Here is a 119,615-nt window from a genome sequence, read left to right as displayed (position 1 = left end):
GCCTCCTGCACGCCCCTGACTGGGGTTGGAGCCCGCAACCCGGGCATGTGCCCTGACCGGGAAGTGAACCGCGATCTCCTGGGTCCTAGGTCGATCGATGCTCAACCGCTGAGCCACACCGGCCAGGCTTTCTTTTTTTTTTTTTAATCCTCACCTGAGGATATTTTTTCCATTGCTTTTCAGAGAGAGTGGAAGGGAGGAACAGAGGGAGAGAGAGAGAGAAACATCGATGTGAGAGAGACACTTTGACTGGCTGCCCCCTGCAAGCACCCGGACCAGGGCCGGGGATCGACCCTGCAACCGAGGTACCTGCCCTTGGCGGAATCGAACCCAGACCCTTCGGTCTGCAGTCCGGTGCTCTAACCACTGAGGAAACCGGCCAGGGCTCACATCTAATTCTTAAATTCATGTTTATGAGGGAACATAGTACAGCGGTACCTCGGTTTTCAAACGTCTCCGCTGACGAACATTTCGGTTTACGGCCGCCGTAAACCCGGAAGTAAATGCTACGGTTTTCCCACGGCCTCGGAAGCCGAAGTCGCCACGTGGCTTCCGCTGGGGGCAAGACCCCGAGGCCCAGCTGGCGGCTGTGGATCCCTCGGTTTTTGAACCTTTCGGAACTCGGTCTTCCAGAATGGGTCACATTCGAAAACCAAGGCAGCACTGTAAGTATTTTAGTTTCTTCAGCTTCAGGGAAGAAAGGACAGCTCCCTTGCATCTTTCTGAGGTTTATTTTCACAGCAGTTGTTAATTAGGAAGATTTTCATTCTTAGGGCCAGGCATCGGAGTTTTATTAGTCAACACTATAAGAAAGAACAGGCCAGAGGAGGCCAAGTTCTAGAACTAGCAAAAAGATAAAATTATTTAATATTTCCATTATTTAGCCTTACTGGAATCCAGAGCATTTGATGCTTTTTAATAATACTATAGTTTGAGGTTAGAAATACCTTCCTAAAAGATGGAGTTCCTGTTTTTGTTTTTATTGTATGTGTGTGTGGGTGGGTGTGTGGGGGGGTGATTTTCAAGAAAAAAAAAGGGGGGAAGAAGATGCCTCTGCTCCACCTTCTCGAAAAGGTGAGCTTGGAGCATTTTCTAAATTGTATTGTCCTTCTCACCACAGGGATGCACACAACTCCCTGGCCTGGGCAACTATAGGGAAAACCCTGTTCTTCCAGAGAAAATTCCCTCACACTAATTCCCTGCAACACCAGGTGGGTGTCCTACAGTTCAACTCAATCCTGACACTATCTACCTAGAGACAGCATCAGATTCCACAGGTGAAGGGCTCAGTCCCACAAGACTGCCTCATTCACACACACACTCACACACACACACACACACACACACACACACACACACACACACACACTTCAGATGCCAGTCACAAATCCAGGTCATTACCTGTGCTTCTGACCAACCAGCTATAGTTTGCCACTTTCAATGACCCCCTCCTTTGGTTCAATTAATTTGCTAGAGCAGCTAACTCAGGGAAATGCTTCCTTACATGTCCCCATTTATGAAAGGGTCTGATGAAGAATACGGAAGGACACCCAGAGGAAGAAACCCCTAGGGTGGGTTCTGGGAGGGTCCTGAGCGTAGGAGCTTCTGTCACCGTGGAGTTGGGGTGCATCGCCCTCCCAGCATGTGGATGTGTTCGCCCACCTGGAAGGTCTCCAAACCCTGTGCTATTGGGATTTTGTGGAGGCTTCCTCATATAGGCATGATCAATTATTAAAGCCATTTCCACTCCCTCCCCCTCTCTGGAGAAATGGGGACAGGGGAATGGGGGGAGCTGAAAATTCCAAGCTTCTGATCATGGTTTTACAAGACCCCATCCAGGAGCCCACCCAAAGTCACCTCAATAGAACAGAGATACTTCTAGTGCTCTTTTCCCCCCTCCTAGTGCTCTTATCACACAACCAAATGATGTGTCTCTCTCATATCAATGTTTCTCTCTCTCTCTCTCTCTCTCTCTCTCCCTTCTACTCTCTCAGAAAAGCAATGGCAAAAATATCCTTGGGTAAGAATAAAAAAAGAAAAAGAAAGTTACAAGTATTTTAGAAGCTCTGTGCCAAGACCCGAGGACAGAGGCCAATTTATATGTATAAATAATCTCACAGTAACCTTCATCATCCACTTAAACATCACATCCTCAAGAAGACGTCCCTGAACCACACCCCCTTCAGACAGAGTATGGTCCCTTATTACACCCTCGCACAGCAGGGACCATGAAACCCTTCTCCATGGCCCTCCTCACACTTACAATGCTACATTTATTAGCGATTTCTTTTCTTAGCATCTCTTCTCCAGGAGGCTAGATGCCCCGTGAGGGCTGGGGCATGCCTCTTTTTTATTTCCTCAGAGCCTGATGTTTATTGAATGATGAGGGGGGGTTCTGGGATGTGGCATTTGTTCCCTCCCCACCAGACCCTACACCTACCTCCAGATCCTGCCTCCAGGTAAGCCTTCCTGGAGTAGGAAGAAGGGTCCTGGGAAATCTGGAGCCCTGGGTTCTTGGCTTCACTCAGTCACAGCCTCTTCCTTGTGACTTTGAGTCAAGTAACTGTCTGAGTCTAAAGCTTGTGCTCTCCCATCACAATCCCCTCAGCCTGACTCCCAGAGGTCCTGCAGAACTTGCATTTCATGTGAGAGTCCAGCAGAGAAGCTTCAGTGCCAAACCTGCCTCCAAGCAACACTGGAGCAGCAGCAACAATGCCGCCGCCTCTTAGCCTCAGTTTCCCCAGCTGCAATGAAAAGGGATTGAAGGACAAAGTCAAAGGTCCCTCTTCCAGCCCACAGGCCCTGCCCCACAGCCCATAGGCAGCACATCTGCCCAGATGTCCTCCGTTCCCACTGCTGGGACTGTCCCATCCATTCCCGGCCTGGACATTGCACAAACTTGAATTTTTATACACAGGGAGGAGATGGGGAGACCTGGGATCTGGGGGGGCATGGCTCATCAGGCACAGTGCTAAGTGTTTCATTAAGCTCGTAATACCCTGAGATGTAGGTTATCTTGTTCGTTACATTTTATAGATGGGAAAACTGCCGCCTGGAAAGGTTAGGCAGTGTGCCCAAAGTCCAGCAGCCAGGAAGAGACTGAACCCGTCCCGAGGTTCAAACCACCCCTCTGTGCTGCAAGCCCCTAGGGCAAGTTCCCTTTCTCAGAGGCCTCTCTCGGCCTCTTCTGCAAAGGAACTCCCTGCCCTCTCCTCACAGCCCTACTTCCTCTAATGGCTTGGGAGTCTTGTAGAAATGTGACTTCAATTTGGTGATGTCACTGGGTTTGAGGCATAGCCTCAGGACTCAGGCTGCTCCTTCTAGCTGAGAAGGAGGACAACCACCCTGTCACCCAGTGGTGCCGGATCTGAGGCTGGGGAAGTGAGGGTTGGTGGGGGTGGGGTGGGGGGGAGAACTACATGATGCATCTCAGTCCAATGCTGTCCATATTTCTGGCTCACTGTGGGGTTGTTGGGAACCGTGGTCAGCCCAGCAGTCTACCCTCCTGACACCTTGGTGGGGAAAACCCAGTGCATGAGAGTTACTCAAGCAGACCCTCCTCCTGCATCCTGGGCACCAGGGAAGCTGCCCAGAGAAAGTGATGAACTAGTGAGTGTGAGCTGGAGACAAGTGGGAGGGCAGTGTGCACACTGAGGAACTGAAATAAGTTTCAAGTGGGAACTGCCTTGGAGGTCCCAGCAGGAAGTGAGAGCGGCCCTGAGGGGACTCAGTAAGGAGTTTGGTCCTTGACCCAAAGGATTTGGGGATGAGTCCCTGATTGATGTGGTGTGAAATGCATTTTTAGCAAGACTCTGTTGGAGGTGTGGGAAAGGACTTGGCAGGCAGGGAGGGGCCCTTATGAGACCAAGGCTATGCTCAGAGGACAGAGGAGGGGAGCCCTGCCTGGGATGCTAGGCACTGAGAGAGGCATTTAGGAGGCAGAATGGAAAGTGACGAATGGATCCCATGGGATCTTGGTTAAGGCACCTTAACCAAGCTGGGGCAGGGCTGCCTCCAGCTCTGGTCAGTCTTGGGGGGAAGGTGGTTGGGACCACTGGGACAAGGAGGGAGTGTGCCAGCCTGTTCCAGGCTTGTCCCCAGCCCTGCCATGTCCTGCTGATGGTAACATACATAGTGCCTGGACTTCCTATGGTGACCATCCACTTCAGCCCAGTTCTGAGCTTTCCCAGAACAACACCGGGCCTGAGACCCAGGGCCAGGCTGCCGTCTGCACCTCCAGTTGGGGTTCTGCTCCAGAGTGGCTACTGCTGCAGCTGTCTGGGCTGAGTGCCCCGCACAGCCTCCCAGTTGCTCTCTAAAGAAGCCTGGAGCAGTGAGTTATTAGGAGAGAAAGGAGACCTCTGTCCCAGCAAGTGATTCGAGCCACTGCGGGCTCCAAGGGGCAAGGCTAGACCTAGAGACCTGAGACAGAGAGGAGGAGGGGTGGTGGAGTGGACCCCCCTTGTCCTTCCCTGCAACCCTCTGGTCACATGGCTGCTCAGGTGGAAGCCTTCAGAATCCCCCTCTCCGCCGAGACTTCAGTACCACCCCATGTCCACTTTCCAAGCCTGTGTCTGCAGCAGGACTTTGAGCTCCGGGTGTGTACATACAGCTGCCCACTTGACGTCTTCCCCACTGTTCACAGGATGAAGTGCCTCAAACTCAGGCCCTTCCCTTAACCTCTCCTCCCGATTTCCCCTCTGCAGTGAATAGCACCTCTGAACATCCAGATCCGTGGCCCAGGTCACATCACCTTACCTTCTGACAGCCTTGTCATAGGTCTACCCACCTCCAGCCCTACGGCAATGTCCACCTCCTGCTGTCTGCTCTTAAAATGCTGCCTCCTGTTTAAACATTTCCATGGCTCCCTGCAGCCCTCAGGGTAAAGTCTGAGCTCCTTATCACCTGGTCCCTGAAAATGCTCCAACCACATCTGCCTTCTTCCAGAACACTTCAGCCATCTTGAAGCAGTTGTACTCCCCGTCCAGAAATACCCCTTGCTTCCCCAGGCCTTTTGCACATGCCTGAAATACCCCTCCTCACTCTTGTGCCTGGATCACCTCTACTTACCCATCAGATACCAGCCCTGATAGCCTTTTTCCAGGGAAGCTTTCCTGATGGTCAAGCTGGTTAGGCGCTCCCTTGGCCTGCTCCTGTCCCAGCACCGATTTACTCATTCAACAAATATTCGCTGAGTGCCCATGATGTGCTAAGTCCTGTTCCAGCCATTTTTGCCTGTTTGTTTATTTATTTGTTTTTTAAAGTATATCTTTATTGATTTCAGAGAGAGGAAGGGAGAGGGAGAGAGAGAGAGAGAGAAACATCAATGATGAGAGAGTCACCGATCGGCTGCCTCCTGCAAGCCCTCAACTGGGAATCGAGCCTGCAAGCCGGGCATGTGCCCTGACTGGGAATCAAACCACCATCTCCTGGATCCTAGGTCGATGCTCAACCACTGAGCCACACCCGGCTGGGCTGTTCCAGCCATTTTGAATAGATCAGGAAACAAAACAAATGAGCATCTCTGCCCCTAGTGCAGCCCGCATTTAAATGGGCTGGGAGGAAGACAGACCGTAAACAATACAGAGCGAATAAGAAATTGGTCTAGTGCAGGAGATGGTGATGAATGCTCTGGGGGCAATGGAGTCAGGCAAAGGGGTGAAGGCTAAGGAAGGTGGGGCAGGCTGCAATTTTACCTGGAGATGGTGGCCTTTTGGTGAAGACTTTGTCAGTGCCCTCCAGCCAAAGGGCACCAGAAACACAGTGAGTTAACAAATTGGGCGACTCAGTAGGAGGGTGTCAGGAAGGACTTATAGGACTTGGGCCTGGGTTAGAGGATTTGGGAGGGTTTACAGAAGCAGCTGCGTTGGATGTTGTCAAGAAGCAGGGGTGCCCTGGCTGGTTTTGCTCAGTGGTTAGAGCATTGGCCCTCGGACTAATGGATCCTGGGTTCGATTCCGGCCAAGGGCACATACCTTGGTCACAGGCTCGATCCCCGGTCAGGGCTCGTGCAGGAGGCAACCAATCGATGTGTCTCTCTCACATCAATGTTTCTCTCTCTCTCTTCCTTCCTCCACTCTCTGAAAAGCAATGGAAAAAAATATCCTTGGGTGAGGGGGAAAAAAAAAGCAGCATAAAAGTGGGGGCAATTCTATGACTGGGGATCTTAATAAACTATTTAGAAGGAGGGAAGACCAGACCAAGGCTGCAGCTATCATTTCTAAGAATCAACAGCTCTCATTATTAGCCAGCATGGGGGGGTAGCATTAATTTCTTAGGTTTGCCCTAGCAAATTACCACAAACTTGGTGGCTTCTAATAACAGAAATCACAGTTCTGGAGGCTGGAAGTTTGATATCAAGGTGTTGGCCGGTTGGTTCTGAGGGAGAGCCTGTACCTTGCTTCTCGCCAGCTTACGGTGGCTGCTGGCAATCCTTGGCTTGTCGGCACATCACTCCAATCTCTGCCTCTATCTTCACGTGTCTTCCCCTCTGTGTCTGTGTTTTCTCCTTTTCTGTCCCTTTTAATGACATTCATAATTGGATTTAGGGGCCCACTCTAATCCGAGATGATCTCATCTCAAGATTTTTACTTTAACCTCTGCAAAGACTCCTATTCCAAATAAGGTCACATTCTGAGGTTCTAGGTAGACATATCTTTTGGGACCCACTACAGGGATGGTTGGCCCTTTCTGTGGTTTTGACAAAGTTCACATGCTGTCTTGAGTTCAGAAATGCTAACAAGCGGTCCTGTCTGTCTTAATCCATTACAGTCACAGAGTGACCTTGTCTGATGTGGATGTTCTGTGCAACTGTTCAGCAGGAACACCGAGCCTCAGCCTGGAGGCAGGGCCTGCTTTTCTCTTTCTCACTTGAAGGCAGTGGGGGAAGGAGCCACGCTGACATCTGGGGGAAGAAGTCCAGCCACAGGGACAGGGTGGGAGTGTGCCTTGAGGGTCAGAGGACCAACCAGGCTTGGGGTGGCTGCAGGAGAATGAGGGGAGACAGGCAAGGGGGTGGTGCACAGCGGAAATACTGCTCTTACTCTGGAGAAAATGAGGGGCCTCTGGAGTGTTCTGATCAGAGCAGTGACTAGGACTGGCCGGCGTCCCTAGAGGTACAGCTTTAATGGAGTGTTGGTCAGCTGGGGTGGGTTCAAGAGTGAGTGGAGGAGAGGCACTGGAGACAGCAAGTGGAGCATGGAGAAGGCAGAGAAGCTGAGGCTGCTGGTGGGAAAGTGGAATCAAGAAGTTTGTGGGACATTTGTAATACTTGCAACAATAAAGATAAAAAAGAGAGAGAAGGTTTGTTTTTTGTTTGTTTGTTTTTTAACCAGAGATAGAGACAGAAGGAGTAGGAAACAGAGAGAAAAATCAGAAAGGGACCAAAATCTCTCACAGACCGGGGCACAGGCTAGGCAGCACCCCGAGTGAGGAGCTCCCCGCGTTGTGCATAGTCCAGAGCAGCCGCAGCGCGTTGCAGTCCCTGCTTTATCACTTGCCAGCTCAGCTGTGCGACCTCCGTCCGGCTACTCTCGGAGCTTCGAGCTCCCCAGCTGTAAGACGGGGCCCCCGCTGCCAACTCCTGTCGGGGCGTCGGGAGAACCGGGATAACGCACGTAAAGTGCCCGCGGGTGCCCGGAGAGGGAGCCACGCTCTTTTCTGTCTTCTCTCGCCCCGCCCCCTCCGCATGGTCATACCGTTACCATAGCAACTCCAACGACGGGGCAGGGCCCCCCTCCCCCCGCTGGCTGACTCTGGAACTGCACCTTTGCCCCTGTTCGAGGTAGACAGTCCAAATCCAATTCCTTAGCAGAACAGGCAATAATTTTATTCCCCAGCAACAGATGCCATCCAAAGTCAGTAGGTGAGCACTCCAGAACATTGCCACCACCCCCATCATATACTGGGTGCCTTAATTCACCCCACCCCCCTTTAGTCGGTCCTGCAGCTGCGCCTGCTCGGAGTGCCCTCCCCTCCACCACTTAGAAACACCGAGGTCACCCCTCTGAAGCTTTAGATGACCCTCTCGCCTTAACCACCCTTCCCTCCTAAAGACCGAACTACTGGAACTTTCTCTTCTGTATTCTCTTAACATTTGTATTTACCTCTAGGTTTGCTAAACTGTGTGAGAGCCCTGGAACACCTGTCTCACCTGAGGTCAGGTATTGCCTTACTCACGCCCTGCCAGAGGGATTTTATATCATCTGAATCTGACCATTCACAGCCCCCACCCGAAAATATCCCCAAGGAAGTCTCCTCACTGCAGGTGAGGGTGTGTGTGTATGATGTATGTATCTCCAGATTATCCAATATTTCTACATGAGCATGTCTTTTTGTGTGTCTTTTTTAAAGTAAAGAAAAAAAATCCTTCAGTGGCTTCCTCGTACTTTCAAATTCTCCAGCAAAGCTTACAGGGTGGGATCTGGCCTCTGCCTGTCTGATTCCTCCCTCCTCCCACCCACCAGCCACCCCCACACCTTCTCCCATGTCTCTCATTCTGGTCCCTCGGCCTGGAGAACCTTGGCCCACACTCCTCCTTAGCAAATCTCTACTTGTCCTTCAAAGCTTGGCTCAACTGTCATCTCCCTAGAAGCCTCCCTGACCCCCAGGGTCATGCTCATCTGCTGCCCCCCCTTCCCGCTTTCACCAAAGCTCTCAGCATTGATGGCATTGTAAGTGTGCATGTCCCCTCTAAAAGACAGGACTCTTGCAGGCAGGGCTGGTGCACGTTCATTATCCAACTCCTACGTGTCAGACCGGGTTTAGTTGAGAGAAGTGAGTCCCCACCGCCATGGTTTGCTCACAAGCAAAATGAAGGATCCAGACAGGATCTCGTAAATCCCTCAGACTCTAAAATTTCAATTTGCAGATAATAGCATATTTTAGGCAACTGTCACCAAATAGCAGATCTTGAGCCAGGACCACCTGGAGAATGGGCTGGTTCCTGTCAACAGGTGTCATTCTCCTGGGGATTCACCCCCCTACCCTGGGCAGGGGAACATGGGTTGTTCTCTCCCTACTTAGCACATGGCCCATTAGTGGGCATAGGACTTTAAGGAAACCCATGGTCACTTCTCACCCAAGGTAGACTGTGTCCTAGGATGGGGAGAAGCTATGTCTCTTAGCAGTATCATGCTCACCTGAGTGATAATCACTTGTCAATCCTTGTAGTGAATGGGAGGGGCTTATCTATTTATAGTCAGTGTCTAGAGTTGCATTAAGGGCAGAAGACAACTGAGCCTCCTCCTGCAATGCTCATCTTTTTTTTTTTTTTTCTTTTAAAATTTATCTTTATTGTTGAGAGTATTACAGGTATCCCATTTTCCTCCCAATTGATCCCCTCCACTTCGCTCCCACCCCCTTCCAAGGCCTTCACCCCGTTATTAACTGTGTCCATGGGTTATGCATATAACTTCTTTGGTTAATCTCTTCCCACCCTCCACCCCCCTTCCCTCTTTCCTCTGAAATATGATCGTCTGTTGCATGTGTCAATGTCTCTGGATCTATTTAGTTCATCAGATTCTTTTGTTCATTAGCTTCTTCTTAAAGAAGACCCTTCAACTTTTCCTGTAGTGCTGGTCTGGTGGTGATGAACTCCTTTAGCTTTTCCTTGTCTGAGAAGCTCTTTATCTGACCTTCAGTTCTAAATGATAGCTTTGCTGGGTAGAGCAATCTTGGTTGTAGTTCCATGTTTTTTATCACTTTGAATATTTCTTGCCACTCCCTTCTGGCCTGCAAGGTTTCTGTTAAGAAATCAGCTGACAGTCGTATGGGTGCTCCCTTGTAGGTAACTAACTGCTTTTCTCTTGCTGCTTTTAAGATTCTCTCTTTGTCTTTAATCTTTGGCATTTTAATTATGATGTGTCTTGCTGTGGGCCTCTTTGGGTTCCTCTTCTTTGGGACCCTCTGTGCTTCCTAGACTTGTAAATTGATTTCTTTTCCCAGGTAGGGGAAGTTTTCTGTAATTATTTTTTCAAATAGGATTTCAATTCCTTGGTCTCTTTCTGCCTCTTCTGGCACCCCAATAATATGAATGTTGGGCCTCTTGAAGTTGTCCCAGAGGCTCCTTATACTATTTTCATATTTCTGGATTCTTTTTTCTTTTTGCTCTTCTGGTTGGGTGTTTTTTGTTTCTTTATGTTCCAAATTGATTTGATTCTCAGCGTCCTCTAGTCTACTGTTGATTCCATGTAAATTATTCTTCATTTCAGTTCCTGTAGCCTTCATTTCAAATTGGTACTTTATTATGTTATCGATTTTCTCAGTTATTTCCCTAACAGTCTGCTTAAACATCCTTATAACCAAAATTCTGAACTCTATCTATTAGCTTGCTTGGATCTATTTCATTTAGTTCCTCTTCTAGAGATTTCTTCTGTTCTTTCCTTTGTGACATGTTTCTTTGCCTCCACATTTTGGCTGCTCCCAGGTGTTTGTTTCTAAGTATTAGGTAGAGCTGCTACGTCTCCTGGAATTTGTAGAGTGGCTTTGTGTAGTAGGTGTCCTGTAGGGTCCAGTGGCTCAGCCTCCTCAGTCACCTGAGCTGGGCCTTCTAGGTGCTCCCGTGTGGGCTGTGTGCACTGTCCTGTTGTAGTTGAGCCTTGGCTGCTGTTGGCGCCCCTGGGAGAAACTGACCCCCAGGCCAATCAGCTGTGAGGACCAGCTGCAACTACAGCCAAAGAGCTGCTGTGCTGGAGACACCCCTATGGAGCAGGATTTACTTCAGTGGAGCTTTGGTGTTCACCAAGTGCGCCCCTTGAGTGTCACTTGTGGATGTGGTAGGGCTGTAATCCAGCGTGGTCGAGTCTGAGCACCAGGTGCACTGTCTCTGAGGCCTCCTGGGAGGTGCCAGTGCCTTGCTCAGGGCCACCCAGCATGAGCTACACAGCAAACCGTAGTTGGCTGCTACTTGTGCTGGGCTTTGCGTTGTCCAGGAGAGGCCAAGCTATGAGCCAATGCAGGCTGCCGCTAGTGCCAGGCCTGGGGCACTTGTCAAGTTGTAGGGGGCCCGCTGCTGCTTGTTTGAGAGATTTTAGGAAAGTCCTAAGCATGAGGCTGGAGAGGCCGCTTGCACCGAAAAGCCCCTGGAAGTGGCCTGAATGAGCTCCAGGTGGGGAGGGGCAGGGCCTCCGGGAATCATGGGCGGGGCCAAAGGTGTGAGTCAGGTGCTGGCGACTCAAGTATGGCGCCTGCCTGCCAGCTGTGTGCGGGGAGGACTCGCCAAAGGAGCAATGGCCTCCGCCAGCTCTTCTGCCTGAGAGGAAGCCGCCCCTCTGCCTCTCGCCCGGATTCCAGGCAGGTTAGTTCCTCCCCATGTGTCCCAGGTCTTTTCAAGCTGCTGCCCGGCGCTGGGCTCAGAGGGAGCGTCTGAGTGAGTCCGCGCCGGGCCCTTTAAGAGGAGCTGCTGGGGCTCCCGCAGCCTCCGCAACCCTCAGAGACAGTCCGCGCTGGTTTCACAGCCTGAAGTTGTGGGACATCTGTTCCCGGCCTGGAGCCCTGGGCTGGGGGCCTGCTGTGGGGCAGGGACCCCCTCCCTCCTCCGGGAAACCTCCGCCGCGGAGATTCCCTTCCGGGTTTCAACCGCGGCACCGGGGGTGGGCCCGCGGCCACGTCTCCGCGATTCAGCCCCGATCCGCCCGCGTCTGCGCCCCTCCTCCCGGTCTCGGTGCTTCTTCAGTTCCCTGGTTGCAGGGCTTCTGTTCAGCCAGATCTCAGGAGGCTCTGAGTGATGGTGGTTCTGTATTTTAGTTGTGATTTTGATGTGGTTGCGGGAGGCGGCGGGGGCAGCTGTTACCTACGCCGCCATCTTGTTGATACTCTGCAACGCTCATCCTTGAAGTGCACTAAAACAGGATTGGAAGAAATCAGAAATATGGCACCAGGCAAGCCAGGTGTACACATACATGCCTCATTACATCACATAACTACCAAATTCAGGCACTCTTGCTTCCACTAAAGTCAACTGGGCCCTTGAAGGAAAAGATATATCGCTTTGCAGGCTTGGATAGCCTGTTGAGCCTTCTTTTTTTTCTACTGTTCATAATACATATTTTAGGTAAATTATGTTATAAAAACATACAATCAAATCTTGTAAGAACTTTGAAATGACAGGTGCCTGATAATTCTCTTTATGTAAACAGACTATAATAAAACTAGTTATTGGCTAATTTCCATCAATTTTTTAAAAATTCTCTTTTGATTTTTTCTCTTGGTCTTCTGTTTTCCTTTCTGCAGGTCACTTTTTCAGCCCCTTCATTTTCCTGGTTTGTAATTTGCTTAGGTCTTGCTTCTGCATATGAATCCTTCCATAAGTTGTACTAAAAGTATCATGGGAGACATTTTTCTTCTTCTTTGGCTTGAGGGCTTTTGGCATTTTCATGGATAACTTATAAATGTCACCTGAAGGCAGATGTGTCCTCCTCAACACCAGATCTAATGAGGGTCCCATCTCTTCCAATTCAATCTGTGGTGTTCTGCAACCAGATTTCTTCAACAGCAGCCAATAAGAACACTTTTTAGCCTTTGGTAGTCTTCTTTTACATCAAAATCATTACCAGCAAATATTAACATGGGTTTTGTTCCCTCAGGGCATTTACTATTCATAATATCTTTTAGAGAGATAAACTTTTCAATACCGAATTCAATCATATCCAGCACATGGTAATCGTACATACGGCCTATTACTAGGTTATCTGGCCACTTCTTATTATGGGAGCCAAACAAAGATAAAGAACAATCTGACTTCTTTGAAAAGAATTCCAATGATGTCTGATCCTCAAATGGTCTCATAATATTTTTCCTGGGTTGCAGGCTCAATCCCTGGCCCTCTCACGGCGCATGCAGGAGGCAACCAGTCGATGTCTCTCTCACATCGATGTTTCTTTCTCCCTTCCACTCTTTTTTATACAGAATGCCGTATGGTTTTTTCAATGCATACACATCTCTAAGTACTTGTGTCACTGTTGAATTTGCATTTCCCCCTTTAATAAGCATAGCATTTTTAATATTTTCAGTTTCAGTTCTCTCTTCTCAAGGAATCTCTTGGCCCGTTTTGTTTTGGGCTTTACAACTTGATCCAAGGCGTTCATTGCTACTGCAATGCGAGCTGAATGAACACCGAGCCTTCTTTGAGACACCATTGCAAGTTTCACTCTGCAACTCAAATGCTGGAACCAAATAATGCAGGGCATGATCTTTCTCACCAGGGAAGTATTTATTTTACTATGTAAACTAAATCTAAATCCTTTAATATACCTTCCAGAAAGTTGTCATTTGGAAAAAAATTAACTTCAAAGCAAATGCCCAGCTATAAATCAATATAGTCCCAGCCTACTGAGCACAACAGTTTTCCACCTGTGGGCCACACACATCCTTCACTAACTCATCCTGGAGGCTGTGTAAACCTGTACTCTGGATTCAGACTAGTTTCAATCCTGACTTCACTACAGTGGGATCATGAGGAAGTTTCGTCTCTGAGCCTGTTTTGTCATCTGTAAAATGGGGATTAAAACAATATTCCTCTTAGGGTTATGTGAATTAAAAGACATGTTGTAAATGTAGATGTTCAATGTGTGTCTAATGGTAATCTGCCCTATAATGAGGAAAAGTACTCTCCTAAGGTGAGAACTTGTTTTTTACGGAAGTTGATGACATGAACTTCCTGTACACTTGTGATCTTATGGACCTCTGTTCTTATCAGGCTGCTCCTGCTTCAAGTCCACACTCTTGGCTCAAGGGATCTGGAACCTAGCTGTCATCTGCATCACAAAGCCACCCATACAATTCCCACCACACGTCAAGTGCATTTCCTGCAGTGGGGCTCCAATTTGCAAGATACATTCATTCAATCCAGTCTGGCTGAAATCCATTCTAAACTGTCCTCAACTTTAGCTTCCTTTTGTGCCTGTGACACCCGAGTTGCAGCTGTAACCAGAGGGCAGGTAAACAGGTTTAAACCATGCCTACTCCAGGACAAGTGCCCCAAAGCACAGTCCCCTGTCAGGTCTGCAGTTCTGCCTCCTGATGGACAGCTGGCACCTCTTAACTGACTTGGCTCCATAAGGCTTCACTCTGGGGACCAGGGTCTCTAATTAGAATTTCCGAATTCATGAGGGGGGTGTGTGTGTATTTTCATTTGTGGTAATAAAACAGGGACAGAGCACCAACTCCCAAGCCAGACAGCCGTCCCTTTGGCAACATTCCCTAATGTCAGTGGGAATTGGTGATGGTGACTGAATCATAACTGCACCCAAATGACAAAAGTTACGTTTAATTTACAATGTAATAAAGGTTACAAGTAAAAAGCTACACATAAAGCGTGAAAAGGCCTATTACACAAATGTACAAATCTCTGTACAAAGCTCTTATCAAGATAAGTTTCCTACCTTCGTCTCCTATGTCTGTTAGCCAGGTCTAGTCTTAGAGCTCCGGATAACAAGAGCTCTCAAAGGGGGGAAAAGCCTTTGGACCAACATCTAAAAATGTCTTCTTAGAGACATTCGTTGCTTGCAAAGTAAAATCTTTTCCTTTTTAACTGAATTGTTCTAACTGGTCAAATCCTTTAAAAACTGCCTTCATAACACAGTTGAAAAGAAAATTAAAGCCTTAGAGAGTAGAGGACAATATTCTGGAATCAAATGAGAAACTTCAGTAAGTACTCAGGTTTGACAAGAAAAACAAGTAAAGTTCAAACAAAGTAGTAAGTTTAAAACTATTAACCTGTGTCTGGTCACAGACCACAATCAAAATGTTCTCATTCCAACAGAAAGGACAAAAGAAAAGCCTAACTATTGGGCCTCAAAACCACTGACCCAGGAAAACATTTCTGAGTTTAAACTTTAGCTTAACTGAAGAATTCTAAACCTTCTTTTTGATCAACCTCAGATCCGTGGCAACCCTTTTGCTATGTGGGGCTTAAAGGGATAGTAAATATAAATTAGGTTGCTGGACCCACACAGCTGATGTGACTGTCACCTCCCCAGCTCTGAATTCAACCTGAGGGCCTGGAGTCTCTCCCCAAGGTACATGACTTAAATAAAAATGATCCTGGAAAGAGGGAAGAAAGAAAAAGGTGGTCATGGAAGGCCTGGGAGGCACCAGGGCATCTATTTAAAAGGATATACGAAACATTTCTCTATATTGGAAGTGTTCTGAAGAGTGGTCTTTTTAGGATATTTCAACCCCACCCCAGTTTTGATATTACATATTACATGGTTAGGACCCCAGGAGACATTCTGAAAGACGATACTGCACACATGGAAAATTTTTCTCCCTAGTTCATTAGCTTCCCCCATCACCCTTCCACCCAATGCCCACCCAATCCCACCCTGTTCCATGACCAAAAATATCAAATCAGTAAGGAAGGCGTGGGCTTCTTGCCCGGCCATGCTTCTTTTGCATATTTCTTCTTCTTGGGTTCATTGACAGGTTCAGGGATGTAGACTGCAGGGTTTGGTGCAGGATTCATGTTCACTGCTGATGGCACAACAGGAGTCAAGTCCACATCAGGGGCGAGGTTCGGGTATGGCATGGGCAAACCACCGATGAGTGCTGTCCCGTGGATGCCATGCGGCTGGGAGCCGGCTTCACTGTGTGTGGGGGGCAGGCCCCCATAGAGTCCTCCACTGAATGCAAAGTTCTGCATGCGCCTGCTCCCTGATTCTTCCAGGCCCAGGGAGCCAGGGCCCTCCACCCGCTTCTTCTGTGGTTTACAAAGAAGAGAAGAGACAGGTGAGGCACAAGAGTGGTGCTAACTAGCCTTTTCTATTCAAGCCCTAAAAAAATTGGGGAAGGTCCCTAAACCTCTGGCTTGTTTTTCCCCCCAGACAACCTATTTCACTGTCCCGATATCTCAGGGTTTGAAGAGATTTACAGTAGTTGTCTAATGTGATGGGTCCACACAAAGTACTCACCATCCCAAGTCACACTGAGAAAAATGAGGACAGTGTGGCCCGGCTGGTGTGGCTTGGTGGTTGAGCATTGACCCATGAACCAAAAAGTCCCAGGTTCAATTCCCAGTCAGGGCACATGCCTGGGTTGTGGGCTCGATCCACATTAGGCAGTATACAGGAGGCAGCCAATCAATCTCTCTCTCATTGATGTTTCTGTGTCTCTATCCCTTTCCCTTCCTCTCTCTTTCAAATCAATAAAAGCATAATTGGGAAAAAAAAAAAGAGGACAGTGTGTGAGCTTTTCATGAAGTAAAACTTATCCAGTTTAGATGACCATTCTTTATCCTTAGCTTGTCATACCCCTCCCTCTCTTATTCTGGTTTAAAATGCCCTTTTAGGAAACAGAGGTGATAATGGGTGGTGGTAGACATTTAAATATTGGGGCGGGGGGGGGTAGGGATAAGAAGTTAGTATTTATCTTCATGTTGGGCACCCAACTATTAAACATTAATCTCAGAGCAAAACAAATCTGTAGTGAATCATAGAAGTTTACTGGTTGCCTGGGGCTCGCAGTGGGAGGGAACTGATAGCAGAGGGACTTAAAAGAACTTTCTGCGTGATGGAAATCTTCTATATGTTGAGTATGGTGGTGGTGACCCAGGTGTACACATTTGTCAAAACTCAAACTGTATACTTAGTACGTGTACATTTTATTGTATGTAAATTAACCACAATAAAACTGACATAAAAGTAAAAATATCTGGCTTTGTACTTTAGAATATATTAGACTAGACTGACAACAGAATATTCCAAAAAGAGAGAAAAGAGCTTAAGAGGAAACGTGACATGAACACTATGGAGTTGCACAGAAAAATATCACCTTGTTTTGTTTGTTTTTTTTAATCCTCACCTGAGAATATTTTTCCCATTGCTTTTCAGAAAGTGGAAGGGGGAGAGAGAGAGAAACATTGATGTGAGAGACACATTGACTGGTTGCCTCCTGCACATGCCCCAGCTGGGGTGGGGGATGGAGCCCACAACCAAGGTACGACGTGCCCTTGACTGGGAATCGTACCCGGGACCCTTCAGTCTGAGGGCCAACATTCTAACTAACCGCTGAGCCAAACTGGCCAGGGCTCACCTTGTACTTTTTCACATGAGACTAAAGAAAGTTCATGAAAGATCTCCCTCACTTCTCTACTCCTTTTAGATTAAACAAAGACTAACCAGGAATTTGACATACCAATCTAGTCTAATATATTCTAAAGACTTTTTAAAAATAAAACACTATCGCCCAGCCGGCGTGGCTCAGTGGTTGAGTGTCGACTTATGATCCAGGTGATCATGGTTCAATTTCCAACCAGGGCACATGCCTGGGTTGCCGGCTGGATCCCCAGTGGGGGGAATGTAGAAGGCAGCTGATCAATGACTCTCTCATCATTGATGTTTCTCTCTCTCTCCCTCTCTCTGAAATCAATAAAGACATATTTAATAAATAAATGACATATTTAATAAATAAATAAAACATTATCATTGCGAGTGTATGAAAATATAATTGATTTTTGTGCACTGAAAACAAACAAAAAACTTTACAGCATCTTCCATTTACTTTTTGAATACCTGTACTTAAAGGACTATTTGTTCCTAGCTGTCAGGTAGTTCCTCCACAGGTAGAGCAATCAGAATATCTCTGTAACTTCCACCTCTTGGTTCTTCAATATAGCTGGTCTTTAAACCAAATCCAGGTCTAGGCTGGCTTTCCTATCTGCGGCACTCCCATGCACAGAGAATACAAGCACAGCAAAAACCAGAGGTGCCATGCAGAAATACAACAATGCCTCTTCCTTGCCTAATAGCTTACTCAGAAGGGAAAGGCTAAAGAAAGGTGGGCCTCTCTGCAGCCTGCTGGGAGGTAAATTTACAGACTCACATTGCACCATAATTTACATGCAGCAACAAGCTGGCTGGTCACCTGCAGTCTTTTTATGGCCTCCAGGAAACCCTAGACATAGATGGAGTAAAAGTATTTCCACAGGGTAAAAAAAAGGGAGAGGAGTAAAGAATGTGTTTTAAAATTAAGCACACATTTAATACTTACCTACACATAAAAGAGTGGATTTTTAAACCAGACTGTATGAAATGGCATTTCAAATACTGTTACAATGTGCTTCCTACCTTCACTGGAACCACTGCAGTTTGTACCATGTTCCGGAAGCGTCCAACTGAGGGATCAACATCCTCTGCAAAAAGACATGAGGGAAGGGTTTGTTTGGTATTCTACTGGGAGGATTAAGGGTATAAGGCTCACTGCAAACAAAGCAATCATAACAACTCATACTAAAACAATAAAATACAGCTAACACTTCGAGTGTTTCTATGTACTGGGCACTGTGTTAAATCCTCACAATAAACCTATGAGGGAAACACTACTACAATAAACTTTTAATAGACAAGAAAACAACTCAGGCTTAGAAAAGTAAAGTGATGGGCCCAATCACCCTATGAGAGAATGGAGGAGCCAGGTTAGTTCAAGCAGCCAGAAACAGGACTGGACCACTGTGCTATGCTGCCTTCCCCAAGTTCTTTCTCATTCCATATACTTCCCTCTTTTGAGGGAGAAACAAAAGAGCAGATATTAGCAATCTTATATTAGTGATAAAACAATGGCATGTCAAGAGTTCACACAGCACCTACCTAGCTAATGCCTACTCATTAGCAAATAACAGAATTAGGATTCAGATCCAGGGCTTCCAACTTAACTTGGCCTTTTGACCTGAATAACTGTATACAATCAAGACTTTTACTAAAGGCTCTGAAGCCCCTGTCCAAGCAGAGTGAGAGAGCAGCTCCCTTTTCACAGCTTAAACACGTTATTATACTCTACAAAGCTTCTAGCTTCATTCACTCTGTAGGAACAAAGAGCTAAGACCAAGTACAGGGCATGTTTGCAGTCAATCCACTCAGTGCCTCATTTACTGGACATTAGGCATGGAAATAAAGAGCAAATACTGTCCCGCCTTTAAGGAGTTCACAGTTGTAAAGCCAGATAGGCTACAACACACTGGAGGTGCTTCAAGACAGGTGGAAAACAGTGTTCTGGAGCACAGAGAGGATGATTGGGCTGGGTCACCTAGGATGAACAGGAGTTTTCTCGATGAAGGCCAAGTGTGTACAAACAGGCAGGCCTACTGATTAGCATTACTAGAGAAAACTACTCCAAGTCCCCTTTATCTTAATGTAGTGATAGGAAAGGAATTGTTGCCCTAACAGGTGCTGAACATCTTATTTTAAATGCACTGAAGGAGCTTGATGTTAAAAAAACAAAAACACTCCTATGAATTCCTTTGGAAAATAAAGTTCCCTATTTAATTTGAACAGTTAACACCTGGTTGATTTAAGTCTGGCTTTTCACATGTTAAGATGCTTCTAAAGAATATACCCTGGCCCAGCCAGGGTGGCTCAGTGGTTGAGCACTGACCTATGATCCAGGAGATCTCAGTTTGATTTCTGATGAGGGCACATGCCTGGGTTGCGGGCTAGATCCCCAGTGGGGGGAGTGCAGAAAGCAGCTGATCAAAGACTCATCATTGATGTTTCTATCTCTCTTTCTCCCTCTCCCTCCCCCTCTCCCTCACTCTCTGAAATCAATAAAGACATATTTTTAAAAAAATTATACACACACACACACCCTGGTCCTGGCCAGTGTGGCTCAGTTGCTCAGTTGGTTAGGCATTATCCTGTGCACCCAAAGACCCAAAGATTGTCAGTTAGATATCCGGTCAAGGGCACATGCCTGGGTTGCGGTCTCAATCCCCAGCGCAAAAGGCAGCCGACTGGTGGTGTGTTCTCACCGCCCCCCTCGCTAAAAATCAATGAACTATTCTTAAAAAAAAAAAATTAATTAAAAAAAGAATATAGCCTGGTATATTCATTGAATAACCAATCTTTGTTCAATGAATGAATGAATAAATGGCTTCTATATGGAAGAAGAAAGAGGAAAAGAAGATAACCAGACTCAGGGAGGAGAAAAGGTCTCTAAAAAAGGCACCCTTATCTTCTCTCTGCCCCATAGGAGCCCTACTCCTTTAGCAAGGAAAACTGAATGAAGCACACAAGCAACTGGAGCCCGATAGGAGTGGCTACTGGGGGATGCACCCTATGCGTGCATGAGGCCTATAGAGGGGAGGGGCTAAGCCTCTCTGGGGGACCCTGTACCATGCTGGCTAAATGGTGGTCAGGCTCTCATCCTCTCCTCATTCTCTAGCCATCCTAGAGGATACACTTGTTCCAGATCCCTGCTCCTGGAAGATCTACTAACAAATTCCTTACTGTGTCTACTTCTGGTACAGGAAAGGTTGCATGGGCAGAAGGCAAAAGTTGTGGCAGACGATGATGGGGATGATGGCTAACATTTATCAAGAGCTTACTGAATGCCAAGCAATGATCTGAAGTTTTTTTACATGTTAATCATTTATTGTCTCCACCAATCCTGTGAGGCCAGTAGTCTTTCAAGTTACTTGGCCAAGGTCATACAACTACTAAGTGGAGAGGTGGATTTCAAACCCAGGCCCTCTGATTTCAGAGCCCATACCCTTAACCACTATGCTATACTCTGCCTGAATACAGCGCCTTAATAAAGCTCTGAGGCAATAATTTTCCAGAAAAAAAACAAAGCAGATCAGACGCTGAGTCCTGAGAGAGACTTAAATGATTGTCTAGTCCAGTAATTCCCAAGTTATTGGCTGTTCATCAGTAGAACAAAAGCTTGTTTAAAACTACAAATTTTTAGGCCCAACCTCTAGAAATTCTTACTCAATAGGTTCTGAAGCCCAGAAATAAGTTTCCTAGATTGATCATCCAGGCCCTGCCTAAACATTTCCCTCAGGCATGCACTAGTTTTAGGAGTAATCCATTCCACTTCATACGCCATCAGAAAGTAAACTAGTCACTAAAACAAATGCCCAATTCACAGGAATCCTTTTAATTCTTCTAAATATGATAAGGATTCATTGTTGCATTTTTTTTTAATCCTCATCGGAGGATATTTTTTCCATTGATTTCTAGAGAGTGGAAGGGAGGGAGAGGGGCGGAGAGAGAGAGATCAATTTCCTCCTACAAATGCCCCCCCCCAGACTGGGGACAGGGAACCTGCAACCAAGATATGTGCCCTTGACCAGGAATCAAACCTGCGATCCTGTAGTCCACGGGCCAGACACTCTAACCACTGAGCCAAACTGGTCAGGGCTTGTTGTTGCTTTTTATGCTGAGCCAAATACTTGCTACTCACTGGCTCTCGTTTTGTCCAGTGTTACCTTCTCAAGGTCAGCTCTGTAAATACCTGACGACAGTGACCATGCCTCCTCCAATCTGCTCTCCCCCATGCATGGTTCCCTACATTCCCAGCATTCAAGGGACTGTTTTTCATACCTATGAGTCTCCTCCTCCCTCAGACTACAGAACACATTTGATGGTTAAGGCCATGCTTGTATTTAGTTAACATATTTGGGTGAGTTTTGCTCACAGCCCAGACCAGTGGGGTTACTGTCCCCCATTCTTCTACTAAGGCAATCCCAAACTGCATTTGATTAGTTTTCACATTACCCTAATGACTGAGACTGCATTTTCAATGAACCAAAATCCCTTGATCTTTTTTTTCATGCTGGAGTAGATCTCCTCCACCTAAATAATTGATATTTTGAACCTAAATGCAGGACTTCAAAATTTTTCTCACTGCATTTTATTTTGGAAATTAAAAGCAACTTGTTAGTCTGGGATCCTTGTTTCTATCCATTGAGATTTATTTTCAAACAAGGTTTTTTTGAATCCCAATTCCATCTTCATTGTATGAACTATACCTCCCAGCTCTGTCATCTACCTACCAGAGTATTTAAGATACAACATGAGTCCAACAAATAAGTGTTGAATGATGGAACAAATTGGTAAAGTTAGTGGCCTTCCCATAATCTGATGCTCTTATCCTGCTGAGATTTCCATACAAACTATCTATAAATTACTTACAGAGGCAAACCTTCAATGCAGTTAATAGTAGTAGCAGAAAGTTCTCCAATCTTAGTTACCAATCATATGCAGAACCCCATAAACACAATAATGTTCTGCTTTGAGGTAAAGGCAGAAAACACCTATGCTTAATTTAAACCTCCACTATGACATAGACATACTGAATCAGCAGAGATTTACAGCCTTGCTCTGTATACTGAATTATACAGGCCCTCTCTTTAGTTATTCCTTTCACACTGCAAATGGATAACGCCTGCATGATGAGGATACTCCACCAATGAACTGTAAAACTACCTCCCTTTAATATAGCACTTATCCTAAACCTTGGAAACTGACCTACAGCTTGTGTTCACGACTCTGAGATCACAGTTGTTGTTTTTTTAATCCTCACCCGAGGATATTTTGCCATTGCTTTTCAGAGAGTGGGAGAGAGAGGGAGAGAGGGAGGGAGGGAGGGAGGGAGGGAGGGAGGGAGGGAGGGAGGGAAGGAAGGAGGGAGGGAGGGAGGGAGGGAGAGATATATCAATGTGAGAGAGACATTGACTGGTTGCCTCCTGCACAGGTATTGAGCCTGCAACTGAGGTACGGCACTAGCCTGGAACTGAACCCGGGACCCTTCAGCCCAAGGGCTAATGCTCTGGCCAGAGACCACAGCTTTTTCATCAAAAGAAACTAGGAAGATACCTCACCTGGGTTGATGATCTCATCATCCTCACTGAAAGTCACCCGTGAGTTCTTCCTCTTCCTCTTTGGTCTCTGAATATCCAGATTCCCCTCCTCAATGGTGAGGGTGGAAATCCGCTTGTTGTGGGCAGTGTTGAACTCTGTCAGGTTCTAGGCCAGGGTTCACACAGGAAAGACGAGTCAGTACACAGAAAATTTGAAGGAGAATATATTACTAAATAAGGGGCAGAAAGGCATTAGGGACTAACCTTGACTTCCCCAGGCAAACAAGATTCTCTTCTGTATTCAGAAAGAAATCATTACTGTCCCCAGGTTGCTAATATTTAGAAGTCACCTTTGACAGACTGTGAAACACCCTCTTTGACTAGTGGGGCAGTGATATTCAAAAGGTGAGGGCCTTGATCTGAGAACAGGTAATCTGTACAAACATCTTTGAGTTGAGGTTTTGAGGGTTTTTTTGAGAATTAAAGGAATGTGACTGGAAGGAACTCCAAGAATTGTTTTAAAGTAACAAAACAGAGATGAGAAAGGATGATTGACAGCTTTCTTCCCAGTACCTCTCTCTTTGAGAACTCATAAGGACACTGTCAGTGCACTTAATACTTGGCATTAATATTTTGTCACTCCCCATTCCCTGAATATGGCCCCATTTCTATTCATAACCATCTATCCATCTCAATTATTAACTTGGCCTCAACACTGCTGCCTGCCTCTTCCCAACCCTCTGGACTTATTCCAATCTGCACTGCAGTTTGAGATACTCAAAATGTCTTGAGAATAAAGACTCAGAGAGGACCTCACATACTACATTTAAAAGACAGGAAAGCATGGAAGAAACCTGGAAGAGAAATGGGCAAAAGTGACTGCTATCAAGGCCTCTGGCTATGAGGCTACTTCTTCAGAACAAAATAACTTCTAAATTATAAGATTTCTGAGGTGCTTCTCTTCCTAAGGGCTGGGAAACTATCTTAGTGTATACTAGAATAGTAAGTGCACGTGGGTGGTTAAGGACACGCTTGCATATGGTCTACCTGAATAGACCAGTCACACCAGTGCAGTGACAGACATGTAAAGGATGACAGCCGCATAACAAACTACTGGGGTGAGCCTCTAGAAACTTTAGCACTTAAAATAAAAGATTGTAAAATTCATAGCCTTTGGGGCAGCCAGGCCCCTAAGAACAAAAGCTGTCTAGTTCTATTCAGAAGATTCCTGGGCTATTTGGATAGTATCAAGAAAGCAATGTAAATGAATGAAAGCTTCAGTCTTAAGGCAGTGCTGTCCAATCGAAATGATGAAAATGTCCTCTTTCTGTGATATTCAACTGGAAGTCACTAGCCACATGTGACTACTGGGTACTTGAAATGTGGTTAGTAGCTACTGCATTGGACACTGTAGCTCTAGAAAAATTTAACTTGGCTTCTAACATCCAGTGAAGGTGCATAAGACAGCCCGAGGGTCTATTGGCCAGAGACCCAGTCTCCTTGTTATGCCTGGTCATACATAACCAAATTCACACAACGCAGCTCTCCAAAGCGTGTCACAGTTGACCACCCTATACTAAGTGGGAAAGGCCCATTAGTGGGCTCAAGAAAATCTCCTGCTGCTAAGTCATTGGCATTTCAAGTTATACAGACAGCTACATACTGCAAAAACCAGAGTCCTAAGAGACAAAACAATGACAGAGATGTGGAATTACATCGAGTTCGGTTTCCTCCTCTGGAAGTCCCAGTAAGCCCTTGAGTTCATCATCCTCTCCACCCATCTTCTCATCTCCTTTCACAGCCGATGGCAATGTCTGAGGCTTCTCACGTAGAGTGTATGCCCTTGTGGATGCGCCAAATGAGACTGTGGAATCGATGGGAATTTGCTGAGGTTTGTGAGGTTCCAACCGAATGTGACCCAAGAAAGTGCCGTGTGCTGGGAATAAGCAAATCAAAAACATAAGAGAAAAAAACCAACTTGAGCTGTAGAAGGGAGAGCAGCTCCTCCCAGCATATTAGTTCTGCTTTTTCAAATGAAAATGACACTGGGTCCACTTTGCATCCCTTGTCATGGGTCACAATGAAAACTCCTTCACTGGGTCTTGAATCTCGTCAGTGGGATTCTTACACATCTTCAGACCTGCTGTTACCCCACATAACAAATACCACTGCTTGCTCTCTGCTACCAGACAGGCTTGGCTCCATTCTGGGTCCAGCAGGAATGGTTCCAAGCCAGCAATAACCATGCCACCCAAGGCAGGAGATAGGCATCACTGTGGTCTGACCTCTCCAGCCCCAAGTCTAAGGAACAGAGGCCCTGGTGGCAGTTATACGTGGGTTTTCCCCAGGACAAGAAAGGAGGATGGCTGAAAAGGTGCAATATCAATGCCAAAGCAAGTCAAAATCCTATTGCAGAGTCTGAATATTTTTCCATGTCTGCATTCTGCATGTTATAAAATGGAGAGAAAAGATGAGATAAATTTGCAAGTAAGTACTTGTGAGACAAGGTTCTCCAAAACCATTATATAAGCAGACTGGGGTGGGGTCCATGTTGGAAAAGCAGGAAAGAAGAACATGGTCAGCCCAGGAAGCAAGATCCTTTACATTTTACACTGTATTTATACATGGGAAAAGTGAACAAACTTCAGGGCTCCATGAAGTTAAGTCTCAACTGCATTTCTGGGATTATCTTTGGCAAAGTTGAAAATCTTATTAGTTGGAGTATGTTCATGAAATTAAAATTGATATTATAAGTAGTCGAAGCAGAATGTAGCAGGGATAAAGAACCCATTATAAAAAACTAAATTTTGTTCAAAACAAGTTGTTGTTTTTTTAATGTCTTGCACCATTGCTCTATTATATTAATGGAGCTAATCACAGCTTCTGCTGCTTAAATTGGACCACAATTTATCATGGTCCTGTAAACACTTGGATACCCATAGTTCCTAGCTCCTGAGTGTTTTTTGTTGTTGCTGTTTTCTATATATATCTACCTCCTCCAGGATAGTCCTCCCCAAAACCCTACTTTCTCTCCAGTCATCACTTATTTCAGGAAAATAGGTGATATCACAGGAGTCAAGAAGGGCTGATTTAAAAACCAAATGTAAACTTCTTCCTTGATAAATAATAATAAAACACAATTTTGAAACTGAAGAACTTAAAGGGAACTTTCACATTGCCCAAAAGAAATGTGTAAGACAGGATGGGATGTGAGTTACTTACTACTATTGAGATCTATTAGGAAAACTCTCTTCAGATGCTTGTGGTAGACCAAGGCAGCGTGGACCCGAGAGCAAGACTGGTGGTCAATGGTAAAGTCACACAAATCAGGGTTTCTCCCAAATAAGTAATATTTCTTCTCATCAATAATCAGTTTCTAAATAAACATTAAATTAAATATTACTTACATAGTTTCAACAGGGTTTAGCAAAAATTCTTGTATTCAAATAAGTAGAGGATTTTGAATAGATAAAATTCCTCAACAAGGTGAAAAAAGGTATTTCCTATTATTCTTCAAGATAAAGAGCTCAAAATAATATACGAACACTTTGAGGGATAAATGACAATTAATCTCCCCAAATACAGTGGTCAAATGTCTGGTGTTGATATGGATAGAACTTGTACTAATTCTAGTAGATAAAAGTGACTTGCAAGAGGGTTGTCTTCTGTCCATTGGAAATTTAAGATTTCAATGGATCTTAATTTTAGGTCAAGCAGGAAGTAAGACACAAAGCATGTCTATAAAGCAATGACTGCTTTTCAGAAAACATATACCCAAAGGAAGATTATCAATTGGTTAGGAAAGGAAGGGAGTATAAACACCTATCTATATTTTAACCATGCTGTCATAGCCTCAAATTACTTTTGGAATACTTTGAGCTGAATTTAGCTTTATGAAAAACTCACTACACTGTCCTTATTTTTCTTTTATCCTGGATCATTAAACCCTGACACAGCCTGGTTGTAGACTGGGCTGTCATAGATAAAGGACTCTAAATAAATTTTTGCTAACACTTCTTCCAGTTTTAAGTCTACAATTTGACTATTTTAAAGAATAACCCTTACTCAGACATATGATGTTTTTCCTTTAAACGAAAACCTTACAAGGTCTCATTAAGCTCTAGTTCCCATTTCACATGATACTCCTAAAATCTCTGAGAGAAGACAGCACAAAGCTGAGCAGACAAGCACAGTCAAGTTAGTATGGTACCAGGCTAGCACTCAAGAGGCTTATATTTCATTCCTGGCTATGCTGCTGAACTCACAGTGGGTTACTATTCTCCCTTATGCTTTAGTGTTTCCCTTATAAAACCAGAAATATAACTCATGCACTGAAAACAGTAACAACTGTTGAATACTTATGTGTCACACACCGCACAATGAGTTTTATGCTGTTGTTTCACCCTCACAACTACTCTGTGAGGTGGGTAGGTACTATTATTCCTATTTTTATAAATGATAAAATTGAGGCATAAAGAAATTAATACATTCAAGTTCACACAGTTAGATATTTATAAGCTGAATTGAATACAGACAGACAGAAACTGTCTGACTTCAGAGCCTAAGCTATTTTAAAACCATAATATATATTCATTCTACCTGCATCAAAAAATGCACCATATGGCAAGGAACATTTTAATGAGTGAACAAATACTATGGGTCACACTCTTAATTTTCCTTTAAACAATGTTACCCAGTTTCTTTCAAGCTTAGCCTTAAGGCTCAATTAGTTCAAGCTAGTATAGGTATGTGGGTCACCTCTGGGAAACCCTGTCCAGCAGTGCCCATCTGCTGCTGGTAAGGCTTGTTCCAGGCCCATACTACACTGCTAGGCAGCACCAAGATTGAACAGCCTGACAGTTCAATAAGACAATCATCCCTATGTCTGCTTAGACTCAAATTTTAAGACTTGGATTAAATATAAGACATTGCTTTAGAACTGAGAGAGCGCTGAAATTTTACCATCTTATTCTCTCTGGGTAATATCTGTGCAGGTTGAATCTCACTGCATTTCTCATTCAAATTTATATGCACACAGATTATGCCCTCAAAAACTTAAGTTTGCTAACCACAAGGCTCACTGAATAGTCTTGATGAAACAGTACATAAGACCACCAGCTCTTGGATTCTAATAAAACACTGACCAAATTTCTATGATTCTAAGGGGCCAAAAACATACCAGAAATCTAGGTATTTGGGGGGGAGGCAAAATGGCCTCCAAATTAAATATATACATTCATTATTAAAAGCATCTCAATTATAGAAACATGAAAATAGTATGTCTTAGAATTAAGGAAATTTGTTAACTCCTGGGCAATGTGCTTCTTCTGTCCAAATAAATTAAAATAATGCATTGGTCTTTCAATAGTCACTAAAGCTACGGCTAGTTATGGCTAGCACCATTATCCAGTTGTGCCACTGAGTTATAACTCAGAGTGTGTCTTTACACACTGGGCTAAAAAGACTCATGGCTTTTGTTTTAATATTGCACTTCTTAAACCCAGCTATCACAACATATCACAAGCCTTTGACCCATGGCTAGGATATAGATAGCTTGGTTAGTATCGAGTGCTGCCTAAATCCTTAACAATAAGCACATCTTAGATCTATTCCTCAGAAACAGCACAGTGATGTCTAAAGACTGTAACTTGACAACTGTGGGCAACTCAGCACACCTAAGAGCAATGAAAGAGAGAACATTATCGGTTAATGAAAACCAGTAATCAGAAGAATGATCGGCAACTTACAGCACTCTAAAAATATAAATTATTTCACAAAGAATATGATATCATCATTAACGTCAGGCCTCTTCTGTTTTTTCCTGTTGCAAACTGAAGATTTACTGAATTATGGTAACAAAATAGATTCCTGTGTCTTCAAAGCTTCATGCTATTTAGCAACAATATACTTTATATCTGTGGAACAATCTATAGTAAAAAAGGTTTTACAGACATTTTAGCAAAATTATTTCATTTAATTATCTTGGTGTTTTGTAACTTTTAAGATAGAAGAATTCTATAGAAATTATGTATTATAGAATTATACACTGAAATCTACATAATTTTATTAACCAATGTCACCCCCATAAATTCAAGTAATAAAATAAAAAATAAAAAGATAAAAGAACCCATGACAAAAGGGCTCTAAACTGACTGGATAGGAGCATGATGAATTAATAAAAAAAAAATTCATCACAACTCATGCCTTAATATTTTGTAAAATGCCAGGGTATCTCTACAACATCCTGAAGTGACAACAATATATTTACAGAACATCATTCAGGAGATCTCAGACAGCTATTCAACCATGGAATGATATTTTTACTATATACACCAAACAAAAACTACTGCACTCAAAAGTGGGACCTTGAACCTAATTTCTATCTGAGCAAGCAAACATAAAATTGGTCTAAGACATGGAGACACAGCTCAAGGTCACAGTGGGCTTAATCTCAATTTCTTGGTAAATAAATGATCCGATAATAAATAAATAAATAAATAAATAAATAAATAAATAAATAAATCTTACACAACCTAATCAAAATTTATGTTCTCTTCAAGTTCTATGTGGTGTTCATTCCAGAGACTTGTACAAATCTGGAATTCTCGTAAACTTTTCCTTTATAGTACTGATTTCATGTAATTTTTTATGTTGTATCTTTCCCATCACATGATTTCTTTGAGGACTGGAACCATGTTTGTTTTGTCCACTGCTGTAGTCCCTATGTGGAGCACAATGACTGGAACACAGTAAGCACTAAATGTTTTGAATAAATGAATAAACTTCATCACCATTCCAATCTCTTCTTTGAAGGGCTCAGGCCTGAATATCATAAAAGCAACTTAAAAGTTAAACTCGCCCAACCAGTGTGGCACAGTGGTTGAGCGTCCACCCATGAACCAGGAGATGGAAATTCTATTCCCGTTAGGGCACAGCCCAGGTTGGGGGCTCGATCCCCAGCAGGGGTCGTGCTGAAGGCAGCGGATCAATGACTCATTACTGATGTTTCTATCTCTCTCTCCCTCTCCCTTCCTTTCTGAAATCAATAAAAACATATTTTAAAAAAAGTTAAACTCAATCTATATCATTCACTTTCTCCTTCAATTATTGCATATCTTGCACCTTCCACACAACTCCATGTACTCAGAGAGAGGGAATTCACCAAGTTAAAGGGCTTTTAGTCTGATTAGGGCCCACAGGCCCATGATTTATTAAAACCCTTAATTTAGAAGGTGAGAGAAGTCACAAAAAACTGAGTGTCTGGGGGAAGATAAGAGGTTTGAATGTGTTATGTCACCATGTACTTTTAATAGAAAAAAAAATCCAGGATGAACAAAAGTAGCATTGCTGGAAAACAAAGCACGGGAGAGGGGGTGGAAAAGTGAGTCACCTGCAAAAATTTTCAGTGTGGTGGGAAAAAGGGAAGACATGTATTTCCATACCTCAATTAGTTTGTCTCCTTTGACTACATCCAAATGTAATCCAGGTGGGGGTTTACCTGCCCTGAAAAATAAGAAGGAAAAAGCATTTTCAGGATGAGTTGTAAATGCCATTTACAATTATTGTCCCATTCAACACTGTAGCTCTCCTACCAGCCTATAATTAGTTCATGTTCAAGCAGAAATGTCATCTACTTCACTGTTATTACAGCTCCTTTCTAAGTTTGACACTTACTTCCCCAGTGATTCAGTTGCTCTAAAACAGATTTTAATGGATCTGTATTTAGAACAGCACCAAAGAAACCTATATTCTAACACTGGATATCTACCTCAAAAAGAAAGCAGCATAGAGAGTGCAAGTACTATAGCTGGGGTAGTCTGATCACTTGAGTTTGAATCTAAGCTTTGCAACTACTGCTAACAACATGTAAAGGTTGAAAAAATCAGTTGGTGTTTTGAGCTGATGGAGATTAATCCCGTCACAGAATAAGCAGAGTTCTGAACTCTGAGACCAAATCAGAGGTACATAATTAGGGAGTTAGGGCAATCCAATATCATGTCCATGAAACCAGGTATCAATAAATACAAGATATGTTTCTTACCCTAGGACAGGTCTTTCTACAATGGCTTGTTCAAGGGAACTTTTCTCTATATTTCTATAACCACAGCATTCAAGAAGCATACACATGTCAAAGCATCTAACCCAGAGGCTGGTGCATAGAAGACTAAGGAAATGGTAGGTAATCTGTCTCTTCTAAGTTTACTGTCCTGGTCCAACTTCTGAAATCAATGCAGCAGGGAACCAAAATGGACACAAAATTTGTAGACTGAAGCAACCGGGTGTTACAAAACGCAAAGAGACCCAGAAAACAGCCACACATTCACTTGCTTCCTGTGTTTGCTCCTTTGAAGTTTGAGAGAAAGAACAATCTTGCCAGAGTCCCTATATTTGCATACCAAAAAAAAAAATGCATACAAAAAATGTACCTGTCCATCTAACTTGAAAAGCAACATGGTCATCTCACAGTCTTGCCCCAACTCCTATATGGCATTTGCTGAAAGGACCATGCATTGAACAAAAGCCCATTTTATCCAGGAAACAGGGAAAGCAATGTTACATCCAAAATATGCTTTCTGAATTCCTACTATGTGCCTGGTTAAGGCCTAGGAGCTGGTAAGATAAAGATGCCTCAGGCTCTTTGCCCTTGAGAATCTCAACATAACGGGAGGCAGAGAAGAGTAACATAAACAATACACTGTGGTAAGTTACAGCAGGAATAGCTCTGAGATGGGTCTTCTTGCAAGGCAATTCACAATTAATCATCTTGTACTCTACTCAGACTAAATTAAGTCATTCCATTATTGCCAAGAACTTGAGAAAGGATGAAGGGGGGGTCCTTCCAACAATTACTGATGCCCACTTGCGCCCCACTTCGCGCTGGTCGCTGAGAATGCAAGGGTAGTCAGAGCCGTCCCTGCCCTCAGGGAGCTCCCAGTCTGCGAGAAACAAGTACCGGATCAGGGATGCAGCACAACAGACACCCGGCTCTGAGGTGGAGCTAGAGCCGGGAAGCTGGCTCGTGCGCGTTCGGGACAGAGAGCAGGGGGGCAGGTACGATGCGCCACTAGAGCTCTAGGCATTCAGTCAGGAGTTGAGGTAAGTTCAGGGCTACGGCCCCGAAGAGCCCAGGCAACCGGCTCATTGCTGGAGGGGCAGCGTAAACGAGCGCCTCACAGCCCCCAACTCTGGGTTTCCTCAGTGCATGGGCCCGGGCTCCCGGTTCCTCCACACGCCGCCCGGCCTGACGAACTGTTCTCCCTCAGTCAGTCCGAACATGTCTGAACCGTTCGGTCCACTGCGAGAAATGAGCCGCCCAGCCAGCCCAGGCCACTCCAGCCCTGCTCGCCTCGCCACTCACCAAGTCGGGCAGTCGAACAGCGGGAGGCTGGAGCCGGAATTCGTGGCTGCCGCCATCTTGCGTCTCCCCCTCCCATTTGGCGGGCCCGAAGCACGCCGGGAAACTGGAAGACTCAGAGGGGAGAAGCGGCATCCCAGTAGCCTGTGCGTAAGCAAGCACGCGCGCACGCGCCCGTGCACGCACACACGCACGCACGTAGTTGGCGCTTCTAGTGGCTGTGGAGCCTGGGATGTGATTTTGAGGTGTTTGTCAGTGTTCGAAACAGGTGGCCTTCTCTGGAAGTGTCACTGAAGACTAGGGTTTTCCGTGGCTGGGAGATGTCTGAGGAAAAGGTGCTTGTAAGGAGGTACGGTATCAACCTCCCCTGCGTCCTCCCGCAAACCACTGCGGGGCTCTTAAATCTTGTAACGCCATCCTTCCTACAGGCTCGCCCCAATCTAGAGAGGCGCTAGAGCGGAGCTCGGAGGGTGCAGTGAGCACTCACTCTTCCTCTTACGGCCCTTCTCTGCAGAGCTGCATGCTCACTACCCCTCCCTAATCCAAATCTGGACCTTGTGAGCGAATGTATATTATCTGGAAATCTGCTTTAGGGAGTCATCTAGTCTCTGTTTACGAAAAGCCTGGACATGCTGGAGCCAGGAAGGATCTAATCAGTAGGCAGACGTCCAAATCTTCAATGGTTAATCAAGTTGTGGCCCCTTTGGATTTTTAAATTTCGGTCGTGGTGCCTAAATCACGAAAGGAAGCGTTAGGATTCAGGCCTGCCCTAGGCCAACCGCTGGCTGAAAGAGACCATCAGCAGGGGCCATTAGTTGTAATGGCTTTGTTGGGTGCTTAGTTCTCTGGGCAAGTATGTATTTTATTTGGATCATCTCATTTAATCCTAACACTCTTGAGATAGGTATTAACGTCTCTGAGAGGAAGCTCAGAGAGATTGAGTTGCCCAGCTTAACCCTAGAAAGGGGGGTGAGTGGGATTCAAACCTAAATCTGTATGATGCCAAAGGCCATGCTCTTTAATCACCGGTCTCTCCCAATAGATGTTGATATGATCACATTTATTATCATGCAACTGATGCCCAATACTTTTTCAAAAAGAAAGCATGGGTTATCTGACCTGTTTTGTTCTGTTTTCTTTTTTAAAGAAACTGATTGAAAATTGTTCACCCAGAAAGAGGCACTGCACATTCTTTTCTTGATTCCCTTGCTAGTGGTCCTCTAGATTTTAAATTGAACATCAGCCTGTTCAAAAGATTTTGCCCTTAATGACATCTCCAGGGATCAAGATTTAATTGCAACATAATATTAACGTGGATTTTGAAATTATCAACTTTTAGGTAGGTAGAATCACTTTCCTCTGGCCCTCAAAAGCCCAGTAAACTCATTCAGCAAGGATGTTAACTGATCAGATGACTTATCAAATGACCTGTTAATATCCTCCTTTCCAGTCCTGTGATTCCAAAGACTAGGCTGATGGGGAAAATACAAATTCTAAACTTGGTTTCAACAAAGTAGGCTCTTTTTGAGCACAAGGACATGATTCTTAAGAAGGAACAAAATAGTCGCAAAAGTGTTTTGAGTGTAAAAGAACAAGTTCCTCTTACCTAGAGATTGTGCAGGCCTTTGAGGCTCCATGCCCCTTTCAGACAGGAGGTGGCTGTTGAAGCCATTTCTAGCTTTGAGTGACCTGAACATCTAAGTCAACTTTGCCTTTCAATTTCTCAGCTTGTGTGTGTGGTCCATTATGTAATCCCTTCAATTGCTGACTATACACCCAAGGAACCTAAAGCTATATTCTTCTTACCCTTGTAATTCTTTCTTCCTTGTTCATGTTCCCTGCTTTCGGCATAGCTGATATTTACACTGGCTTGTGACGTAATGGCACCTTATACTTACCTAGGCCTTATAAAGCAAAAACGTTCTTTCTTTGGGCTCCAATGGTGTTAGTATAGATCAGCAAATTGGAGAGCAGCAGTCTAGACCCTTAACCTTTTGAAATAGAAAGACTGATAGACTAGCTGCTTTTGTTACCTCAACAAAGACATTAGTTTCTTAGACATTAAGACTTCCTCAGAATAGAATCTAAAGACTTTAGGAGCACACTGATATTCGAAAACTGTCTTAAAAACAAAGTGATCAAATGGAGACACTGAAAAAATTGTGTATAGATAGTACAAGTAGGAGGCTTCATTTATTAGGGTGGTTAAAGTTCATATGGTACTGACAAAAGACAAGACATTCATGAAAAATTGAGTAGAAACTACTCTAGATTTTGAGAGAAAGCTTCATGAAAGAGATGGTGAGTAGGATAGGTTGTACCAGTGATGCACGAAGACAGTGTCTAGTGTCTGAAGGTGTGGTTTTGAAGTCTGAGTGAGTGAGATCAGATCCTGGCTCCATCACTCCTAAACTGTGTGTGTTACTTACTATGCCTCCTTTTCCTAATCCATAAAAAAAGGACAAGAAAAACATATCTTAGATAGTTTTGTGGATATGAAATATTAAATATAAAATGTCAAACATTTAACATTTAGCATAGTGAAGTGCTGATAGCAAGAGCTCAAATATTACCCTACAAATGACCATTCACGTGTAGAGCACTTTCCTAAGCCTTTCAATTCCTGTAGTAGACTGCCATTACTGGCCTCAACTTCTTTAGTTGTAAAGAGATGGGTGGGGCTAGTCTAAATGAGTGGTTCAGACATTAGAGATGTCATGGACCAGGAGAAAAATTTATAGGAATGTCGACTTCTATTTTGCCAACTAAGTAGATTTAAAAATGAAGACTGCCATCTAACATCACCACCTTTTCATTTTTTGCTTGTTAATCCTCACCCAAGGATATTTTTTCCAATGATTTTTGGAGAGAGTGGAAGAGAGGGAGAGAGGGGGAGAAAGAATGAGAGAAACATCAATGTGAGAGGGACACTTCCATTGGTTGCCTCCTGAAGATCAAACCTACAATGCTTCAGTCCAGGGGCCAACACTCTAACCACTGAGCCAAACTGGCCAGGGCCCACCTTTTCATTTTTATAATCTTGAAATACTCCTTTTAAAAAGTTGAAAGGTCATTAGCTCAGCCTCAAAGATGGTATTTTAAAAAGCCTACTATATCATTGTTCTTATTTTTCCATGGACTGGTAAAAGCGTAGTCCTTAATCACAGTCCAACATTAAAAATTCTGTTATTTCAAGGAAAGGAATACAGGGGCAAACAGAATTTGCATGTTCGGACCAAACCCCTGTGATCCTTATAGTCAGAGAATTTCATAGCTAGAAGAGAGTTGTTGAGAAAACTTGGGGTCTATGGGTTAAATGACTTGTCCAAATACCTACAGCAAATTAATGGCAGAGCTAAGACTCTCTAGTTTTTGACCTCCAAACCAATGGTTCTCATGAATTATCTGGAGCTTTTAAAAGTCCCTATGCCCAGGCTGTGTTCCAAACTAACTAAATTAGAATCTTGTGGCAAGGGCACCCAGGTATCAGTAATCTTCTAGTTTCTAATGTGAAGCCATGGCTATTGTGCCCCCAATGATGAACAAAACACAAAGATTCTATGAATAGGTTTTTAGGAGCATCTAGCAGAACCTCTTGGCAACTGTGACAAATTCCAGGCCATTCCAATTCTATTTGCTACCTATGGCCACTATAACCACCACCACTGGATTACATAGTATTATGGAACAGAACTATGGTGGCTTCATTTTACCCAAACTGAAATAGTTTTTCATGATCGAGACTTTCTCTTGCCTGATGTTACAAATGATGTATCCAAGTTGAGCTGTAATTTGGAGCTTAAGGGGCAGTGATCATAGAGCCAAGAAACTAGCTCTGAAGCTGCTGCTTGGGCCACACCCCAATAGCTCTATCTTGTTTTTCAAGGAAGGGACTGCAGCAGTACCTATTCCACCCCCAAACCAATCCTCCCCTGATCTCCAGTCTTCTTGCAAGCCTCAATTTTTCTAAAGGACAGCACATTATCTAATATCTACCACATTAGGACTTGAACTCATAAAAACTTACTACAACAGTTTTTTAAATGTTTATTTGTATAAGTGGGTAGAACGGTGCAAGAGTGCAAAGAAACTTATGCATTTGGGTCCTTGTTTCCCTGTTTACATCAGTTTAGTAAAAGATGATTAAGTAACATTAAAGGGAGCAAAAGAAATTAATATAAATATATCCAGGGCAGTCAAATCCTCTAATTCACCGCTAAAGGATGAACTGAAATTGTTGGCCCAATTCACATTTATTTGAGAGGAAAGAAATTACATTCCCTTTAACTGTTCTATACCTGTGAAAAAGGGAAGTGAACAATGTTTATATTACAAGACAACAATCTTTTATTCAAACTTCTTTTGTCTAAAACTATGCATGGAGAGATTAATTTCTTGTTCATAAATTAAGGTAAGTCTAACATCACTATTCCAAACCAGTATTATTTACAAAAGTGAACCTTTTCTTTGCTTTACCGCCAGGTTCACAGGACTAAATTTTGGACCAGTTTCAGTCTAGCTTTTGAAATCTTCCTGCCATCAAATGCCCAGCAACCCTTATAAGGGAAAGACAGCATTTTGACAGCAACATTCATCATTCACCAGGAATGCAGAACCACAACTGAACAACAACAACAACAAAAGGATTAAATCATTCCGAACAATTCCTATTTGCTTTCCAAAAGCATGCTTTGTCTAATTATCCCTTTCTACACAAGCAGGTGGGAGAGGAACTCCTTGGAGTATAGTAATGTTAATTAACCTCTTTAAGAAGTGAACATGATGGTTTAGTGTGTACATGGTGTGTATATGGATGAACTGCTGTGGTGACACTAGCAGATAATAAAGTAAACTTTAAATCAAGATTAACATGTACCTCCACAACTGGCCAGCTCAAATTGATACTTCTCATTTAATCTGGATCACATGTGCAATTTTTACTTTCTAGTTAAATACACTGCCAAAATCTTTCCAAGCAGATAGAGATTAGGCTTCTTACAAATTAAAATTAAAATGTTAAGTAATAAAAATTGCCAGCTTATTATACAGTTTCTGACAGATTCCAATATGCTGGGTGCTAAAAAGTAATTCTATGTTGCTGGTAAAAAGGTCAATCTTGTATACACATAAAAAGACAATTTACAAGACTGTAGTGTCACCTGTTAAAACAAGAATATTTAGAATGGAATTTTCAGTAAACACTTGGGATGAAGGATAATCAGAAGAGAAAGCAAAATCCATATAAATTAATTCCTAATTTGAGAAATCAATAAAATGTATACATAAATTGATAAATACTGTCTTCATAGGTCACTAATTCCAAGGACTGGTTAGTAGTTAGTTTCTAACTAAATTATTACAGGATGTTCTGATGTATGCTCTCTTCTGTGATCAGTTTGTTCTGGCAGACTCCAGCAGGCACTTGCCCTTGAAAACAGTTCCGTGGGAGAAGGCTCTGAGGCAATCACTTTCCATAAACTAGCCACATAATAAGTCCGAAGATAGCAGCAATCACTGACAGGACAAGCACCAGGATACAGATCTTCTTGCGAGATTTTTTCTGAGAAGAGAAATATGTACAGAAGACACTAATGAAACACGTAAAATTTTTTATTCCAAGAGTGCTTCATAGATCTGCCTCCTGGTAATTCAAAATCAACTCTATTCATGAATGAATACTTAGAGACCTGCCCAAAATCTTAACAGTTACCATATCTAGATAGTAGTGCAAGTTTTATTTATTTACTTTTTTACTTTTTAAATTTATCTTTATTGTTGAGAGTATTACAGGTATACCATTTTCCCCCGCAACTGACCCCCTCCACTTCGCTCCCACCCCCTCCCCAGGCCTTTACCCCGTTATTGACTGTGTCCATGGGTTATGCATATATGCATATAACTTCTTTGGTTAATCTCTTCCCACCCTCCACCCCCCTTCCCTCTTTCCTCTGAAATATGATCGTCTGTTGCATGTGTCAATGTCTCTGGATCTATTTAGTTCATCAGATTCTTTTGTTCATTAGCTTCTTCTTAAAGAAGACCCTTCAACATTTCCTGTAGTGCTGGTCTGGTGGTGATGAACTCCTTTAGCTTTTTCTTATCTGTGAAGCTCTTTATTTGACCTTCAATTCTAAATGATAGCTTTGCTGGGTAGAGCAATCTTGGTTGTAGTTCCATGTTTTTCATCACGTTGAATATTTCTTGCCACTCCCTTCTGGCCTGCAAGGTTTCTGTTGAGAAATCAGCTGACAGTTGTACGGGTGCTCCCTTGTAGGTAACTAACTGCTTTTCTCCTGCTGCTTTTAAGATTCTCTCTTTGTCTTTAATCTTTGGCATTTTAATTATGATGTGTCTTGCTGTGGGCCTCTTTGGGTTCCTCTTCTTTGGGACCCTCTGTGCTTCCTGGACTTGAAAGTCGATTTCTTTCCCGAGGTAGGGGAAGTTTTCTGTAATTATTTTTCCAAATAGGTTTTCAATTCCTTGGTCTCTTTCTGCCTCTTCTGGCACCCCAATAATATGAATGTTGGGCCTCTTGAAGTTGTCCCAGAGGCTCCTTATACTACTTTCATATTTCTGGATTCTTTTTTCTTTTTGCTCTTCTGGCTGGGTCTTTTTTGTTTCTTCATGTTCCAAATTGCTGATTTGATTCTCAGCGTCCTCTAGTCTACTGTTGATTCCCTGTAAATTATTCTTCATTTCAGTTCCTGTAGCCTTCATTTCAAATTGGTACTTTATTATGTTATCGATTTTCTCAGTTATTTCCCTAACAGTCTGCTTAAACATCCTTATAACCAAAATTCTGAACTCTATCTATTAGCTTGCTTGGATCTATTTCATTTAGTTCCTCTTCTAGAGATTTCTTCTGTTCTTTCCTTTGTGACATGTTTCTTTGCCTCCACATTTTGGCTGCTTCCAGGTGTTTGTTTCTATGTATTAGGTAGAGCTGCTATGTCTCCTGGAATTTGTAGAGTGGCTTTGTGTAGTAGGTGTCCTGTAGGGTCCAGTGGCTCAGCCTCCCCAGTCACCTGAGCTGGGCCTTCTAGGTGCTCCCCTGTGTGGACTCTGTGCACTGTCCTGTTGTAGTTGAGCCTTGGCTGCTGTTGGCGCCCCTGGGAGAAACTGACCCCCAGGCCAATCAGCTGTGAGGACCAGCTGCAACTACAGCCAAAGAGCTGCTGTGCTGGAGACACCCCTATGGAGCAGGATTTACTTCAGTGGAGCTTTGGTGTTCACCAAGTGCGCCCCTTGAGTGTCACTTGTGGATGTGGTAGGGCTGTAATCCAGCGTGGTCGAGTCTGAGCACCAGGTGCACTGTCTCTGAGGCCTCCTGGGAGGTGCCAGTGCCTTGCTCAGGGCCACCCAGCATGAGCTACACAGCAAACCGTAGTTGGCTGCTACTTGTGCTGGGCTTTGCGTTGTCCAGGAGAGGCCAAGCTATGAGCCAATGCAGGCTGCCGCTAGTGCCAGGCCTGGGGCCACTTATCAAGCCATATGGGGCCCTCTGCTGCTTGTTTGAGAGATTTTAGGAAATTCCTAAGCATGAGGCTGGAGAGGCCACTTGCACAGAAAAGGCCCTGGAAATGGCCTGGATGAGCTGCAGGTGGGGAGGGGCGGGGCCAAAGGTGTGAGTCAGGTGCTGGCGACTCAAGTATGGCGCCTGCCTGCCGGCTGTGTGCAGGGAGGACTCACCAAAGGAGCAATGACCTCTGCCAGCTCTTCTGCCTGGGAGGAAGCCACCCCTCCACCTCTCGCCCGGATTTCAGGCAGGTTAGTTCCTCCCTGAGTGTCCCAGCTGCTGCCCGGCGCTGGGTTCCAAGGGAGCGCGTCCGAGTGAGTCCGTGCGCGGGCCCTTTAAGAGGAGCTGCTGGGACTCCCCCAGCCTCCGCGACCCTCAGGGACAGTCCGGCTGGTTTCACAGCCCGGAGTTTTGGGAGTGTCTGTTCCCGGCCTGGAGTCCTGGGCTGGGGGCCCCGCTGTGGGGCTGGGACCCCCTCCCTCCTCTGGGAAAACTCCGCCGCTAAGATTCCCTCCCGGGTTTCAACCTCGGCACCGGGTGTGGGCCCTCGGCCATGTCTCTGCGATCCAGCCCCGATCTGCCCGCGTCTGCACCCCTCCTACTGGTCTCGGTGCTTCTTCAGTTCCCTGGTTGTAGGGCTTCTGTTCAGCCAGATCTCAGGAGGCTCTGAGTGATGGTGGTTCTGTACTTTAGTTGTAATTTTGATGTGGTTGCAGGAGGCGGCGGGTGCAGCTGTTACCTACGCCGCCAGCTTGTTTTCCCCCAGTATTGCAAGTTTTAATTCCAGGCTCCCAAATACAATTTAGCGAAAGGACTGTTTATACCAATACTGCTAGGCATCATGTGCAATAACATAAGTTATTTGTGCATGTATATATTAAAAAAGGTTTTGTACCTATTATAAAATTTTATGTTCACTATAACAAAAAGCAGCAGAAAGAAAATAATTACCCACAGATGAAACTGTTGACGTTTTGATGATAGTTCCTCCCGATCGTTTATCTATGCAAATGTTATCTGATATAATGGGGATCATATTGTATGATGTTTGATGTTTTTCTCATTTAACATTTTAGCATAAAAATTTTGTTGTTATAAATCTTCATAAACATCTCCTTTAATTTCCATATAACATTGAGTGGATGTAGGTAATTTACTTTATTCTTTTGTTGTTGGATACTAAAGTCATCACTCAGTTTTTAAAAGGTACACTACTGCCCGGCTGGGCATGGCTCAGTGGTCGAGCATCGACCTAGGATCCAGGAGATCCCAGTCTGATTTCCGGTCAGGGCATGTGCCCAAGTTGTGGGCTCAATCCCTAGTCTGGGGCATGCAGGAGGCAGCCAATCAATGACTCTCTCTCATCATTGATATTTCTATCTCTTTCTCTCCTTCTCCCTTTCTCTCTCTGAAATCGATAAAGATATATATATTTTTAAAAAGGAAACACTATTATTAAATACAAATTTCTTTAAAAACATTCCCAGGTAAAATACAACTATCCTAGGAACATGGAAAATTACTGAAATGCTCTTTATTTCTAAAAAGCCATGCAACCCAATTGAGACCTGAGAAGGACCTCATTCATAGTATTTGTACACACATAAAGACCCAGATAAGTCATAAAACCAGTTTTGACTAATATGAAAAAGAATGTCACTTTACAGAAAGTAGAACAATTAACTCCTATTTATTTACTAATAAGTAACCCCAAAATGATAAACCCCTACTTATTCATAGATAAATAGCAGTTAGAGTTGATTCTATATCCATCCTCTGTGCCAAACAAAGTATCTGCAAAGTCCTACTTTGTACCAACTGTTATCCTAACTGAAACAAATTTCAACTGTTTAGGATATAAAATTAGCCTTAAACAGATTTAGGTATCATGTTAGCATAATGGGGTTAGCTCTGTAGCTAAGAAGTTTTTACATAAGTTTAAACAAGGTTTGATGCCTTTTTGTAGATCTCTCTGCAAAGGAAAATACTAAAAATGTAACTGGGACTGCAATTATGACTAGTCTCCAACTTAAGCCTAAACAAAAGGCTGCAGCTGTTCTCAGTGTGTAGCGTATTCCAGCAATTTTCAACCAGTGTGCTGCAAGAATTTTTAAAACATGCAGTAACTGTCTATTTAGTCAGGGTCATTGACCTCTTTTCCCTTAGATTGTCAAATAAAAAAATGACAACAGCCAACACAATAGCCATCCGGTGTGAATGAATAAAGATTATACCAATTTTTTGTAAAAAACCAAACCAAACCACCACCACCACCTAAATTATACCTATTTTATATTTTTTAGTGTGCTGACAAATTTTATAATTAGTTTATGTGTGCCATGAGACGAGAAAGGTTGAAAATTGCTGGTGTATTCTAATGGCTCATAAAGTCTGTAGCACAGAGTGACTTTCCCTGGTACCTGCTTTTACCTGATAGTAAGCAGCTCGCTGTAACTGGTCAGTGGCTCTTTCCACATGTACCTCTGAGCTTTCCACATTGGCTTCTATGCTATCTGCAAAAAAGAAGGGCAGTGGATGTTTTATCAAACTCAGTTGTTTCAAGACTGCAAATCAAACAAACTTCTGATGTTATGGGTCCTGGTTTCAGCACCACCATTCCAACTATCCAGCCATGAAATTAAAAGTTACTAACCCTGGCCCTGGCCCTGGCCAGTGTGGCTCAGTTGGTTGAGCGTCGTCTCATACACCAGAAGGTCGCTGGCTCAATTCCAGTCAGGGCACATGCTCAGGTTGTGGGCTCGATCTCAGGTTGGGGTGCATATTAGAGGCAACCAATCGATGTTTCTCACATCAGTGTTTCTCCTTCCTTCTCTCCCCCTCTGTCTCTAAAATCAATAACTTTTTTTAAAAGTTACTACCTCCATTAGAGAATAACCCTATTCTTTGGAAATAAACACTGAAGTGTTTACGGGAAAGGATTATAAAGTATGCAACTAAACCACAGATGGTTGAGAAAAAATTATGTGTACACATATAATAAGAAAAAAAATTTCTAAGATGTTCTAAATTAAAATTACAGCAGCCACAGCATAGCGTAAGAGAAAGAGACAAAACAGTTAACCTGTTAATAGCCATGGACCAGCTCTGACAAAAGACTGTTCACATTTGTGTATATCTTAGAATTTAGGATTAATTTTCAGATGACTATTTCTACAGTTATCTAAAAGAGAGAATGGCCAGGTGCCATAAAACTCCAGAAGCCTCTGTTTCTTATTTACACACAAACTTTCCAATCTAATGCCCATAGCTAATTCACAGGAGTGGATACTTCTTTTGTGGGGACTTTGCTGCACCTATCCCAGAACTGGCCCCACTTCACCTTCTCCCACCCGTTTGCCTAAAGCTCACATAAATTCTTTCAGACTACCTCTTTCTTCCCCCTTCTCCCTAACTGATGTATAAAAACGCTTGCAAAACTCTGGGATGACGGACTTGCTGTCTTTTCTACCTAGCCATGCTGCTGGTGGTTTAGACTCCATGCCCTAAGACTGGTCTTTTTTTGCCAGCAATGGCCTAATAAACCCTTTTCTTTTAAAAAGACTTTCAGCCATGGAAGTTAAAAAATTTTTAACACATTATATATAGAGAAAGAGTGAGAGCAAATAAAAAGCAAGTGGGGTAGAATGTTAACAAGAGGTAAGTCTGGCCCAGCCAGGCGTAGCTCAGCGGTTGAGCGTCGGCCTACGATCCAGGAGATCATGGTTTGATTCCCGGTCAAGGCACATGCCCGGATTGTGGGCATGCAGGAGGCAGCCGATCAGTGACTCTCTCATCACTGATGTTTCTATCTCTCTCTCCCTCTCCCTTCCTCTCTGAAATCAATAAAGATATATTTAAAAAAAAAAAAAGGTAAGTCTGGATAAAGGTTATAAAGGAATTCCTTGTAATATTTTTATTTTTGCAACTTTTAACACATTTGAAATTACTTCCAAAAAAAAAAAAAAAAGCAGCTTATAAAAGGAGTTACTAATCCCATAATTGTGCAAGTTTCTAGAAATAAAGCTGGGAAGCTGACAGCTATCTCCCTAAACAGCCAGACTTACCAAGAGGCTATGGTAAGTGAATGGAGCTGAATATTCACTGAGGCCTCACGTTAACTTCTATTTTTGACGACAAGAAAATTGCCGAGAAGCTGAATTTAATAATTTTAATATGGCATTCCTAAATTCCTAAGACACATTTTATTTACTACTTTGCACACTCACTTTCAACTCACTTTATGTTAAAGGTATCAACTCACTTTATGTTAAAGGTATTAATAATACATACCAATCAGGTCGCCCTGGTCATGTATCATCATAGCCAAATCTTTAAATATCTGATTGACATCCAAAATGTCAGCCTAAGGAACACAAAAAACAATTAACTAACATTAAGCAACATGTTAGAGATTCATTTCCTCTACTTACCTAAATTAGTAACATACCTAAAGCTATTAACACAACACAGGTGTTTTTAAGGCTTATGAATCATATAAATTTCTTAGAACTATGCAATAAGCACTTTACAGTGTTAGCTATCATTAACTATTACTTAACTGATCCTCATGACACCCAATAAGACATTTATTATCCACATTCTATAGAAGAGAAAATCGGGGCTCGGAGAGGCTTAATGACTTATTCTAAGGTCTCACAGCTAGTAAGTGGACAAAATGAGAATGAAAAGTTCATGGTGTTTTCATTATGTTACTATGCCTCCTTTATATTTAAATTAATCATTCAGTAACTCTATGAAGTAAGTATCTTTGAAGATAATGAGGCTCAGAGAGGTTATGTAACTTGTCCAGTCACATAGCTTGTTGGTGAGAAAACTAAGCGTTGCAGCTAGGATTATATTTCTAAAGCCCATGCTCTTTTGATTGCAATACACTGTCTCTCAGAATGCTACAATAAAAACTGATACCTTGAAAGCAATGACTTCCTAATCATAACTTGGCAAGAATAGTTCTTGCTAGCACCCTCAATTACTTGCTAAGAGTCTGCTTTGGTTGGGACAGTCTGCTAGTTGCTGTGGATACAAAAGGGCTTAATAACTAACTGGGAATTGAGAGGATCAGCACACAACAAGATAAATAAGAAGGGCTTTATATGGGAAATGACTAATAAATGGTATAGAACACTGTGTAGAGGAGAAAAGACTTTGCAGAAGAGACAGGACTTGAGTTGTGCCTTAAAGCAAAAGAGAAGCCATACAAATGGAAAGGTAACTGAGTTAGAGCAAAAAGACCAGCTTGGCTGTAACACAGATGTGATACTGTGATTTATAATAAATATTTTTTGGTCTTTGTCCCATTCCTATAACAGAGCTCCTAAAACCCTTGGACTTTCCTAAGTGATTAAAAAAAAAGAGGTGTCTTGTTCATATCAAGCCTCATTCAATCACACCAGAGTTTATGATAAAGACTTGACTTTTGGATAGCCTCTAAGGATGGGGCATGGTTGCCAAGGGAACCAACCTTGTGATTAGAGGGTTGGAACTTTCAGCCCCACTCTGGGGAGGGAAGGGGTACTGGAGGTTGAATCAATCCCCAAAAGCCAATAATTTAATCAAGCCCATGAAATGAAGCCTCCATGAAAATGCTAAACAACAGGTTCTGAGAATTCCGGGTTAGTGAACACATGGAGGTCCTGGGAGAATGGTACACCTAGAGAGGGCATGGAAGCGCCATATACTTTCCCACAAACCTTGCCCTATGTATCTCTTCCATTTGGCTATTCCTGAGTTGTCTTCTTCTATAATAAACCAGTAATCTAGTAAGTAAATTGTTTTTCTGAGTTCTGTGAGCCACTCTAGCAAATTAATCAAAACCAAGGAGGGGGTTATGGGAACCTCCAATTTAGAACCTGTCAGAAGCACAGGTAACTACCTGGACTTGACACTGGCATCTGAAGTGTGGGACTGAAGTCAACCTGTGGGACCTGATGCTAACTCCAGGTAGACAGTGTTGGAACTGAATTAAACTGTAGGACACCCAGTTGGTGTGGCAGAATTGCTTGATGTGGAAAAACCGCCACACATTTGATGGCCAGAAGTGTCAGAAGTGTAGTGTCAGAATACAGGAGACACAAAAGAGTGTGTTATTTTTCCATTAGAACAGGGTTTGCATGTTAGATGTAGGAAATGATTGGACATGAAAATCGAGCCTGGCTAAGGAATTTGGACTTAATTCTGTTGGACTTAATTCTGTTGAATGTGAAGTGCCCCTTACATTCCTGACATCCATTAAGTTACATTGCTTTCCTTAGCTCCATATATCTCACTCCCTGCTGTAACAGTATTTCTAATGTTAGAAAACCAAGTCAATGATTAGTAGCAGAAGGTGAGAAGATAAAATATATAATAATTTTGAAAGGAATTAAATAAACAAACTTGAAGATGAACTGTCTCATCTAAGACCAGACACTGATGGGATCCAGGGCAGTGGGTCTCAACCCTGACTGCATATTATCATCTGGAAAATTTTAAAAAAAATCCATGCCCAAGGCCTCTTGTGGATATTTGCCAATTTTTAACCTACAAAATATAGGAGTTGTACATAGTTCAAACTAATAAATGGTGTGTCAGGAAGGAGAGCTGGGGCATAAAAAAAAAAGTGTCAGGGTTCAGAACTACTGCCACAGACGAAGGTCAAGGAGGAGTTCAAAGTTTTTCCCCTCCACAACCCTCCTTTCCCCACTGCCCCCTAGGGATGGCAGTCTTCTACCTCCATGGAGGAGAAAACTCCGGTTTAAGGATATTTTATTGGTTACTGTGCCAAATTAAAGTTGGAAACTCAGATGAGAAAGGCTTCAAGACCTTTCTCTCAACCCCCAATTCAAAAATTGTTCCAATTTCTCTGACCCACTAAAGTGATATCCACAACTTGAGATTAGACTTTGGGATGCACAAAAATGGAGCAAACCTTTTGGCCTGCCTTTATTCTGGGCTATTCAGACTAAGCAAAGGGGCTCCTATAGAGCCCTACCTAATCTAGGGATTCGCACTGAGGATTGCTGTTAAAGTCTTAATGAGTGATACAATATTTGTTTGCCTTGCTCTGCTTTCCATGCTTATTCTCATGGAGACCATAGAAGATATAGTGCTTGAGGACAGGATTTGGGTATTCTTGGGCACCAATACCATCATAAAAGAAGTTCAAATTCACCAGATTACATTGAAACCTAACATCCAAATCACACAATGACTCATTTCATGTTTTTTCATAATCATGGAGAGAAAAATCCAAGTGGATTATACAGTGTAGCAAATACACTGAGTCAAACAAAAACCATGGCCTGGCTCTCACCTCCAACTGTCGAATCGCCGTTTCCCTCTCCTTAATAAGCTCCAGATCCTGCTCAGTGATGGCCACCTCGTCCTCCTGGCTCTGCATCTGGTTCCACTCCTCATGGCTGCAGTAAGACAAGCACCCTAGCTTATTCCTCCTCTCAAAGGTGTGCATGAGACATCTATAGCATCTCTACTGCCAGTAGAGCCTATCTGAGGACATCATGGGGCTCCAGCTCCTCTGGTATCAATTAATACAAAGTCTCTGAGGGCCATGATCTTCATATGCAGAGGAAAAGCACTGATAACATCAAGAAAACAAAGTCCCAGCTTTCATGGGCAAGACTGAGATGAAGCAGAATTGTAAGGGATGGGACTCCTTGCTGTTTCCATCTAGGGGTACACTCTGCAATCTTGCTGGGACTTGCTGGACAAGGAAAGTAGCAGAGATCTGAAGTCAATGAAGTACATTGACCCATTCTCTTCCAGGCCACTCTCAAAGTGCAAGTTGTGTTGGTAATCTTGGGTACTAAATAGGTGGAGAAGAGCAGGCCAAATGACCTGCAGTCTAACAGAAGAACATCTCCTGGTTTTCAGAAATCTTATGATTATGCTTTGGGTTAAATACTTCTTAACAAAAAACTAAGGTAAAAAGTTAGTGAAGTGTTATAACTCTACTTTTCAGGTACTATATTTAGAAGAATGGCAGGTGATACATTATACTAGACATGAAACACTTTGAAAATCCAGTATTAAGCATTTTTCTAACAGTATGCATAAATCATACATCATCATCACATTATTTAAAATATTTCCTCCATGTGCTGGAAATACAAAGCTGAATATAATACAGCACCCCAGGCTTTTGCGGGGGTGGGGGAGGGAGACAGATACCTATCCAGTTCTGAACTAATACCACAAATACGTTTCTATGAAATTACAGTAAATCCTCAATGTTGATAGGTTCTGTGACTTGAAGCAAAATTACATATAATGAAACCAATTTTACCATAGGCTAATTGATATAAACAAGAATTAAGTTCCTACGGCATCTGATCAAGGTTCTAAGAAAACATTGAACAAAGAGGTGTTATTTGAGGACCTACTACAGTTGATTCAATTTAAAGAAGTTAAGAAAGGAGACATCTTTCAGATACAAACTGTTTGCTTTCTCTTTTAATACTCCTAGAAAAATGAGTTGCTTCCATTTTAGAGATGAGGAAATAGAGATCCAATAACTTCGAAGAATTAGAAAATTATTTAGACCTCTTAATCTGTAGATTCGTGGCTTCATACTTATTCCTAGTGAGTCAGGCTCTCTACCCAACACAAAGTCATCAGGGGGTTCCTGGTATTTTTTATTCACCTTGAAATTATTCCTTATGTAATTCAAAAACCTTGGAAAAACCCATGGTTTTAATATTTTTGTTTTATTTGGTGGATTATAAATTAACCACCCCAGGTCTCCCTTTATTTTCCTCTTTTTTCTCTCTCACTGATTTTAAAAATTAAAAGTATAAAGAATAGAATCTCATCTCAACTAGCTAGAAGGTTGTCTGAATAATTCCTTTACCTGTCAAATGAGACGAGCTGCTCCTCTCTTTGCCTCTCTTCCGCCTAGAAAGCAGAGGGTATTATTGATGCTGTTATCCAGAAATATGTCACAGAAACACAAAACAATAGCTTCCTTTAGCTAGAGTGTAAAGAAGCAACAGCCCTTGGATCCAACAGGATCTCCAGGATGGCACAGGGCTCTGGCAATCTGTCTTCACTAGGAAATGGGTGAGAAAGAAAATCTGCATTCCAGCTTGGGCTCAGAACAGAAACTATACTAGACAGGATGGAGAGAACATGGGCAGGAGAGAGGATTAAAAAGTAATAATGAATGATGATAACCTACTTTACAGTTTGGAGGGAGGCGGATTAAGGGAAAGCTGAAAACTTGAAACAAATTTTTAGAGTGTAAAGATTTTTTAAAATGGACATTTACAGCATATTAGGTATTAAAGTGGGAAACTCACTTCAAAATTCATGTATTTAGTTTTGTAATTAAAAAACTAAGATGCCTGGCCGTGTGGCTCAGTGTCTGAACATCAACCCAGGAACCAAGAGGTCACCAGTTCAATTCTGTCAGGGCACAAGCTGGTGTTACGGGCTCGATCCCCAGTAGGGGGTATGCAGAAGGCAGCCAACTGATGCTTCTCTCTCATCAGTGTTTGTTTCTCTATCCCTCTCCCTTTCTCTCTAAAAAAATCAATGAAAACATATACACACACACACACACACACACACATAAACTAAGAAAAAAATGTTAAAAGAGCAATCTATTCCTATTTTTAAAAAGCTTTCCCTTTTTAATATAGCAATAATAAAAATAAGCAAAATTTAAAATTTTTCAAAATTCTACTCCTGCAGAGGAACATGTGGATTTTTTTTCTTTTTAATTTTTACTTTTTCCCCAGGTTAAGAAACAAAACACTACTACTGTCCTAAAGCCTACCTGTGTGCCCTTCTCCAATTACAACCCCCCTCCCTCTCTCCTTTAAAGTAACCATTATCCTGACTTTGTGATAACCATTTTCCTGTATTTTACATATCTAGTGACATGTGTCTTCATTTAATATAATTTTACCTGACTTTGACTTTCCATGAATGGGACTACGTAGTTTGTATTCTTTCGTACTTTGATTGGATCACACCCGATTATGCCACATCCATACTGATACTGAAATGTAACTGTGGTTCATTCATTTTCTTTGCTGTATATTACAGTATAGGAATATATCACAAGGTATTGATCTTTTCTTCAGCTGATGGACATTTGGATGTTGCCAACTTTTGACTACTACAAATAATGCTGCTATGAACGAACGTTCCTATACATATATCCTGGTACTAACATGTACAGTTTTCTCTAGTGTAGAACTACTCGGTCATAAGGTATGCATGTGTTCTGAAGTTACAGCCAAAATGTTTTCCAGTGGTTGTTCCAATTCATACTACTACCAGCCAGGTAGGAAAGCTCCTGTTGCATTATATCCGTAACAACAACCCTTGGTGTTCATAGAATTTACAAATTTTGCCCTTCTTTTAGACATGAAATAGTATGTCACTGGGGTTTTAATCTGCAGTTCCAAAATAGAGGTGCTGATAGCAAACTCTCTTGACTGAAAATGTCTTTAGCCCTCATTCTGGATATCTGCTTTCAGAGGGTTTAGAATCCTACGTAGGCAGTTATTGTCCTTCATAACATTAAAGAGGCACCCTACTGGCTTCCATTGCTGCTGCTGAGAAGTCAACTGTCAATCTAACTATTGTGTCTTTAAAGTTTTCTATTGTTCTTCCCTGGCTAGTTTTATGACTTTTCTCTTTGTCTTTGATGTTCTGAAGTTTCTTTTGATGTATCTAGATGAAAGTTTTTTATTTATCCCTCCTGGACGGGCTGGGCTTCTTGAAACTACAGATGAGTATCTTTCATCAGTTCTGAAATATTACCATCGATTATCTCTTCAAATATCTCTGTTCTACGTCTACTCTACTCTTGCTCTGTAACTCCAATTAAAACTCTGTTATATCCTTTCACTTCATTCTTCATTTCTCAAAATCCTTCTTTCCTATTAACTTCTTCACCCACTGTCCTACATGTTGGATAATATCTTCTAACCTATTTTCTAGGTAAACCACGCATCCATTAAGTTTTTAATCTCCATATTATATTTTTCAATTCTAGAAAATCTTTTGATGTTTTTCCAGAGCTTTGTGTAGTTTCCTGCTTCCTGCAGATGTTTTCGAATTTTTCTTTTATTTCTTTAAACATAGTAAGTATAGTTGTCTTATAACTGTAATAATAAGAAGCCTTTGTAAGTCTATTTCACCTCACTGCTGTTTCTACTAGTTCTAGTTCAGGGTTATTTGTTTCTTTGTGTTACACTATGCTGCTCACACTTCAGAAACTGAGGGTATTGTTTCAGGACTAGGATAAAAGTGCCTAGCTATAGAGGATTTCTATTTGCTTCTTCCTGGCACTAGGTACTCTACCAGTCCTGGAATACTTGAAGCTTGAGGCTTTTTGTACCTCCAGGTAGTATGAGTTAGTGCAGTCAATTTGCCTGAAGGTTACTTTGTGGTATAGCTTACAGTCTGGATTTCCCCCTCCCTCCTGCTGTCCTCCACCTGCTTAGCTCGGTGCTAAAGTAATCTTTTTGCAATCCACCGGGGGATATAGTCTTCTAGGGCCCAGTTTAATTTGAGAAGTGTCTTCCTTTAGATTTTCCACCTTGCATTGGACTTTAGTCCACCCACATGCCAGGAGGACATTAAAACTGCTGTTCAAGTTTTTCCTCAGTAAATGTATCAGTATAAAAGCAGTTTCAGTGCTCTGCTTACCACTACAGGTTCTCACCTTCTCTTAGCTTTTGACCTTAATATTTCCATGGCTCTTAGGTACTTTTGAGAAGTTGGGTTGTTAAAATCTAGTGTTTGCTAATTCTTTTCAAAGAGAAAGCTAGTCCAAATGGCCCAGCCTACTATATTCTAAGAAACAGATTCATTCTTTCTTCTTTTTTAAAGTTTTTAATGGAAGGCCAATATGACAAACAAGAAAATTACACATAACTCTACCTGTCACTTTTTTTAACCTTTGTACACATTCCTTTCCAATCTTTGACCATACGCACACATTATTTTTTACATAGGTTATACCAACCTGACATTTTCACAGCAGCTAATGTCTATATTTATTATTTGGGGGGACAGTAAACAAAGGCTAATGGTCAGAGGGGGTAAAAAAGCTTAGGAAAGAACATCCTGAAACTGGCAAAGGTCTTCTTTGGGGAATAAACTTACAGAAAGTCGAGATCCAGCTCTTGCTCTGGCAATACTCTCCTTTTCCTTTTCAGACACCTTTCTCTGCACAGCCTGGAAATTGTTTAAGGCTGCGGAGAAGTCATTCATGAGGCGTTCCTTTTGAAGTTTCTGCTGCCGCTAAGGAAATTAAACAAAAATTTAAAATTTCATACTAATCCCAAATCCCATACCCATTAAAAGCAATATTATACCCCCTGAAGATTCCCTACTAGGACAATTACTATGAAATAGGATCTTCCTTAAATTAATAAATTTGCTCTTTGCTAACTCAAATCCCTGGTTAATACTACATAAGCCACGTCAGAATGAAAATTTTCATTCTGACAAACCTGGGAACTGGGTGTCATTTACCTTTGCAAGGTAATCTCAGAGGGAATTGCAATTCAGAATTTTGGTTCCCTGAAGAAGCGAAAGACGAGTAAATGCCTTTGATCTCAGAATGGACTCAGAGATTATTTTTTATTAAAATGTTAAAACTATTCACCTATGCTGAGTTCACAGCTTCCCTGAAAACCATAGGGTTATTTCCTTTCTACTATGGTGAGGTTTTAAATCTTTGAAAACCTGAAAACTAATTTGTATAGTTACAGGCTACCTTAACTAAGCTTCCTGATTCTATATCTCAATACACACATAATGAGAGCACTTGCTGTGGGCTGAGAACACAGGTAAAAACTCACCCCTGACCTCAAACAGCTTATCATGTATTTATAGATAAAGGATATAGATATACAAATAACAAGTCATTATAAAGAACTGCTATATCCAATCAGTACTATAGGTGTTTAGAGGCACATATAATCAGTAAGAACTCAAGGGGTCAAAAGGCCTCGAAAGGAGATGGTCACTGAGGAAAGAGAGGAGTGAGAGGAGGGGTCAAGCAGCTCTAGGCGGGAGAACAGGGTGAGCAAAGGCAGGGTGGTAGAAATTTGAAGAGGGTTGATAAAGAGATAGTTTGGTTGGAACCACAGGATTTTTCATGAGAACAGCTAAAAGACGAAAGTAGAAAGGCAGGGAAGGGGCTGACCACAGCAGGTTTTAAGAGCCAAGCTAATGATTTTGGGACTTAATCTCTAAAGAATGAAGAACAATGAAGGTTTCTGAGCAGGGATCAGGATAGGCACAAAATGATAACTTAGAAAAATGAGTCTGTGATGGTGTACAAGAGAGAATGGAAAAAAGGAGTCCAAACGATTACTGCAATAGTCCAGACTTAAGGTTAGGAGGACATGGTAGCTGTCAGCAGCGGGAACACAAAGAATTACTTTAAGAAACACTAGGACTTTGTGAGTGGTTGCGGAGGGAGCAAAGCCAAGATGGGCTCAGATCTCACACCGAGAGCGAAGGTAGCGCTGAGAGCACAGTTAAGGGAGAAACTTGTTTCCCTTTTTCTGGATTTTTATTTTTTCATAAACATTGTAACAATAAGGGGGGGGGAACATCATTCCCCAATCTATGAAAAACACTATCTTTTAAGTATATCATACACATTTTCCAAGTTATAGTCTTCACAATTACAGTCGTTGTTACATAATATTCCATCAAACTGATCTAGTAAATTTTATGTAAGCATTCCTTCTAGACTGTTCCTACTTTTTAACTATTAGAAATAAAGCTAGCCGCTGGGCGTGGCTCAGCGGCTGAGCATCAACCTAGGATCCAGGCGATCGGGGTTCAATTCCCAGTCAGGGCACATGCCCGGGTTGCGGGCTCGATCCCCAGTAGGGCGTGTGCAGGAGGCAGCCGATCAATTACTCTCATCATTGATGTTTCTGTCTCTCTCTCTCCCTCTCCCTTCCTCTCTCTGATATCAATAAAGATATATATATAAAAAAAAGGACATGATAATTAAAAAAAAAAAAGGAAAAGTGAGCCCCACTGTGATACTTAATATTTATACACTGCTTACCATGTGCATGTACTGATATAAGTACTTTATATAATTCATTTAATCCATACAAGAACCTACATTAGTTAGGTACTATTATAGTACCTATTTTACAGATCAGAAAACTGAGGCCCAGAGATTGGTTAAGTAATTCGCCAGGGTCACACAGAAAGTTGGCACAGGTAGAATTTAAACCCAGGAAATTTGGCTCCAGTGTACATAGTTGTTTTCCTCCTCTTAGTACTTTCTTCCTCAGGGCAAATTTGGATGACTGGGAACATTAGGTCAAAAGGCTCAAATTTTCTATGACAATCCATATTGCTAATCAACTTAGTTAAAGGGTTTGGTTGAACGGGAAGAATTCTGTATAAAACAACACGTTATATTTTAGATGAAGGCAATATATTCAAGAGGAGAGTTCAGAACAGGAATTGGCAATAGAGGCTTAGAGGCTAAGGCTGGAAAAAGATCCAGGGGTCATGTTTATAAAGATGACAGGGAGCTTATAAAAGTAGATAGGACTCCTGAGGGAGAAATCAGAGAGTGAGAAAACTACAGGATCAATGGCAGAGCCTTGGGGCATGCCCACTTCTAGGAAGCTATAGAATCAGAGAAGGAAGCTGAGACTCAACCTGGGGTAAGAGAAAAAAGGCCATAAAGGGGTTACCGGAGTTGGAGGACAGAATGAAAGGGAATCGTGGAAAGAAGAAAGTTTCAGTGGAGACAGGACAGGCAAGAAGGATCAAACAAAATCAGAGAAGTGAGTAAGAATCAAAAAGGGCCACTGGATTTAGCAACTAGAAGATCACGGATGATAGTACATAAGTATGAAAAAAGTACTGAAAGTAGAATGTACTGCTTGATATATAAGACAGTAGCAAAAGATGGGTAACGTGGCTAAGATTAATTAGATGAAGAAAGCCTTGAAAGGAAAAGAGTATTCAGCACAATAGGAGGAAGGGAATCAAGGAACTATATTTCACCAGAGATAGTATGTTTGTAGATCTACATCATGTCCTTAATGATCTAACATAAAGGAAGGGAAAAATACCATGCGTAATCCAAAAATAACTCCTATCTGATTTTGGAATACATTAGAGTCAATTAAAAAAATTTTTTTGGTAGCATAGATTTAACTTCCCATTTATGTTTTGCTTAGGCTACTAATTAACTCTTAAGTACTTTCACTTTCAATACTCCGTTTGCATCAGACCCTTAGACTCCTTTTCTACTACTGCTATTGCCTACAAGTGTGTATTACCTAAGTGCGCAGCTGGGAGGAAGAGAGGGGTAATTCTGAAACAACTTAGAGATACTGGATGGCAATGGGGAATTTGTCCATAATTAAAATATCAGCATGAGTAGCAACTAAAACAAACAGCACACATATGGATAAGGGTGAGTACATGAAGATTACTTTTTATCTTAACTACTTTGTAGCAGGATGAGAAGCATCTAGCCTTGGATTCTCTGTTTTGTGCGAGGGGCTCCAAAACTCCACAGACTAAACATATACTTCATTAAACAGCTTGCCAGGTATAGATTAAATTAGTGATCTTCACACTTTTTTGATGGACACAAACAGTAAGAATGCAACATCTTGATCCAGTATCATATATACACATATATATATATGAAACAAGTTTCATGTAACAATAACGCACTCTATTTCTACTCTATGTCAAAATGATGGTCACAGCACACTAATTTTATTTTATGTTCCAATAGCCACAACTCACAGACAACCCCTGGGTAGGGAAGTTGTAGGCTTCATCTTTAGAGTCATCAGAGATAGGACATCATCATTTAAAAAGTTCAATACAATAGTGTGGTGAAGGCCTGGGGAGGGGAGTAGGTACAGGGTGGAAGGGGTCAAAGGGGACATCTGTAATATTTTGAACAATAAAAAATAAATAAATAAAAATAAAAAGTTCAATAATAGGCCCTGGCTGGGTAGCTCACTTGGTTAGAACATCGTCCTGATACACCAAGGTTGCAGGTTCGATCCCCCATCAGGGCACATACAAGAAACAATGAATGCATGAATGAGTGGAACAACAAGTTGTTGTTTCTCCCTCTCTTTCCCCTTTCTCTATCTAAAATTTTTAAAAAGTGTCCAGCTGGCATGGCTCAGTGGCTGAGTGTTGCCCCAGACACCAGGAGGTCACGGTTCTATTCCTGGTCAGGGCACATGCCTGGGTTGCAGGCTCAGTCCCCAGTAGGAGGCTGATGATGTTTCTCTCTCATCGATGTTTCTATCTCTCTATCCCTCTCCCTTCCTCTCTCTCTAAAATAAAAACATATTTTTAAAATTAAAACAAAATCAAGTAATATAAGTGCCCCCCATGAATGGTATAGAAGCTAAAAGCAAAATGGACTCACAAGAGGCTTAAGTAGATGAAGGGTTTTTTTTCCCCTGGAAGAGAGAGGATTTGAGGTAGACCATGAATGACAGGTAAAAGAGTCAAGCCGCACTGGAGGGAGCATATCTGACTTCAGGAACGTGTAAACAAAAGGCACGGCAATATTGAGGGAACAAGGAATCCCTACCGAAAGTGTTTTTTTTAAGGATTTAAATGGCCAGTGAATAAAATTACTTGAAAAGAGAAGTCATTTTTCCTGAGCATTTCCTCAACCTGAGACCTATGAATGACTCATGATGGGACATGAAAGTGACTGCAAAATATAAAAGACATATGATTGAAATGTATAGATAATGGATACAAAAAGAACTAGGATCAAGCCTGGAAACACAAGGCTGCTAGACAAAACCCCAAAAGATGCAAACACTGAGATTCCTCTTCAGTCTAATGTGTTATTACTAATAATAGCAGCAGCCACCACATACTGAGTACCTACTAAGTGCCAGGCACTTTGCAAGATCTGATGCAGACATTTTTTCTCTTGCCACAATGGCCACATACCCCCATTTTACTGATAATAAAGTTGAGATTTAGAGGTCTATCTAGCACCAAAGGCTAAGTTATTTTTATTTCATACACTGTATTTCCATTAAAACAAAGTCCTTTCCTATTAAAAAACAAAATGAAAAACCAGAAAATACCTACCTGTTCTGAAGTAGATAAGGGAAGGGGCAAGGATCCTAATTCCTTCAGTAATTCATTTGTTTCCTTGGCAAGCTGATTTGTAGAGTGTTGTATCTGCTGCCTAAGAGAGAAAAGACATGTTTCAGGATGGTCTCGCTTCTTAAGAGCTGTTATTGTTAGTATCAGCTTGTTCTCAGAGTGTCTCACACGCAGGAAATGAAGGGGCAAGTGACGAAATACATTCCTAGATGCCCAGGTTCACAACAAAATTCCAGAACTACTACCCAGTCAAACCCACGTCAAGGCTTCATCATATTACTGAGCAGAAACAACCTGCCTCAGTGAAATTGGACGATCGGGTATTTTAACTTTTTGGGGAGAAAAGAAAAGCAGATCAGCAGTTCTGATAGAAATATAAGAAGATCAATTGCCTCCACAGCTAAATCTAATAATTTTAACACACTAAGCTCTCTCACAAAACTGTCAGAGTTGCCCAGGAGCTCTGCATGGTTACTGTCACAGTGCACTGCCTAGAGACAGAATCCTGGTAGCTGAATGAAATGTACATTAAAAGCACAGCTCCTACCCTAGGGAACAACCGCCAAAGATCTACTCCCACATTCCTGCTTAAAGCTGATGCTTTTTCACCTTTAGTCTTGATTCCCTACCAGTCCTTTATGCTTGACTTTCTGCTTCTTTCCTCTAAAACAAAAAAGCCCCATAGTGTGTAAACATATATAAGGAGTAGAGAGGTAAGGACATTAAAGAGGGAAGGATATGTAATATATTAGGTGGATTAAAAAGTAGTGGAAATTCAAAAAGGGCAGAGTCATGATTTCCTCTGCTACCTGGCCTTTTCTACAACGATTTTATGGGTGGACGGAGAAACTGCACTACTAACTATTAATGTTTTTTCACTGCAAAGGGGCCTGCCTCCAAGATAAAAAAAAAAACAAGTGAGTCAAAAACAAGAGGGAATCAGTCAGGAGCCTGAAAATCCCAGACAGTACTGTAATATCCAGAGGTATTTCACATTTCCCTGAAAAAAGCTCAAAGTAGTAAGTCATTCTCTTACTTCACAATGTCTAAGACAGGAAACAAAGAACATTGTTCAGTATATTTTAAAGAGGAAGAACAGAATTTCTAAAAGCAGAAATGTGCTCAAGAAAGATGTGGAAAAAAAATCATGTGTCTCTACTACCAGTCTACTGTTCTCTCAGGCTCCCCTGGGGTCTTTCTGAATAAATTTTTCTGATAATGTATATATAAGGTTGGAAATCCAACTAGATGAGATGAGTTCTGCAGATCATCAGGAGTCCTCTGCCAACAGGGAGGCTCCTTTAGGCAAAATATAGTTTAAGAGAGGTAGGGGTTCCCTTCTCTATTTCCTTAAACTGTTCTGCTAAACTGTCCGAGGGAAGAAAAAACCAGAGATCAAGAACTTTAAGAGTCAGGAAAGATCACAATCCATTATTACATTTTGTTGCCCCTCTTCTAGATCCAGCTATTACCTCATGTCCCACTGCCTCTCACTCTGACTTCACAGGCCTGACACCTAAGCTGCCATGCAGCAATGATATTAAGTATATCCTCGAAAGGCGCTCACAAAACCCAGCCTTGTTAGGAAGCTACTCACAGATTTTCCTGTAGCTTGGTGGAGTCCTGCTTAGTTCCTAGTTGGCTCATCAAATTCTTTATCTGAGAGGCTGAGAAGAGAGGAAAAAAGATTTGTTAAAAGAAAAATAGATTCATCATGAGCACTCTATGTCTAAGATCACCAGTTTCCACATCCTGAACAAATGCATGCAACTAATAGAAAGCTTGCTATGATCAAAACCTTGGCATCTACATTCCCTTCGAAACTAGTTGCGGGGTTCACCACTGTCCTATAGAGTAACTACACCTCTAAGTGGAAGGTGGTGGTTTTGTTCATCACCCCCAAAGAACATCCAAATCTTCCCAGATTTCCCATGGCACTGGATAAAAATTTAATCACCTTTAGAAGGGCCTTAATACCAAATATCAATTCACAATAAAAACTACAATCCACTAGTACACAATTTTTTATAGCAAACCTTTTTGGAAAGACAATGTATATTATTATTAATAAGTTACCACTGACTGAGCACCTCTATGTGCCAGGCACTATATCAGGAGCTTTATATACATTATCTTTTTAATTTTCACAGCAATATCTGAAGTAGGTATCATTTTGCAGGTGAGGAAACATATTTAAAGAAGTATCTTAGTCCGGCTGGGCGTGGCTCAGGGGTTGAGCATCGACCTAGGAGATCGCAGTACGATTCCTGGTCAGAGCACATGCCCAGGTTGCAGGCTCGATCCCCAGTCAGGGGCATGCAGGAGGCAGTGATCAATGACGACTCTCTCATCATTGATGTTTCTACCTCTCTCTCCCCCCTTCCCTTCCTCTCCCTGAAATCAATAAAGATATATTTTAAAAAATAAATAAATATCTTATATAAGGGTACACAATAAGTAGAAGGGCAAAAAAGTTAAACTCAGGTACATACGTGTGTTCTTCCAACCATGTTGTCTATAGTCAAATACACAGTTTTATTCAGCTAATTCTACCTTTTCCTAGATATTTTGCTAAGACTAGGAATGATCATGTTTGAATCCTGGGTGTTTAAACCCCTAGCCCTGGACCAGCAGTGATGCAGAGGAATTGATTATCTGTCAGTAAGAAGGAACACTCTTAACACCAGCCTGCCTGGGAATCCGAACACTCCACCCGCCCTCACTAATTTCTGCAACAGGAATAGAGACCTTGATTTATTTTGTGTCCTGCTTCCATGCCCTTTTTTTATGCTGTTGAAGTCCTAAGTTCACTGAGCATCCTTATAACCAGTGTTTTAAACTCTGAATCTAGCAGATTGTTTGTCTCCATTTTGTTTATTTCTTTCTGGAGTTTTGTCTGTTCTTTCATTTGGACATGTTTCTTTGTCCCCGCATTTTGGCAGCCTCCCTGTGTTTGTTTCTGCGTATTAGGGAGAGCTGTTATGTCTCCCAGGCTTGGTAGAGTAGCCTAATGTAGTAGGTGTTCTGTAGGGTCGAGTGCCACAGCCTCCCCAATCATCCAAGCTGAGCACTACAGGTGCGCTCTGCCCCCCCCCCCCCCCCGTGTGGACTGTGTACACCCTCCTGTTGTAGTTGCTTTGGCTGCTGTTGGCACATCAACGAGAGGGATTTGGACCGAGGTCTATCGGCTCCAAGGACTGGCTGCGACCACTGACCACCAATCACCAACCATCGTGCAGGATCAACTGTGCAGGGACCCACTCCATGGAGCAGGACTTACTTCAGGGGGGCTCTGGTGCACACTGGGTACACCCCTTGAGTGTGTAGCTTGTGGAGGTGGTTGAATGGTGCTTCAAAGTAGTCTGAAGCTGTCTGCTGGGTGTGCTGGGCATTCCAAAGATGCAGGCCAAGGTCTGCCTGGGGCCACCCAGCATGAGCTACAAAGCAATCTGCAAACGGTTGCTGCCTGTGCTGGGCTTAGAGGTGCCCAGGCGAGATCAAGCTGTGAACCAAGGCTGGCTGCTGCTAGTGACTGACCTGGAGCCACTTATGATGAGGTACAGGGCATGCTGAAGCCAGATGCTGCTCTTTTGAGAGATTTTAGCAAAGTCTAAAGCATGAGCCAAGACAGGACATTTGTATAAAAAAGCCACTGGAAAGAGTTTGGGTGGGTCCTGAAGGTTAGGTGGGGCAGGGTCACAGGGAATCACCAGGGTGGGGCAAACAGTGTGAGCCTGGAGACTCAGATATGGTGCCACCCGCCAGCTGTGTGTATGGAGGGGGTGTGTCTCAGAAAAGGAACAATGGCATCTACCAGCACTTTTGTCTGGCAGAAAGCCTCACCCACCCAGCTTTCACCCTGATGACAGACAATTCAGTTTCCCCCAGTATGTCCCTGCTCCCTTTCAAGCTGCTGCCCCAGTGCTGGAGCTCAGAGGGAGTGAGTTCAGAGTAAGTCCATGTGCGGGCCCTTTAAGAGGAACTGTCTCAGACTCCAGCAACCTTCCTTCAGTCAGCCACAATCCCCACTGTTTTTTACAGCCAAAAGTTATGGGGATTTCTCTTCCACTGGAACTCTGGAATCAGGCGCTGGTGTAAGGCTGAGACCCCTCACTCCTCAGGGGGAACCTCCGAGGACAAAATATCTCTCTTCACTTTTATTGATTACAAATCAGTGTCAGACCAGATCATTCCGGGTCTCCACCCCTCCTACTAGGCTTCTTCCTTAAATTCCTAGTTTAGGATTTCCATTCAGCTAGATTTCAGGTGTTCTGAATGATGGTTGTTCTGTAGAGTAGTTGTAATTCTGATGTGGCTGTGGGAGGATGAGAGTACCGCATTTACCTACACTGCCATCGGGACTGGACGTCTCCTATCGTCTTTTTGCATCTACAATAACATACCTTGGAATGTCAAAGTTATCTCCTTTTCCAGACCCCTCAGGACACAGCCATTGCACCAAAGCATGAGACCACAGAACCCCCGCCTTGTTATCTTGTTTCCACATACTATCTCTGTGTTGTAATTGATAACTATCCTGTACCTAGCAATGTAAAAGAAGCCTCTCTTTGTTTTACTTTTTATCCAATCTCAGAGATTTCCCTGCTTTGCTTTCTCTCACATCTCTAATCTACCATCAATGGACTTCACGTAATCCTCCTAAAGTCTCCTTTAATTCTAATGTATAAAGTAAGCTGTAAAACTGCCATTCTCTGGAGCATTTTCTCAATTCATTGAGATTTTGCTTCCCAGAAATTGTCATCAGTTTGGCTCAAATAAACTCTTCTAAGACTTTTTCTAGGGCTGGATTTTCTTTTGTGGACAGTCTCTAAGTCTGATAAGAAACAATGATTAAGCAAAATCTTCTAATTGATTGATGGGTGACTCTACTCTTAAATGGAAATTGAACAACCTAGTCCTTAGCAATATGCACAAGTTTCTCTGTAGTCAAAATAATCACTGTATCATGGATGTTTCAATCCAAAATTTCTCAAGTCCAGAATATATAGGTTTATAGCAGTTGTAATTATGACTTTCTAGCAAAACTATAACTCCAACTTTATAATGGAAATATAGGATTCACTTGATTACAGGAAGATGTAACCACTATAATTACTGCATTCTGCTAAGATAGCATTATATGCCTGGCCAGTGTGACTCAGTTGGTTGACTGTTGTACCGAGTTTTGGGCTCGATCCCAGTAGGGGGTATGCAGGAGGCAGCCGACCAATGATTCTCTCTCATTGATGTTTCTATCTCTCTCTCCCTCTTCCTTCCTCTCTCAGAAATCAATAAAAACAATAAAGAAAAGATGGCACTATATAAACTATAAACCATTTTTCACATGAATTTCCTTCTTATCTAAGTCAAATGGGAATCAGGATATCACTAAAGCTATCAACTGGCTAGCCATACAAATAATTGATGAAAAAGGGCAGACATTCGAATTTACTGAGCATTTACTATGTGCCATTGGGTAATATATATATATATATTTTAAACAATGAGGAACTCTTTATTTATTTTTAAAAATGTCTTTATTGATTTCAGTGAGAGGAAGGGAGAGGGAGAGAGATAGAAACATCAATGATGAGGGATAGTCATTAATCCACTGCTTCCTGCACGCCCTGCACTGGGGATTGGGCCCGCAACCTGGGCATGTGCCCTGGCAGGGAACCGGACTGTGTTCTCCTGGATCCTAGGTTGATGCTCAACCACTGAGCCATGCCCAGCCAGGCTGGCTACACTCTTGATATAGTATAATAAAAATTATATTTGATTTTTGTCCCTGGTTCGTGGAACAAAGCTACTAAAACCCTTGGGATTTCCTGAGTGATAGGAGTGTCTTTTGTTATCCCTAAAGAGCCCCGTTTTAGCACACCAAATTTATGCTAATGAATGACTTGGGTGGGGGCCTCTAGATAACCTTAGATTGGGTGAGACTGGTCACCAGAGTGACCAAGTGATTAGAAGGTAGGAACTTTCAGCCAGACCCAGGGACCTTAAGAAAGAGGAATGGTGAGTGAAAGGGTACAGCTTAAGCTCTCTAAAAATTCTTAAACTAGATTTGATGAGCTTCTGATTAGTGGAAAGGGTGTCTTGAGTTCAGAGGGGGCAAGGTAGCTCAGAGCCCTTTCTTAGATACCTTGCCCTAGGCATCTCTTCTGTCTGGCTGTTTCTGAATTATATCCTTTTACAATAAACTGGTATCCTAGTAAGTAAATGTTTTCCTGAGTTCTGTAAGGCACTCTAGCAAGTTAATGGAACCTGAGGAGGGAACCGTAGTTTCTGATTTGCAAGTGGTGTAGAGTGGGTGGGGACCAGTCCTGTGGGAGTGAGCCCTTACTTAACCTGTGTAGGAACTGAGTTAAATTGTAGGACACCCAACTGGTCCAGAGAAGCTGATTATTGCTTGATGTGTGGAAAACCCCCACACCTAGTGTCAGAAGTAGATTACTAAGAGTAGAGGAAACATGGGAGGAGTGTTTTTCCTTTACATTTGATATGCATGATCTTATTTGATTCCACAATCCTTTAAATAAGCATTACTACATCCCAATATTATAGATGGACACACTGAGGATCATGAAAATGTCAACCAAAATTATTTTTAGACTGTAATAAGGAATAAAAGCATTCATTTGATCACAGAGTTGCAGCCCAGAAGACACAGATTCGGGGAGCAACTAAATTGTGCTCCCACAAGACAAAGGAGAGGTCACCTTTTATAAAGAATTTTCCTGCCCACAGTTCCCATTTTGGCCTGTTTCATGCAAATGAGTTTCCCAAATTGTACAGTTCTGATTGGTCTAAATCATGCAGTTAGGACGGAATGGTATAGATGTAAATGAGGATATTATTTGCCTAGTTCTGATGGAACCAGGCAGTTCCCAGTACCTTGGTAGAAAGACTGAAACCAGGGTTTCCCTGCAGTGGTTGACTCAACATAAACAAGTAGGGGGGCACAGTGTAGAGAGTTCAGTCTGAGGTTCTTCCGGGAATAGAGTACATGAGGAGCTCCTGTCAGCAAATGGCCGTTAGATAATCTTATTCATGTAATTTGGGCCCTCGGTTGACCATAGGGAGTCCACCTCAGCAGATAAATTACTTTTTGGGGTTCACAAGAGCTATAGAATTCATTCATTCAGAGTACATACTCTACCCTGTTCTATCTGTGCTCTAGGAGACATTTGCTCTCAATAAACTTACATTTTAAGGAAAAGAATAAATAATAGCATATATCAGGTAGTGATAAGTACTATAAAGAAAAATAAACTTAGGTAAGGGCTGGAATAACAGGGGGTGGGGGTTGGGTACTAGTTTACATAGGGTGGTCTGAGAAGACTTCTGACAAGGTAACACTGAGCAAAGATCTTAGAGGAAGTGAAAGATCCAGCCATGTAAATATCTGGGGGAGAAGCTTTCTAGCAGAGAATTAAGTACAAAGTCCCCAAGGCAAGAGCACTTGGTGTGATGGAGGAACAGAGAGGAAGCCAGTGTGACTACAATAGAGAGAGAGAACAGAAGTGGCCGAAGAGGTAGAGGGGAGCCAGACTGTATAGGGTCTTATAAACTAGTGCAAGGACTTTAGATTTTAATGAAATGGGAAGCCACTGGTGGGTTTTGAGCAGAGTGTCATAATAACCAGAATTTAAACTCAGGGCTAATTTCAAGGGCTATATTCTTTGTGCCACATTATGTTCTCTCAAAAGGCTGACGCATAAAGGAAACAGAATGTAGTAACATAGGGCAGGCCTCCATTTCCCAGTGTTCCACTTAGCCCCACCCTGCCTATCTGATACCTCCCTAACTTAATAGCTCTCTGCTGTAGATAGGCTGATGTCCTTGCTCTAACCTACTCCCTTCCCCAACTTCCTCCCACCTTGAGAATATTCCTGTGTACTCACCAGAGTCCAGCAGAGTGCCTGGCACTCAGTGGGTATATTACTGATTAACTGAGTTAGCCTCCTTTTTATATCATGACACTTTCTTTAAGGCAGGAGATATATGAATGAACATGAGCTAGCAATAATGAGACCTGAACTCTAAACTAGCCCTGACCACTAACTAGGTGTGTGGCACCACTCAAGTCATTTCATGCGCTGGGTCTCTTTTTACCAACTGTATATGATATTCAGGTTGAACTATCATATATTGATTACTTACTATTTGTCACAGTACTTTCTATTTGTGTGGGTGGATTTGTTTTTCTCATCAAATCTTTACAACTCTGTGAGGACTAAATGATATCCAAGTACTCCCACCACAGCTCAATGTTAAAATTCAGTAATAACAAAAAAGCTCTAGTCCCAGAATGATGCTGTATAACCAAGGAATGTATTTGCAAGCCAGAGTTTGGCTTAGAGAAGCTCCGCCTGTGAACAAATGGGAATGGACTGATTATACGCCTCTGGAGAGCAGGGACCACATTTTACTCATTTTTGTATTTGCATAACCACACATGCAGGCACACACCCTCTAGATGACACATAAAGGTAGATCTTACAAAAGTTCAAGGAAACAGATCCCATTTTATTGACTGACTTAATAAAGTAGAGCACTCTCCTTAGAAACTATAGAGATATGTCAAAGTATCAAGTTATTAATCATCTATCAAAACTTATTAAATATCCTATATAGCAATGGGGATTTTTATAGAATATAGAAAAAATCCATTAAAATCAGCTGTTATTTCTGCATTCTCATCTGAGAACTTTTTTCATCTAGATTTTTTTTTTACTTCTTTTGTTGCGATTATCTGAATTTGTATGAGTGTTAGGGGAAGGCGGGGGAGTTGGGGAAGTGTGGGGGAAGGAGACTTAATAGGATCACTTGCTAACTAAGCATGAGAATTAATCCAAGCCTCGATCAACTCCTTCTAAATTCCTAAATATTAAGATATTTTCCTAAAAGTTTCCATCAAGCCCAGACAGTGTGGCTCAGTGGTTGAGTGTCGACCTATGAATCAGGAGGTCACAGGTTCGATTTCTAGTCAGGGCACACGCCCAGGTTTCGTGCTCTATTCTCAGTCGGGGATGTGCAAGAGGTACCTGATCAATGACTCTCTCTCATCACTGATGTTTCTCTCTCTCTCGCCCTCTCCCTTCCTCTCTCTGAAATCAATAAAAACATACTTAAGCCCAGCCGGTGTGGCCCAGTGGTTGAGCGCTGGCCCATGAACCAAGAAGTTACCAGTTCCATTCCCAGTCAGGGCACATGCCCAAGTTTAGGGCTCAATTCCCAGGAGGGGGCCGTGCAGGAGGCAGTGATTGATGTTTCTCTCTCAAAGGTCTTTCTCTCTCCCTCTCCCATCCTCTCTGAAATCAATTTTAAAAACAGTTAAAAAAAAGAATATCATGTTTTAAAATATATATATATTTTTAAAATCATACCAGTAAACTTTTAAAAAAAACAATAAATAAAAATAAAAGTCTCCATCAAGACTCAGATATTAGATACCCCAAACTTCAAATTATAAGGACAGTAGTTTACTGGAACTCAATTTTTTGCATACTGCCCTCCATAACCACCATCATCAGGAATTTATTCAAAAACAGAGTCTCAACGACCCCATTTATTTTACATCTAAGAACTGTGTACCTTAATAAGCCTAAAGCGCAAAAAGAAATAGAATGTTTATATATATAGATATATAGATATATAGATATAGATATATATACATACTTATTTTCACTTGAGAATATTTAAAATGTCAAAAAAGTAAAGTGATATTTTTTGGAAAGATTTTTATGAAAACAAATTGAATCTAAAAGGGTTTTCTGGTCAACCTGGTTAATGAGAAAACTCTTTTCTAAGCATTCTAGTAAATAAAATTTTTACTTTAGGTTAATTTGTTACAACATTTTGGATGAAAATAATTGGGCATCTTCTATGAAACGCTTCATTATCCTGGAAACCAGATGACTAGGTGAAATGTAAGGACAATCATTCAGTTACATGTAAGCAATTTTGTTATTTTTAAAACTAGGTTTCAATTTCTCCTATCACTGACTTTTCATTTTTAAAAGGATGTCCTGGCTAAAACTTTTAAAAGATTACAAAGCAAATCAATGTATTTTACATTACAGCTAACGTCCACACTAGGAACTACTATAAATTAAACACTCTTTATGTGCTTTTAGCTGATATCAGCTTTAAGCAGAATCTGAATCTCCAAATGAACCTTAATCCAAATTAATCAAAGTTTAGTCATACCGAAAGCAAGTATAGTCACAGGTGGGGGAAAATTCTCTTCATCTGACATACTCTAATGCTCTAATTCAGTACTTTTAAAAAAGAAAAAAATATAAATTCAACCCAAAAAACATCATTCACACCAAATGAGAAAATGATAGCCTATGAGGTGGTTATGATAATGATGTCATGTCATGTTTTATTCTGAAAATTTGGTTTACATTGTTTTTATATTGCTTCAATGAAAATGACCTAACTTTTAAAAAGTAACCACTGTAGGCCCTATCCAAATAGTTCAGCTGGTTAGAGCATCGTACCAATACTTCAAGATTGCGGGTTCCATCCCTGATCAGGGCACATACAAGAAGCAACCAATGAATGCATAAATAAGTGGAACAACAAATCGATGTCTGTCTATCAATAATTTTTTTAAAAAAATTAACCACTGTATTAGAATAGTAAAGCTCCAAACTAAACTCAACATGAGTACTAAATATCAAAGGTATAATCTTCCATTTACCATACCAGTGACAGAATATGTAACGGTTAATAGCACAGACTCTGAATTACGACTGCCTCTGTTATTCCTGGTTTCACCACTTCCTAGCTTCATGATCTTGAGCAAAAGGCTCCACTCCTCTATGCCTCAGTTTCCTCACCTTAAAAATGAGAATAACAAAAGAACTCTCATGTGGTTGTTGTGAGAATGAAATATGAAACTAAATTTAGAACAGTGTCTGGCGCATAAAAGAACCCAATTAAGGGTAGCTATTATTATCAAACTCAATACCAAGAAAAGTGTACTTAGCAATGATAAAATCAATTAAGCACATATTGAATGCCAACTACATATCCATTGCTGTGCCAGGCACTGTAGCTAACTTAAGAGAAATGTACAATGCATGGTTTCTCTGTAACTACAAAACTAATACTGACTCTCTAATTGGAATGACAAGGTCAAAAAGTATAAATTAATTAAGGAATTCGGAATACAAGTAAGTGTTAAACTGTGAAAAGAAATTGCCTGCAAATTCAAAGGAAAAAAACGATAGCTAACATTTCCTAAACACTATGTTGCAGGCACTGTTTTAAACACATTACATAAATTACCTCATTTAATCCTCACAGACCTATGGCGTAGATATTATTAACTCCATTTACCAGATGAGAAAATTGAGAAAAAGAGAGGGAAAGTAATATATTACACAGCTAGTAAGAAGCAGATCTAGGATTCAAACCCAGATAGCCTGACTCCTGAATCTGCTCATCTAACTACTAAACTATAGTGGGGCAGGGAACTAAACCAATAATACTACCATTTACTGAATGGCCACTATGTGCCAGGCACTATACTAGGCACTTTCAAACATCCCATTTTAACAATACTATTCATTTTACAGATGGGGTAACAGACAAAAAGGGGAAATAACCTGTTTAAGGTCAACAGTACACAGAGGAGCAGGGACTCCGTCACATATCTACTACTGACCCTAAAGCTCATGGTTTTGGACTTCACTGTCAGAAGCAAAGGAAGGCTTAGTTACAAGTGGCAGGATTTAAGTACAACTCAAAGAATTTGTATAATTTGGATAACTAGTAAGGTAGGGAAAGATATTAAAGAAAGGAGAAACAGAATGAGCAAAAGCCAGTGTTTAGAGATGTTAAAAAAGAAAGCCTGCCTACAGCAAAGGGTGAAGAGAAGTAGACAATATGGCTAATTTGTGTTAAGATGACAGGGTAAAAGCAAGGTGGAATGTTAAGATCTGATGCAGCAAACATCACAGAGCCACTGTAGGCTCTTGAGAAGGTGAGTTGTATAATGAAAACAGGATTTTAGACACTGCTGATAGCATTATCAGGATGAGCTAGAATGGGAACAGAGACGCTGGGAGAATGCTGTTGGAATACAGATGTTGAGATCATGAAAACTTTAGAGGGTGGCAATAAAAAAAAAAAAGCAAAGGACATGAAAATAACTGAAAGAAAAACCTACAAAATTTCATGATAATCAGTTTTAAAAATTCAACTGTTCTTTATTTTTTAGTAAACAAAATAGTATCAATAAATTAGCAACATTAAAGAACAGAAATATGGTTTAATTTCTTCAGAGATAACTTGGAGGCTATTAAGTTTTTTCCTATATTTGCCTCAGTAATACCTGCTCCGACTCTTTGTCCCACAACAGGCAGAGTCAAGTATTTTTCTTCTGTACCCCACACATAGTGACAACAACACTCTGTACCAGGCAGTCAACCTTAGCCGTACCTGTAACAGCCCACACAGTGGCTTGCTGTATTTCAGGCTGATATGCTCAGCAATTCCAAACTCACATCTGTTTGCTGAACAGATAAGAAAAAATAATAGCTATTCTCTCATACTTTCAATGGATACAGGTCCTTGCAGGGTTGGAAAAATGTGGGTACATGTCTGAGCTCACATTCAGAGTGTATACTTAGGTAGGATGGCCATGTCTTAGAGAGGCTTGGGGGACAGGCACTAGCCTGATAGCACTAACTGGGAACAAGCAATGTCACCCTCTCAATTTCAAATTCCCTGTTCCTCACCAAACAATTCAAAGAATTCCAACTCATATTACCTGGGGTCAGTAAGACGTGGCAGGTACCACAAAGTACAAGGAGAATGCAGCAAGAAGAGTTCCAAAATGGTAGAAAAACCTTATTCATTCAAATCTACTAAATACAATTTATTAAGCATCAAGACCCTATATGATATGATCCTTGGGTACCTCCCTGACCTCTTTTCCTACTAGGCTCTCTTTAACACCGAGATCTTTGCTCTTGCTATCCCCTCTGCCAAAAATGCCTTCCCCATGCTACTCACATGGCTCTCTCCTTCACTTCATTCAGGTGTCTACTCAAATGTCACCTCCTCAGAGTGGCCTTCCTTGACCAATTTATTTCAAATAGCACACCCACCCTCTTTCTCTTCTCACTCTCCATCTATCCCCTTACCCTGCTTTTCCTTCACGGCACTTATTATTATTCAATATTATTTATATATGTGTATGTATACATTTGTGTATATATACACACACTATCAGGGAAGGGATTTTTGTCTGTCTTGTTCATCACTCCATCCCCAGCGCAGAGCAGGTGCTCAAAGAATATTTGATGAACAGTAAATGAATGAATCTATCATATGCTTGGGACTGAGTAAGCACCAGAAACATAAAGATTAATTAAATCATGTCCCATGCTTCAAAGTAGCTAACAATCTAGCAGGGGAGATAGACACACCCACAAGAAGACAAAATTCAACAGCCTCAGGTATTCCCCACAGTTTTCTATGAAGAGTTAAAAAAAAAAGTCACTTGTAACTTGAAGTGTTATCTGCTACAGAACTGTAATATTAATTAAGAATTATAAAAAGGCTTATTGCTGATCACAAGAGACAGACCTGGTTTCAAATTCAGGTATTGCCATGTTAACTGGATAATTATTTATTTTAAATTTCTATTTTATTTTCTTTTAGAGAGAGAAGAGAGAGAGAAACATCAATTTGTTGTTTAAGGTATTTATGCATTCATTGGTTGATTCTTGTATGTTCCCTGACCAGGGACCAAACCTGCAACCTTGGCGTATTGGGATGACGCTCTAACCAATTGAGCTACCCAGCCAGGGCCAGTTGGGTAATTATTTGTACACAATAAAAATAATATTGGTGCCTGGCCGGGCGTGGCTCAGCGGTTGAGCGTCGACCTAGGATCCAGGTGATCAGGGTTCAATTCCCGGTCAGGGCACATGCCCAAGTTGCAGGCTGCAGCCGATCAATGACTCTCTCATCACTGATATTTCTATCTCTCTCTCTCCCTCTCCCTTCCTCTCTCTGAAATCAATAAAGATATATTTAAAATAATAATAATAATAATAATATTGGTAATTACTTTACAGGGTTGTTAGATAATGCATGTAAAGAATTTCTCAAACTGCCTGGCACACAATATGCACCCAAATGTTAGTTATTAAATGTTACTAATGGTTTACACCAATGTCCCTTGAGCCCAATTCCCAATCAACAGTTAAGCCTTATCAATTCTATCACCAAAGAAACCTCTCCTATCTTTTCCTTCCTTTTTATTTTCACAGCCCCTAACTGTTGTCTGTGATTCCAATGTCTCCCTTCCAATTCAATTTACACATTCCCAAAGAATTAAATCCAACACCCCACCCCCAGTTTAGCATTTAAAGCCCTTCCATCTTGGGCCCCAACTTACCTTTCCAGCCCTATTTTCCACTAATTTCTTGAGTCTACCACTCTAGCCAAATGAAATCACTCTACTTTTCTATATACATCCCATGCTTTCCCACTACCATGCCTTATTCATTTTATTCCTTCCTGGAATGCTCTTCCATTCTTTACTGTCAAAAGTTCAAATCCTTTCACCATCTTTCCAGACCTAGCTCAAATGCCATGACCCTTCCCAACTGAAAATGATCCCTTTCTCCCTGCTAAATACCTACATAAATGTTATTTATATGTCTTCTATAACACTGATCTCTTTCAACTTTATATATCAGTTATGTATTCCACAGAAACCCTTTTGAAAGAATCCATGTTAGTTCCTATAGTACTTACCACATAGCCTGATACTCAAATGTAGAATGATTTCACAGACATTAGATTTAGCCTCAACAGAAAACTTTCAGCCTTGAACCAGAATTTTCTGATCTAACCTGTATTACAGTTCCCTCACAAAGAGAAACTGGAACACAAAGTACTGTATTTCCTAGCCAGTAGTCATATTAATTTTTTAAAAATTTCTGGATTAAACAGGCCATATTCTTTCCACTTTCAAATCACCCAGTCTCAATCCCTTCTCATCAGAAGCTTCCCACTTCTCAAATTCTATATCGTGTATTTAATTTAAAAGCAAAGTGATAGACTGTTCTTTAAAATACAGAAAATAATTGTAATTAAGGACCAACTAGTTCTGCCTACTAACAGTACAGCCAAGCTCACAGAAACACAATAACAATGATGACCACCATTTTTCCAAGTCAAGTTGCTGCTGCTGACCTCCTGTTTATAAGGCTCTCAGCTGATTTCTAGGCACAAGAAATAGCCTGTATTTGACTCATTCAGCTAGTCTCACTCAGACCCTACTCGTGGTCATGAAGTTTTAAGACAATGATATTCTGAAATCCACCACCAGCTCTACCATGTTGTTATATGATTGTGGCCAAGTCCCTGAGCTTCTCTGTATATCAGACTTGTTCAAAGGAGCTAAATAGGGAAGAAAAACAAATGCCTCATCGGCTTGAAATACAAAAATATATGCAAACCTTTTGCTACAAAAAAACCCAGAATAATGTCAATTGAAATGTTTTCGGTGAATTCTCTGTTAAAACAGAAGTCATCTTACCCCTCACATACAAGTCACTGTACCTGACTTCCAAATTCATTAAAGCAAGAACTGTTTTAAGTCACCCAAACACATGCACTCTCCACTTCCCCTAATCGAAAGCTGCTGATTTCCAAGGAGCCAGAGCTGAGCGGAATATAAACCTAAAGTCTAAATCAGTAAACAACAACCGATGCAAACGGGCTAAAGAGGAAAGAAAGGTGGGGGGACGCGGGGGCGGGGTGGGGGGAGGCGGGTGACAGGAAATACTCGGCTGACCACTGCGCCAAGTCAACTCACTCACGGATCTCGAGGTGACACACACACCCTCCCACCCGGGAGCTGTCAAGACTGATGTTTTGACCCCAACACCAAAAGGGCATAACTCTTTTAAGAAGAGACTCGAGCTTCCTTCCAGCCGGAGCTCGGGACCCTTGGGGAGCCCGGGCCTGACAAGACTGAGGGATGACAGCTCGCCGCCCCCAGAGTGGAAAGCCCGACACGGCTTCAGGTGTGGCCTTGGCGGCAGCCCCAGCCAGGCTCCGCGTCCCGGCAGCCTCCCCCAGGCCTGTCCCCGGGACAGCCCCCGCTCCCCCAGCTCTATCCCCGGGCTCACTGGCTTGGCTGATCCGCTGGATATTGCCGCTGCACGTCTGGATGATGCTGCCGAAGTCCCGAACCTGGGGCCCCTGGGGCCCCGAGGGCCCTGGGTTCCAGTACATGTCTAAGGGACCGTAGGACATGACAAGGAGCTGAGCCTGACTCGCCCTGCACGGCGGTCCCACCGGAAGCAGCCACCCGGCCGGACCGCAGTCTGACGGGGAAAACCGGGAAGAGAAAGGGCGGAGAAGGGGGCTGAGGCTGCGTGCGCACTAGCCCCGCCCCTACGCAGTACGCACACGGCTGCCCCGCCCTGCCCAACAATGCGCTTCCGCCGCTGGAACTAGTGCCAGGGACTGAAGCTCAGAGACTGGACGCGGGGGGTGGGGTGGGGTGGTGACGTCACACCGTTGGACCTGGGATTGGAGGAGCTGGGGTGGCGGTGTTGATGCTTCCCAGGGCACGGTGACAGAAGGCAAGAATTTTCGATTCGCATAAAATTGTACCAGATGATCTCAGCCCTAACGTCCTATTCTGTTCTATTCTGAGAATTCAGGCCCAAATATGGGAGTATTCCACAACGTTAAAACTCAGATCCTTAACCAAACTCCCGAAATTCCTCACTCTGCTTCCATCCTCTATGGCTTTGTTAGTATTTGCGGAATACTTTTATGGTTTACAAACCATTTTCATTTCTCCTTCCACCCCTCTCCTAATCAAAATAATAATAATAATAATAATAATAATAATAATAATAAATAAAAGTACTTACCGAGCTGAATCATCACTGCAATTCAATTGTTCATAAACTTTCACAGCAAGGGACCATGTTTTAACTATATTTTTACCTTCAGAATAGATAATGAACAATCGATTTTTAAACTGTTAAAGTAAAATAACCGAACAAAATAAGTGTTATTATTTTCCCTTTTACAATTGAGAAAATAAAGACCACAGAGGTTACTTTGCTTATCTGAGATTTGACTACAAAACCCAAACTCTAAGCTAACTCCATTGTCATCTCACTACTTTCCTAAAACTCATTCTCACAGTCCCAAATTCATTCTTCATCTAAATCTCTTCCAAATAGCCTCTTTATCTATATCCCAAACCAAGAGTTCTTGGAGATCCTAACCCTGAAAATTTTTAAATCATTTCCTTAAGTAATTTGGAGTGTATGATTTCAGTGTTCCCATAGAAGACTGCATTTTGTGAGCTTACCGTAAATGGAAAACATGGGTAGGATTTTGGTTTGGGAGATCAAGATAGGAAGAAGTGAAGGGGAACTGACTGTGTTTGTTTCCTGTGTTCACCCCACCCCACCCCACCCCAGCCTGCTTTGCATTCTCTGGGGAATGGTAAGGACAGGAAACTGCTTGCCTGTGCAAGAAGGGACCCCAAATGGGTGAATGAGCCTGCACTCAGCCTTAGAGCTTTTGTAAGGTAGTCTGTCTCTATTTTTTGTTGGAGCATTTATAAGAGCATTTCTTTCTCTATAGGAAGGGACAGATAACATTTGGGGGCTCTCACTCTGGTTAAAACCCTAACGTTTCTTAGACTCCATAGTTTTATGTCACCTTATAGTAAACTGTACTTTTTAAAACTATAAAATAGTCTTTAGAATGTTTTCATTTACATTTGACTCTCTGTAAAGGGAAATTCTGTAAATGTATTTTTCTCCTAACAATTGAACACACAGTGGTTGTTGTTTCCCCATCTAAAATAAAAAGTGGTCATTTGCCCTGGCTGGGTAACTCAGTTGGTTAGAGCATCGTCCCCATATGCCAAGGTTGTGAGTTTAATCCCAGGTCAGGGCACATACAAGAAGCAACAAATAAATGCATACATAAGTGGAACAACAAATCAATGTTCCTCTCTCTCAAATCAATTTTAAAAAAGAAAAGAGAAGATAACACAGGACACAGATGGAAAACCATTTTTTATTTGATCTGATTTTTAGAGAGAGTGGAAGGGAAGGTTGTTTCTTGTATGTGCCCTGACTGTCCCACAACCTTGGCATCTCAGGACAATGCTCTAACCAACTGAACTACCTGGCCAGGGCCTTGTGCTATTCTTTCATAGCAATACATTTGTGCCTTGCAAATACTAGATGTCAAATGAACATTTACAAAATTTATACATGAATAACAAAAAATTAGTTTCTTAAACGCCTACTCAGACAATGTGAACAAATTTTACAAACATTAATCAGTAAGCCCCACGATAAAGCCCATGTGATAAAGACCACCTGTGGTCTGACAAAGTTAGGTTTGTTAACGCTGTAAGGGAGACTGCTTGCTCACCAGAAAAATCATGGAGCATCACACCAAGCACAGGAAGAGATAGTTATTCTAAGATTTGGGGAAAGGATGGAGTGTAGGTAAAATTTAAAAGAAGTGGTGTTTTGCCATAGCCTCAAAGCACACCAGGCTATTTGTAAAGGGATTCTCATCAGGCCTGAGCTGATAAGAGAACTGTTTCCATGGAAACTACAAGCTGAAGATAAATGTGGAATGTTGTATCTAGAAACCGCTTATCTGAAGCTTTGCACCTGGGTTGGAAATTGAGGCTGCTTCTCTGTATCAAAGTAACTCAGATCCTTCCAGGCAAGAGTGGAATGTTCCATTCTTACTGACATTTCAATTTGCAAGTTTTCTGAAATCTGTGATTTTAGAGAATAAGGCTTCTCAGCATCATGTCCTTTTGTTAATTGACAAAAACAGTTTTCATGGTTGGCACCCATCAAGATGAGATTACCTCCTTGGTATCAGATAAAGAAACTGGTGTTCTCAAGAGGTTCTGGGTCCTTGCCCAACGTCATACAGCTATTAAGTTGCTGAGCTGTGTGTGATTCATACATACTCTATGGCTCAGCAGTTCCAGTAACTATATCCTCAACAGATATGCACACATACTTATTCCAAACACCAAGAATAGGAATGTTCATAATAGCATTTTTTAGGACTAAGAGGCACTTTTCTATATTTCTGTTATTGTTATATTGACACACAATAGAATGCAGATATTAAGTGTTCAATGAATTTTGACACTTGTATATACCCATGTTACCACCACCCAAATCAAGATATAGAAAATTTTCATCACCCCAGAAAGTTTCCTTGAGCTATGCTCCTTTCTGATCAATTCCACTTATCCCCAGAAATCACTTTCTGATTTTTTTTTTTAATATATTTTTTTGATTTCAGAGAGGAGGGGAGAGGGAGGGGAAAAAGAAACATCAATGATGGGTCATTGATCCGCTGCCTCCTGCATGTCCCCTACTTGACCAAGTCCGAAACCCTGGCATGTGCTCTGACCAGGAATCGAACCTCAATCTCCTGGATCCTAGGTTGATGATCAGCCGCTGAGCCACACCAGCCTGGCACTTTCTGGTTCTTAGCACTACAAGTTAGTTTTGCCTGTTCTTTGACTTCATAGTGATGAAATCCTACTTGATGTATTCTGTAGTGTTTGGCTCATTTCAGTTAACATGATGTTTTGGGGATTTATCTATGATGTTGTGTATCTCAGTGGTTTGGCCATATATATATACATATATATATTAAATTGAATCCTCACTCCAGGATATATTTTTTTAATTGATTTTAGAGAGGAAGGTAGAGGGAGAGAGAGAAAAATCGATTGGTTGCTTCCTGCGCGTACCCCAACTGGGGATCGAATGGCAACCTGGGTATGTGCTGACTGGGAATTGAACCCACGACCCTTCAGTGCGCGGGAGGACACACCAACTGAGCCACACCAGCCAAGGGTTTGGTCTTTTTTTTTCGTCTTTTTTTTTTAATGTTTTTATTGGTTTCAGAGAGAGAGGAAGGGAGAGGGAGATAAAAACATCGATGAGAGAGTCACTGATCAACTGCCTTCCTCATGCCCCCTGCTGGGGATCGAGCCTGTGCAACTCAGGCATGTGCCCTGACCAGGAATCAAACTGTGATCTCCTGGATCATAGGTCAATGCTCAACCGCTGAGCCACACCGGCTGGGCTGGTCTTTTTTTGTTAAACAAATGTACAAGGCTGAACAAATGTATAAATTAAGATAACACACAATAAAGGTGGTCATAAACATAGCTTACAGTCTTAGTCTGTTTCAGCTGATATAACAAAAATCAGACTGGATGGCTTATAAACAACAGAAATATCTCCTAGTTCTGGAAGCTGAAAGGTCCAAAATCAAGATGCCAGCATGGTTACCTTATAATAAGAGCCCTTTCTAGTTCACACCAGCTCCTTCTGGCTGTGTCCTCATGTGGTGGAGGTGCAAGGGAACCTCTCTCTGGAGCCTCCTATATAAAGGGACTAATTCCATTCATGAGGACAGAGCCTACGCACCTCTCAAAGGCCCCACCTCCTAACACTATGGTGTTTGGGGATTAGGGTTTCAATATATGGATTTTGAGGAGAACACAAACATTCAGACCATAGCACCTACAAAATAAAACTATATTCCATTTATTTAGAGAAAATAAGTTGTCATTGAGTCTATAAAAAAGAATGACCAGGATGTGACAGTGACAATACCTGAAAGGCACCTGTTAAAACTACTAACACCAAGGCTTCAAACTAACATTCTTGTCCTTGAGATGGCATCTCATAAACCTCTCACTCATACCTTAAGGTTCCTCCTATATTGTATTTTGAATAATGATGATAAATATAAGATCAAGGGACAATGGTATTGTTCAATATTCCACTAAATGGAAGACCATGAGGTAACTTGGTTGATTTTCGTCACTGCTGTATCCTCATTGCCTAGCACAGTGCTTATAACAAAGCAAACACTTAAACTGGATACATAAAATTACAGAAGAAAGAGAATGAGTTGTTCTCTGATGGACATGAAACTCCCTATTAGCATAGTTAGACTTTTAAATTTATTTAAAACATTTTTTTAGAGGGAAAGGGAAAGGGAGAGAGAAAAATATCGATGTGAGAGCAAAACGCCCACTGTGCTGCTCCCTGCACACACTGGGGACTAAGCCTGCAACTCCAGCAGGTGCCCTGACCAAGAATTGAACCAGCAACCCCTCAGGGCATGGGACAATGCCCAACCAACTGAGCCACACTGGCCAGGGCAGGCTTTAATTTTTTAAGTCAACAAGCAAGACAAACTGTTTTCTAAGTTGAAGGGGATAACAGGATTTACTGGTGAACCATCAAGAAATAAATGAGAAAAAAAACCCACTAACAATTATACTAGAGTCAATATGAATTTTTATTAACACACATTTGTCAAAGTCTGTACAAACCAAAACATTCCTGTTTAAAATGTCCATTATTACAAACATACAAATAAACAAAAGGTGTTACCAAAAGTTAGATACTCAATTTCATGGTAAAACGGTGTCATGATTTTTAAAAACCAAAATTGCAAGACTGAGATTTCTTCCTTCCCTTTTTAGAACTTGTGGAAAGTTACAAAATGTGTGAATTTGATTTATATTAAGTGCCAAGATCTTAAAAAAAGATTTAGTATAAAACTAAATATGTTTTTATATTGTCACTTCATATAACAGAATTTCTCAAGTCTTTAAAATTAAGAAAAACAAAAACCATGACTGTAACTTTTTTCACAATCTTTTCCCCACAGTGAACGTATATGCATTTGAAAAATATTATCTGACAGCTTGGCTTTACCTAAAAGTTTCTCATTCAAAAAGTTACAAAACTATTTAGCACTGCCATTTCCTTTGCTTGGAAGGAAAAATTACATCCCCTACTAGAGGGATACAGAAACAACCTGGTCCATTGTTTCTCCTATCAGAAAGAAACCATCCATTTCCACATCTGTCCCATTATATGCATGGCTCCACTTGTGAGAATGCTATCACAAGGTACAAGTGTTTGCTTCTAAGAAATGTCTAGTAAGTTAAACTTATGCTATAATTTTGGTAGGCTGAGGTACAAATGTCATCTGCCCTCATAATTACCTCTAACTCAATACTCCCTGCATTAATGATTCCAAGGTAGTTGGTATTACTGTTTCATGGCATGCTACACATCTCTAATTTCTTTCACAAACATCATATAAAGGACCTGAGAGTATGGCTAGAAATGCAAACGTATCCCCCCCTCTTCTAGAAAAGTAAATCCATGTGCCTGCTTATGGGTCAGGGAGGGAAAACAGGACATGAACAATTCTGGCTAAGACCAAGCTGCTTCTGGGAAGCACCTGTTTTCAATACATTTCTGTTTTTAAAAGCAGGGAGTGTACAGGCTGGGGTAGGTGAGGAGGAGTGCGGAGAAGTTACAGTGATATCATTTCTTTCAACCAGACTCAGAGTCCATACTTGAGCAGCCTGTACTGACCCTCAAAATGCTCTCTAGTTTAAATATTATCCCATTTTTAATCTGCTCATGTAAAAAAAACAACGTTCTCTGACAATGGCCAAGTTTGATAACTGATATAGGGTTTTTTGTTTGTTTGTTTTTTAAAGAAGTGGCAGTTTGAGAATTTAAAATCAGTCACATAAAAACAATCAGGAAAGGGGTGGGGGAGGGAAGTGTCCAGTACAACCTGGACAACCTTTCTTTCTGCCCTTACTTATAAAGACAGACCATTCAAATCTTTGCTACCTCCCTAAGTATCTTCTTAAACGCTCTTCCAAGAAACCCTCCAAAAGGCACTTAACTCCATACTTACGCACTGAATTGTTTTACCTTAACAATCAGTTTTTAAGACTCCAAGGTAAAAAGAAAAAAAAGATTTGATTCTTTTACTAAAAGCTAGAGTAGGACTTTTTAAAAAAGAGGCATCACTTTTACAAGAAGAACAAGCTAGGCTACCATTATTTCTTTATCAAGAAAATTTCTTTTTTTTTAAAAATAAATAAAACTCTGGCTATACATAGTACAAAGTTCATACATAATATACCTGGAAATAAACCCAAGAGTATACCCTGAAGCAAAAGGTTTATTGGAGAAAGCTTCATCCATTGTACCAAGTCTTAAGGTGGCAGTTTTCAAAGTTCAGAGGGTGGCAGTGATATGAAATTAATGCCAAAACTATTTGCTCATGGGTATGGCAGGATGCAACGATGGACAAAAATCATTCTGCACATAACACTGAGCAGTAACCACCATAAAAAAAGAAAAAGAAGCAGAAAAGAGTAGTACTGAGCAAGAGAGCTAGTAGTACTGACAAGGTGGGGAAAAGGGGGAAGAGAGGATTGGGAGAATAAGAGAGAGAGAGAGAGAGAGAGAGAGAGAGAGAAAGAGAGAGAAAGCCTAAAACCCCGAACATTCACGCATGCAGTCCTAACACAGCACAAACCAGGTATTTCCATTCAGGCCGCTGCAATCACATAAAGGGTAACTGTAATAAAATAGAGATTTCTTAAGAAAGCTTGCAGTTCCCAAGTCGCCAACCCTAACCCAGGAATACATTTGCTGTTGCTGGGAACCTCCATGTGGTCTCTCACGGAGAGGTTATAGCTCCTGACTTCTCTGACTTCTTGCTCTTGGACAAGGCAGCTGCTTGCTTCAGGAGCTCTCTGTTTTTGGCCTTAAAAAAAAAAAAAAAATCAGTGCAAGAAGAATGTTTTAACAGGATAGGATATGTTTTTCATGCAGATGCTAAGGCAGATGTAGAGGGTTAGGAAGAGATAAACAAATTTTAGAGAAAACAGAAAGCTCTAGAGCTAGGTTCAGGGGAAAGAAGATATTTGTTGGAGGGTAATCAGTATACTTCAATCTCCTGGAATCCACTGTTACAAAAGGATGTTTTATGCAACACAAGCAAACCATGGAGTGCCCTAATATGCTGGATAAACCAGAATTTATAATTCAGAAATCTGGAATCACATCTGGTTTTTCCCAAATTCAAAGAACACATTAATTACACTGTTTTTGAGGGGAAAAGATCAGAACACATCTAAAAGTGAAACAATAAAAGACATATATAAGGTAGATTAAAGTGATTTGTCAATACTTAAAGAAAAAAGAAATCTAAGAGATGATCACTTAAAATGTAATCAGCTAAATACACAAGTTACCACATAAAATAAGCAGTCATCACCTGCAATTGTTCAGTGACTTCTTTGTGGGTTTTCTCCATTTGGTTCATTTTGGCTCTCATCTGAGATTCTTGGTATTGAAAATCAGCCTTCAACTCTGTGATCTGAGGGGAAAAAGGCAGAGTAACCAGAAGAAATTTCTGTCCAATGAAAAATGTTTCAGTATCAGAGAGCTAAATGGTCCCCCAAATTAATAAAATACAGGGCTTTCCTGAAGAGCCATACTTAAATCAAAGCCAGGGAATTCTATATCCTATTTTTTCTAAAGAGTTCCTACCTAAAAATTACACAAAATCCTGAAGTAGTATTTGTGATACTTAACCACTAGCAGATTTTTAAAATTTTCATGTATACCTCCAAATAAATCAGTGATTATAATGCACTTTGATGGTTTGAGAGTAACCATGAGAATAATAGCTGCTTCCATGTACTGAATTTTTACCCTGTTCCAAGAAAACTGATTACATCAATTCATTAAATACTATGATAACCCCATAGGGGGTAATATTCTTCTTCCCATTTTACAAGTGGGAAAACCAAGGCTTAGAAAAGGTTAAGTAACATAGCCAAGATCATACATGTTAGCAAGTGGCTGAGCTAGAATTCAAACCTAAAACCTTTTGTTGACTATGCTATTCAAGGAGCACAGAGAAGAGATACTTAAATCAGAGAAATGAGGTGTGAGCTGAGTTCTGAGGTATAAGCAGCAACTGGAACATGAGGGAAGGAGGACACCCAAGCAAAGGGAACAGCAAGGGCATAGGCAGAGAATGTGAGATAACCAAGAGCTTGTTCCAATGACTGATGAGTGTGGGGAATGACAGGTGATGAGGCTAGAGATGGGCAGGCAGGATATGGAAGAGTCTGCATTCCAAGCCACGGAGTGTGACCTTAATCCTGAAAGTTATAGGGAACAATCTACTACTTGTTCTTGCTCCTTTTAAAAGCCTAACTTCATAAAGCAGTAGAAACAAGTGTTCGTTTTGTCTCTATTTTGCAAAAATCCTTTTATGTGCCATTCTGATCTAGTCATTGAAGAAGATATACTTGGGTCTACTTTCATCTGACAGTCATATAGTAAAGTGGGAAGCATACTGGTCTCTTCCCGTGAATCTCCACCTTACTGAAAGAAGAAAGCACACACAGTAGAAAGAACAGTACAGTGGGAAAGACTTGAGGTTCATTCCTTTTTTCTGCCATTTACTTAATTGTGTGAATTGGATACATCATTACTTACTTTGGGTCCATTTCCTCATCTATAAAATGAGGTAGAAATTAGATTGAAAGACTGCATGTGAAGGTTTTCAAGTTATAAATGTCTTTATTAGCCACTGGAATGAATAATAGCATTCCAAACTTGGTACAAGACAATACACAGGCTCAGGGGTAAAACAGCTAGTTGAATGAATTGGAACCCTAGAGAAAAAATACTGGAGGCACTCCTCATCTATAAAATGATAATAGCCCTGGCAAGGGAGTTTAGTTGGTTAGAATGTCGGCCCAATTAGCCAAGGTTGTGGGTTGATCCCATGACAGGGCACATATAAGAATCAAACATTGAATGCATAATAAATGGAATGACAAATGAATGTTTCTTTCTCTTTCTCTCTCTCAAATCAATCAATAAAAATTTAAAAAGACTTCATTTAAAAAAAATAAAATGATGATAATAATAATTCCTACCTCAAAGGGTTATTATGAGGATAAGTTAGTTAATACATATGAAGTACTTAGAATAGAGTCAGGCCCATAGTAAGCATCGAACAGAAGTTAGCTATTATTATTTTCATTAATACAGTAAGGCAGAAATGACATATTCTAAGAATGTGAAAATAAGAAATACCAGACATCATGAATCAGAACAAGGATGTAAAAAGTCTCCTTAAAGAGGGAGGATGACTCACAGAACAGAATAAGAATTTACTGAAGATATTAATGTGTTGTTGTTTTTTGTTAATCCTCACCTGAGGATATTTTTTCCATTGATTTTTTAGAGAGTGAAGGGGATGGGGAGAGACAGAGAGAGAGAAACACCAACATGAGAGAGATACATTGATTGGTTGCCTCCTGCACAAGCCCTGCAACCAAGGTACGTTCCCTTGACTGGAATCAAACCTGCAACCCTTCAGTCCCTGGGCCGATGCTCTAACCACTGAGCCAAACTGGCTAGGGCTGTTGTTTTTTAAATGTAGAACACTTCATGAATTTATGTGTCGTCCTTGCACAGGGCCATGTTAATCTTCTCTGTATTGTTTCATTTTTAGTATATGTGCTGCCAAAGTGAGCACAATGTGTTTAAAGAGTGGGTCACTCAGGAAGGAAGTTGTCAGCAATGGAAGCAAAGTGACACAAGAGTCATAAAGGAAGGCCTACCTGAACACTGTCCAGGGAGAAGGGAGACCTCGCCCACATATTTTGAGTATTACTGTCCCACGGACATGCCATCCCAATAACAGAGATGGAGGCATCAGGTTCTCTTAGCCTGAGAGCATTAAAAATTCCAATTACATAACTACCTCCTCCTATCCCAACTCCATGCTCATTTAGCACTTTCTGATTACAACCTTCCAAGCTCATGCTGAGAGAAATAGTACTCAGTTGCATGCCCCACTGTGAATTAAGAGGGAGCATTGTGGTTTTATACATCTTCTCTGTAAGCTTGGTTAACATGAGTTCTCCCTGAGAAATGGAAGCTCCCTCCAAATGCTGAGAAAATCAACTTTCTAAACCCACTTGACTGAGGTAGATCCAGTACAGTAATACCATGCTATGAGTCATCTTGGCAGACAGTAAGCCTCTCCCCAGGACATCCCAACCTTGCCACTGGATCTCTCTCAAAGCATCAATGGTAAGTACCCAACTATACCAGTTAAATAGAGTTAGCATCATGCCCCATTCCACACAGCTTACCCTGGCATCATTCTGGCCTGAGAGGCATTAACTAAACCATACCTTCTTCTCTTTCTCTAAAATCATTTGATCCTTCTGATGCAGCATCTTCTTCAGGGTGGCCACTTCTTCCTTCAGTTGGGCAATGATGACAAAGTGGTCAGTGCCTGGTGAGTCCAGAGCCAGGTCTGGGGAAAAGCTGAGTAGGAAAATGGATAGGAAAAAGAATTACAACTTGGATGGATAAACTTTTTTTTTCTTTTTTCCCCCCTGAATTTTTATAAGAGTTTATTTGAGCCAAACTGAAGATACACCTGGAAGCAAGATCCCATCTGACCGAAGTAAATGCTTGACAAACCTTATTTTCTACCTGAGGACACACTGTAGGCCACTTGACTGCAAGCTCAAGGCAGGAGCAACTATTTGAATTCCCAGCGTTAAGCACAATGCTCCATACACATCAGACTCAACAGCATTTGCTAAACTGCACAGACAAGGTGCTCATCAGATAACTATACCAGCATTTTCTCTCACATTCAGGACTAAAATAAATGCCATTTGACAAGAACCAAGGTATTCCAATTCAGGTTCATTGAAGATCTCCAATTATTTATGGGTAAAACAGTCATCATTTATTTGTAATTAGATAATTTCCCTAGAATTGGGACGAACGATCGAGTGTAAGCACATGCGTTTTTCTTTAACACTTCCCATAGAGCTCCTCTTTTGATTCCCTTTTCTGACCCAAAGCACTGTGATAGGGTGCAGCTGCTGAGGAGCTGCTGCAATCCATCCCAGGAATGAACAGTCAGTCCTTTTTAAAAACAATAAAAAGAAGATGAACTTAGGTACAACATTCCCTGGAAAAAGCTAAAGAAATGTATATGCTCAATGACATTTTAAAATATTACATATATGTAATACACATATAGGACATCTTTAGCAAAAAAATAAGAATAAAAATGATAAAAAGAAGATGCATTTAATAGGAAGGAAGCCAACCTCCCCTACACTACAATTGGCCTGTAGACTGCCACTTCCAATATCAAGAATTCTGTGAATTTTGTTGTGGTGGTTCCACTTATTCATGCATTTATTGATTCCTGCACATGCCCCAACCAGGGATTGAACCTGCAATCTTGGCACTTCAGGATGATGTTCTAACCAACTGAGCCACCCAGCCGGAGCAAGAATTCTGTGACATTTAATTAGGAAAGGAACAAAGAGATGGCAAACTCCTGAGTCAATCACAACCTGGATTTTCAACAGATTCCTCCCAGTAGCAGTGTCTGAGCACTTCCTTTTGTCAAAGTGCCAGATGAACTCTGTCCTTTTAGTAGAGTCTCCTAACTAGGATTAGTTTCAGGGAATCTGTAACCCCCTGAAATTGTATGTACAATTCTATGTATACACACAATGAGTGGTTTCTAGGTTGAGGATCCATAGCTTTTACTGGTTGATCAGAGGTGTCTTAGACCCAAAACAAGGTAGGGAATCACTGCTAAGAGGGTCAAATCCTGCCCTTCTCTAGAGACTTCACAAAGGAAGCACTTCACTTTTCCCAGGGCAACCTTTAAACACAAACCTGTTTTACCTAAGAGGACACTGAAATATTGATTCCTAATTCCCTATATCAATATAGCAATAATTCTAGGTTCCCCTTGCTGTTGGTTCTTTCCTATATCTTAAACCACATCAACCAGCATTTCTCTACACAGGTGGAAGCTCCAAATAGCAAGCCAAACCACCAGACATACTTCCTCATAATTACCAAGTCAAACATTTCTATGGCTACAATGGGGAGACATCCATTGACAAGAATATTTCCCCTGCCCGGCAGGTGTAGCTCAGTTGGTTGAGTCCCATGCCCCAGGAGGTTGCCAGTTCGATTCCCCATCAGAGCACATGCCTGGGTTGTGGGCTCAATCCCCAGTAGGGGCGTGCAGGAGGCAGCAGACAAATGTTTCTCTCTCGTCAATGTTTCTATATCTCTCTCCCTCTCCCTTCCTCTCTCTGAAATCCATAAAAAATATATTTTTTAAAAAAAGAATATTCCCTCCTCAGTCTACATGAAGTATATGAGAATGTCAGAAGAAAAATGGACCAAAGTTTTAATTATTGATGAATATGCAGACTTACTAGGTAACAAAGACTAAATACAAAATAATAAAACAAGGCATGCAGGAGAAAATACTGAAAGGTCCCATTACAGTCTCTACTAGTTTCAATACCTGCCAAGGGACTGTCTTCCCTCAACCCAACAGAATGTTTAAACCCATAACTAGATCAGAGAATGAAACTGAGTAAGGGGCAGGTATAAACAATTTCTTGTTGTCCCAAAAACTCCTAATGCTATGCTCTATCTGCTTCTTGAGAGAGGATTCTTCCTTTAAATTGTTAACAAAACTAGTCATGTCTATTCTGTGTGTTAGGCCCTGACCTTCCCAACTCTCTTTTGATTAATAAGGACTGCTAGGAATCAAAATGAAAAAAGAGGGTAGGTTAGCAAGGCAGAAAATCAGATCCAGGTATCTTTCCAAATACCTCCAATGACAGGGAACTTACTATTTCTCCAGGAAGCTTCTTGCCTTTCCCAAAAGCTTAGCTTATATTAAATATAAGAACAATCTTCCCTGGGTTGAGCACAAAACTGACTCCCTGTCGTTCCTATGCATTGGTCCTGTGTCTGTCCTTAAAGGCCACACAGAGTACATCTAATCCTTCAGGCACATTTCAGATGGAGAATAAAACAAAACTACAAGGAAAGGAAAAGAATGTCCTTTAGAAACAATAAACTTTAAGGTGTACCTGGGTGTCACCCTGTTGAGTGCTTTTTAACTGCCAATAGAATAAATAAATATGATAAAAAAATAACTGGTGCATTTTCTCAGGGAAGGAAAGCTAGAAATGAACTCAGGTTTCCTCAAATTAAAAAGTTTTTATTACAATTTCAACAGACTAGAAAATATAACAAGGAGGCTGTGAAGTATGCAGAATACTTAAAAAAAAGGGCAAGGCATTTTATAAGTATAAAATCATTAGAGAAATGGTTTTGTTTAAAAAAACCCTACAGTAATGTTTTCTCTCTGTATGATATGGGAGGCTAATGAATAAAAGAAGAAAAAACAACCCTCAAATATGCCTCAATATTTAAAAAATGCATGAGAGGAGAATGTGGTAGTACAGAAAGGTCTATGGAAACTGTCAGAGAGCAACCTACAGACGAAGCAAAGGGATAAAATGAAAGAATTGGAAAATAAATTTAAAAGTATATAAATATTTTAAAAGTGGGTTTGGGAAAGTAGATTATGATTAATTAAAAACTGGAAGCAGCCCTAGCCAGTTTTGCTCAGTGGTTAGAGCTTCGGCCCATGGACTGAAGGGTCCCGGGTTCAATTCCAGCCAAGGACACATACCTCAGCTGCAGGCTAGATCCCTAGCAGGAGGCAACCAATCAATGTGTCTCTCTCACAACAATGTTTCTCTTTTTCTCTCCCCCCCTCCCCCCACTCTCTGAAAAGCAATGGAAAAAATATCCTCAGGTGAGGATTAAAAACAAACAAACAAACTGGAAGGAAGTACAAGGATAGAGAGTTCAGAAACCATACTGGTAACATTTGGTAGAGAATTGAATTCAAGTCAGTAAAAAAGTTTTGGTTTGCATGATATTAAAAAGGAACTGTCAGAAAAACAAAGGATGGTCAGAATGTTTTCAAAGTAAGGGGAAAGTGGGTGGTGAACACACAATATACAGATGATGTATTACAGAACTGTATACCTGAAACTGCTATAATGCTATTAACCAATGTCACCCCAATAAATTCAATAAAAAGTAAAAAAGACCAAAAAATAAAGTGAAGGAAAAGCAAGAAAAGAACAAAAAAGAAAAAGGAAAAATGTAATTTACCTTGTGCTATGAACTTTCATTCATTTTAGAGAGAGGGGGAAAGGGGGGGAAGAGAAAGGGGGAGGGGGAGGGAGAGAGAGAGAGACAGAGACAGAGAGAGATATCTATTTGTTGTTCCACTTATTTATGCATTCATTGGTTGATTCTCTTGCCCTGGGATCGAACCCACAACCTTGGCATATTGGAACGATGCTCTAACTGAGCACCTGGCCAGGGCAACCTTGTACTATGAATTTTTAAAAGACATGCAAACAAGTGGAATAGATTAAGATTGCTAACTCAGGACATTCAAATAGAACTTGTATATGTATGAAAATAGTTTTTGTGGCAGCAGAAAAATTTTCAAAATTTTCCCGTTATTAGGGTAAATTAATTTTTAAAATTAGCATGTATATTACAAGAAAAAAAAATTTTTTTTAAGATCATTTCCAGAGGACATTATAAAAAACCATGTACCTAAGTTTTAAGGATCAGCATCCTACTTAAGGAAAACAATCACTGCTGGTGACCAGGTGCAATAAAACACTGAACAGAAAGCTTAAGTTTTTCACTTGGCATATCCATAGCAATGGACAGCAAGAATAGTGAGTGGCAGTATCTAAAGAACAAAACAGCCCAGCCAGCATGGCTCAGCGGTTGAGCATCAGCCTATGATCCAGGAGATTGAGGTTCAATTCCTAGTCAGGGCACATGCCCGAGTTGTGGGCTTGATCCCTGGTGGGGGGCATGTAGGAGGCAGCTAATCAATTACTCTCTCATCATTAATGTTTGTTTCTCTCTCTCTCCCCTTCTCCCTCCCTCTCTCTGAAATCAATAAAGATATGTATTTGAAAAAAAACTCCAAAACAAAATAAACTAAAAGAGGGTGAACTTTAAGAACTGGTCGGTTAAACTAAAGAATATAAATGAGTTTTTCCAGGTCATTCAAACACAGCCTGAGTCATCAGTGAACATAAAACAGAAATGACTCTAAAGGCTGTGGGTCCTGGCTTAGGCCTTTATAAAGCAGGGTATTCAGGTAGGTTGACTCCCTGAAGTAGTCTTTGCAGGGTCATGTACCTGGCAGAAATGATGGGATAATCTGTGCCACATCTACTTTCTTCAGAATGGCCAGACTAAGTTAGCTGTTCAGAGAACAGTAAAGCTGACCAGATAGAAGGGCTTTATGGTTCCTTCCCCCATGTAATCTGAGTATCTAAATTAAGCATTTCAGAAGGTTCAACTCAAGAAGTTTAAAATCAGTGATGCTAGTTGTTAAGACACCTTGCAGCCCTAGCCGGTTTGGGTCAGTGGTTAGAGCGTTGGCCCGTGGACTGAAGGGTCCCAGGTTCAATTCCAGCCAAGGGCAGGTACCTGGGTTGCAGGCTCAATCCCCAGCCCCAGTCAGGGTGTGTGCAGGAGGCAACCAATCAATGTTTTTCTCTCTCTCTCCCCCACTCTCTCTGAAAAGCAGTGGGCAAGAAAAAAATCTATCTATCTATCTATCTATCTATCTATCTATCTATCTATCTATCTATCTATCTATCATCTATCTATCTATCTATCTATCTATCAATCATCTATCTTCGGGTGAGGGAAAAAAACAAAAAACACACCTTGCAGAGTCTGAAATCAAGTTAATGAAGAAGGTAATAAGAGCCCTGGCTGCTGTGGCTCAGTTGGTTGGAGCCTCTCCCTGTACACCAAAAGGTGGTGGGTTGGATTCCCAGTCAGGGCACATACCCAGGAGGTCTTACCCTTCCTCTTTCTAAAAAAAAGGTAATAAGAAAGAGTAAACCTCACAGATGCTTTGTACTTCCTTACATAAATAAAATTCACCCCTGGTAAGCCTATATGCTGGTCTGCTCCTAAATCCACCACTGGCTGGAAGGGAGAACTGAGATTGGGAGGAGTCTTCAAAATGGAAATGATTCCAAGGATTTATGGAACAGTGTCTCAGGTGGTCTCACTCAGGATGCTGGGCCCTAGAGAAACAAAAAAATGGTGGGGCCCAAGACTGTTGGAAAGCAATCCACTGCACCAACCCAGATGGAGCATTCCAGGTATTTGGACAGTGCAGCTCATAGGAGGAAGCAGCATTGAGGAAGGATGATAGGCATAAAAACGTACATTTAGACAAGTTCAAGATGAAACAAAAATATTTAAATGCATTTCATTCTTTTCTGATCTAGCATCTGCATTGGACTGTCTTTCTGTAGGCTACGGAAGAACAGGTCATCTCTTAGACTGAGCAACACTGCCTTAACTCCAACTTGTCTCTGCTCAGCCTCTCGAGACTGAGTACTGCCCTGCCTGGAGGAGGTTACAGTCACAGATCATAATGAAAGGCATTCAGCTATTGACTTCTTAGAATTGTGTGGTGGAGTTATTTGTGGATTGCAGAATTTGATTGCTATTAAATCCAGTTATATGTTCCTGCCTATTATTTAATGACAAGATTAGATTTATAAACAAATACTGCTTGTTTATAAGATATCAAATGGCTAGCATAGTGACCCTAAGAGGTTCACTGACAACCATACATTAGCTCCAAGCACACCCTAAAATGTATTCCTGTTTCAGGAACTGTGTATGCATTTCAAATGGAAGCATGCACACACACTCCAATTGGCTCACCTGTCTCCATTGGTTGTGATTGACTCAAACTTGGATTTTTTCTTTGGGATTTCATTTTGAATTGAAGACGTAGAAAGTGTTTTCTGGCTTTTAATGGCAAAAATAGAGAGACATACGTTAGAAATAAAAAAATTAATAAAACATCACAATGAAAGTGCCAAGTGGGACCAATGTAATGTAGCTCTTCTATGCAAGAGCTATTTATTTTTGATTATTAAAATCCACAAAGGTGTTGATTTCATAGGTCTTGGATGCATGGGTGGCTCGTTTCCATAGGCCCCCAAAATTCTTGGCCTTAATTAAATATTACCTGCCTTATTAATAACTATGAGAACAGTCAATAAAACTTCAATAAATTGAAGTATAATCAACCTTACAGTTTAAAAAGTACTTTTACATTCAGTGTTTCATATGCATCTTATAAATCTGTGAGGTATATACAAGATATTATTTCTACTTTGCAGAAACTGAGACTCATCAATGTTAACTGAGCTACCCAAGAATATTCAGCTAGTTAATAGTAAAGCTGGGACTAGACACCAGGTTGACATATTTGAACTCCTAGTCCAGTTTTCCTTCACTATGTTTCTGTGAATCTACTGATAGCTAAGTCCTACAACAATGCTAAAAATCCATTTTAGCCCTAATAAGTTCATCCTCTAAAACTGGTCTGCAACCCTTTCACTTTAGTGGATGTCCAATTGCTAAGCTTAAAGGATGCCTCAGACCCTTTCTTACTTGATCTCTTTTCAATATTTGATACCACTGACCATTCCATTCTCATATCCCCCCAACTTTATTAAGGAATAATTGACAAATATAATTGTATATATGTAAAATGTACAATGTAATGTTTTGATATACACATACATTATGGAATGATTACCAAGATCAAGATAATTAACACAACCATAACCTCACATAGTTAACTTTTTTTTTAATGGTGAAAATGCTTAAGATCTACACTCAGCAACTTTCAAGTATATAATACCATATTAATTTAGTCACTGCTCTACATTAAATCCTCACAACTTCTTCTTATAACTGAAAGTCTATACCCTTTGACCTACATCTCATTTCTCCTCCCCCAGCCCCTAGCAAACACCATTCTATTCTGTTTCTATAAAATTGGTTTTTAAAAAAAGATTCCGCATAAAAGTGATACCACACAGTCTTTGTCTTTCTCTTTTCTCACTTAGCACGATGCCCTCCAGGTTCATCCATGCTGTCACAAATGGCAGGATTTCCTTCCTTTTTATGGCTGAATAATGTTCCACAGTGTATATATACCACATTTTCTTTATCCATTCATCTGTCGAAGAACATTTAAGTTGTTTGCATATCTTGGTTATTGTGTATAATGCTGCAATGAACGTGAAAGTGCAGCTATCTGAGATACTGATTTCATTTCCTCTGATATGTACGTACCCAGAAGTGACTGCTGGATTGTATGGTAGTTCTATTTTTAATTTTTTTGAGGAACCACCATACTTTCTGCTACAATGACTGTACCAATTTGCATTCCCACTAACAATGTATAAGGGTTCCCTTTTCTCTACAACCAGGTCAATATTTGTTATCTCTTATATTTTTGATAACAACCATCCTAATAGGTGAGGTGATATCTCATTGTGGTTTCAATTTGCACTTCCCTGACAATTAGTGATACTTAGCATCTTTTCATGTATCTGTTGGCCATTTGTATGTCTTCATTGAAAAAATGTCTATCCAGGTCCTTTACCCTTTTTTAATTGTATTTATTTGCTATTGAGTTGTATGAGTTCTTTATATATTTTGGATATTAACCCCTTATCAGATATATGGCTCACAAATATTCATTCCATCCTTCTTGAATGCTCTAGAGTTCTGTTCTCAGCCTCCAACCTAAGTTGTATCAACAACTACCCATCACAGTGGTTGGAAATAGTGTTCCTCAGATCACCTACACAAGAATCATCTGGGATATTTATAAAACAATGCAGATTCCTGGACTCTATCCTAGATCCTACTAAGTTAAACTCTGAGATGGGAGCCACAGGAATAATCTCTATTCCCACTGACTCTTAAGTGTAACCAATGAACCATGTCCAAACCCTTCTTCTGAGTTCTAGTTAAGCTCCCACTAAGTAATTCTTTTTGATGCTTCAAACTCACCTTTTCAAAACTGAACTCTTCTCCCCTTCCTATATTCTCTGTAAGTTAAGGATCTAAGAAACCTGAGAATTATCCTTTACACACCCAGCTCCTGCCCATTTGTGTTCATCAAATTATCTAATTCTCCCTCTAAAGTATCTTCCTGAATCTGCCTCTTTGATCTGTGCCACTGCTTCAGTGAGGTTCTTGTTTTCTGTTTTGTATTTTTTTTTAAATATGTTTTTATTGATTTTAGAGAGAGGGGAAGGGACAGAGAGGGAGGGAGGGAGAAAGAGGAAGGGAGAGAGAAGGAGGGAGGGAGGAACATTGATGAGAGAGAGAAACATCAATTGGCTGCCTCCTGCATGCCCCCTACTGGGGATTGAGCCCGAAACTTGGGTATGTGCTCTGACTGGGAATCGAACTAGCAACTTGTTGGTGCTTCGGACGATGCTCAACCAACTAAGCCACACAGGTCAGGGTCTCGATGAGGTTCTTGTATTAACATCTCTTACCTAGACTTTACAAAAATAGCTTCTTAACTAGCCCCCAGTCTCTTTTTCTTCCCATTCATTCTCCACAATAATCAGGGTTTTTTTATTGACCCCATAATCAAGTTCATGTTCCTTACCAGATCTGCAGAATTCCTTTTCCTCCCATTTCCCAGCTCCCAACCATAAGCTCCAGTAACATAAAAGGATTTGCAATTCCTCAGACTTCCATGTGGTCCCATATTCTCCATGTCTTTGTGCAAATGCTATTTCCTCAGCCTAGGATGCCTCTGCCTGTTCCTTATCTGATGATTCTGATTCACCCTAAGATACAGCTACAACACCAGCTCTTCTCCCAGCCTTCACTGCCTGACTTGCTAAGGCAGTTAATTACTACTGCCTCTCATGCCTGTATCTTGACGTTTCCACTGTGGAGTTAATGTTTCTATGGTTCCACAGAATTATACTGCAACGATCAGACTGCATACTCTTGGTCAGCGAAATGATTTTTTTATTCATCTATGCACCCTAACAGAGTCCCTGGCCCATGAGAGTACTTAACGTCTGCTGGATGAATAAAATCATAATGGTAATAACAACCAAGAGTAACTAAAATGTATCGAATGCTTGCTATGTGTCAGTTATAAAACTATTACTATGCATGAACTATATAATTTATCTTAACAACAAACCCATGAAATAATACTATTATTTCTCTCATTTTACAAATGAAAAAACTTGCCCAAGATCTCATGCAGAGAACCTGGAAAAGCCAGGATTCAATCTAGAGTCAGAACTCTTAAGAACACTACCAGGAAAAACCTAGAACATCTATCAACCTCCTGGCCAAATACACATAAAAAAGCTACATCCCTCAGAAAGCAAAATGTCCAACCTTCCAGGGAGATAACCCACTCTAAGGGTGAGGAGAACCATTACATGTGAAAGTAGAGTAAATCCCACAAACTTTTCAGACATAACATAAACCAAGTCAGGAAATTCTGACACCTTATGGAATTCTTTCTGGCTCTTGGAAAACGCATGAATTGTAAAATATGACAAAGGACATTCCTCCTATGGGCTAGTAAGTAGAGAGGGGAAAAACAGAAAAATTTATGCAAAATGATACCTTCTATGGCTTATTGTGTGAGCATTACATCTGACCTATCAGCACCTCTAGTCCTATCTTATGCATCTTGGAGTTACCTGTTATAATGGCTGCCACTACTCAATCGACTGTACTGCTCCTTCTCCTGGTGGGTGGCACGGGAAGAGCTGCTCAGGTGCTTCCTCTGCTCTTTGGTCTTCTGAAGGACCCGTTTGTATGAGAGTGTGCACAGCCAGCACAGCAATTTCCCATCTACCTGAAAGACAAGGAGACAAAGATAAAGAGGAGGGAACAAAGTACATGGGTACTAGAGAACATGAGTATAGGGAGCTATAACCTCTGGGCTAAGTCCCATCTCTGCCACTATGAGTTGTGTGAACTTAGGCAAGTCACTTGAGCTCTCTCAGGCTCAATTTCTTCATCTGTAAAATGGGGGATAATAGTAACTACTTTTGAGGGCTGTTGGATTTAGTGAAATAATGTGGGTAAAGCATGGTGCCAGGCACATAAAAATTGCTTAATAAATATGAGTTGCTAATTTTATGTATCTTTTTGTTTGGTTTTCTTCAACTTAACAAACAGAGACTAGAGCAAAGTTGCAAGAATTTCAAAAGACAAATATCTCCATGGTGCTCGTTAGAAAAATTCAGCAGAGAGAAGACAAGACAGAAGATAAAATATAAAATTTATACTTCAGTTTTAATACCTTATAAATGGCTCACAAAATGTTATGCTAGAAATCTTTTCTCAGATAGAATGTCTTCAAAAAAAGACCTATGAGCAAGTAGTTTCCAGGGCCCCAGTCCCTAGTAGTAGCCTACCATGGCACTCTGAATTAGAAAAAGTTAGTCCCTTTGGGCAGAAGCAGCTCTGCACCAGGGAGCAGGGCACAGGACTAGGAAAGCAGAATGGAGCTTCTAAAATCCTCTGAAGCTAGGGTGCCTCTGTGCAGCACTAACTGCAAAATCATTTGTGGGACAGCATGGTATAGGTGGCTGGAAAACAGAGCTGGTTGGAGTTACTCAGGGTGGGGAGGGAGTGTGCTGATATTTTATGGAACTTTAATTTTCATGTCTTATTCATGAAATTAGATCTTATGCCCCATCTTGAACATGGGTAGGTCATACCACTGAGGTCTTTTTTTTTTTAATATGTTTTTATTGATTTCAGAGAGAGGAAGGGAGAGGGAGAGAGATAGAAACATCAATGATGAGAGAGTCGTTGATCGGCTGCCTCCTGCACACCCCCTACTGGGGAGCAAGCCTGAAACCTGGGCATGTGCTCTGAGTGGGAATCAAACCGTGACCTCCTGGTTCATAGGTCGATGCTCAACCACTGAGCCATGAAGGCTGGGCTAGGTATTTCTAATACCTAGAACAGTGTCTGATACATGATAAGCATTTAATTATTGGTTAATGAAGTATTTTTATCTTGTTAGCAAAATCCAATTTGTACCCCAACCTCTAACCCATTGGCAAGTCCATCAGTCTGAATCTATCCCACTCCACTGCTTCCACCCAAGTAAAGGCATTCTTCTCTCTCACAACTACAAGAACCACCCAAAAGAGCTCCCTATTCCACTCTTAGGCTCTTAAAAACCATTTTCACCTACGTGTTAAAGAGGGCTTCTTAAATGTAAATCTGATTACACCTCTCCTCTCTTTAAAAGCCAATAGTTTCTCATTGTATCTATTATAAAATCTAAACTTTTTACCATGGCCTGTGTTGACTTAAATATAGCCCCTACCTGCCTTTCTAACCTCATTCCCTTTCTCTTCCCCTTGTTCATTCTACCTTCTGTTCTTCCCATGTGCCAAGCTCACTCTTGCCTCAGGGACTTTTCATAGCTGGTCCCTCTTCCTGGAATCTTTGCCCTCCAGAAATACCATGGCTGCTATCTTCTCATCATTCCAGTTTTCAGCTCAGATGTTATATCCTTGCAGGTTCTCCTGACTGCCCAATTTAAACTTGCCTCCCTAGTCATTTGCTACCATATACTCTGTTTCTTTAGAACACCAACATCTAAAATTTGGGTTCATTTATTTCCTTGTTTGTTCTCACCCGTCTCTCTCTTATACACATGAATATAAGCTCTATGAGAGTAAGGTCTTTTCTGTTTAGTTCATTAGTGTATTTCTAATACCTAGAACAGTGGTCTGATACATGATAAGCATTTAATTATTGGTTAATGAACACATAAATGAATTTTGAAACCAAACTTCAGTCTGGTTCATTTCATGTTATGGATATGGCCTGAAGGCCTGCTTTTAAAAAATATAAAAAATTACCCTCTGAGAATTAAAGTATCATAAATAAATTATCATAGCCCTAGCCAGTTTGGTTCAGTGGTTAGAGCATTGGCCCATGGACTGAAGGGTTCCAGGTTCGATTCTGGCCAAGGGCAAGTACCTCAGTTGCAGGCTCCAAGCCCCGGTCAGGGTGTGTGCGGAGGCAACCAATCAATGTGTCTCTCTCCCCACCCCCCTTCCTCCCTCCCTTACACTCTGTCTGAAAAGCAATGGAAAAAGTATCCTCAGGTGAGGATTAAAAAAAAAAAAAAGAAAGAAATCATCAGAGATAACACCAGTTGAGTACTTATCATGTACCAGATTCCTTTCCAAGGGCTTTACACATAACAACTCAATCTTTATAACAATGATGAGATCTGATCAGCCTCATTCACAGATGAAGAAACTGAGGCAATGATAGATTAACTTGCCCAAAGTCACACAGCAAATAAGTGACAGAACCAAGATTTCAACCCAGGCATTCTGAATCCAGATCATCCACCCTCAGTCCCTAAACTCTGCTTAAGTTTATGAACATGTGATTGAGGATGCCTAAAAATATCCATACTCTTAAGGTAGGATTGTAACTAAGAAAGTAGAAACTTAATGGATTCTAGTAATCTAATTAATAATAATATAAGTACCATTAATTGAGTGATATTATGTGCTAGGCTCAAAATGAAGTGTTTTATATACCTAACTCAATTAAATCTCCCTATATCTGCCTGGCCGGGCGTGGCGCAGTGGTTGAGGATTGACCTATGACCCAGGAGATCCCGGTTCGATTCCCAGTCAAGGCACATGCCCTGGGTTGTAGGCTCATTCCCCAGTGCAGGGCCTGTAGGAGGCAGCCGATCAATGACTCTCTCATCATTGATGTTTCTATCTCTCTCTCCCTCTCCCTTCCTCTCTCTAAAATCAATAGAAATATTTTTTTAAAAAATCTTCCTATATCCTTATGAACTAGCTATTGTCATTCCCACTGGAAAGATGATTAAATTGATGCATAACAAGAGGAACTTTTCCAGACGATTCAGCTAGCCCAGGGCTGAGAAACTGCAAAGCTTGTGCTCCAATTATTATTATATGCTACTTCCTGATTACTAATTCAGCTTCTTCAGTATCTTGATTCAGGGAAGAGGTGCCCTAGTTGGCAGGCAGGAGTATTCTGGTTACTGGAAAGTTATATCCTCCCATTGAAAATTAATGAATTTGGTTATCAAGAGTCAGCTCTTCAGAGCCTAAGCATCTCTGAAAAGTACCTATGGACACTGAAAAAGTTTCTGTGCTGAATATTTTCATTCAAAAAGTATTGAAGAAAGCAGATTGGTAGTTGCCAGAGGTAGGAGTGGGAGGTAGGAGTAATGGGTAGTCAAAAGGTACAATTTTTCAGTTATAAAATAAGTTAAGGCCTGGGAATGTAATGTACAGCATGGTGACTATCATTAATAACACTGTATTATGTATTTGAAAGCTGCTAAGAAAGTAGATCTTAAAAGTTCTCATCAACAAGAAAAAAATTATGTAACTATGAATGGTGATGAATGTTAACTAAGCTTACTGTGATCATTTCACAACACATAACAAATTTCAAATCATTGTTATACACCTGAAACTAATATAATGTTGTATGTCAATTACACCTCAGTAAAAAAATAAAACAATCAGTTTAGTCACTTTTTAAGACGTAGAAAATGAGAACCATAATTTTTTCTCAATAAATAACAGTAAGCTAGAAGATACATTTCAGATTAATATTTTAGCCATGTCAGATAGGACAAGTAAAAAGGGAGAGGAGATAGTTTTCAATAAAGTATGACTCTTATCAATCTAAAATCTATTTCTATCTATGCATATATGTGGACAGATATATGTGTATATATTTGTGTGTGTGTATATATGTATATATATAGAGAGAGAGAGAACGCGCATATACTATGTGACAGATTGCTGGAAATACAGCAGAGAACAAAATGAAAAAAGACCTCACATTCTAGTGGGTGTAGACAAACACTTAAGCATATGAGACAATTTCTCATAATGTTATGTGCTACAAAGACAATAAAACAGGGTACTATGATAAAGAGTGGCTAAGGGAGTTAGTAAAAGGTCTTTGTATGGAGGTGGCATCTGAGCTGAGACGTGACAGGAGAAATCAGTTAACACACTCTGGAGAAGGGTGTATCAGGCAAAAGGACAGCCAGTGCAAAGGTGGAAATGAAATTGGCATGTCTGAAGGACTGAAAGGTGTCCAGTGTGGCTGGAACAAAGTAAGAGATGGGGAGTGTGATGGCAGATGAGACTGAGAGTCAGATATGGGCCTTGTAAGCCATCGAAGGAGTTTGAGTTTTATTCTAAGTGCAACCGGAACTCACTGGAGAGCTTTAAACAGAAAAAAATCTAAACCATTTTGATTCCACCAAAATACTATCATTTCACATAGAGCTTCCCTCTATGTCATCTTCCTGTGATCTTTAACTTCAACAGGTAAAAACATTTAAAGAGTCAGACAGTAAGCCCTGGCCGGTGTGGTTCAGTGGGTTGGACTGCCATCCCATACACCAAAACACAGTGGCAGGTTCAATTCCCACTCAGGGTACATACCCAGGTTGAGGGTTCAATCCCCATTAGTGCACATAAGAGAGGCAACCAATTGACATTTCTCTCTCACATCAATGTTTCTCTCTCTCCTTTCTTCTCTCTCTCAGATCAATAATAATATAAATAATAATAATAATAATAATAAAAACATACCCTCAGGTGAGGGGTAAAAATAAATAAAATAGCCAGGCCGTCATGGCTCAGTAGTTGAGCACTGACCTATGAACCAGGAGGTCATGGTTTGATTCCAAGTCAGGGCACATGCCCAGGTTGCAGGCTTGATCCCACTGGAGATTGTGCAGGAGGCAGCCGATCAATGACTCATCATTGATGCTTCTATCTCTCTCCCTCTCCCTTCCTCTCTCTAAAATCAATAAAAACATATTTTAAAAAAATAAATAGACAGTAAAACTGGTAGTAGTACTCTTTTCCTTGAATCACAATCTCTCCTTTACAGAGTTCTATAGGATTCTGCCAATCACTACTCCACTTCACTTATGTGGGATACTGATCACTATAACACAGATTCTCATGAAATACTAACTCATGAGATATTAGATGTAAGGGTCCACATTTAATAATGAAGAAAACAAAGGTTGACTATCTTCTTTAAGGTCAATAACAGAACTACGAGTGGAAGTGAGATAACTTTCTATTATATGTCTTGTTTTTTAACTGAATTTATTGGGGTGACATTGGTTAGTACAATTATATAGGTTTCAGGTATACAATTCTATAATACATTATCTCTGTTACATATCTTTCTGTTTTTTTAATTAATCCTCACCTGAGAATATTTTTTCCATTGCTTTACAGATAAAGTGGGGGAGGGAGAGAGGGAGAGAGGGAGAGAGAGAAACATTGATGTGAGAGAGACAAATCGATTAGTTGCCTCCCGCACATGCCCCAACTAGGGCCAGGGAAGAAGTCTGCAACCAAGGTATGTACCCTTGGCCAGAATCAAATCTGGGACCCTTTGGTCAGCAGGTTGACGCTCTAACCACTGAACCAACTGGCTAAGGCTCTATTTATGTCTTTTTAACACAGTTTAATTTCTTATGGCCCACTTTAATTTCTATGAAAGAAAAAAAATTAAGAAAAACACAGAGATTTACCTTCTTTCTGTCATCTTTCCTGTCAAATGCACATTGCTGCTTGCACTGTTCACAAGAATATGGTGGTCCGTACTTCTTCTCTGAATTTGTGCAACGCTGGCATTTGTTGCCAATAAATGCTGCAATTATATTGCAATACTGACAAGGTTTGGGCTGAAAGAGGAAAAAAAGGTTCAAGTAAGTATATTATAAAACACCAATGCCTTTTTGAAAGCAATGATTTGTATTACATAGTCCATTAGTCATGGTAAAACTGTATTTCCAACTTCATAAGTTTCCTTTTACATTGACTGATCAAGCAAAGCCCAATTCCTAACACTATGTAAAATGTTTTTATGCAGAGAACTATTGACTCTAAAATAAATAAATGAACAAATAACAAAAACCAACTAGTGTATATACTGGGACTTCTATGAGAAATTCAACAGAACCATCTCTTTGAAGAAACAAACAAGTGCTTCCAAATTTCTAAAAAAGGACTCTTTGCCATTACCATTGTATAAACATGTTGGGAGAAATGCCTGCAAGGACACAGTACCCTGAACCCTAACTGTGAGAGAGAAAAAAAATTGAGAGAAAAATCAAAATGGACAGTCAACTGCAACCAAAGAGGCAAGTCATAGGATCCATCTTTTCCTCCTTTTTCCATACTGGTTACTGAGTCTCTCAGGATATTATAATCGCAATCCTGACACAGTGACTATAAGTACAGAACTCCTCAAAACTAAGTATTAGCGGAGTAAAGCTCAAACACTAGATAAATTTTTATGAGAAAGTATTTATACATAACTAGTTCTTCTAATTAATAGACCAGAGAATGTAAGGTTCCAAGAGACCTGAGCACTCACTATTAGGTACACAGAAAACTACTTACTGTTCCATACAACTGCACATTCTGAGCACATTTCTTGCATATTGTACTGGTTTTACTGTAAAGGAAGAAATAGACACAAGGCTTCTGTAAGAAAAAAGTTGTTTTACTTAGAACATCTGAACATTGATTCCTCCTTAAACCCAAGGAATTTGTTCATTGCTAAGTGCTAAGGTGAAATATAGTCTGGACATTTGGTTAACTGAAGGTTGAATATATGGCCAATAGCTCTTTTGTTTAATTTTTTTTCTTGGCCAATAGCTCTTTTAATTATCTTGTAGTTATTAACTTTATTAACTCAGATAAAATGAGGCTTTCGTTTAAAATAGTGAGTTGTTTATGATTATGACATCTCTAAGTAAAATTATCAGATATGGAGAGGATCCTCAAAAGAATGTTATGTTAAAGCCCTGGCCGGGTAGCTCAATTGGTTAGAGTGTCGTCCCCATACACCAAGGTTGTGCGTTTGATCCCCAGTCAGGGCACATACCCAGGCTGCAGGTTCAATCCCCAGTTGGAGCACATGTGGGAGGCAACCAATCGGTGTTTCTCTCTCACATTGATGTCCCTCTCCCTCTCTCTAAAGTTAATTTAAAAAAAATTAAAATAGCCCTAACTGGTTTTTCTCAGTGGTTAGAGCATTGGCCTGCAGGCTGAAGGGTCCCAGGTTTGATTCCGTCCAAGAGCACATACGAGGGCTGCAGGCTCAATCTCCAGCCCCAGTTGGCGTGGGTGAGGGAGGCAACCAATTGATGTGTCTCTCTCACATTGGTGTTTCTCTCTCTCTCTCTCTCTCTCCCTTCCACTCTCTCTGAAAAGCAACGGGGGGAAAAAACTTGGGTAAAGATAAATAATAAAAATAAATAAATAAAACAAAATTTTTTTTTTTTTTTAAAAAGAATATTATTTTAGACTGAATTGGACTAGCAAAAAGAAAATTACTTCTCAGTTCAGAGGAAAAGCTGAGAAATTTGAAGTTAAGATTAAGTATATGTGTTTGGAACATAAACTCAGAGATTCTATCCATGTTGACCTTTCTCCATCTATGCTCGCCTCTGTAAGTAAAAGAGTATGAAATCCCAGATGTGGGATATAGATGCTATGACCAAATATTTTGTCAATATTTCCAATTTCTCTAAGAGCCAAGGACTGACAGAAATAAAAATGTCTTTTACCAGAGGTCATACTATTACCTAAATGCCTGAACTGATAAAACTGCCTTGGGGGAGATAATCATCTTCAAATAAAGCCTAACCCTTCACAAAGGGAGGTACAAACAAGTGCTTGATGTGCAAGAACAGTTTAAACAATAGTCTGGAGATAATAAAATCACACAAAATCTATGTTATGATTATTTTACCATACAATTCCTATGAAAGTGACCATAAAGTTAAAACAGACAACCTCAAAGTAGAAAACATTTAAATTAAACTGAGATATTAAAAAATATATTTTCCAAGACAACTTTCTGCCATTTTTAAAAGGCAGTACAAGAAGTAAAGTACATTGAGAGACCTCTAGAAAGAGGATTAGCATGAGTGATTCTATGATGCCGAACATTCTGATGTATACTTAGGTTTACTATTGAAGGGGTGGGATATATATCATTGTATACAAATGCTCCTGACATCGTAGAAAACACACAAAGTAAAACTACTTCCATGGCCCATCTTGACTTAATGTTTATGTATGGTATGATAAAGGGTCAAACTTCATATCTCACCCCACACACAAAAATTAAAGATGGATCCTAAACCTAAATATAAAAGCTAAAAAATGAAGCTTCTAGAGTATAGTCTATATGTTTCCATGTGTAAGCTAGCAAATAGATCTCACTGTGCTTTTAAGGCACTATCACTTACACGGGCAGTTCCACAAAAATTGAACTTACTATACTAACAAACCACATTGCTACTACAGAAAAGCCCCTTCCCCCCAAAAGATGTGTGTTCACTCACACCTAAGCATTTTTCACACTTTCTAAAATGAGAAAAATGAATTTCAAATGTGACTACGGCTAACAAATCCTTTATCAGGATTGCCACATTTCCAAAAGTATATTCTTTGGCTCATAAATTCTTCAAACTCTGTATATAGACATACTGGAACATGAGGCTCATGTTTTACTCTTGTGGTTTCTGAGTGTCATAAAGATCATAACCACAATATAAAATGATCAAGGATTTGGGGAAAAAAGTTAACTTAAAAAATTTAAGCTATCAATGTATAGCTAGGGAACATGTGTATTTTTATACCCATCAATGTGTTATAATAAAGAACTGCAGAATCATACTCTAGTTTCTCTTCAGATCACATAAATCTTTCACCTTTTTAAAAAAATCCTCACCCAAGGATATGTTTTTTAGTGATTTTTAGAGAGAGAGCAAGGGAGAGAAAGAAACAGTGACGTGAGAGAAATTTCAATCTGCTGCCTCTGGCTACTTCCCATATTCACCTGGACCAGGGATCAAACCCACAACCTCGGTATGTGCCCTTACTGAGATTCGAACCCGAACCCTCAACCTTTTGGTGTATAGGAGGATGCTCCAACCAACTAATCCACCAAGCCAGGGCTATATCTTTCACCTTTTACTAAAGATTTCCATGGAGAGAAACAAAAACCTGCACAATCTGTGTAAAATGCAATTGATTACAGATCTGTATATTGAAATGCAACCAATTCGAGATTTTAAGAGGAAAAAGGCTATTAACATTTTTCATGGTCAACAAAAACTGTACCTCTCCTGCTGGTACTCAGTCCTACAGTAGGTGCACTTCACAACAGGGTGTGCAATCCGACATTCCTGAAATAAAATGAGGATATAATTGTAAGAGGCAGTCAGAAATGGCAACAGCCTTCCCTACCCAATAGTCCTGGGTACTATTCCCAGCATAGTCACTGTGCTTAAGTGAGTCACTTAAACTTTCTGGGCCTTATTTTTTTCCTCTCTAATACTGGCATCGCTGTCCTGCATTGATATGGGAGATGAGTCAGAATTTATATGGAACTACTCTGTAGCCATAAATTGTAAAAGAAAGGTACGTATGAATAAGCCTGAGACTGGGAGTGAAAAGCCCTGGATTCTAGTCCAGTTCTGCCATTGCCACTGTGTGATTTTTTGAGCAGGGTCACTTGTGAAATGAAAATGCTGGATTAAAATTGTTATTGCTTACATATATAAAACTACTGTAATTTTTTTAAGGCCAGCTCGGTGACTTTTAACTGTCGCCTCACAGCTCTTCTATGCACTTAAATAGGCAAAGCAGGATGAAGCAACTTAAATGAAAAAGGGAACTTAAACCTTCAGGGGTAAAAACTGACCAACAGCTTGGTTAGGATGAGGACGGAAGGTCACCAAACTGGATGTTGAAAAAAATCATCCCTTTGCTTCGTGCGCTTGATTGTCTGCCTTTTCTAAAAAGCCTCTCCATCTCCGACTCTGAGACTGGCTGAAAAATGTCTGTGAGGCGCCCGACTTGAGGACACTTCTCTCAGGCAGCACCCAACTCTGGAGTTTAGTCCCAGGCGGGGCAGAGGGTCCCTCAGTCTGCAACCTGGCAAACCCGGGCGGATCTCCAGCGCGGCGGGTTGGGGCAAAGCAGGGGACCCACTGTACCCTCCCCCGACTTCCCCGGGTCCGAGAACAATCTGTCGCGGTTGCTAAGCAGCCAGACAAGCCGGCCAAGGGGGCCTGACCCGGCCCCGGACTCCCCCACTCGCCCCACCAGGCCCCTGCGGGGCGGGTGAGGCTCCTCAGCCAGGCGAGCCCGCCACGCCCTGCGTAGGGGACCCTGCCGGGCTTCCCCTCAGAACATGGAGCTCTGGGCCGCGCCTCCAGAGTCCCAGTTCCCGGCCGCCGCCCTAGCCCGCGCACCTTGCACAGCTGCTGCCCCTGAGACAGCGCCTCGAAAGGGAAGCGCTGGTGGCACTTAGTGCAGGCGTAGAGCGCCGCCATGTCCAGCCGGGGCCGTGCTCGCCGTCCAGCGGGCTCAGCCCGCCGCTTTATCTGACAGTCTGAGGGAAAACTCGGCAGAGGAGGCAGGCTGCGGGCTGCGGCAGGCGGACGGGCGGGAGGGTGCGGCCGGACCGGGGCGGGCGCGGCGACGCTGAGCGCCTGTTCACTGGTCACTTCGACATCCATCAAGCATGAAGGGGCGGAACACGGAGCTTCTGAGGGCTCTGATTCGGTCTGGACTGGGCTACGCCACTTATGACTCAAGCGGCCTCGATTATGTAAAAGCACAGTCACGCGGAGACGCTGCTGGGAGGGAAGGTCTACCGCCGCGACCTCGGAAGCGCCCAGACTCCACCCCTTTAGCTCTTTGTTCCCGCCCTCGCTCCGCCTCTCCAAGGCCGCGGTCGCCTCGCGCCTCTCGCGATACCTCCGCGGAGTTGTGATGTTTGGTTTCCATGGAGCTGCCCTTCGGGAGAGGAAGGGGCGCGGTTGGGCCGAATGCTGCGCCTTGTGAGAGAACCCCTCCATCTTCGGGGCAGGAGGGGCCCGTAGAGCCGTTATCACTCGAGGGGTAAGGGGCAACCGCGTGAGGCAACTTAGAGGGGTGGTCTGAGACCCCTAAGAAAGGGAAGAACTCTCGGGTCGTTGACCTGCAGCGAGAAAGGAGGAAATCCCAAAGTGAGCACCCCTGTGTTGAGGAAGAGGGATGCTAGAGTGATGACAGCCCCTCCAGGAAGGGGAAGACAAAGACTAACTTGGGCCGCCCTGAGTGTCCTCTTGCCCTGGAGGACCCCTCAAGAGTGGATGCAATTGGCCTGAGGCCTGCTTCCTACTTTGTGTTTTCCAGTTGCACCGCCAGCTTCTCTCGGGAAGACAAAAACCTGGGGTTTCTTGGCTGGGATGCGAAAGGCAAGGCACACCCTCCTGGCTACCCTGCTTCTCTTCAGCGCCCGGCTTGGCTCATATAGGGGCTGCCCTGGGAATTAACCAACTTATTGTTCTTGAGGCTTTGACAAAGCTTCCTGTAGCGCTGACGTTTCAAAGTCCCTGCTCTAGAGTTGCTCTTGGGCTTACATTACTTTTGGCTCTTCTGACCGCCTGTGCAGTACCAGCTGAAATGCAGTACTTCAACCTGCATTTTTTACAATTGAGTGTGCACTGCTCCAACAAAATTTACTCTCTTTAAAACCCAAGTCCAGCCCCCTCCTTGTGGGTTTGCCCAAAGATGTGTATTGATCAAAGATTTAGGCTCTGGAGTCAGAAAATAAGGTTCAAAAGCACTACTCCACATTTACTAGCTATGTGACCTTGGACCCATCACTAAACTTCTCACTTCCCTCAATTGTACAGTTGGGTCTGTGGGGATCAAAAATAGTACATGGAAGGTGATGGATAAATTGCTTAAACGGTAAGGGGTTCTACTTCGGAGTGATGGAAATGTTTTGGAACTAGATAGAGGTGGTGGTTGCACAACATTGGGAATGTACTAACTGCCACTGAATTGTTTACTTCAAAATGGTTAACTTTATGTTATGTGGCCCAGCCGGGCGTGGCTCAGTGACTGAGTGTCGACCTAGGATCCAGGCGATCAGGGTTCGATTCCCGGTCAGGGCACATGCCCAGGTTGCAGGCTCGATCAATGACTCTCTCATCATTGATGTTTCTATCTCTCTCTCTCCCTCTCCTTTCCTATCTCTGAAATCAATAAAGATATATTTTTTTAAAAAAAACAAAAACTTTATGTTACGTGAATTTCACCTCAAATTAGTGGAAAAGAAAAAGGATATATAGGCTTGGGAGCCAGACTTCCTGGCTTTGAATTCCACCTCTATTACTCAGAAGCTCTATAACTGTGAGCACGTTAAAAACAAACAAGGAACAGTACATGGAACTTGGTAACTAGATAAACGTTTATTATTACAAGAAGACACTTTCTTCTAGGGAGATGCTGGTGCCCTGGATCATGTAAACACAGCCTCCCTTCTAATCACATACATATCCTACACTGGGGTATGGGCCTGTCTGTGTTCCTACTGCCTCCAGTTCTGATTTCCACTATATTACTTACCAGTTTTGCAATTGCCTATTTACTTGTTGTTTTTTGTTTGTTTGTTTTTTAAATATATCTTTATTGATTTCAGAGAGAGGAAAGGAGAGGGATAAAGAGAGATAGAAACATCAGTGATGAGAGAATCATTGATCAGCTGCCTCTTGCACGCCTCTCACTGGGGATCGAGCCTGGAATCCGGGCATGTGCCCTAACTGGGAATCAAATGGCGATCTCCTGGACCCTAGGTTGATGCTCAACCACTGAGCCATGCCCAGCAGGGCTATTTACTTGTTTTTCATAAATCAAATTCTGGCATTATGGAATAAAAGGACCATATTCTAGGTCATCATCCTCTGTATCGTCTCATAAGCTCCCCACATTCATCTTCTTCAGGCTTGGGGTGTTGGCAGTAAATTAATTATCTAATTAATCCATTCTTTCAACAAAACTATGTTGAGTATTTATTTTGTGTCAGGCTCTAGCTTAGGCACTAGGAATACACCGTTGTGTGAAACAGTTGTGATCCTTGCCCTTGTGAAGCCAACAGCCTAGTGTCAGAGAAATAACAAGGACTATGAATGAAAAGACATGCCACAGGGACAAAGAACAATGTTGGGATGGAGTAGGGGGAGTCACTTCAGTAGAGAGGGTCAGAGAAAAATTTTCTGAGGAGGTACCCAAACCTGAAGGTCCAGAAGGACATAGCCATATGACTTACATTCTAAGTAGAATGAAAGGTGAAGACCTTGAGGTGTAATAGAGCTTGGCATGTTCAAGAAAAGAAGGAGCCCTAGCCAGTTTGGCTCAGTGGTTAGAGTGTTGGCCCGTGGACTGAAGGGTCTGGGGATCAATTCCAACCAAGGGCATGTACCTCAGTTGCAGGCTTGGTCCCTGGCCCCAGTTGGGGCTCGTGCAGGAGGCAACTAATCAGTGAGCCTCCCCCCCCTTTCCCTTCCATTCTCTCTGAAAAGCAATGGAAAAAATATCCTCAGGTGAGGATTTAAAAAAAGAAAAGAAAAGAAGGAGAGGCCAGTATAGCCAGGGCTTAGAGGGACAGAGGATGAAGGGAGAGGTTGGCAGGGGTCAGATGTGCAGAGCCTGTAGAACCTCATATGGATTTTTTTTTTTCAGAGTACAATGTATAAAGTATAATGGGAAAGAAGCCAAAGTTTTTAAGCAGATAAGTGACAGATTTGTAGTTTCAAAAGATTTGTCCGGCTTCTCTGAGGAGAATAGACTGTAATGAGATAGCATAAATGCACAGACCACTGAGAAAGCTATTGCAGTTGTCCAGGTGAGATGAGTAAAAGGTTGCACAGAAAGAAGTGAACAGATTCAAGATATATTTTAGAGATGGAGTCAGCAGGACTTAGGGATGGATTGGATTTAGGAGGTGGTAAGGGAAAGGAAGAAATTATAGTCATTGTGCCCAGTTATGTGGATGGTGGTATTTCCAGCAAAAGGGAAGCCTAGAAGGACAGGTTTCAGAGATAAAACCAGGAGTTTATTTATTTTTGTTAATTCTTACCCGAGGATATTTTTTCCACTGATTTTTAGAGAGCGAGGGAGGGAGGGAGGGAAGGAGGGAGGGGGGCAGAGAGAGAGAGACATCGATGTGAGAAAGAGACATCAATATGAGAGAGATATATCGATTGGTTGCCTCCCACATGTGTCCAACCGACCGACCGGGTGAACCTGCAACCCAGGTACGTGCCTTTGACTGGGAATCAAACCCACAACCCTTCGGTGCACGGAGCCACGCTCTAACCACTGAGCAACACTGGTCAGGCACCAAGAGTTTATTTTTGACATATTAAGTTCTAGATGCCTATGGGATATCCAGGAAGAGACATTATGTAGGCAGTGGGCTCTAGTCTGTGTATCGCTTAGAAGAGAGGTCTGAGATGAAGATAGAGTTTTGGAGAAATTATTAATATATGTGTGGTGTTTAATGGCCTGAAACTAGATGATACTACCTTGGAAGTCCATAGAGGGAGGAGAGCAGTGGCCCTTCCTGATTCAAGGGAAAGTTCATCCAACAGTTAGAGGTGTCCTCAGGAGGAGATGCCTGCAAAGGAGCCATGAACAAGAGAGCGCAGAGAGGAGAGAGTATTTTCTTAGAGGCCAAGAGAACAGCAGGAGACAGTCAACAGTGTCATTAGCTATTGGGAGACTAAAGTGAAGACAGTGACTGATGTTTCCTGAACTGACCTGAACACACACCTGTGTTTGCTGAATGTCTGCCCTGTCAAAACATGTCCCTTCTTCTCTTATCTAGTCTTCCTCCATGTCTTTGGCAATAGCAGTTGGGTATGCCCCTGAGGGAGCAGTAGAAGAGAATATTTCCAGTCCTGTTATTCATAGTAGCAAAAGAAAGGCGGGGGGGAAGAAATAATTATTGACAGAATGGATGAATAAATTGTGCTGTGCTCAGGGTATCATGGAAGTCCAGAGAGGGGACATAGCTTCAACTGGGTCAGCTTTCCCAGAATGTCATTGTATGCCTCCTATTCACAATCTTCAGAAAATCTTCATGTTACAGAGGATGGTGTAAGTCTTGGGTGGAAGAGGGGGAGTTGATAAAAATTATAACTGGCTTCTATTGCAGTTATGAATCCTTGGTCCAAACTCAAAAGTAAAACTTTAAAAAACTAAATTTAGCCCAGCTGGGTATGGCTAGGCGGTTGAGCATCAACCTAGGATCCAGGAGATCGCAGTTCAATTCCCGGTCAGGGCACATGCCTGGATTGTGGGCTTGATCCCCAGTCAAGGGTGTGCAGGAGGCAGCTGATCAATGACTCTCTCTCATCATGGATGTTTCTATCTCGCTCTCTCCCTCTCCCTTCCTCTCTCTGAAATCAATAAAGATATATTTAAAACAAAACAAAACAAAAAACCTGAATTTAATTTCTTTAAAAAATCAGTTTTCCAGCTTTATTGAGATATATTTGACACATAACTGAATTGAATTTCTATGACTATATCTAGTCTTTGGGGAGGGGTTATGGAATATCTAGTCTTTCTCATCTGTCCATTGTGACAACCTCTTTTCCATTTGGTGTCAACTCATCTGTCCATGTGGTTTGCTGTGTCCTCATCTAGATCACAAGGCCTCTTCATATCTGCCAGCAATATGTGCTCTGCTCAAGGCCACTGGAGAAAATATTCCACTGCTCCCTGTGCAACCCTCAAGCATGAGGAGTTACTGCTCCTGTCTACTGCTCTTGGACTGTGTTGGGTGTGGAGATCACCATGAGGTTTGACACCTAGGGTAAGACCAGGCTGCTGTAACAAAGAAAACGAACAATTATTCAGTGGCTTTAACAAGACAGAAGTTTATTTTTCTCTTATATAATCTCAATGGACTGAGTGCTTATGTCCTCCAAAATGTATATGTTGAAACTTAATCCTCAATGTGATGGTAAGCACTCTGAACGGGGACTGAACCCAAAACCTAGGTATGTGCCCTGACTGGAATTGAACCTGCAACCTTCCGGTGTACACCAGCCAGGGCCACAAACACTTTCTTTTTAATGCCCATGAGAAGGGACAAGTAAAGGAAGTTTACTTTTACTTCATAATGTCACAATGATAGCACCTTCATTCTATCTCCTTCAGGCTTTGTTAACTTTCCAGCTCTCTGTTAAAATGTAGTCTTCAGGGACCTTGATTGCCTTGACATTCCACAGAACAGTATATACTGATCCACTACATTAATGACATAATGCTCACTGTACATGAACAAGAAGTGGTAAAAGCACCATGTTTGCCAGAGAGTAGAAAATAAATTACATGAAGATTCATGCTCCACATTGGGAACATTTTTAGGAATTCGGTGGTTTGGGGCACAGCAGGACAAATTATCTCTCCTCAAACATCCCACCACTTAAAAAGAGGCACAGTGTTTGGTGGGTCTCTTTGGATTTTGGAGCTTTATTGAGAACACACTCAGAACTACTTCTCCAACCCTTTATTGAGTGATCTGGAAGGCTGCCAATCGTGAGTAGTGTCCAGAGCAAGAAAGCTGTACAGCAGGTGCAAACCATAAAACAGGCTATGCTGACACTTTGGATAATATGATCCTGCAGATACAAGGTTGCTGGAGGAATCCATCTGGGATAAACATTCTGTAGGGAGTCTCTGAAAGCTCAAATAGAAGGGTTGCAGTGAGGACCCCTGGGATCCTGGAGTAAGGCCATACTCACCATGGTCCATTTGAACAGAAAGGTCCTGATGTGTCAGTGGGCCCGGTAGTGACTGAGCATCTGCCAGGTGGCTATATGTCTTAAGCTAGATGTTATCAGACAGGCACAGCAGCAACCCAATATGATGGAAGTGTACATTCAGGGCTGGGCTTAGAGTCCAGAGGCATGAGTAAGTGAAATGAACAGGCAGCTCAGACTTCCATGGCACCTAGATTTAAATCTGTTGATCTGACACCTCTCCTTTAACCCGTACCTATGGCTTCATGGAGGGTTCCCTGCAACCAACTGATAAAGAAGGAAAGGAGTTGAACTCATTTCACAGATAGGTCAGTGAGATATTTTGGCACCATCTGGAAATGGACTGCTCTATTATGGCCCCAGTTGGACAGTGGTAAGTCCTCCTGGGGGCAGAACTATAAACAATATACTTTGTCATACCTTTTGTATAGAGCAGGGGTGGGAGACCTTTTTTCTGCCAAGGGCCATTTGGATATTTATAACATCATTTGCAGGCCATACAAAATTATCAACTTAAAAATTAGCTATGAATAAAGCTCCTAGACTTACTGAATTTTGAATCCTGCCTGCAGTTGCCTTGGCAGGGCCAGTCCCGTGGGCTGGACTTTCCCCACCCCTGGTATAGAGGAAGAGATGGACTGAGGTTCAGATATACACTAATTCCTGACAAGTGGCAAATGGCTTGGCTTGTTGGTCAAGGGCCTGGAAAAAGCAAGACTGGAATTTTGGAGATAAGCAGGTCTGGATAAGGGGCATGTGGACGGAGCTATAGGAGTAGGCACAAAGCATGCAGATCTTTGTGTCTCATACTAATGCTCACCAGAGACCATCCACTGCAGGAGGAAGCTCTCCAGCCAGCTGGTCAGATGCCCCATCCTGTGGATGTCAGCCAGCCTCTAAACTGAGCCACTCTGTTGTTTTGCAAAAGACCCATAAAAGAGTGGCCATGGTAGCAAGGAGGCTATAAGTGGATACAGCAACGAATGGATCCGACAACTTGGGCTCCCTCTCACAAAGGCTGATCGAGCAACTGCCAATAAGTAGCTAACCACCCAGCAGCAGGCAGCAGTTTAGCAACATTGGTCAGTGAGAGCAGCCAGCCACCTTGTGATGGGTCATTTATATCAGCTCCCTTCCACATTGGAGAAGGCAATGATTCATCCTTATTGGAACTTACATTTCTTACCCATAGTGCTCCTGCAAGCATCACCATCCGAAGGCTTAAAGAACATTCAATCCATTACCTAGGGCCATAGGACCCATTTTATGGCAAAGGATGTATGTCCACACAAACATGGGATTTATTGGTCTTACCATATGTCCATCACCCAGCAGCACCCACCTTGAGAGAACAATGGTATGGAGTGACTTCATTTCCACAAGCTTTAATCTCCTCTGCAAAATGAGGATTATAAACAGTATAGGGTAGGGGAGAGATCATGAGGCCAAAAAGAGGGGGCACCAGGGTAGATGAGAAAACCAAGGCTCAAAGAGAATGGTGACTTGCTGAAGACCACACAGCTAATAAATGGCAGAATCAGAACTGGAACTTGCCCACAGGAAGGAAACTGACTAACTGAAGAGGTGCTTGTTATAGAAATAAATTTGTGTGTGTATTCGAGTCAGGAAGATAAGTTTGATGTGTGTATTAGACTTGAAATAAGTAACTCCATTTTGTGTGACTGAGTGTAACTATGAGGTCTGCGTGCCACGATAAGATTAACACTTTGTAGCCTCAGCTTCCAACCAGGCCCCCGAGCTCTCTAGGACCCTGATAAGACACACTGAAGATGCACCACACCCTTCGACTGAACTGTTAAAAGCAGGAGCTTTTCGGCCACATCTTTGGACACTTGTCTGCCCTCCACAGACTTCGTCTCCAGCTCTGGGAAAGCTGACCCTTGTCTTGCTCTGCCCTGCATATCTCTGCGAGAGCTTCCAGAGGACTGCAGTGACCCACGCCGTCACGGCCGCATCCCCGACCCTCTTGTGTGTGTCTTTCGGCGGATCCTCTGGGTGGCCCTGCTGGTGCCGAGAACCATCGGGAACTGGTAAATAAACCCTGTGTGATTTTCTTTATGTTCGTCTCTGTCTCCCTTCTTAAACTTGAGTTATTGGCTTGGTCTCATTGAACCAAAGTGTCTCTCGACCCTCATGGTGGTATATCCACGTATTGGGAGTTAGACCACCTGCGTATACGTCTCCAGAGAAACTGGGACAGTGCTTCGGAAATTGCCTTGCCCAGGCACTTGGTAGAGGGGGTGAAGGTTCAGCCCAGTGACCCCATAGAGTACCTGGCTCACTGGCTTTCCATTACAGGAAAATCACTAAAGCAAAAGAAGAGCCATTGATATCTGTAGCTAGTTCCACAAAGGAGACCATATTCATGCAGGAAAATACAAAACCTCTTGAAAAGGAAACCTTGAAGCAGAAATCCCTGCCAGGTACTTCCAATGACTCCAGGAATGCCTCAACAGGTTCCTCCTTCTAACTCATTTGGCCAGACTGACTGGAATGTCAAAACTCAACAAGAAATAAATTACTTTCAGCATTAAAGTGCTCCCGAAATGCATCCTAGCTCCAAGTCTCCTTCTTAGGTTATCAGAAGGTGAATGATTCTCATGATGCTTCTCTCAAAGCTGCAAGCCAAGAAAATGGCCATCTAGAAGAGCTCTAACTAAAGATCATAACTATGTGGATTAAACCAAGATTTAAGGGGCTGTGGAAGGAGGTGTCTGCAGGGACTCTGCAGCCCAAGTCCTGTTCTGGTAGCCATGAAAAATCCTTAATCATGTGAAAATGTGAACTAGTTATAGGATAAAATAAACTCATAATAAGGATTTAATATAATTTTTAAAAACACAACAATATATGGTACTTCATGAAATTGTGGGATTGGAAAAATCATGTACATAGAGCACTCTGCACAGGTCCTGACATGCAGCAAGTGCTCAACAAATGGTAAGCATTATTATTAATTGAACTGAATTGTGAAAGACCTCTGGGCCCCAAGAGGAACTAGTGATTGGGCTTCACTGAGTCCAGAAAGGCCGTGGATCTCACTGTAGCATTACCTGCTTTGAATACTCCTGGCTGTTCCAAGTCCCCAGCTAGAATTACACTTTGCTACCACAAGAGGAAGCAGAGAGGCTGCTGGAGGATATGGAAGAGAAAAGGAAACTCTGCAGAGTGCAGGAAACAGAAACTCTGACAAGGATTGGCCATCAGGAAGGGGGGGGGGTAGTTTGAATGTGATTATAAGAAGCCAGCCTGCAGCCTGAGAGCTATTGCTGTACCTTACTGCTGCTCCCATCTATCAGCAGGCTCTGGGTAGGAAGATTCCTTCTCTTTCCTCCAAGGTAAGCCCAGAAACTATGAGGCATGGATGTCAAGCAGTCACTCTCTGCCTACCTGTGAGCCTCATGCCCAGAGAGCCAGCTATAACCGAGTCCTTTTTAGTATCCTGGGCTAAGACTGGTCTGAGGGGATGGTTGGGGCTTTTAGGTGCAAAACCCCAAGAGGCATGAGATTTACTTTACAGATGCCATGTCAGCAATCTGTGGTCTTAACTCTGTCATTTCACCTTTTTTGAGCTTTAGTTCCTCATCTGCAGAATGATAATTAAGCCACCATACTTGACAAAGGACTGGATGATTTCTGAAACCCCTTTGTTGTAGAATCTGGTGTGATAGTGAGTTATCTTGGATGATAAGTGCAGTAATCTGGAATGGTTGTTAAAAGTGTGCGTAATCAGTAATCACAGGTTTAAATCTTGATTCTGCCACTTCCTGGCTGCATTGGTTTGGGAATATTAACCTCTCTGAGCTTCAGTTTCCTTATCTATAACACGTGGTTGAGAACAGCAGTACCTACTTCATGTGGTGGTTATGGGTATAAATGACCTTGTGCCATAAAATGCTGAGTAAGTGCTCAATGGGAGGGGGTGTTTTTAATTCAAGAAAATTGCATTGAGCTGACAAAAATCACATTAGAGGTGAATTTGGGGGCATATGTATTTTCCTATTTTGTGGTATAATGGAAAGAACATAGGTTTTGAATTCCAACAGTAGTGAGTGTATGTCTAGGCTGAACAGTTTACTGTGTGGCCTTGGGCGAGCTTCTTAACCCCTCTGTGCTTTCTTTCTGAAAAATGAAGTTGGGGTGAGGGCAATGTTTGGTGCCCATAACTATTCACTGCATTGGAAGAATAAGTTGATCAACAACCATTTTTTAGAAAATTCTAGGTGACAGGTACTATCCTAAGTGCTAGGGACATAGTGGCGAATGGTTTGAAAACTCACAGCCACCCTCTGAAATAGGCTCTATTAATACCCCCATCCGAGGGATAAGTAAATCGAGGCCCAGAGAAGGCCCTGGTGTCCTGCTTGGGGTCACACAGACAGCGACGAAAAAGTCAAGAACAGAAACCAAAGTAATGATCCTAGCTGAGCACGCGCCGTGTGCCAGGCATCTTACCAGAACAGGATTCCCTCGCCGACTCTCACGACCACAGGCTGGGGCAGGAACATGACCGCCGCGGAAATCCCGCGGCTCCTTAGAGGGGTCCTGGGCCCAGCCCCGAGCACTTCGCTGCTGTTCACGGGTTCATCCTCCAATCGGAAAGGAAAACAGCGCTCGAGCGTGGCTCAAAACTGGCCCTGGGTCATGTCTCTCCTCTTCCCGTCCCCAGGTCCAGCGACAAAGCCGGCGCGGCGCCCTCATGCGGCAGAAGGTGGTATCGCTCTTCTTGTGCTACCTGCTGCTCTACACCTGCGGCGGTGTGGAGGCAGGTAAGGATGGGGCCGGGGAAGGCTTGGGGAGCAAGAAGCGGAAGGTTTCAGGATCCCCGGTTTAGAGATTTCGGCGTGCCTCTGAATGAGAGGAGCTACGACCATGGACAGCGTAGGCTTGTCGTAGCCAGAGCCCCAGATTCGAATCCCTACTTTGTCAATTCCCCCGTTCTGCCGATATTCAAAGCCAGCTACAGGCCGGGCACGACGCCTCAGGAAAAGCCTCTTCCCCGTAGTGAGGCTCCCCGAAACAGGAGGAGGGTGGCCCCAGGCCTGTGGGTACTCCTGGGCACCGGGCACAGGGTAGAGCACTCTGCTCCCCGCGGCACCCCGCTCTGTCCGCTCTCCCCACAGGCAAAAGAAAAGACTCGAACTCCGAGGACAGTGGCTCGGGACTCTGGGGCGCGGTGGCGTGCATGGCGGTCGGAGGAGGTGGGTCTGGCGGGCGGGAGCCCGGGAGGGTGGGGCGGCCGCGGGCGCTCCCTCACCGCCTCCCCTTCCTCCAGGGCTCCTAGCCATGGGGCTGCCGGCTCTGGGCTTCACCGGCGCCGGCATCGCCGCCAACTCGGTGGCGGCCTCGCTGATGAGCTGGTCGGCGTTGGCGAACGGGGGCGGCGTGCCCGCCGGAGGGCTGGTGGCCACGCTGCAGAGCTTTGGTGAGTCGGGGCCGGGCCCGGAGCGGAGACCCCAGGCCACAGGCCGTCCCTCTGCAGCATCCCGAGTCCTTCTCACAGGCCCCCTCGGCGCCCCGGGGAGGGCTTCTCATAAACCCCGCCCTGCGGCGGGTGACCCAGGCTCCGAGGCCTGAAGGCACTGACTCCAAGTCGCCAGCTGGCTCGCACTAGACCAGGATTCCAGCCCAGCCAGCCCGATTCCTTAGCCTTTAGGCGGGTGCATCCCTGATGCTTTGTCCAAGTCACAACAAGCCTCAGTTTTCTCATCTGTTAACCAGGATAATCATCCTCAATTTAGCATTTTATTAACCTGCTCAATCTCAGAGACCTAGAGTGGCAAAAACACGTGGTGAGACAACCCAATTCAATCTCATACCGATCCTGGTTTTGACTTATGTTTCTTGAATACCATGAAGAGGGTAGACACAGAGCTCAGAATGATCCTTCTAAAAATGTGCATTCATATCTATTTCTATGTATCTCTTTCTCCTCCCCCTGCCTCTCTCCTCCACCCTTTTTCCTTTTCTCTCTCTCTCTCTTTGGCGCGGGCGCACCTCTCCAAAATCCTAGAGTAAAACCACTCCTGACAAACTGTCTCTCTGCCTTTCTGAACCTTCCATCTTCTCTCAATTCTGGGTGACAAAGCCCAAAGAACCAGCCCAAAAGAACAGAGCCCTTTGGGTGAGGGCGGGGCAGAGGGGAAGACAGACCAGGTCCTACCCCAGCAATGGGAAATAAGGGGGTTGGGCAGGGCTAGGAACAGTCCTGTGTTATAAGACGGTTGTCCTCTCTTACTTGTGCACCTCCCAGCACCCACAGAGAGGCCTCCACAAAGGTGGCTGATATTAGCATTATTAATGACACCATGTGTTCACCGCAGCTGTGAAGAGAAGGAGTTGTTACTCTTTTTCATCTCCCAAACACAGCTGATGTGAGGTGGTGAGTTGGGGGGAAAAGGGATAGAGGATTCACTTTACAGAAGTCCCATCCCCTCTCAGGGCCTCTGTTTCTCCATCTGAAAATGAAGAGGGTGGACTTGACCAATGTTTCCAGACTTTTGGATACCCAGGTGTGACTCCTGGGCTGTAAGTAACCTGGCTATATTTGCTTTACAGGGGCTACTGGTGGCAGTGCCCTCATGGGCAAGATTGGTGCTTTTCTAGGCTACACAGTCCACAGACAGCTAGCAAACAAGGGGGCGGAGGAGGAGGAGGAGTAGTCAGCGCCTCCCAGGACACCCACCCCTGCCCTACGTCTCCCAGTTGAAGTCCAGAGCTTTCTCTGTGACCCTTGTCAATGACCTAGGTGAAAAAGAGAATAAACTTCTCTCAGAAAACATGTTGTCTTGTGAGTCGTCCTTGCTATGAGAAGCCCAGGAAGATCTGGGTCTGGTCTGCCTCATCTACACTCCCCCACCCTCACTTCCCCCTGAAGCCAACCACAGCTCCTGGAACACAACCAGCTGATTTTGTCTCTGGGCCTTGGCATGTGCTGTCCTTTCTGAAGCTCATAGTCCTGCTCAGACATCCCCTCCTCTGGGACTCCTTCCCAGCAGAGCTTCCTGCTGTCCCTGTCGCACTGTGAATGCTCATGTTGGATTTCACAGTGGGGCTGGGGAGGCAGAGCTCAGTTTGGTCTCAGTGAGAGAAGCTTCCAGCTACTTCTCTGATTAGGCAGAATCGTACGCACCGATTCTACCTTCTTTGAAGGACCAGAGTGGTCTTCGATGAAGAGAAGGCCAGACTTTTGCCTTAAAGAAAGTGTGTTAACAGCAGCTTTGGAGGGCTCAGCAAGGCCTCCCTTCCCTCAGAAAACTCTGGGATAGGGTGGACAGTTTGCATCTGGAGCATATGCCTTCCAAGTGGGAAGGGAAGGCCAACCCAAGCCCTTGGGGAGATTTGAAGTTTGGGAGGCCTGTCCAGGTGAAGCAGAGCTCCAGGACCTATGCAGGGGAAGGGCAAAGAGACCTTAGAGATCAAATGTCAGTAAAGGTGGGGCTGGTTCTATCACTGATGGAAAGAGAGAATCATGCTATGGTTCTGGTCTATGAGCGGGCACCAGCCTGAGGGCAAGCCCAGCCTCTGGGGAGATCTGCACCCCTGGGAAGTAGCCACATGTGAATTACAAAACCTGGTCACAATGGGCCAAGCCAGCTGTCCTCACTTATAATCGACATTCTTCCATTACAAATGTATATGGATGGGTGGGGACGAGGGCCCGCTGCTCCTGCTTGCTCCTGCCCCCAGGTCTAATGCTACCTCTGCAGATGGAAATTGGTTGCTTCAGCTAGTTTACCCCAGGCCACCAGAGAAGCACTGTTTGTGGAAGAGGTACATAAATGGGACAGGCACCATCTTGCACTTCAAATATTGTCCCCATGGTTTGTATCCAAGAGCAGAAACGACTGAGTCCCCTGACCTGATACTCACCATTCAAGCCTGAGTAGACTCCTGTCTTGGCTAGAGCTGTCCATGGGGGGTAGGGGGAGTGATAGAGTGGACTTCTGCTCATGGAGGGAGGTAGAGCCTCAAGCACCATACTCCGCTGAGGTCTATTAATTGTACCCCAGTCTGTCTACAGGGTTGACATCCCAGAGACAGGTGTGTGTCCTTCAGCCCCTCCAGTGAGGGCACTGTGTCTGTTATCTTTTTTCCCTAGTGCCCGGAATAGGCCTGGCACACAGTAGGTACTCAATATATGTGGGCAGAATTGAACCTGAGGTTAGTTTCCTCCACTTCCATCTACCTGTCCCTATACCTTCCCCAATCTTCATGGGAAGGAGTGACTAGAATTCTTGTTCTTTCCTTGGGGTTCCCTTGGTAATGCCCACTGTCACTATCATGCAGGCCTAGGGGAGAGGGGCCTGCACCTGCTTTAACACTGTGGCCCAAGTAAACACAGGCCTCTTACCTTTTACTCAATATTCTCTAGCACAGATGAGTTTTCAAATGAGGCAGTGGAGCATCGTAGTTAGGAATGTTCCTCTGGAGTCCTGCAGACCTTGGTTCAATTCCTGCCCGGTGTGCCCTAGCACAAGTTTCTGCACCTCTCTCTGTCTTCTCCTCTACAAACTGAGATTGATAATGACACCTATCTCATGGGGTTTTTGTTAGGAAATCAGATGAACTGATGAACAGAGAGA

General features: G+C 42.2%; 4 protein-coding genes, 1 long non-coding RNA gene and 1 pseudogene across 8 annotated transcripts; 2 read left to right on the top strand and 4 right to left on the bottom strand.

Annotated features, from left to right (window-relative positions):
* Positions 1 to 12,178: 12,178 nt before the first annotated feature.
* LOC308560422 (ribosome production factor 2 homolog pseudogene) lies at positions 12,179 to 13,085 on the bottom strand (annotated as a pseudogene). The gene is made up of 2 exons: positions 12,893 to 13,085; positions 12,179 to 12,796 (listed from the first exon to the last, which is right to left on the bottom strand). The product of its transcript is annotated as a ribosome production factor 2 homolog pseudogene (transcript).
* A 1,165-nt stretch (positions 13,086 to 14,250) lies between these two features.
* On the bottom strand, positions 14,251 to 32,014 carry PPP1R8 (protein phosphatase 1 regulatory subunit 8). Of its 2 annotated transcripts, XM_081143720.1 has the most exons (7): positions 31,932 to 32,014; positions 30,016 to 30,076; positions 25,796 to 25,949; positions 24,289 to 24,509; positions 22,595 to 22,739; positions 18,063 to 18,127; positions 14,251 to 15,697 (listed from the first exon to the last, which is right to left on the bottom strand). In XM_081143720.1, the coding sequence occupies exons 1-7, from the start codon at positions 31,985 to 31,987 to the stop codon at positions 15,344 to 15,346; spliced, it is 1,056 nt and encodes a 351-aa protein (XP_080999846.1). In that variant the 5' UTR covers positions 31,988 to 32,014; the 3' UTR covers positions 14,251 to 15,343. The 2 variants fall into 2 exon arrangements, with proteins under 2 accessions (XP_080999846.1, XP_080999847.1); XM_081143721.1 differs by lacking the exon at positions 25,796 to 25,949 and having other exon boundaries at positions 31,932 to 32,009.
* A 3,944-nt stretch (positions 32,015 to 35,958) lies between these two features.
* STX12 (syntaxin 12) lies at positions 35,959 to 73,020 on the bottom strand. The gene is made up of 9 exons (XM_081145356.1): positions 72,747 to 73,020; positions 58,172 to 58,241; positions 56,557 to 56,656; positions 51,580 to 51,717; positions 48,308 to 48,351; positions 46,754 to 46,859; positions 43,735 to 43,807; positions 41,875 to 41,957; positions 35,959 to 37,488 (listed from the first exon to the last, which is right to left on the bottom strand). The coding sequence occupies exons 1-9, from the start codon at positions 72,871 to 72,873 to the stop codon at positions 37,393 to 37,395; spliced, it is 837 nt and encodes a 278-aa protein (XP_081001482.1). The 5' UTR covers positions 72,874 to 73,020; the 3' UTR covers positions 35,959 to 37,392.
* Positions 73,021 to 77,943: 4,923 nt separating this feature from the next.
* Positions 77,944 to 104,931, bottom strand: FAM76A (family with sequence similarity 76 member A). Of its 2 annotated transcripts, XM_081145342.1 has the most exons (9): positions 104,656 to 104,889; positions 103,520 to 103,584; positions 100,784 to 100,838; positions 99,910 to 100,062; positions 94,004 to 94,161; positions 90,174 to 90,260; positions 83,714 to 83,849; positions 80,764 to 80,865; positions 77,944 to 80,250 (listed from the first exon to the last, which is right to left on the bottom strand). In XM_081145342.1, exons 1-9 carry the CDS (start codon positions 104,734 to 104,736, stop codon positions 80,164 to 80,166), a joined length of 924 nt encoding a protein of 307 aa, XP_081001468.1. In that variant the 5' UTR covers positions 104,737 to 104,889; the 3' UTR covers positions 77,944 to 80,163. The 2 variants fall into 2 exon arrangements, with proteins under 2 accessions (XP_081001468.1, XP_081001467.1); XM_081145341.1 differs by lacking the exon at positions 90,174 to 90,260 and having other exon boundaries at positions 104,656 to 104,931.
* A 225-nt stretch (positions 104,932 to 105,156) lies between these two features.
* LOC308561104 lies at positions 105,157 to 113,087 on the top strand. The gene is made up of 3 exons (XR_013999433.1): positions 105,157 to 105,307; positions 109,889 to 110,057; positions 112,880 to 113,087. It is a non-coding gene; the product is annotated as an uncharacterized lncRNA (long non-coding RNA).
* Positions 113,088 to 114,251: 1,164 nt separating this feature from the next.
* IFI6 (interferon alpha inducible protein 6) lies at positions 114,252 to 117,805 on the top strand. The gene is made up of 5 exons (XM_081145654.1): positions 114,252 to 114,368; positions 115,700 to 115,799; positions 116,154 to 116,231; positions 116,306 to 116,455; positions 117,589 to 117,805. The coding sequence occupies exons 2-5, from the start codon at positions 115,730 to 115,732 to the stop codon at positions 117,690 to 117,692; spliced, it is 402 nt and encodes a 133-aa protein (XP_081001780.1). The 5' UTR covers positions 114,252 to 114,368; positions 115,700 to 115,729; the 3' UTR covers positions 117,693 to 117,805.
* Positions 117,806 to 119,615: the final 1,810 nt, after the last annotated feature.

The sequence above is a fragment of the Miniopterus schreibersii genome (assembly GCF_964146895.1).
Source record: "Miniopterus schreibersii genome assembly, chromosome: 8".
NCBI classification, from domain to species: domain Eukaryota; kingdom Metazoa; phylum Chordata; class Mammalia; order Chiroptera; family Miniopteridae; genus Miniopterus; species Miniopterus schreibersii.
This window is presented reverse-complemented; position numbering and strand designations above follow the sequence as displayed.

Coding starts and splice junctions, on each gene's coding strand:
- IFI6 (XM_081145654.1), top strand. CDS start 115,730: ATGCGGCAGAAGGTGGTATCGCTCTTCTTGTGCTACCTGCTGCTCTAC. Junction 115,800..116,153: donor CTGCGGCGGTGTGGAGGCAG/GTAAGGATGGGG, acceptor CTCTCCCCACAG/GCAAAAGAAAAGACTCGAAC. Junction 116,232..116,305: donor GTGCATGGCGGTCGGAGGAG/GTGGGTCTGGCG, acceptor CCCTTCCTCCAG/GGCTCCTAGCCATGGGGCTG.
- STX12 (XM_081145356.1), bottom strand. CDS start 72,873: ATGTCCTACGGTCCCTTAGACATGTACTGGAACCCAGGGCCCTCGGGG. Junction 51,718..56,556: donor CCTTATCTACTTCAGAACAG/GTAGGTATTTTC, acceptor TAATTTCCTTAG/CGGCAGCAGAAACTTCAAAA. Junction 37,489..41,874: donor AGCGAGCTGCTTACTATCAG/GTAAAAGCAGGT, acceptor TTCTCTTCTCAG/AAAAAATCTCGCAAGAAGAT.
- FAM76A (XM_081145341.1), bottom strand. CDS start 104,922: ATGGATGTCGAAGTGACCAGTGAACAGGCGCTCAGCGTCGCCGCGCCC. Junction 103,585..104,655: donor AGGGGCAGCAGCTGTGCAAG/GTGCGCGGGCTA, acceptor ATTTTATTTCAG/GAATGTCGGATTGCACACCC. Junction 80,251..80,763: donor AAGTCACTGAACAATTGCAG/GTGATGACTGCT, acceptor TTTTTTTTTAAG/GCCAAAAACAGAGAGCTCCT.
- PPP1R8 (XM_081143720.1), bottom strand. CDS start 31,987: ATGGCGGCAGCCACGAATTCCGGCTCCAGCCTCCCGCTGTTCGACTGC. Junction 25,950..30,015: donor AAGGAGACAAACTAATTGAG/GTATGGAAATAC, acceptor ATGTTTATTTAG/AAACTGATTATTGATGAGAA. Junction 15,698..18,062: donor CTGCAGTGGTTCCAGTGAAG/GTAGGAAGCACA, acceptor TGTAAACCACAG/AAGAAGCGGGTGGAGGGCCC.